The sequence below is a fragment of the Aquarana catesbeiana genome, linkage group LG03, assembly GCF_042186555.1.
Source record: "Aquarana catesbeiana isolate 2022-GZ linkage group LG03, ASM4218655v1, whole genome shotgun sequence".
Classification (NCBI taxonomy): Eukaryota; Metazoa; Chordata; class Amphibia; order Anura; family Ranidae; genus Aquarana; species Aquarana catesbeiana.
The window spans coordinates 109,919,607-110,063,785 of NC_133326.1; the positions used below are offsets into that span (position 1 = coordinate 109,919,607).

The 144,179-nt window shown below is 44.0% G+C and overlaps 1 protein-coding gene and 1 long non-coding RNA gene across 2 annotated transcripts; both read left to right on the forward strand.

Moving 5' to 3' along the window:
• The first annotated feature begins 10,957 nt into the window (after positions 1-10,957).
• Positions 10,958-92,313, forward strand: LOC141131554 (RNA-binding protein with multiple splicing 2). Its single transcript, XM_073618945.1, has 8 exons — positions 10,958-11,287; positions 77,235-77,312; positions 78,603-78,641; positions 78,719-78,781; positions 79,697-79,847; positions 80,139-80,287; positions 84,334-84,406; positions 91,399-92,313. The coding sequence occupies exons 1-7, from the start codon at positions 11,234-11,236 to the stop codon at positions 84,394-84,396; spliced, it is 597 nt and encodes a 198-aa protein (XP_073475046.1). The 5' UTR covers positions 10,958-11,233; the 3' UTR covers positions 84,397-84,406; positions 91,399-92,313.
• Positions 92,314-122,821: 30,508 nt separating this feature from the next.
• Positions 122,822-125,246, forward strand: LOC141134463 (uncharacterized). The gene is made up of 2 exons (XR_012243160.1): positions 122,822-124,041; positions 124,214-125,246. It is a non-coding gene; the product is annotated as an uncharacterized lncRNA (long non-coding RNA).
• The last annotated feature ends 18,933 nt before the right edge of the window (positions 125,247-144,179 follow it).

Below are 144,179 nucleotides of genomic sequence, written 5' to 3' on the forward strand. Positions count from 1 at the left end.
TTTATGTGTTTTAGTGGTGGTTAAGGGGAACCCTGCGCCAAATTTTAAAAAAAATAGCGTAGGGGACCTCCACAAAATCCATACCAGGCCCTTATCCGAGCACGCAACCTGGCAGGCCGCAGGAAAAGGGGGGGAAGAAAGTGCGCCCCCCTCCTGAACCGTACCAGGCCACATGCCCTCAACATGGGGAGGATGCTTTGGGGTCCTCCAAAAGCACCTTGTCCCCATGTTGATGGGGACAAGGGTCTCATTCCCACAACCCTTGCCCGGTGGTTGTGGGGGTCTGCGGGCGGGGGGCTTATCGGAATCTGGAAGCCCCCTTTAACAAGGGGACCCCCAGATCCCGCCCCCCCATGTGAATGGGTATCGGGTACATTGTACCCCTACCAATTCACCAAAAAAAGTGTCAAAATGGTCAAAATTACAGTAGAAAATTTGGGAGTCCTTTATTTAAAAAAACAAAATACTGTCCCGCGATGTCCATTCATCTTCAATTACAGCGTCCGAAGACCAGAGAAAACAAAAAACAAAAAACGCAACAACTCTGCCTCCATGGGAGGCTCCCGCTGACTGAAGCCTCTTCGTGATGACAGCTGTTATATAGCTGAGGGCGGGGCCACCCGGTGATGTAAACAGGTGACCCCACCCTCTCTGATGCCACGTGACGTCAGAGGAAGGGGGGATCATCTGTTTACGTCACCATGTGGCCCCGCCCTCAGCTATATAACAGCTGTCTTTGCGAAGAGGCTTCAGTCAACGGAGCCTCCCATGGAGTTGTTGCATTTTTTTCGGATGCTGTGATTGAAGATGAATGGACATGCGGGACTGTTTTTTTTTTTAATAAAGGTCCCAAATTGTCTACTGTCATTTTTACCATTTTGACACTTTTTGTCCCACATCAACATGAGGACAAGGTGCTTTGGGGGGGACCCCAAAGCATCCTCCCCATGTGAGCGCTCTCTTGCCCCCCTTTTCCTGAGGCCTGCCGGGTTGCATGCTCGAGTAAGGGTCTGGTATGGATTTTGGGGGGGACCCCTACACCATTTTTTTTAAATTTTGGCGCAGGGTTCCCCTTAAAATCCACACCAGACCTGAGGGGCCTGGTATGGATTTTGGGGGGGACCCCTACGCCATTTAAAAAAAAAATGGTGCAGGTTCCCCTTAATATTTATACCAGACCCAAAGGGCCTGGTAGTGGACTGGGGGGGGAACCCATGACGTTTTTTTTTAATGATTTGTATCTATATTGCCAGGATCCGACAATTCATTACAGCCATGAGCAGTTTTAAATGATTTTTTTTCCTTTAGAAATATAATTTTGCTGTGGTATTGTTCTAAACATGGGAAAAATGCAGGCATACTAAGGACACCCCCAGCCACGATATTTAAAGGAATATGTCATTTTTTTCACTTTAAGCATTATTAAAATCACTGCTCATGAAAAAACGTCCGTTTAAAAAAAATGTTTTTTGTATTGATACATACCCCCTGGGGCAGGACCCATGTCCCCATGCCGTTTTTTTTTCAATGATTTTTATCTATATTGCCAGGGTCCGACAATTCATTACAGCCGCAAGCAGTTTTAAATGAGAAATTTCATTTTGCTGTGGTATTGTTCTAAACATGGGAAAGATGCGCTATTTTACAGGTATACTAAGGACACCCCCCAGGCACAATATTTAAAGGAATATTTCATTTTTATTATTTCACTTTAGGCAATTATTAAAATCACTGCTCCTGAAAAAACGGCCGTTTTAAAAACTTTTTTTTGCATTGATACATGTCCCCTGGGACAGGACCCGGGTCCCCATACACTTTTTATGGCAGTGACTTACATATAAGCCTCTAAAATTAGCACTTTTGGTTTTTCATGTTAATGTCCCATAGACTTTAACAGTGTCCGCGGCTTTCTAATTTACTTACGTTCGAGTCGAACATTAGGCTCATCTATACCCAGAGGTATGTGGGCTCCCAGGTGTACGGTGAAAGCATGTCCAGTAAATGAATACTGTCTCTGATGTATGATGGGAGGTTTTGTGCTATAGGTTGAAGAAACCGGTCAATGTACTCTATTTACTCGAGTATAAGTTGAAATTGTCAGCCCCTTTTTTGGGGCGGAAAGTGCCCCCCTCGACTTATACTCGAGTCACCGCCGTCTGCCTACATGATCAGCGTGTCAGACGGTGGCCAGCGTGTGCTACATAGCACTCGGCAGCCTCTCACTGTTCAAAAGCCGGGCCTCCTCCTCTGTGATAGGCAGTCAGTGTACAGCCTATCACGGACATTCTCTCATCCTCGTCCGTGGTATGAAGATGAGAGAATGTCCGTGATAGGCTGACTGCTGGGAAATGGAGTTTTCTGCCTATCATGGACGAGGAGGAGGCGCGGCTTTTGAACATGGAATGGCCGCCGCACACGCTGATCGGTGCAGAGCGGCACACAGAGGATGCACAGGACACAGGTAGGACACACAGACACATGCACACAGGTACATATACACATGACACATGCACACATACACAGGTACATATACACATATACACAGGTACATGACACATGCACATATACACAGGACACAGGTACATGACACATCCACATATACACAGGACACAGGTACATGACACATGCACATATACACAGGACACAGGTACATGACTCATGCACATATACACAGGACACAGATACATGACACATGCACATATACACAGGACACATGACACATGCACATATACACAGGACACATGACACATGCACATATACACAGGACACATGACACATGCACATATGCACAGGACACATGACACATGCACAGGACACATGCACAGGACACAGGGAAGTATACAGCAGCAGATGGGCATTGTTGACCCTCTTTTTCAACTTACAGTAGCTGCTGCATTTCTCACCCTCGTCTTATACTCGGGTCAATAAGTTTTTCCCATTTTTTTGTGGTAAATTAGGGCCTCGACTTATACTCGGATCGACTTATACTCGAGTACATACGGTATATAGAGAAGCCGCTTGTGATACTTTCCATTGCGGTTACTATGGGTCAGCCTAGTGAATTGTGTTGGTCCTTATGGATTTTGGGTAGATGATAGAAGTAGGGGGTTTTGTAAAAACCCTGAATGAGGAATGATAATTCTGCTTTAGAGAGGATATTCTCTTGTAGGGCTCTGTTGGCTAATCTGGTGGCTTCAAGGGTAAATTCTGACAATGGGTCATGAGTGGAATTCGAATAGGTGTTGGCATCTGATAACAATCTAAGGGATTCCGCCATGTAATCAGGACTATTCTGAACTACAATGCCACCTCCCTTGTCTGCGGCTTTTATAATGATGTTGTGATTGTTGGTTAGTTCATCAAGAGCTTTTTGTTCTATTTTAGAGCGGTTGGATCCCCCCACTCTAGTCCAAGAAGCTTTCCTTTACCATGCCTCAGAACCCCCTCCTAAGTCTAAGACATCAGATGACCCACAACCAACATGATTCACAACCTAATTTTATGATTGACATAAAAAAATGGAGAACATCTTAGCAAAACATTGGTCCATTCTGCTTGGTGACCCTCTTTTGGTTCTCTTGGTTCTTCCCTTACCCAACAACCCAAGGTCTCTTATCGCAAAACCAAGAATATAAATGTAAGAAAAAACAATGCCTAACTTGTAAGTTTGTCGATCATCTTCAAAAAACCTATACAATTAAAGGTAAAATATACACCATCAAAGAGTTTTATAATTGTTCGAGTGAATACGTGGTGCACTGTCTAACCTGCCCTTGTGGCATTTTCTATGTGGACAGGACCATACGCACCTTGCGCCAAGGGTTTGGCGAACATAGGCCTTTCATTGAGAAGGGGTGGGACAAACGCAGTGTCCCTCTACATTTTCTCAAAGAACATCGCAAATCCACTATAAGCCTCAGTGGCTGAGTCATCGAGGCGATTCCCAGAGGTTTTCCTGCTGCGGAACAGTTCAAGCACTTATGTCAGCAGGAGACCTACTGGATATATTCGTTGAATACTCTCTCACCAAGGGGACTCAACGAAGAAATAGAGACACATTCCTTATCATAGACCCATTTTATCACCTTTCTTCCTGCTTTATAATCCCCTAATTTGTTTGGTGTTTTACTGCATAATTTTTGTTTTGTCATTTTGCACTCATTCCTGGACATCAAGTTCCTCACAAGTTGGGGGTGGTGGTATCTAATACGCATAGTAAGTAACTCCTTGTTCTAAAAGAATAACTCCCCCCCCCCCTCCATTCCCATTTGTTTTTGTATCCTCTTTTGTATCCTTTTTCTTATACTCATTCCCAACAATGTGTTCCATTATATGATTATTATAGTGTATTTTAATTAATATTTTTTTTTAATTAATTTTCAACTTTTTATATATCTTATATTTTCTTTTTTCATTAAACATATGTTTTTAATATAAAAAAATATTTTTTACAATTGTTGGGCTGCTGGCCGTTATAGTTCCACGGCCTCGGACGTCTTGCCCAGGTACTTAAACTGCTCTCCTCCCAAGAGCAGTAGGCCAATAGAAGGAGCTGTGAGCTTCGAGCGCATAGCCTGTACATTTCCTGCAGTGCAATCTCCATCTTGGATGTCCACCCTGCCGTGATGACGTCACTTCCGCTTCTGTGCTCCAGACTGGTCAGCGTGGAGCTTCCTGTCAAGTGTACACTTCACAGAAGCCTGTGCCCCAATACAACACCCCCACGGCCGAGGGATCGATACCGGAAAAAAAAAGGTCCGACCAAGGGATCGATACTGGAGCCTGCAGAGCGGCATCAGAGTACCCCAGGACGTTTCAATCTTCGATGGGCATCTTCACCTCATGGACTTGCAAGTGTTCACCTTACACAGATATACTTAAACCAGTAGGATTCATTTAGTTGGCGCCTCCCCCCTCTCTTGCTTTCAAACATTATGCTGTGATGGTGGAGAATATAAATAGGAATCATTTAAAGGTTAAACTCATTTGTCACACAAATTACACTTTTACCTGTCAATTAAGGCCTGAAAGGACATAAACTATCTACTGCACAGGTGTCAAACTGGAGGCCCTCCAGCTGTTACGGAACTACTGCCATGAGGCATTGCGGTTACAAGCATAACTCCCACAGGCAGAGGCATGATGGGATTTGTAGTTCCACAACAGTTGGAGGGCTGCAAGTTTGACACCCCAATCTACTGTATCCCAACAATCACCCAACTGTAAGAGGTACAAGATGGACCCTATAAGCAAACTAAACTGGAGCCTTCCCCCTGCAGTGCCCCCTACATATTTCTCTTGTTTGAGAATTCCATTGAGAAGTACAGTGTTACTTGAACTGTGTTCCAGGATTTGCTTGTCTTCAGCTGAGAGAATATATATTTATATATTGCAATAATTTAAGACTTTACATAACGCGTCTCAGAAATCTTTCATCAAGGTCTTCATGTTATATAGTTTTAATACCATGTCATATACTGTATATTATTTATCATTGTAAAAGAACAAATTCCACGTCTCTTTCTTTTTTTCTGGAAAAAAAAAAAACGGCTTTGAAAAAAAAGGGAAAAAACATTTTTTTCCCAATTTTTCCGTTTTTTTTCCCCCAGGCCTTCCCATCTCTAGATATGATCATTCTTCAATAAAACCTTTTGGACATTATGAAGATCTGTGGTGCAAAAATGTACATTACTCTATGTGAGGAGGCCACTGCTGGCATCCATGTGTCAGGAGGACACTGTCCGGATCTCTGTGTCAGAACGACACTGCCGGCATCCCTGTGTCAGGAGGACACTGCCGGCACCCCTGTGTCAGGAGGACACTGCCGGCATCCCTGTGTCAGGAGGACACTTCCGGCATCCCTGTGTCAGGAGGACACTGCTGAGATCCAGTGGTGGTCCGCTCATTAGGGGTGCATGGGCGCCGACCCCCTAGTCCATGTGCATGGCCCCTAATCTCCATGCATGGTGCCGGACGCATAGATTTAATTGGGTTTTCTTTTTTTTTTAAGCACATGATTAAAGCCTGAGGCTCTAATTGGCTTCAAAAAAGGGTGGGCACTGCGCCCTGAGCCCACCTATTTGTGTGACATTAGCGAATTAATATTCGCTAATGTCTTCCTGCTTCTCCTCCTGGCCAATCAGGAAGCAAGTTCTGAGACCCGATTGGCCAATCGGTCTCAGGACCTTCTGTTCGGCCAGGAGGAGAAGAAATGGACCCCATCAGCAACAGCCTCTTTCTGGAGCTCTACCCTGGGTTCAGGTTGACATCGGTCTCCTACCTGTACTGCAGCACAAGGTAAGGCCATGGATTGCTCGCCCGTTGGGGGGGTTGGTGCGAGTCGATCACTGCATTCTCAATCAATCGCACTCGGTGGGGGGTGCGAGTGGATCATCGATTGAGCGAGCGCAGGGGGGGGTTTAGTGCAAGTGCTGTCCCCCCCCCAATATTGAGCACCAGCTGCCACTGCTGAGATCTGTCAGTGTAATGTAGAGATCTCTCTGTCAATGTAGTGCTGTCAATGTTGGGCTCTGTCAGTGCTGTGTAGGGATCTCTCTGGCAGTGCTGTGTAGGGATCTCTCTGGCAGTGTAGGGATCTCTCTGTCAGTGCAGTGCAGTGTTGTGTAGGGATCTCTCTGTCAGTGTAAGGATCTATCAGGCAGTGCTGTGTAGGGATCTATCTGTCAGTGCTGTGTATTGTAGTGTTGGGATCTGTCAGTGCTGTGTAGGGATTTCTCTGTCATTGCTGTGTAATGGAGTGTTGGGATCTGTCAGTGCTGTGCCATATAGTGTAGGGATCTCTCTGCCAGTGCTGTGTAGGGACCTGTCAGTGCTGTGTAGGGATCTCTCTGCCAGTGCTGTGTAGGGACCTCTCTGCCAGCGCTGTGTAGGGATCTCTCTGCCAGCGCTGTGTAGGGATCTCTCTGTCAGTGCTGGGTAGTAGGGACCTGTCAGTGCTGTGTAGGGATCTGTCAGTGCTGCATAGGGATCTCTCTGTCAGTGCTCTGTAATGTAGTGTTGGGATCTGTCAGTGCTGTGTAATGTAGTGTAGGGATCTGTCAGTGTTGTGTAGGGATCTGTCAGTGCTCTGTAATGTAGTGTACGGATCTCTCTGCCAGTGCTGTGTAGGGATCTCTCTGTCAGTGCTGGGTAGGGACCTGTCAGTGGTGTGTAGGCATCTGTCAGTGCTGCATAGGGTTCTCTCTGTCAGTGCTGTGTAATGTAGTGTTGGGATCTGTCAGTGTTGTGCAATGTAGTGTTGGGGTCTCTCTGTCAGTGTCAGTGATGTGTAATATAGTGTTGGGACCTGTCAGTGCTGTTTAATGTAGTATTGGGATCTGTCAGTGATGTGTAATGTAGTGCAGGGATCTCTCTGTCAGTGCTGTGTAATATAGTGTTGGGACCTGTCGGTGATGTAGCGTAGGGATGTAGTAATGTAATGTAGTGTTGCGTAGTAATGTAGTGTAGGGATCTCTCTGTCAGTGCTGTGTAATGTAGTGTAGGGATTTCTCTGTCAGTGCTGTGTAATGTAATGTAGGGATATCTCTGTCAGTGCTGTGTAATGTAATGTAGGGATCTCTCTGTCAGTGCTGTGTAATGTAGTGTAGGGATCTCTCTGTCAGTGATGTGTAATGTAGTGTAGGGATCTTTCTGTCAGTGCTGTGTAATGTAGTGTAGGGATCTCTCTGTCAGTGATGTGTAATGTAGTGTAGGGATCTTTCTGTCAGTGCTGTGTAATGTAGTGTAGGGATCTCTCTGTCAGTGATGTGTAATGTAGTGTAGGGATCTGTCTGTCAGTAATATGTAATGTAGTGTAGGTATCTCTCTGTCAGTGATGTGTAATGTAGGGATCTCTCTGTCAGTGATGTGTAATGTAGGGATCTCTCTGTCAGTGAGGTGTAATGTAGTGTAGGGATCTCTCTGTCAGTGATGTGTAATGTAGTGTAGGGATCTCTCTGTCAGTGAGGTGTAATGTAGTGTAGGGATCTCACTGTCAGTGATGTGTAATGTAGTGTAGGGATCTCTCTGTCAGTGATGTGTAATGTAGTGTAGGGATCTCTCTGTCAGTAAGGTGTAGTGTAGTGTAGGGATCTCTCTGTCAGTGATGTGTAATGTAGTGTAGGGATCTCTCTGTCAGTAATGTGTAATGTAGTGTAGGGATCTCTCTGTCAGTGATGTGTAATGTAGGGATCTCTCTGTCAGTGATGTGTAATGTAGTGTAGGGATCTCTCTGTCAGTGATGTGTAATGTAGTGTAGGGATCTCTCTATCAGTAATGTGTAATGTAGTGTAGGGATCTCTCTGTCAATGATGTGTAATGTAGGGATCTCTCTGTCAGTGATCAGTAATGTAGTGTAGGGATCTCTCTGTCAGTGATGTGTAATGTAGTGTAGGGATGTCTTTGTCAGTAAGGTGTAATGTAGTGTAGGGATCTCTCTGTCAGTGATGTGTAATGTAGTGTAGGGATCTCTCTGTCAGTGTTGTGTAATGTAGGGATCTCTCTGTCTGTGATGTGTAATGTAGGGATCTCTCTGTCAGTGATGTATAATGTAGGGATCTCTCTGTCAGTGAGGTGTAATGTAGTGTAGAGATCTCTCTGTCAGTGTTGTGTAATGTAGGGATCTCTCTGTCAGTGATGTATAATGTAGGGATCTCTCTGTCAGTGAGGTGTAATGTAGGGATCTCTCTGTCAGTGATGTATAATGTAGGGATCTCTCTGTCAGTGAGGTGTAATGTAGTGTAGGGATCTCTCTGTCAGTGAGGTGTAATGTAGGGATCTCTCTGTCAGTGAGGTGTAATGTAATGTAGGGATCTCTCTGTCAGTGATGTGTAATGTAGGGATCTCTCTGTCAGTGATGTGTAATGTAGGGATCTCTCTGTCAGTGCTGTGTAATGTAGGGATCTCTCTGTCAGTGATGTGTAATGTAGGGATCTCTCTGTCAGTGAGGTGTAATGTAGGGATCTCTCTGTCAGTGAGGTGTAATGTAGGGATCTCTCTGTCTGTGATGTGTAATGTAGGGATCTCTCTGTCTGTGGTGTGTAATGTAGGGATCTCTCTGTCAGTGAGGTGTAATGTAGTGTAGGGATCTCTCTGTCAGTGAGGTGTAATGTAGGGATCTCTCTGTCAGTGAGGTGTAATGTAGGGATCTCTCTGTCAGTGATGTGTAATGTAGGGATCTCACTGTCAGTGATGTGTAATGTAGGGATCTCTCTGTCAGTGGTGTGTAATGTAGGGATCTCTCTGTCAGTGAGGTGTAATGTAATGTAGGGATCTGTCTGTCAGTGAGGTGTAATGTAGGGATCTCTCTGTCAGTGAGGTGTAATGTAGGGATCTCTCTGTCAGTGAGGTGTAATGTAGGGATCTCTCTGTCAGTGAGGTGTAATGTAGGGATCTCTTTGTCAGTGATGTGTAATGTAGGGATCTCTCTGTCAGTGAGGTGTAATGTAGGGATCTCTCTGTCAGTGAGGTGAAATGTAGGGATCTCCCTGTCAGTGAGGTGTAATGTAGGGATCTCTCTGTCAGTGAGGTATAATGTAATGTAGGGATCTCTCTGTCGGTGAGGTGTAATGTAATGTAGGGATCTCTCTGTCAGTGAGGTGTAATGTAGGGATCTCTCTGTCAGTGAGGTGCAATGTGGGGATCTCTCTGTCAGTGCTGTGTAATGTAGGGATCTCTCTGTCAGTGCTGTGTACTGTAAGGATCTCTCTGTCAGTGCTGTGTACTGTAGGGATCTCTCTGTCAGTGATGTGTAATGTAGAGATCTCTCTGTCAGTGAGGTGTAATGTAGTGTAGGGATCTCTCTGTCAGTGATGTGTAATGTAGGGATCTCTCTGTCAGTGAGGTGTAATGTAGGGATCTCTGTCAGTGATGTGTAATGTAGGGATCTCTCTGTCAGTGATGTGTAATGTAGTGTAGGGATCTCTCTGTCAGTGAGGTGTAATGTAGTGTAGGGATCTCTCTGTCAGTAATGTGTAATGTAGTGTAGGGATCTCTCTGTCAGTGAGGTGTAATGTAGGGATCTCTGTCAGTGAGGTGTAATGTAGTGTAGAGATCTCTTTGTCAGTGATGTGTAATGTAGGGATCTCTCTGTCAGTGAGGTGTAATGTAGGGATCTCTCTGTCAGTGCTGTGTAATGTAGGGATCTCTCTGTCAGTGCTGTGTAATGTAGGGATCTCTCTGTCAGTGAGGTGTAATGTAGGGATCTCTCTGTCAGTGAGGTGTAATGTAGGGATCTCTCTGTCAGTGAGGTGTAATGTAGGGATCTCTCTGTCAGTGATGTGTAATGTAGGGATCTCTCTGTCAATGAGGTGTAATGTAGGGATCTCTCTGTCAGAGCTGTGTAATGTAGGGATCTGTCTGTCAGTGAGGTGTAATGTAGGGATCTCTCTGTCAGTGAGCTGTAATGTAGGGATCTCTCTGTCAGTGAGGTGTAATGTAGGGATCTCTCTGTCAGTGAGGTGTAATGTAGGGAACTCTCCTCTCTGTCAGTGAGGTGTAATGTAGGGATCTGTCTGTCAGTGAGGTGTAATGTAGGGATCTCTCTGTCAGTGAGGTGTAATGTAGGGATCTCTCTGTCAGTGAGGTGTAATGTAGGGAACTCTCCTCTCTGTCAGTGAGGTGTAATGTAGGGATCTCTTTGTCAGTGAGGTGTAATGTAGGGATCTCTCTGTCAGTGAGGTGTAATGTAGGGATCTGTCTGTCAGTGAGGTGTAATGTAGGGATCTCTCTGTCAGTGAGGTGTGGTGATCTGTCAGTGTTGTACAATTCTCTGTATCTCTCAGATCTCAGAGTTGCTCGGAGTTGAAGTTTGGTAAGTTAGTTGTATTTGTATTGAGAATGTTGGATCAGCTGGTCGGCGGAGGACGCGCTGTGATTGGCTGATTTATTCTCCCATGGATGGGGACACCCAGCTGATCATCACAGGACTCGGCCCCGCCCCTCCTCCCGAAGTTTAATTGATGACCCCGTCCTCCTCCCCTCCAATAAAGAGTTGCCCTCAGTAGGTCCGGCCGGTATAAAGCTCCTTCCTCCCGCCCTCCTCTTCTGCACTCTCCCCCCCTCCTCAGCACTCACAGACCCCGCTCCACCTCACCCGCACAGACGGCACCTCACCGCTCCATCCCGCACCAGACTTGCAGCACCGGGGACGAGGAGACACTTTCTGTACCGGCAGAGGAGACAAACACCCGCCACCGTGGACTCTGCTGAGGACTCCGCCGCTGGTTTATACACAATGACCACCCTGAAGACGGACAGCGAGCACAGCAATAATAACCTGGAAGAAGAGGTGAGTGTCAGCTCCTGTGCCCAGACAATGAAAACTGACCACCCTGGTGCTGGAGGAGCTCCTTAGTGCTGGGCTCAGCTCTCTCCTTTCCTTTACACTTTATATTATACAGGGAAGTCATTTCTATTAACACTTTCAGTGTTTTATTCCCCCCCAAATAATAGTTTTCCTCTGGTCTGGTGTATTTTTATATAATGGAGAGATGTGTCCATACATTGTCCTCACTGATCGATCGAACTCACTACAATCACCATGTACAACCGGGATCAATGGAAGCAGTCCTCTATAGTAAGCCTAGTAATCAATGTATGTCACTTCTAATCTCCCCGTCATCTGTACAATCTCCTCCATGGTCACCATACAATCAGATTGTACAATCCTTATGAGATCTATATAATGACAAGCCTATGTATCAATTAGTGTTCAGTCTGGCAGGATCTTGCATGATGGTAGAGCTTAAGATTGTATATGACCATCATAATGGTGGCCATGCACTATACAATCTGATTGTACAACTTTTAAGTTTAGGTTCACACCTGGTGTGGTTTGTTTATTGGCTTGGCAGCCTGTTTGCTTAAATGGGCTGCTGTACCTGCATCCCTGACTGTCTCCCAATTTTTTTTTTGTTATATGGCTGCATTGTGCGATTTTGCACCCCTGAGAATGTGCTGTTTTCTGGAGAATAAAGAATGGCGTCCCGCGTGTGATAACGAGCAGAGGGGGTCTTGGCTGCAGGTGCCGCAACATGTAGTGAGGGCCTCTCAGCATTCATACAGACTAAAGATGGCTTAGGGGTGTCCTCCTGTTGTGTAGTTTTGGTAACTCTAAAGGAAATTGTACCATCCAACTTTAGCTTTATCAACTTTCTAATATGAAGAACTACATAATCTACTCCCTCAAACTGTAGTTGTAAATCTAAAGGAGATTGATCTATGTTTGTGGTGAGCTCTAGCCCTGGTTCCCACCGGTGTGGTTTTGAAGCTGTGACTTCAAAGCAGTGCGATTTCATGTGCCGCTTGCTGATATCTGAAACTTCGTTTAACAAATGCTAATCCAAGTTGTACAGAAATGGTGCAGGAACCTTTTTCAAACTTGCTGTGACTTGAGTTGCAGCAATTTGAATGGCTCCATAGCCACAAATGTGGTGCAACTTTGAATGGACAAGTTTCACTGGTGTGAACCAGGGCCGAGGGTCTTTATACATGTTACAGTCTTTGTACAACTCTCTTTAGGTTTATTGAGAATCTACCTAAAACCAAGCGCATTGATATAATCGGCCAGGTTTTTTAACTAGTATTGGTAAATCTTTGGCTGGTCTAAAACAAATCGTACAATCTGACTGTAAAGCTGGACCTACATGGATCAAAATCCTAGATGCATTTCAGTGTAGCGGCACCCTGTTGTACACAAGTCCATCGATCACTTCAGTACAAGCAGCTTTTTTTTTTTTTTTTTTTTTTTTTTTTTTTCAAACCATTAGTGCTGCTGGCTACAGCACCCCCCTGCCGGCAGAACCATTGTGCCGTGGGAGAGATTCCTCTAACACTGACTGCGTTGGGAGAATTGCACAAACGTTCCTTCCACTGTGGGTGGAAAATTGCATAATCTATGGCCTGCCTGATGTGTGGTAAGAGATGGATCTACCAGGCACTGGTGGAAAGGCCTGCCTAATTGGGTTATAACAAAATCAGTCATCATAGCTTTGATAAATCTAAAGCTGATTTTATAGACATTGGGGTTGATTTACGAAGACTGGAGAGTGCAAAATCCTGTGCAGCTCTGCAAAAGAAACCAATTTTCTTTCTTTTTTTTGAAAGCTTAATTTCTTAAGCTGAAGTTAGAAGCTGGCTTCCATTCACATATGCACCAGATTTTGCACTCTCCTATCCAATTCCAGATGCGTTTTCTGCGCGCACATTTTTGATGCAGTTCCAGAGGCATTCCAGGTGCGTTTTTTTTTTTTTTTTTTTTATATAATTTTTTTTTCCCTTTCACTATACTAGGGTCCAGTGCATTGTACTGTTCCCATACAGAAAAAATTCTCAGTGTGTGTGGGTTTTTTTTTTCTTTTTTTTTTTTTTTTTTTTTCGTAACTGACCACTGGTGTGACCTACTTCCCATGTGTTTTGATGCAGAGAAAAATGCACTGGACTGCATGTGGTGTGTACTAGCCCTTAGTAAATCAACCCCATTGTAACCTGCATGAGTGATCTGGCACAGCAACACTAAGTACTCAGGGGTAATGGCATTGTTAGTTGTGCAGTTCCTTACATTAAGAGGAATATAATTTAATTCCTCCTTATTGGCTGTAAAGGCTTCTTCAGTTGCCACCATGAATGAGCATTACCATGTGTTGGTGTTTATTTACACTTTGTGTTTGTATTCTATGTCTCCATGTTCCTCCCTTGTGTTCTGATATAACTTCCCCCTCTGTTTCAAACGTGTTCCTGTTGAGCACATGAAATTCCTCGGCTGTCACTGTGGATGTAAATGGAACTGAGCCGTCTTCTGTGGACCTTTTACTTCATAATAACCATAATTCTATAGTTGTATCAGTTTCATTAATATGGAGGGCTGCTTGGCTTATAACCAGGGCCATCCTATTGGTTAGGGGATGTTTGGGTGTCCTGTTTAAGATGCCTCAAAGCACAGTCCGTTTTTTCAATGTTAGAAGAATTATGAATAGTAGTGGGTTTTTTCTAAAACCCATTCTATTTGCACATATTCTTAGCTCTTACCATTCTATAAACAGCAGTCCAACGTCTTTTGCAATGACCATACTTGGTGGGTAAACTTTCAAATATAGTGTATGGGGTTGATTTACTAAAACTGGAGATTGGTTTCTATCCAGATCTGATTTTGAAATTGGCTTCCAGGCTTTAGCCACCATTTACACTGGTGTGATTTGACAGTTCCAAATCGCATGACATCGCACCCTATTGGCAATGGAACTGTTCAAATCAGTGACTCTGACTTTGTGATGCTGCACTGATTTGAAGAAAAGTTCCTGCTCTATTTTTTTTTTTGCATTTTCAGGTGTGACTTGCATACATCTGTGCATGAAGTGGTGGAGATGTCAGGCAAGTAGCACCTGAAATTGTACTGACCTGCTACTTTTAGATCAAGTGAAATGGCACTATGTCAAAGTAGCATTCAGTGTGAACCAGGTCTAATTGTCAAAGCTTAATTGAACACGCTGAAGTTAGAAGCTGGCTACCATGAACAGCTGTACCAGATTTTGCACTCAAGTTTTAGTAAATCAACCCTTAAGCAGCCCATACATGGTCGAATTTAGAACCAAGTTTTTTTCAAAATTTTTTTTTTTGTGATCCGATGGTGCCACCATTGATTTTCAAAATTCAGCTGACCAAGCCTTCAATTTCACCTCATGTTGCTGCAGAAAAGAATTTTCATGGCCGGGAATATTTTCTTGCACATGCGCATTTTATTTTTTTACATTTCTTAGAAAATCGTTCCTTTTTCAAAAAATTTCCAACATGTCTGATTCCTCATTTGATTGCCACACGAAAATCAGCCATTGCTGCAGCCCACTAATGGTGCAAAATTTGTACAAAAATTCTTACATACAATTTTTCTAAAATTCTTTCGAAATTTGAACCGTGTATGGCCGGCATTGTGTATCATTGATCACATCTTACCCCAACCACCTTTTCAATGAATAACAAGATTGGTAAATCCTTTTTTTTTTTTTTTTTTTTTTTTTTTTTCTGGCCATACACCAATAGATTGTCAAATTGGTATTTGTACAAAAACTCTCAGTACGTTCAACTTGACAAACTTCATTTGGAAGTCCTTCACTATTAAGTTTGCTTTATCATTTAGTTCTGGAGCAAATGGACTTTGCAGAATGTAATCCACATACACTGCTAAATTTGTTCTTAATAGAAATTCTCTTCACTGGTTGAAAATATAATGTATGTTTAACCCTAATCTAACCTTCCTCAAAACAAATGTATGGCCAGCCAACAGTTAGCTGGTTAATCTCGCTGGTGTAGCTGTGCATGGTAGCCAGTCAGCTTCTAACTTCAGTTTGTTCAATTGAGCTTAGACAACCTGGAAGCTGATTGGTTTCTATGCAGATTTTGCACTCCAGTTTTAATAAATCAACTGCAGTGAGCTTAACCAGCTAACCCATGGGCTTTCTGCAGCTGCTGAAAACTGACATGGTTTTTTTTATATGTACTGCTTATGAGCCTTCATTTAATTGTAATATTTTTCCTATGTAACAAATTAAATTGTTTTGCATAGCTTTTAATAGTTGCTGTGTGGGGTTTTCATCTGTATGTACATATTGCTTTTGACAATTGTTGTGCATGCCTTGCACCTCTGATGGAAGAAATTGTTAAATGCTTGTATCAAAATGTGTATAATATATTGCGATTTCTTGCTTTATCTGGATGGCCTTCCGGGTAGCAAATTTTTATGCGCCTCCCCCATGCACTTTTAAGGTATGAACAGGGCTCACAAATATTTTTGTACCCTATCTATACCTTACACTTGCTGTTTAAAATCCAACTCAATGGACATGGTTCAAAGCGGCCCCCACACTTTAAGGGTGATTTTTAGTTTTTGGTGGTTAATGAAGAGGTGTTTCTGGCAGTCATTTCTATTACATGTCCACCTATTTTTGTTGTCCTATACTAGTCTAGCTCTAATTTAATTGAGTGGAAGTAGATTAAGTCAAGAGTGACTTGAAAGATCTGTTTCACACTTATTGCTTGATTGTGATCACTCAGCTGGAAACTATACCATTTCAACACAAGGTCAAAGTACGTCTTTCAGATGGTGTGGAATCAGTAAAGCAGGGGATCTCTGCGCTGAGCAGGCGGATGACAGGTCTGTGTCCACTTTGCATATAGACACAGCCCACTGTTCTCTATGGGGCAGTTGGATGGAAACGGACTGTCTGTCTGTTTCCATCAATTGTCAGATCCGCTGGATGACTTTGCATGTATCCTCCAACTTTTTAGCCAACTGGATCAGATGCTGGCAGATATCTGCTGACATGCGTTGCTCCAAGCAATGGGTGGTCTGATTGGGTCTGCCTGAAACAGACAGGCTGACCAATTGGTCTGCTGGTGTGAAATGGGCCTAAAGGTTCAGAGATGTAGATGTCCATTTTGTGGTTTTATATTTTTTGGCAGACATGTTATACTCTGTGCAGTAGTTTGGCACAAAGCAGCCCTGATCCTCCCCCACTTTTGACAAGTGCCTCAGATAGCAAGCCACTTGTGGGGGTGCATGGGCACGCCCAAGCACAGCTCTGCAGCTCTGTCTTATGGATGCAGCTTGGCCTGGCCCTGCTCTCTCCTCATTGGCTCACTGGCTGTGACTGACAGGAGTGGGTGCCAATGGTGCCTGCTGCTAATTCAGCCAATGAGGAAATCCCAGGACCACAGTGTCCTGTGCACATCACTGAATCGAGAGGCTCAGGTAAGTATTAAAGGGGGTGTGTAAATGTGTATAATATACATTTTTTTAACTTCAGTCATAGAATCAGGGTGAGTTTGATTTAAATCCATAATTTTTTTTTTTTAATCGCAACTGTCATCTCTGTCCTGCAGCAGCTCCTTCCCTGACCTGTTGACTCACCAACAGTCCCATTCACTTTAATGGGACAGCTGGTGATGTGGCACTGACACAACAAGGTGAGGGACATGGTGGATGCCCACTAACAGGTGCTGCCATGATGGATCTGAAATGACAGGTACTCTTTAAATGTAAAGACTCATTCATGCTGGTAGTTAGGAAACCTTCATTTTGTTTGCAAAAATTAAAGATTCTATTTAGAATGAGCTGTCGGGCTAGTAAATATTTCCAAACTGGGTCTTGCAGCCTGCTGCCATTTTGTTTGGGGGGGGGGGGGGAGGGGGGGAACACTTCAAATTATGTGCAGAAAGATCACAAGGTTTATACGCTGCTTAGAGTTCACTTTTCATTTTTACAGCTTGCACTTTATCCTCACATTTAGAGCATGGTACCATAGGCATCGTCAGGGGGTGGCTATTGAGGCTGTAGTCCTGAATCTGGACCCCTTAGCCCTGAATCTCTTGACTGCCTAACCAGCAGGTCGGGCTGCGGTGGGCAGGCTGCATGAGGTGGATGAGGGGAGAGATGAGCAGAGATGACGTCTCTCTCTGCCCGCTCTGGGCCACTTCAATGTGGTGGGGAGCAGAGATGACATCTCTTCTGCCCTCACTAAATGGATCAGGGCTGCCAGCCTGCCACCAATGCAGCGACAATGCACATTTGGTGGTGCTGGCATGGCTAGTGGCAGGTGATGTGACAAGCCCAGGGCTCCCACTGATTCTGCATTATGGTGAGTTGAACCACTTCATTATATATTAGAATGTAATAATAGAAACAATGTGCTTCGCTCACCCTGACACCATATCAACCATGGTGCCATGATTGAAATGCCAGCACCAGCCTTTGCCTGTGAAATTGCTTACCACCAGTGTTTAATCATTGAGTTTTTTTTTTTTTTTTTTTTGTTTTTGTTTTTTTTATATCCACCCTGCATAGAATATATATGAAGGTTAAAACCTTCAGCCTTTACAACCACTTTAAGGCCTCTTGCAAACAGGACACCTAAAAAGCTATCCAACTAAAAGTCCAGACACATTCACCTACTTCCTGTAAAGGACATTTTTCAGCTCAGCGCCATCACTTTAACAATTACTCAGTCATGCAACACTGTACCCAAATGTTTTTTTGGTGGGTTTTTAAACTGTAATACAATGAGAATCTTCATCTTTTTCCTTTATAACCCCTGAATATTAGGTTATCAAACACTATTAAAGAGATGTAATGTGTGAAACTTTTTTTTTTTGGGGGGGGGGGGGGGGGGAGTTAGTATTCACTAATACCTACTGCAACTTTTTACACATCAGCTGTCACCAGTGGTACAAGGCATTAAAGTTTTAACAATGACTGACTTTTTTTTTTTTTTTTGTGAAACATGTTAAAGGTGTAATCTTAATGAACAAACAGTTGGTTAAAAAGTAAGTAAATCTGCAGGAAAACTGAGTAAGGAGTTGGGGTGGAGTAAATTAAGGGGTTAAACAGTAACAATTTAACCACTTAAAGTGGTGGTCCGGCCAAAATTATACTTTTAAATAAAAATACCTATAATACACAAGCTTAATGTATTCTAGTAAAGTTAGTGTGTAAACAAGTCTGGTTTGTTTATAGCAGTAGTTTGTTGTTTTATAAACTTACAGCAGGCCGTGGCCATCTGAAGCCAGACTGTATTTCTTCCTGGATCTCATCCTTGCAGATCTCACACATGCTCAGTGCAGCACAAGCTGTGTAATAGGTGTCAGGCTTCCATAGCAGCGGCAGTGTCAGAGGAAGTTGCCACCCCTTCCCAGAAGACATTGCAAACAGGAAACGATGCAATGAGCCACGGCTAGGGAGGAGGTGAAAAATGAATACAGCAGATATACAGTAGGTGCTGAGAAAAAAAATTAAAAATATCCAATTCGTTTGCAGTGCACAGTTTAGTGAGGGATGCTGAAGAGTTGTAAAAGTGGGTGGAACTCCACTTTAAGGACCACCCCACATCCATGTAGGATGGCCCTCGAGCACAAAATTGCATACCTGTACATGATTGCTGTTTGCTCTGGGATGTGTGCACACCACGGGAGCTGTAATCCTGCTGTGATTAGACACAGTGGGTGCCAAGCAGCAGGTATGATGGCCACCAGGACCCATCTATCATTCATTGGAGGCAGACTGCCGTTCTGTCAGAGGAGAGATCTTGTGTTCCTGCTAATCGGGAACAGATATGTCTTCCTTCAGTTAAACCATTAAATTCCCTAGGAGCACACTTAACCCTTTGATCACCGATGACCTCTTTGCTGGCAGTGACTTTTTTTTTTTTTTTTTTGTGTTGGTGTCTGTCTCCCAAAATGTTGCTTGGTGTCATATATTTGTCTGCTGTAATGTTGCAGTCCCACTGAAGTTGATTGCCACCATTACTAGTAAAACAATTTAAAATTCCATAAATATATCCCATAGTTTGTAGACACTTTTGCACAAATCAATATACACTTGGGATTTTTTTTTTTTTAACCAAAAATATGTAGCAGAATACATATTGGCCTAAATGAGAAAATAAGATTTTTTTTGGCAATGTATTATACCAGAAAGCTAAAACTTTTTTCAAAATTGTTTGTTTATAGCGCAAAAATAGCAGAAATGATCAAATGCCAAGAGCTCTATTTGTGGGGAAATAGACAATTTTATTTGGGTACAGCATCGCATAACCATGCAGTTGTCAGTGACCGTGTCGTATCACCAAGAATGGCCTGTCATTAAGGATAAAACCTGAGGCTGAAGTGGTTAAAAGACAAATGTATTACTGACAATATTGCTTTAAACCAACTTCATTTGCAGACTGAAGTTCATCCCTTTGATCTGTAATTGAAAAAACAAAGATGCAATATGTCTTTCAGCGCTGAGCAATATTTTTGATAACTATTGCAGGCTGCTTTTTTAGTTTTTTTTACAGCTGTATACAGGGGAATTGCAAAATAACATTAATCATGTTAATGCTGGATCAACCACTTAAGCCCCAGACCATTTGGCTGCCCAAAGACCAGAGCACTTTTTGCAATTCGGCACTGCGTCGCTTTAACAATTGCGCAGTCGTGCGATGTGGCTCCCAAACGAAATTGACTTTTTTCTTCCCCACAAATGGAGCTTTCTTTTTGTGGTACTTGATCACCTCTGCGGTTATTTTCTGTGCTATAAACAAAGTGATAATTTAAAAAAACGCATTTACACAATAAACATTTGTTGGTTTGCGCAAAAGTTATAGCGGCTATAAAATGGGGGATTTTTTTTTTACTAGTAATGGCGGTGGTCAGCTTTTTATCGTGACTGCGACATGGTGGACAGATTGGACACTTTTGGCGCAATTTTGGGACCATTCACATTTATACAGTGATCAGTGCAATTAAAAATTCATTGATTAGTGTCAATGTGACTATCAGTGAAGGGGTCAAGTGTCCTAGGGAGTGATTCTAACTGGGGGGGCATGGCTACATGTGACACAACACTGATCCCAATTACAGGGAGCAGTGATCAGTGTCCTGTCACTAGGCGGAACAGTGAAATGCTTGTTTACATCAGCATTTCCCCATTCCCCCCCCCCCCCGTGAGATGATTGCACAACCTGTGATCTCTCATGGAGCTTGCGGCAGGCACCCGCAAACCACTTCTTGAAGGGCAACATACAAGTACATTAATCCGCCTGTACGTGCCCTTCTGCCGACGTATATTGGCATGAGCTGGTCGGCAAGTGGTTAAGATCGTGTGGGATGTCGCATCATGATCTTTTAACGATTAATCGTGCAGCTCTACAAAAAAATCATTAAGGAGACTTGACACTGGACACCATGCCCATCCCCCCCCCCCCCCCCCCTTTCTGCTGTATTCCCCACAATTTAATCTTTCCATACCTTTCTGCATGTACAGATGAGGCACGCTAATAGGTCAGCACCATCACATGGACAGCAATGACCAATCAGAATCTGTCTAGCCCATCCTATCAGTTGTGTGAGGGGGAAAAAACAGGATTTTCTTAAGGTAAAACTACTTTAATCACCACCTGGGTTTTTTATTTTGCTATAAATTAAATGCTGAATTTTGAGAAATTTTCTTATAATTTTGCAAGTCTTCAAGTTGGGGCAATCTATTCTGCTTAATTTCTTGGGTAAATATACCTTAAAGCAGTATATTTGGTTTTACATTTAGTCTGCAAAGTATGGTACAACCTGTATACAAGTGGTCAGGCAATATAGCTTAGTGTAGCACTGCCTATCAGGGCTGTCTTTACCACAGGGCAAAAGGGGCAACTGCCCAGGGCCCTGCCATTGTTGGTTGGGGGGGTTTTTGGAGCATGCGCTGCCTGCCGGAATCCTGGAGGGTGGGAGGACAGCTTTGTACTTGGGGGAGTGGAGCTCTGTACTAGAATCTGGGTGGGAGGGGAGCTCTGCACCCCTGCACTCTGCCCATAGTGCACCCCTCAATGCTAGTGCAGTTTGGCCACACCCACAATTTGCACTGAGGTTATGTGTAGTAACATCTAGCAACTAATCAGTGAGCAGTAATTTGCAGTAACCTCTAGCATCCAATTGGTGAGCAGTAATTATGTGTTGTAATCTCTGGCAGCCAATCACAATTGCTGCCTGATCTGCTGCAGTAAACTCATTTTGAGTCTAGCTGGGGGGGGGGCAATAAAAATCTTTGCCCAGGTTCCAATCAATATTAGACAGCCCTGCCACCTATAGCCTTTCCAGTTCCTAGAATTCAAACAAGCCTAGCCTACTGGTATGTGGCTGCCCCAGGAATGCCATGTTCACTGGTCAGGAAGTTCAAGAGGCTGAAGAAGGAAGACTTAAGGCCCATACACACGATTGGACTTTTTGACAGCAAACATGCAAATTAGCTGTTTTTAAGGCAACATCTGACCATGTGTACGCTCCATTGGACAAACTTTTTCAGTTTTCATCAGACAAATGTTGGCTGTGCGAACAAACATGGCGGCAACAAGTCCTGCCACAGCAAGTCCAATCGTGTGTGCACAAAACCATCAGCCTTTAGTACAAAGTACAAACACGCCTGCTCAAAACCAATGCAAAAGATCAGACAACACAGAAGTTGACCAAAGGGTGGTGTCGGAGAATTGAACGTCCTCTTTTGAAGTGTCGTCAGTACGTTGAAATGTCACTACATTCGTGTTTGTTGCCTAAAGTCCTGCCGTGTTTATGCAATACATTTCACAGCCAACATCCTTTGGACAAAAATCCACAAAAGTTTGTTTAAAGTCTGATCTTGTATGAGGCTTAAGAGTTCCTGTGGTTGCAGGACTGCAGCCGTCCACACTGGAATAGTCAGTGGGATGTGCAGATGAGTCTAAGGCCACGATGAGGATTGATAGGCAGCAGGCTGAAACATGGTCAAACAGGCCTGTATCAGCAGAGGCAACACTGGGAATGGTGTGGCAGTGATTGGGTACACTGACTGGTGACAGTGGGTTAAATTCTAATTGACTTTTTTTCAGTGTAGTGTCCCCATGGTGACATCAGGATTTTTTGCACTTACTGCTTTTACAGCCATGATGGCAGCTCTCGCTCTCGCTCTCGCTCTCGCTCTCGCTCTCGCTCTCGCTCTCGCTCTCGCATCAGATCTTAGTAGTAAACTATGCCAGGAAATCACATGTTTACTGCTGTCCATGTGATTGCTGTTTGGCTGGAGAAGTCACATGGGTGCATAAACATATGCTGCATATAGATCAGTAAAAATACACAAGTCACTATTTTGTGGACATGCACCACCCTCCCTCTAACAATTTTTACATGCATGAATATATGCAAGTGCTATACAGCTTTTTGTGGTTTTTGTCAAATAGCTTGATGCCTATAAAGCAAAGCAAGACAGAATTGCTGAGGGATCACACTGGACTTGAGTGCTAAATGAGTAGAGGCTACTCACTTCGTTGATTAAAAGATTGTAATTAAGATGAACCAGTTTGCTTTCAGTACCCAATCACGTGAAGGATATTTAAGGTACTTTAACACTGGGGCATCGGTGGTAAAGCGCTGCTATCTTTAGCAGCGCTTTTCTGCTGATGGCAAGGTGCTTTTAACCTCCACTAGCAGCCGAAAAGGTTAAGCGCTGAGGCATTTTGCAGGTGCTTTGGCAGTGCTGCCCATTGAAAAATTCTGCTTCCAGAATTTTTTTTATACTTCCTGCAAGCGCACCACTCCAGTGTGAACGCCCTCAGGCATTCACACTGAAGTGGCAGGTGCTTTACAGGTGCCATTTTTAGTGCCTTAGTGTGAGAGTGGCCTTAAAGAAATGTTGCTAGAAACCTTTAGGTTGCTTGAGCTAGATTGGTGAACGTTCAAAGTTTCTCCTCTTCCTATTTAAACCTTAACCACTTCTGGACCAGCTCACGACAATGTATGTTGGAACTTTGAACAGGGATATCGTTATGGCAGCTAGCTTCTGCCACAACCCTGGTATCCTCTTCAGTGAGCGGTCCGGTTTCAGATAAAAGTGGCAGATTCACCTCAATCACTTATCGGCAGTGGGAGAGGGGCCCCCTCTGCCGCTTACTGGAGCCAGCAGCAGTGGATGCAATCGTGGCCCCCACCCATCTCCATACCATTGCAGGGCAATGTCTCTTCCACCCATAGCTCTTAAAGGGACATTTTTATTTCAAATGACTATTTTTATTGCATTATAGTGTAAATGAGATCTGGGGTCTTTGAGAGGTCCTGTCGTGTGCATGTGTGTACATTCCTTGTAATAGGAATAAGTGACACCATTCTTATATTTTTAAGACTGTTAAAGTAAAATAGGAATTAACACATCCCAGCCGAGCGAGAGCAAACGCATACGTGAGTAGCGCCCGCATATGAAAAGTGTTCAAACCACACATGTGGTATCACTACAATTGTTAGAGTGAGAGCAATAATTCTAACTCAAACATGCATCCTGTAAAATTTTTTTAAATGTCCCCTATGAAGATTTAAGAGTAAGTTTGTTGCCATTCCATTAGCGGGTGCAATTTTGAAGCATGACATGTTGGGTATCAATTTACTTGGTGTAACAGCTTTCATAATATAAACATTTGGATAACCCTACTGTACTTTTTTTGGTAACTTTACTCTAATTTTCTAGCAAAAAACTGTTTGACTTGTAAACACCAAGTATCAGAGGCTTGGTCCTTAAGTGGTTAATGTGTAGAATAAGGTACCATAAAGCTGGCCATGCACTTTGCTGAACAAACTTAAAGCAGAGCTCCACCCAAACAGGGAAGTTCTGCTTTAAAGACCTGTCCCCCACTTCCCTTGAGTTGGCACTTTTGAGTGGGGGATGAAACTGAAGTTTCATCAACAATTACACTTCTACTGATTGCCATGTTGGTGTAGAAATCTGTATCTCTTTTGAGATTCTGTACCCAAGTACTTTACTTTGTGCAAGCATCCCTGGTTGGTTTGTAGGTGGTTCAAACTCAGGGGGCACCTCCATTCTACAGTTCATGTGGAGTTTTCTCAGTTGATTTTTGGAGATGGCATGCAGCCGCAATTGCCTCCCCAGTATGTTGGCATATCTGCATTAAACAGCATGGCTCTTCCACTCATACAGTTCATTCTGCAACAGTTTTGTTCTGGATTATATGGTACAGTAGTTTGAAATATTATGCCATGCTTTCTGAGAATTTCCTGTTATTGCCTGTGTATTCTGTTTCATCTGTGTGCAATACACTGCATCTTGTAAATGTTGTTCCTTGTACCAAATACTGTTCAAGTTTCTCTGTTACTTTTAACAATGTAGTGTACCTGGAGTAATTGCCTATAAAAATGAGTACCTGTTTCCTGGAGTCACTTTTTCCATTGTCAGAACTTCTGTGACATGTGTGAATGCAGTTTAAATGTTTAGGTTTTCCTCGACCGCATTAACCACCTCATTGAAGTTCAGCTGATACAGTTCACTTGTAATTTTAGCCTTTGCAAGAAAGATCACCTTTTGTGATGGCACAACTAATCCTGGCAGGTCACTACATTGCCTTGTTTTGGGAGCTTCTTATCTGGTCAGATTAGTTTCAAGAGTAAGGACATAGATACTGGTGAATGTCCTCTATCTGGTACCCTGGGGAACATGACTGTAAAGAACCATCTCCTATTCCTTCTGGTTCCATCATTTGCCAATTAGCTGTAGGGTTTTTTTGGTTCTGGTCAAGGTGAATGAAGACTTTTTCTGTAATTTTGAAATGTGGCTCCTGAATGAACACATGTCTGCAAAGATGTGGTGTGACTTTTGTATTGTAAAAACATCTTGCACTCATTTTGTGGTGTTGCATTTTACTGTTATATCTTAGAAGCACTGTCACTATTAATGCTTTCTGTTTTTACACTTCATCTACAAGTTTGCCCTTAACATTCCAATGTCCATCTGGGCATGCATCAAGTGTTTGTGTGTGGCAAGCGCTTCATAACTTTCTGTTAAGCCAGAGTAGTACTGCAACATGAAAAATCTTATTCTCCTATACCTCTCTGGTGTTCAGCTATTTCCAAGGTGTGCCTTATGTAATCCCACATATCCTGGCCTTTCTTCAGCTTGGGTTTGTTATAGCTTTCTAATCAAATGGCTTATTGCAGAGATTGGCTTTCATGCACCTTCTGTAATCCTTTCCACATTTCTTTAGAAGTTTTACACTTGGCTAGAAGTGATTATCTATAGGCTGGAAATTGTTGTTCAGTTGCACCTGGCCACTCTTATCCTGGTGAGCTGTCATTGCTTTCAAGGGGGAATTAAAAAATTGGTTACCGGAATGAAGGGTAGCAAATCTTCAATGGGGTGCTTATTGCGATAACTGATGGTGGGATTTCACCTGAGACATAAGATATCAATCTAATCAATATACCACCACCTGTGGAAGGGAGTTCCACATCCTTGCTGCTCTTACAGTAAACCCTCTACATAGTTTAAGGTTAAACCTCTTTTCTTTTAATGAGTGGCCATGTGTCTTGCTAACAACTTCAACACAGGGCACTTCCCCCTGGACACTACAGTGCTAAGGCATTTCCTGCAGGGTGCTGTACAGGTCCAAGGGAGTGGACCCTTAACATGAAAGGGTACCCAGTCCTTTCAAGGTCCAAGTAACAAACCCGCAGTGAAGATTGGGCCCTTAGCTTCTTAGTGGCCCTGTGCCTGGATGGGTAAGTGAAACCTTTTTATTTTATCGTGGGGTGTCCCAGTCACTGTCACAATCAGTCAATCTAGCTAAAGGCTGGACACGTGTTCAGTGAGGGGAGTTGGAGTTCTGGGCTAGCTGTGGGTGTTTGCAAAGTGTAGTGTTTTTTTTTTTTTTTTTTTTTTTTGATGGTGCGCCATTTCACCTTAGTTTGCCATGACACACATGTATTTGGCAACCATGGTGCACACAGCTTCGCTGCATATGTGCAGTAGCCTTTATCTGGGCACACAAAGATTTGGGTCATACGCAAATAGTCATGCCTGCTTGCCAGGACCGTGAACACCCAGCTTATTTAAGCTGTGCAGGCCAAGCATGTGCTTCCAGAAGGCAGCTGTGGGACACAGAGCAGGCTCTGAACAGACACTTGCAGCGGTTCATCTTTCCTTACCTGGGTCATGTGAGTCACCAGGTGTTGGCAGGATTGTTGCATAGGGGCTTGGTGAGGCCTATTTAAATGGTCTCCTTTCTGAGGTGTTTGAATACTATACCCAAGTACTGTTTGCAGGATTGAATGTAGGGCTGCAACTAATGTTCATAATCGATTAGTTGACCGATATATTATTTTGATCGCTAAATCATAAAAACATGCTTTTTTTTTTTTTTTTTTTTTTTTTTTGTAGTAATGCAAATTATGGGGCAATATTCCTCCCAGACCAGTGGGGCACTTGTCCTAGGGATGTAGTTTTATAGCCATTAGCTGCTACCTTATCACTTCAGTGTGCAGCTCAGCTCACGGCTGCTTCTTGCCTGTCTATTCCCTCAAGGCAGCAGTGGATGGGGCTGAGTATCAGTGGGGAGCTGACGCCAGCGAGGAGGGGAGGCACAATGTGCCTGGCCACATGCAGCACCGCCTTGTACACAGGAGGTTTCTAACGGACTTGCAGGGAGGAAGGTGTGGACCAACTAATTGATAATGAAAAGCGTTAACTATTTATTGCTTTAATTGTTCCAGCCCTAATTGAATGTCTTCCAAAAATGAGTGGGACTAACACCATAGGGAAGGGCACACCTATATCATCAGTTCCTGATGAACCTAGTTGTATCCCCTGAAAGAACAGAGGCTCCCAGGCAATCTGAGCCGCTGCACCTATCTGGTATTGTGCCTAGTCAACGTTGCTGCATCACCCTTTATCACTAAGGATGAACTGTCCTCAGCCCTAGCCAGGTTAGAGCACAGGGTTGCCGGCATGGTTGCCTCATCCCACAGGGTTGCAGGAAGTGACAGATTCCCCCCCCCCCCCCCCCTCCCTGGAGTCTCCTAGTCTGGAGCAGGAATGGGTTGAGGAAGAGCTCAGGATTCGGTGGAGTGCCCAGCAGATGAGTCTGCTTCTGAGCAAACTGGATCCAGTCAATGTCAGCCTCTGTCGCAAAGGCTTTTGATCCTGACTCTGATCGAAATGGTTCGTTCTGCCTTTAAGTTGCCTCTTACAGAGGTGACTGAGCCCCCCCCCCCCCCCGGTCCTCTTTGGGATCTGAGACCTTTTCAGGTCACACGCTTTCCCGCTACACCCCCTGTTGGAACAGGCAGTGTATGCTGATTGGGAACATCCTGACAAGACTTTTTTGTCTCCTAAAATGTATTTTTCTTATACCATGAATGAAAAGTTTGTTTTAAAAAAAAAAAAAGGTGCATGCCAGCCATAAATGCAGCAGTCTCTTGTACTGCAGCAGGTTGGCTTCCCTGCACAAGCAGTCTTGGCTATATGTCAGCTCACAGGGTCGGGATAGCAGTCGTGCACACAAACTGAGGTGCCCGCTGCACAACGGGGGTGCCGATGCTCGTGGCCAGTTGCGATGACCGCCAGCCACGAGCAATCCTGAGCAGGAGACACAGAACAGGGAAGTGTGTTTACACACTCGGCCCTGTTCTGACAGGAGTGACAGATCGTGTGTTCCTATTAGCTAGGAACCACGATCCGTCACTTCCTCTAGTCATTCCCATCCCACTTCAGTTAGAATAGTCCCCCAGTGTTAACCCCTTCACTGCCAGTGATGTTTTTACAGTAATGCATTTTTATAGCATTGATCACTATTAATGCCAATGGTCCCAAAAATGTGTCAAAATTGTCTGCCATAATGTGGTAATCACAATAAATCTCTGCCATTACTAGTAAAAAATGCCATAAATCTATCCCCTAGTTTCTAGACGCTATAACTTTTGTGCAAACCAATCAATATACACTTATTGCTGGTTATGTCTTTTTTTTTTTTTTCAACAAAAATCGGCCTAAACTGAGAATTGATTTTATTTAAATGATTTGGATTAGCAAAAAGTACAAAATGCATATTTTTTTTCAAAGTTGTCGCTTTTTTTTTAGTGCAAAAAATAAAAACTGCAGAGGCGATCAAATACCACCAAAAGAGCTCTATTTGTGGGGGGAAGAGGACATAAATTTAGTTTGGGTGCAAGGTCGCACAACTGCGCAATTGTCAGTTAAAGCGAAGGAGTGCCGGATCGCAAAAAGTGCTCTGGTCAGGAAGGGGGTAAATTCTTCCAGTGCTGAAGTGGTTAAACAAACTTGACTCGTCCGGTAGATAACACAGGGGTCTTGAAAGACCTTGTTGACAAATTGGAGTCCTTATTAAAGGCTTCCTTTTCTTTGACAAGTTCAGCTATTCAGCCAGCTACAGCAATTGGTATCTGCCAGTCTGTAAAGGATCAGGTCAAACTACCGGATAGGCCTAACCAGGAGGCTGATCTGCCTCAAAGTAAGACAGGATATTCCTCAAGCGCTGTTTTGCTGTTGATGCTTTAAAGAATTCAATACTGCAGGTTTCTCGTCTGGCTCTTGTCTGTATGTATGCGCAGACTTTTATGGCTTAAGAACTGGTCAGCCAAGCTTCCTTGTAAAGTTATTGACGGGTTTCCCATTTCATTGAACACTTATTTGGTGATCACTTTGACCAATATATCCAAAAGATTTCCGGAGGTAAGAGTTCTCTACTTCCTGTGAAGAAAAGCAGCAAACTTCCCTCGTTTAAAAACCCAGGAACTGCTTCCTCAAATTTCTCAGTCAGGGTGGTTCTGCTGCCAACAGGGCACTAGGGCCAGGGGCAAGCCACAGGGCCTTCTAAACCCAGCACCAAGCCCTCCTTTTGAGGAGACCACACACACACACACACACACACACACACACACACACACACACACACACACACACACACACACACACACACACACACACGTGGGGGGGAAGGCTGCTGCACTTTGTGGACATTTGGAAAACAATAATTCAGGACAAGTGGGTCACCTCAATTGTATCTTGTGGTTACAAGCTGGAGTTACGGGGGGGGTTACCCCTCCAGTTTCTAAGAGCCAGGGTTCCCTCAGATCCTCAAATGTATTGCTTCAGGCACTACATCTAGTGCATCAAGGAGTGAGAGTAGAGGTTCCTGTATTTGAAAGGGGCACAGGGTTTTACTCAAACCTGTTTATGGTTCAGAAACCAAATTAGGACACGGGGCCCATTTTGGACCTAAGGTCCCTCAAGTATCTAATGATGCAGTCCTTTCGGATGGAGTCTGTCAGCTCAGTAGTAACCTCACTCGAGTGAAGAGAATTTTTTTTTTTTTCCTCCATCTATATAAAGGACAGGTACATGTAAGTACGCCTCCTATCTTTCAGCCTCATCAGAGGTTCTTAAGTTTTTGCAGTAAAGTCATTTTCAGTTTAGCTCTACCCCTCAGGCTTGCTACAACTCACCAGGTGTTCACAAAGGTTGTAGTACCAGTACTGTGTGTTTTAAGGGCCCAAGGGGTCCTGGTGCTCAGGTATCTGGATGACCACCTGCTCAGATCACTCAGTACTGGCACTAGAATACGGCATAATACAGTGAGGTACTTGAAAAGCTTAGGCTGGATCATAAATGCCAAAAAGTCAGCCTTGAGACCAGCTCAAAGCCTTAAATATTTAGGTCTATTTCTAAACACTGTCCAAGCAAGAGTATTGCCACCCATAAGGCTCTGTCCTGAAGGATCAGGGGCGTCAGATAAGGGGCACCAGACAACCCTCCATTTGGCTCTGTATGATTCTAGGGAGGATGGTATCCGCTGAGGCAGTGCCCTATGCCCAGTTCCATTCCAGGTCTTTATAACAAGACATCTTGATGGCTTGGAACAGGAAGAAAAGCCCTGGATTATCCAATGTGCTTATCTCCTCAGGCATGCTTAAGCCTAAACTGGTGGTTGCAGGATCAGAACCTGAGAAAGGAAGAATCCTTTCTCCTGGTAACTTGGAGAGTACTGACTACAGATGCCAGTCTCAGACTGGTGAGCAACCCTAGATAGGCTCACAGCTTGGGAAATGGTCAGGGACGGAGCAGACCCTGCCCATCAACATCCTAGAATTACAGGTGGTACATCTGGCCCTGCAGTCCTGGATAGTGGAGCTTCAGGACTGCCCCTTCAGGGTTCAGTTTGACAATGCCACAGCAGTGGCCTATATTAACCGCCAAGGCGGTACTAGGCTTCAGTCAGCTCTGAAGGTGAACTACATACTAGCCGGGGCAGAGGGGCATGTGCCAATGATATCAGCAGTCCATATATTGGGAGTAGAGAACTGGAATGCAGATCATCTAAGCTGCCAGCAGATCTGCCCAGGGGAATGGGCCCTATACCCAGGTGTTCCAGGAAATTTGCCAACATTGGGGATGGCCAGAGGTGGACCTACTGGCATCCAGGTTCAACAAGCTATAACTTTTTTATTTTATATTTCTCTAACAAGAGATCCTAACAAGAGATCCTCTAGCAACTGGAGCAGATGCTCTAATAGTTCCATGGAGCCAGTACTCCCTGGTTTATGCTTTCCCTCCGATCCCTCTCCCACATTTGTTGCACAGGTTTCAGAGGATCCCAGTCATTCTGGTGGCACCAGCCTGGCCCAGAAGGCCCTGGTTCCTGGAGATTGCGAGACTGACAATAGATGGTCCATGCTCTCTTCCACGTCGCCCTGATCTACTGTCTCAAGGTCCTATATTCCACCCCAATTTACAGTCTTTAAATTTGATGGCTTGGCTATTGAAGCCAGGGTGTTAAAGGACCGTGGTGTCCACTAATGCTAGAGCTGTCACTATGAAGATTTATCATAAGGTCTGGAAGACTTGTATTGCTTGGTGTGAAGCCAGAAAATGGCATTCTTGGAAATATGTGATTGGGAGACTTTTCTCTTCTACAGTCAGCTGTACTCAAAGACAGTTTGATTTCCACAATCGGAGGTATTCTTCCAAAGACCTTTAGCCTCCCATTCACTGATTCAAACCTTTATGCAAGGGGTAACTCTTGCTTCCCCACCTTTTAGGTCACCTATGTGTCCTTGGGACTTGAGCTTGGTGCTGCCTGTGTTTACAGAAACAACAATTTGAACCTATTAAGGAAATTCCATTAGACATGCTGTCATGTAAGCTAGCCTTCCTGATGGCTATCAGCTTAGCTAGAGGGGTGTCAGCCCTTTCATGGAGGAAACTGTACTTGAGCCTTCACCATGAGTCATGTTGCCACCTGTTCCTTTTTTGCTAAAGGTGGTGTTGGCCTTTAAGGGCATTATTTTGCTTTTTTTTTTTTTTTTTTTTTTTTTTTTTTTTTCCTTCTCGCCCTCATTCGGTGGAAGAGACTGCATGCTTTGGATGTTGTCCGGGCAGTCAAGGTTTATCTGTCTAGATCTGTGGAGATCCGAGGATCAGACTTTTTGTTTTACCAAAAAGGACCCAAGAAGGGGCAGGTGGCTTCCATTGCCAATTGGGTCTGTCAATTAGTCCTTCAGGCCTACAGTCTGAAACAAAGCTCCTCCCTCTAGGGTGAGAGCTCATTCTACCAGGGGTGTAGGAACCATTCACAATTTTATCAAGTGGATGTTCAAGCAGCTGATGTTTTGGCCAGTGTACTGCGGGCTGTCCTATAAAGTTCTGATGGCTATTTGGAAGGGTATTTCCCTCCCCTCAAAGCTATAGCTCTGGGATGTCCCAGCAGGTAATGAATATTAGCCTGACTCTGTCCCATGATGTACTCAAGGAAGATTTTACAGGTAAGTGACTCAAATTTTTTTTTTGTTATCAAATTTTGTAAATTTTATCATTCACTGAGGCTGCACAGATGGGCACTCATGGGTGGCACAGATGCCATCCAGGGGGGCTGCGCTGATAAACAATCAGCACAGACCCCTGTTGGGAGCCACTGATCAGCTCTCCTCTACTTGCATCTGTCAGACGCAAGTGAGGAAAAGCCAATAAACGGCTCTTCCTATTTACATTGAGATCAGCTGTGATTGGACACAGCTGATCATGTGGTAAAGAGTCTCCATCCAACTCTTTACCTAGATCGGAGTTGCAGTGTGACACGCCACAACAATCCCCGCAATGTGCGCGCCCCCCCCCCCCCCCCCAGGGCTGCGCAGCTGCTTGTTATCCTGACCACATTATGACATCCAGTCAGGGTATCGCAACCACTTTGCCGTGTCATTTTGCTATATGGCAGGCAGCAAGTGGTTAAACTCCCTTCCATGAAAGTTTTATCCCCATTGTGGAGTCACCAGTACAATATTTGTAGAATGAAATCTTATCATATCCCCCCCCCTCAAGCAGCTCTCCTCCAGAGAATAAGTTCAGTGCTTACAACCTTTCCTCATAACTAACATCCCCAGACCCTTTATTAGCTTAGTTGCCCTTTGTACTTGCTCCATTTCCAGTACATCCTTGAGGACTGGCGCCCAGACCTGGACAGCATACTCCAGGTGTGGCCGGACCAGTCTTGTAGAGTGGGAGAATTATCGTTTTATCTCTGGCGTTGATTCCTTTTTTAATGCATGGCATGCTAATATTGTCTGCTTTTTTGGGCTCAGCAATGGCATGCAATGCCAAGCTGCTGCTATCTACTAGGACCCCCAGGTCCTTTTCCATCTTAGAAGTGAAACCTTACATCCTGTCACAAGTGACTCTTAATCTATTCTAAGCTGTATGTCCTCATCCGGAATAGAGGGATGTTGGAGCTCTTTCACAGCACATGTTGGACAGCATTTCTCAAGTCAAACACCATGCCATAACTAATTGTTTTCAGCATGCCTAGTTCACACCAGATCTGTTGTGCTATTAGGGTTGCAGAGCCAGTAAATACTATTTACCAGAATGTAGCTTGAGTCATCTGTTTAGCATTGCCTTGCTGTGCAACAGTTGGACCTATTTGTTTTTATGCATTACCGTGCCATGACATTCACACTGCCATGACTGATGTGCATGACAACCTGGGACATTAACTACCACACATTGCAATGTACATGCACATTGGTGTACAATTTTGGGACAGTTTGCTGGCAGCACTTGCAAATGAATTGATCACACATGTAAGCAGGTTCTTACTGATGTGTTGTGCTATTTTTCTACTGTGATCTGCACTCTGGCACGTTAATCTTGCTTAGCAGAAGTGGTGCTGTTTGGTGGGTAAAGGTTAAAGGGGTTGTAAAGGCAGGTTATTTATATAATGCATTAAGATAAAAAAAACTGTAGCAGCACCCCCTAACTACTTACCTGAGCTCCATCTCTCTCCAGAGCTGTGACTCAGTTCAGGTGCCCCTATAGGAAGCTGCTGACTGGGGCACTTGATGGGGGAGGGACCCACAAGGAGGATCCTGGCTGTTCTGTGCAAAACCAACTGCTGGGAGGTAAGAACATGTGTTTGTAAATTTTTTTTTTTTTTAATAGCTTTCTCTGCTAGCCAGATTTCCTGGTCTTGAGTACTGCCCTTTGCTGGACTGTGGCAACACTTCAATGCCTGGCTGCCTGAATCATAAAGTCAAGTGAGTGCCACAGCTAGAATTGGTTGCTAGAATCTTTCCTCCCGGTGTCTAGCAATCCAGTGATGTCAGAGGCTGCAACTGCCCCAGCATTCAGAGTGGAGGAGGAACCTCCTCTGTGCTTGGTAAATTGGCTCCACCCACCTCTTCCATCTTCAGCATGGCTCAGAGCCTGAGGGAATGGAGCATATCTGACCAGAGCTGTGACTGAGCAGCTGTCTAGTCCACCTGCATGGCACCTTCCACTGCCTGAGGTGTTGCGGCCTGTGTACATATTCTGGAGGCTCAGCATTGACCCTGTCCATTCTGCCACCAGGCTGTTCTGCAAGCGAGTTCCCCATAGCTAAAGGTAGGGCATGCTGTGTAGGAGTGAATCATTAAAATTTAAGGAGGTCAATTTAACATTCCTTTAAATTTTATGGCAGATGCAGCAGCATTGCAAAAGTTCTAACAGTAAATGAAAATGTTCACCTTCATAATAGAATAAATGTACACACTGCACCTGGATTTAGTATGCAGATCCCATCCCTTTACCAATTTGTAGCTCCAGGCAGGGCCGTTTCAGGGCAGGTGTATCAGACGGGGGTGCAGAAGTGCAAGATGGCTCCCCGCCTGACAACCATGGTGCTGTGCTCTGGCCTGCAGAGGGTTAATGTTGCCTGGGCTCTCCATGGCCATGCAGTGGAGAGTATGGATCCATGGCTGTCTTGGGCAGGTGGGGCCAGCACTGGGAAGAAGGGGAGGAGACTCCTTCCAGCAGCCAGAGCAAAACATATTCAGTTGCAATATTCTCACTGCACCTGACGGGCCCCCCCCAGGATGCTTCAGAGCGGTGCCTGCACAACTGGAGGAGGCATCCCTCCACCTGGTAAGCAGTGGTGAGGAGGGGGAAGCGGTGGGTCCCAGGGAGGAGGCCTTGTCAGGGCTGGATTGAGCAGATGGATTTTGTAGGGCGGTGGGAGGTAGGAGAGAAGGTGTCTGGGCTGCCCCTCTCTGGGTCTATCAGGGCAGGGGGATCCAGAGCTGCAGGGAGACACAGCTACTATGCCACAACTCCCTTCTGCAGCTGGCTACCACCATAATAAAAGCCAGGCCCCCCATCCCTGTTCCTCCAGCCTCCCTCAGCCAGACTGGCCTTTATATCCGCCCCCCGCCCCATTCCCCTCCCAATTATCAGTGCTACAAACAGTTAGGATAGCTGTCCTATGCCAGTGTGCCAACCTGTGAATTACAGCCTCTGCCCATGCAGGGCTTCACTATAGGAGTTGGGAGGTCCCAGTGCTGATCCTCAGCCATGATGGGCCAAGGTACACCACACTCTGTGCTGGCACTGCCTGCTGATTGGCTTTTCTGCTGCTGTCTTCTGCCAGGAGCTCTACCTCCTCCCCCAGAGTCCCAGGGGACCTACTGCTGACAGATGAGACCTGAGGTGGTGAAACTCATGGCCTGGTCTCTTCTAGGAGGTGACGGAGCTCTAAGTATGGCACTAAGAGGTCACTGAGCACAACGATGAGATAAAGACCACCAGTACCAAGTTGGAGAGCACTGACGCAGCACTTTAAAGCTTGTGTGTATATATTTTCATTTCTATCGCTTGAAGAATTTTTACTATGGGTGGGGCCTTGTGTCTAGATTTTGCTTAAGGCCTCAGCCTAGAGCCTCCTGTCAGATCAAAGCTTGTGCGGTGTGTAGAACACTGGCGGTGCTGTAACTGAGTTCCCATCTCCTAGACCAGCTCCTGTGAAACTAACACTGATCCAATGCAGTAAAATTGAATCAGTGTGTATCATGGGAGCCGCAAGTCAGTCTAGGAGGCAGGAATTTGTTAGTGGCTGTCCAGGAAGTTCAAATTCAAGCTCTGACAGTAGGAGATTGTTGCCACTGTGATCCAGGGGCACTAGCAGGCTGTAATTGATGCATTGATCTCTTGTATCATTTCTGCAGTCTCTGACCACCTCCTGTATGTCTGGGGGCTCTTTCTAACAGAAGCCCTCTCTGTCCATTAGACCCCCCCCGTCCCATTGGAGTACTCTCTTCCTGTATTAAGAGATCATGGGAGGATCCCAGGATAACAGATTGCTTAGGAGAGCATCTGAGTCGTTGCCATAGACCTTTGTAAAGGTGAGGAGTTGGTAAGATGACCACACCCTTGTGGGGGCGCCAGAAATATTTCTGCACCCAGGTGTCTGACCCTAGGATCACCCTGGTCAGGAGTCTTGTCTTTGTTCTCGGAAGAGGAGAGCTGTGCTGAGGGTTCCAAGAGATATGGGCTTTGCTGTTTAATGGACTCTAATGCCGCGTACACACGGTCGGACTTTTCGTCTACAAAAGTCCAACGGACGCTGACGGACTAAAGCTGGCTGGTAATCCGATCGTGTGTGGGCTTCTCCGGACTTTCAACTGACTTTTTTAGCCTCAAATCCGACGGACTTTAGATTTGAAACATGCTTCAAATCTTTACGTCGTAAGTACGACGGACCCCGAAATCAGCTCGTCTGTGTGCTAGTCCGACGGACAAAAACCCACGCTAGGGCAGCTATTGGCTACTGGCTATGAACTTCCTTATTTTAGTCCGGTGTACGTCATCACGTACGAATCCGTCGGACTTTTGTGTGGTCGTGTGTAGGCAAGTCCGTTCGTAAAAGTCTGCCGCAAGTCCGCCGAAGGTACGTCGGAAGTATGTCGGACAGGCTGTCGGACTTTTGTAGACGAAAAGTCAGACCGTGTGTGTACGCGGCATAACTCATTTGCTGTATGACCACTTTATGGGGCACCTGATGGGATTTGCACAGCAATATTGAAGGTGTTGCACAGGAATATTGAAGATGTTGTTAACTAATCTGGTTTTTACATTAGTGCTTAAGTCAATCTGCCTGGCGTCACTGAAGGAGTGCATGTGTGGCATACCAAACAATAGGGCTTAGAAGGGGATGAAGAGAAGTCAGAGTGAATGTATTGCAAAGGTCTAACCTGTGGTGGAAGGAGGAAAGGCTTGTGTTGCTGTAGCCAGTTATGTCAGGTGTTTAAGCAGCCTGCCAGTAGAAGTTTAGGTGTGATGGGAGGGCCCGGGGGGGGGGGGGGGTTGAGCTTTGGTGGGGGGTGCCCCATATACAGGGATATCCCATGGACCTGAGATGCAGGGTGGATGAAAATCAATGGGTTAATTTTAACTTTTTAAATTGGATTTTTACCAAATTTTAGTAGATTTTTTCTTTAAAGCATTTTATCTAATCTTTCTATCTAAGATACATTAATAATTAGTTCAGTGTGAAATGGAGCTTAGTTACGTAGCATGAAGCTGTATATTCAATATTTAGTTTTGATCTCATTTAATGAATGCAAGCTGAGAACATGCACTGCATTGATGCATTCACACTTTCACAGTAACAATGAGATGTGTAGTGCCACCCCTGAAGGAGCCGCTTGGTGAATTTGGATTCTCTGATCTCCGCCTCAACTCCAAGAATGACCTCAGCCCCTCTGACACACCTGGTTAAATAAAATTACTGCAAACATTTAAGGACACATGTGGTAAATGCCACTTATCTTGGCTGTGGATTATCACCAAAAATACACACCTGGTAGTGATGAACAAACAAGTTGAATATATTAGCACGGTTTAAAGCATATGGAAACTTACAACACTGTTAAACCTTACTACTAATACATTAGAAAAGCCAACCTTAAATATTTAGCAACTGCAGGTATAGAAAGGGCAATCCATGCTCTTAACACAGGCGCTGAGAGGGAGGGGAGAAGACTTGTCCACTTCTCAGCTCCTTCTGGGCCACAAACTCACAATGAAAAGTTATGTAAGCACAGTTCTGTAATGTTGCATGTCCTGAGGTGAAGAATACTAATGTCTTCTGCTAGCAAACATGGGGCCCTTGTTTTAAGAGAAGGTTTAAACAAGCTTGCGTGGAGCTGTAAGCCTCTAGAATGTTCTGTTGGGTAGAGGTTTAAAAAGGGCAACAAACTACTAGAGATGGCAGCTCCAAACGAGCATCCCATGATGCTAAAAAGGAAATTGGTGTTTGCAGTGTCAGTATGGTGTCAAGAAGGATGTTGGGTTTACACCTGCTCACCAGCCCTCTGTGTGACATGATAGTCCCAGGTGCTCCTAGCGATGTTGTAAGGCACTAAGGCACTGGATCTAGCGAAACTCGCAAGGTGAACAGGCAGCGGCCGACCTGATAGTATCTTGATCCCTGAAAGGCATGGGTTGTCTCTGCTGAGCAGTGCTGGGCTGCTGAGTAGGGTCCCTGGACTAAATAGCAGTGGGCCATGTGGCTGTTTCTGCTCCTGGCTCCCCTCAGGCAATCCCTGAGGAGCCAGGAACCTGCACTGATGTCTCTGAAATCACTCCCAAAGTCAGACTGAACTTGCAGGATTTCTAACCCACATTCAGTGTGAACCTAGCCTTAGGCCCCTTTCACACGATCGGACCGTTCAGGTCCGCCTGTCAGTTTTGACGGCGGACCTGAACAGGCGATCCATGTTAGCCTATGGAGTGTCGGATGTCAGCGGAGACATGTCCGCTGACATCCGACCCCGTCCGATCCGCTAAAAGCAGACGTATGGCTCTACGTCCAGATCCGTCGCTATCGGGTGAGATCTGACGAAAACTGACACGCTGTCCGTTTTCGTCCGATCCCTCCATAGGCGGCAGCGGCGCCTGACAAGCCCCTCCCGCTCAGTGAGCAGAGAGGGACCTGTCATCCGCCGGCTCAGCGGAGATCAACGGACAGATCTCCCGCTGAGCCGGCGGACCGAGGCGGGCTCCGTAGAAACGGAGCCGGCCTCGTGTGAAAGGGGCCTTAATCGTTCTGATATCACTGTTTTACTAACCTGACAGCTTATTCTAAATGGGAAACCTTCCTTTTTTTTTTTTTTTTTTTTTTTTTTTTTTATTCTAACTACCAGCAAGACTATGTGCATACATTTAAAGAGCACTTGTCTTTACAGATCCATCTTGGCAGCATCTGCTGCCACATCCCTCACCTTGTGTCACTGCCATATAACCAGCCATCCCATTAAAGTGGGACTGAGTCAATGGTGGGTTGCAGGAGCTGCTGCAGGACAGATAACAGTTGCTCTTTAAAAATCATGATTTAAATCAAGCCTTTTTTACTAGTTGTTTAAATTTACTTGAGTTAAATCCACCATGCTGAGATTTTATGGAAGAAGTGATTGAGAGGCCTCGAATGGAGAAATCCAAACCTATGAAGAGGATCTCTTGTGTCAGGGAAGACTATCGGGTGACATGGCAGGCTGTGCTGGTGTAGGGTACAGGCTTCACAGTTCCCACTTGAATAGCTGCATCCTTTGGGAGGTTGTAGAAGGTGAAACACAGGGTTAACTGCAGGAGGAACCCAGAGCTGCCTTAAAGAGGGAGTCCACCCAAAAAAATAAATAAAAGCCAGCAGCTACAAATACTGCAGCTGCTGACTTTTAATACATGGCCACTTACCTGTCCCAGGGTCCAGCGATGCCGATAAATTCCTCGACTCTCTGCAGCTGCCGCCGACATCCTAGGTGAGGGAATCAGGAAGTGAAGCGTTGCGGCTTCACTTCCCGGTTCCCTACTGCGCATGCGCGAGTCGCGCTGTGCGTCGTAACTGGTCCCTGCTATCTCCTGGGACCTGTGTGTTTGCCAGGAGACAGCGCGGAGGGACAGGAAGAGGGGAGTCTATGCCGGAAGTGGGTGCAAATATCTGTCTAAGACAGGTATCTGCACCTCCCCCCTGAAAGGTGCCAAATGTGACACCGGAAGGGGGGGAGGGTTCTGAAAAGCGGAAGTTCCATTTTTGTGTGGAACTCCGCTTTAACAATGATTCCATGTGGCCTCAGCCTATTCAGGCATTAGCAAGCATTGTACTTTGACAAAACCAGGTTCCAGAGTTAACCAAACACTTGGTTTACTTCTAAGTTTGCTTTCTGCCCTAACAATTTCACATGTCTGCAGCCTCCCCCTGTAGATTCAGGCACTAGCAAGTGCTATTAAGTCTCCAATTGGGTGCATTTAAGCCCTGCTCACACAACAGCCTGGAGAAATGTTACGGGACCCAAAATGCTCCCTTGTCTAATTCTGGTAAGTTGTTGGTATGTGGTCCAATTAAAAGGAGTTGGCCCTAATGCTGAATGACTGTTTTATTTTAAAGCTACTTTGGATTCCTGCATGATATACACTTAAGATGCATAGTAATGGACCTTTTGTAGTAAAGGCACTGACTACCTAATACCTGAAACTACATTCTAATTACATGCGTCTGCTGAAAATGTATTGGTACAGAATAAACTGTTTCCATAATTTCACATTTCAACAGAAGTGGTCTTGGACATACTGTAGCTCTCCAAGCACTACCTTGCACTCAATCCTGATGGTAGCTTTGGCATTGGTGGGGGAGCTAATGGCATGAGTGCCTGTCTGCCTTGGGCCTCATTCAGAATTGCAGAGGCAATTCTGCATTAGCACATTTCTTCCTGCATTTAGTGTATCTGCTTTTAGGGCTGTTTGGTATAGCAACATTTAGAGAATTTTATGTCCCAGAATAGGATAGAAGTTGGACCACAGCAGTTTCTAAGGTGGCTCCATTCATTCCCTATGGTCCACTGTATGTAGCAACTTGGCCACCCTCTTGCTCACTCCTGAGATGGGGCTATGGCAGGGTTGTTTAACCTTTTTTGACATTCCTGTGCTGCATTAAAATCTTGGGGCACACAAAATACACTATAAAGATAGCTGAGCAGAAAGTCAGGCAGATCACACAAGTTTAACACTGATATAGATGTACCTGTGAGTAGTGCGCTAAGAAACTAGAGGGATATCTGCCTGGTTTTGATAAAACATTAACACCTCACTATCTGGATGATGTAGAAGCAGTGCTCATGGGGTTCTTAAGGTGCTCACAAGCTATCTTGCTTTATCATACATCACGGGACACAGAGCCATAACTATGGGTATATAGCCACATTTAGGTGATGGACACTGGCACACCCAAGACAGGAAGTTGCCTCCCTATATAACCCCCTCCCATACTGGGTGCACTTTTTTTTTTTTTTTTTTTTTTTTTTTTTTTTTTTTTTTTCCCCCCAGTGTCTAAGGTGTTCACAGGTAAAGATGTTTTTATGAAGAGTTCCACTGGAGCAATCCTTAAGCAAGCTAACAGAACCGGATCCATTCAAAGTGCTTAAAGGACACCGATGCAAGGTTTTGCCTGTAATGCCTCTCTTTGAGGGCTGGAACCCAGTTATTTACTAAATACCAAAGCCTTTCTGGCAGGGTGCTATATAGGTCCAGGGAGTGGATATCCTTTACGAACTCGGTCCCTGAAGGTCTTTTGATTTGGCCTGCTGTGATGGGTGAAGATGGGATCTGTTCCAACAGAATCCTGCGGCGGGGATAAGGTAAGTGAAGGTTCTAGGGAAACTTGGTTTGCCTGGGATTCTTCCTTTATCATACATCACAGGACACAGAGCACCATAATAATGACTATGTGGGTTATATGCTTATCTTCAGGTGATTGGACACTGGCAACCAATAGCAAGATGGTTCCTCCCATATAACACCTCCTATACAGGAAGTGCCTCCATTTTTTTTTCACCAGTGTCTTGAAGGTGCTGGTCATGGCTGTTGCAGCTCTTCAGTTTCTTCAAAGAATGTCCCACTGAGGATGTTATAATCGTATCCATTCGGATGGCTTACTAAGCTAAAGTGGATGGTACCCAAACCTCGCCTCAAGAACAAGGTATTGCTTGTAATGTGTCCTTTTTAGGTGCTGGACCCTTGTTAAAAGTTGGTATTCCTGGTCAACCTTGCCCAAGGAAACCACAAAGGGTGCTTTACAGGTCCAGGGGTGTGGACCCCAACATATGAGGGACCCGGTCCCTGAAGGTCCTTAGAGGCGCTACCCACTGTGATGGGGAAGATTGGGCCTGGCAAGACAGGCCCTGCTGCTTGGGATGGTGAGTACTCCCTGTTGGGGTATATATGTGTAACTTCCCCTGTTGCTGAAGCTACCACAGTGAGGGGTTACAGAGGCCGATTGGTGCGCTTTTTTAAAAAAAAGGAAAATGCAGGTGAGTGCACCGCTGTCCATGTCACGGCGCATGCAATGGGCGGGTTTCCGGCCACTGATGCGTGTGCTAGATCCCATGCTAGGATATATAGCATGGAGCTCCTGGCGTGCGCGGAACGATTGTGGGCACATGAATCGGATGGTCTTGGACAGCGGTGACAGGTCAAGGACTGGTTGTAGTTGTGGGGAGTACTCCTTGGTGTTTCTCATATGTAAGCAATGTCTTCCAAAAGACGAGCAACAGGGAACAAGGCAAGCCCAGGGGTAAAAGTCCCTCCACAAATAGCAGGAGACCAACCCCATACTGATGCAGCCTCAGTCTCTACTGAAGGACCTGCGGCTTCTGACCTGACTGATCCATTACACTTGTCAGGCATAGTAGCCACTACCAAGGTACCTGCCTCTGCTTATGTTACTAAGGATGATTTGGCATCTGCCTTAGCAGGCCTGGAAGGCAAGATAGCTGGCATGATTGCCTCTGTAACACAGGGGGGAAGTAAGCATAATAGGTCTCCCTCACCTAGGCCAAGTGGTGAGTCACTGGAGCCCCAGGACTCTTTTAGCCAGATGGGTCCAGGTGACCGGGAACCAGAGTGGGCAGAGGATCCGGAGGATTTGGTCTTAAATGACCAGGACATAGGGGAGGCTGAAGATTCCTTGGCTGAGGACTCTGGTTCTCCAGAACCAATGTCAGCCTCCCATTCCCAGAAATTGTTTATCCAGTCTCTAATGAAGATGGTACGAATTGGGTTTAAGTTACCTCTGGCTCAGCAGTCTGCACTCTCTTGTTCTACTTTGGAATCTTTGCGACCTAAACAAATTTCCCAATGAACCTATTAGGCATATTCCATTTGACCAGGAAATTAGTTTTCCTAGTGACTAACTTCGGCTAGAAGGGTGTCAGAATTGGCCACCCTTTCTTGCAAGGAACCTTTTTATGGTTCATCAGGACAGTGGTTATGTGTCCTCGTCCAGATTTTCTTCCGAAGGTAGTCTCCAAATTCCATTTGAATCATATAATTTTACTTTCCTTTTTTTCCAAACCCTAAAACTAGGGAGGAAGTCTCTTCACTCACTGGATGTGGTGAGAGCGATAAGAGTTTACTTAGAAATGTCAGCTCCTAGGTGTACACTATATGCAGCATATTGCTGTGCAGGAGGGTGAACCTTCCAGCCTACCCAGAATAATTATACTTCTGCTTGAATATACCCTTGCCATACTACTATGTGGGGCAATTGATACAGTATAATCTTTGTATTTTTACATATATATTTTTTGTTTAAGGAATTTCCCTTTATTACGGTTTTTGCCAGACTTTTGCCTAATATCTGCGCGGTCCAGTTCCCCTGTTGGTGTTTCCCCCTGGGAGCTGGCACCCATGGGTACTATGCTCCAGGTGATGTACTAGATGACATCTGGCAATAGTGGTGGCTGCTCTGTTGTCTTTATGCTCACCTACTGTTGCAGGTCTAAATTATTTTCTTACCATACTACTTGTACCATGCCTTTTATTTATGGATGGCCATCATGTTGTTATAGCGCTAATTATTACTTGTTCTCTACACAATCTAAAATCAGTGATGTCCTTTATGCCCTGATGAAGCTAAACTCTATGCAAAACATGTCGGCTGACTAATCATAAATGATTTTTGAATAAGCTACTGTATGGTCATGTATGTTTGTGCTAGGTTTGTAATGCATATATACTTTTTAATACCTCTTAATAAAATTTATATTTTTATTAATCTGTGCAATATTGGCTCACCACCAACAGATACACTATCTCCCTCTAAAAATCCCACTATACCAGAGAAATATCTCTCTCCATTTTTGTCCTACATTTAGGGATTGGGAGTTCTGTCTGTTTTTTTTTTTTTTTTTTTTTTTTCCTGTTAATAGCCCAACCATCTATAAACACTTTCTTCCGAAGGTAGTCTCCAAATTCCATTTGAATCATATAATTTTACTTTCCTTTTTTTCCAAATCCTAAAACTAGGGAGGAAGTCTCTTCACTCACTGCATGTGGTGAGAGCGATAAGAGTTTACTTGGAAATGTCAGCTCCTTTTCGGAAAACTGACTAGGTGTGTAGACCACACCTAGGTCTACACTATATGCAGCATATTACAGGAGGGTGAACTTTTTTTTTTTTTTTTTTTTTTTGTCTTGCCTGAGGGTCCTAAAAAAAAAAAAAAGGCAGCCGGCAACAAGTTCGTCTATATCCAGGTGGATTCGCCAGACTATTGTCCAGGCGTATGGATTAAAGCGCAGGGTTCCACCCCGGGATTTAAGAGCACACTCCACTAGAGGGGTTAGTGCATCATAGGCAGTACGCCAGCAGGTGTCTATGGCTCAGGTTTGCAAAGCAGCCATTTGGTCTTCAGTTCATACATTCACCAGGTTCTACTAGGCAAAAGTGAGATCTCAAAGTGAGACTGGTTTTTGGCCACAGCGTGTTGCAGGCTCCTTTATCTCAGGCCTGTTGGTCTTAGGGATAATGTTTCCCCCTGCCCCCCCTAAGATGGGGCTCTGTGTCCCGTGATGTACAATAAAGAAAAACGGATTTTTAAAACAGCTTACCTGTAAAATCCTTTTCTTGGAGTACATCATGGGACACAGAGGTCCCTCCCCTCTTTTTGGGATCGTCATTGCTTGCTACAAAACTGAGGCACTTCCTGTATAGGAGGGGTTATATGGGAGGAACCGTCTTACTATTGGTTGCCAGTGTCCAATCACCTGAAGGTAAGCGTATAACCCACATAGTCATTATTATGGTGCTCTGTGTCCCGTGATGTACGCCAAGAAAAGTATTTTACAGGTAAGCGGTTTTAAAATTCTGTTTTTTGAGCAGGGTTTTTTTTTTTTTTTCTGTCATACCTAGAAATCGCCACTAGATGGCATAGGGAGCATACTGATCTCCACAATAGCCAGGTCTCCCTGACGCTGCTGTTTTAAAAATTCTTTTGCATACCTTTTCAGGGTTTATCCCTGGACGGCCGCAGCCACTGCGGATGAAAGGCAGGGGGATTGCTGGGTCTTCAGAGCCCAGCATCTTCCCTGTAAGGCTATGGCCGGCCTGTGGGCGGTCTAGCTTCCTCAACCTGCTGCGTGGCCCCCGGAATGTTTATGAACATCCCTAGTGCTTCAGTAAGCACGTGTGGGGTCCCCCCACACCGCTGCCGAGATCCTGAGCGGGAATCTCATCTTGAAATTTCAAGAGGCGTTCCAGGGCTGGGAAAGGGTGTGTGGTTAAGCACCAGGCCGGTACGTGAACTAAGAGCACTCGGCGGCTCAGTCCTTTAGAGAACATCTGAGTGACGGAGGGACACAGCAGCAGGCTTTCATGCAGTTAGTGGGATGGGTGATATATAGGCATGCTTTATGACACTTGTTTGCTCAAAGCATCAGGCTGACCATTTATAGCAGCTTTTATTTCTGGACTAAATCAGCAGTGGGTGCATTTGTTTTTTAGTACCTCTGTCTGTGGCTTTGCACTATGCCTTCAAAAAAAAATAAAAAAAATTCCAACCTTTTGCAAAAGTAAAGGCATTCCCATCAGGCTCTGAGGACCCTGGTCATGCCTCCATAGTACCTTCCTCTTTGGACAGACCAGAGGTGGTTAGCCGGGAGGAACCGTTGGTTTTCTCTAGTGCAGCAGCTGTTCATCCAACCCCTGTTTGTTACTGAGGACACCTTAACCTCAGCTCTGGTTGGGTTAGGACAGAGGTTAGCAGCTTTAATTGCATCCTCCTCCCAGAATGGGAGTAAATGCGATGGGTCTCCCTCCCCTGCTCCAGACCCCCTGTCTAAAGAGCACCAATGGCCAGAGGAAGAGTAATTACCCTCAGGGGACCGGGAAGAGGGGCAGTCTAATTCTTCAGAAGAATCAACTGTAGAAGAACCCTTTTCAGCCTCGCAATCTGAGAAATTGCTAGTACAATCCCTTACAGAAATGGTCAGCTCTGCTTTCAAGTTGCCCTTGACAGTCGACCTGAAAATCCCATTTCTTCTTTGGGTTTGCTAAAGCCCCCACAGGCTCTTCACGCTTTTCCTGTTCACCCATTGCTGTAACAGCTTATATGTGCTGATTGGGTTCATTCTGATAAGCATTTTTCTCTACTAAAATTTTCAACTCTCAATTTCCTGGAATTTTCTCTTCCATAGGATAGAGTATTCCAGTGGTGGATGCTGCTATCTCCTCTGAATAAGAACTTGACTTGTCATGTTGACAATGCTCAGATGTTCAGGGATCCAACAGATAAGAGGCTAGAGTCTCTACTGAAGACTTTTTTTTTTTTTTTTTTTTATTGTAGGTGCAGTAACTCGACATGCTGTAGAGCCGTTAGGCATATGTCAATCTTTAAAAGACCAACTGAAACAGGTTCTTAGAGAGATTCCAGTTCAGCAGGCTCCAATTAGCCGAACTGCCTAGAGTGCCATGTTTTGCAATTGACGCTATTAAGGATTCTATTCATCAGGCTTCTCGCCTTGCGCTCCTATTGGTGCATATGCTTAAGATTTTATGGCTTAAAAATTGGTTGGCCGAAGCCCCATGCAAAAACTCCTGGCTGAGTTTTGGTTTCACGGTGAACAGCTGTTTGGGTATTTGGATAAATACATCCAAAAGATTTCAAGTGGAAAAAGCACCTTGTTGCTAGTTCAACTAAAGGATAAGCATCCCTTGTTTAAATGAGCCTCCTCTCCAGGGCCAGTAGAACTGCCTCCAGGCAGTCGCAACGGCCTCTGCCGTCAGGTTCAAGAGGCAGAACTCAGGGTCATGCCCAGGGACAAGAAGCCCTGGGGAAGGAAACCTACAAAACAGCTCAGGTGGGGGAAAGACTTTTTTTAGTTCACAAATGTGTGGCAGGAGGGGATTCAGGACAGCTGTGGAGACGACCCAGCTGCCCAATAGCTCTGGGTTGCAAGCTAGAGTGTTGAATTTCCATCGCTTCATTTTCTGAGGTCAAACGTTCCTAAAGATCAGGGGAAAAGGCAATCCCTGTTCCTGGCATTAGACTAAATGTTGTCCCAAGGGGTGATCATGAAGATCCCTGTGGAAGAGTTGGTGTTTTATTCAAACCTCTTTACAGTGCCAAAACTAAATGGAGATGTCAAGCCCATTTTAGACCTCCAAAGGTCTAAATCAGTTCCTGAATATCTGCTCATTCCGCATGGAGTCAATCCGGTCAGCAGTTTCCACTCTACAAGGAGGGGCTCTTTTGGCATCAATCGACATCAAGGATGCATATCTGCATGTGCCCATTTTTCCCGCTCACCAAAAGTTTCTGCGATTCGAGATAGAAGGGCACAGTTTTCCGTTTATAGCCTTGCCCTTCGGCCTAGCTACTGCACCCTGGGTTTTTACAAACGTTCTGGCCAAACTAAGGACTCAAGGCATAACAGTTATAGCGTACCTAGACCAGTTACTAGTAGATCGGTCGCCCGCTTAGACCAAAGTTTGGTCAACTACCTGGAATACCTAGTTTGGATTCTCAACCTAGAAAAAACATACTTAGCCACTAAGATGGCTGCAGTACTTGGGTCTGAACTTAGACACAGCCCAGAAGTTTTTGCCCCAGGCAAAGCAGCACTATAAGGGGTTTGGGTCAGGATAAAGAATCCCTCTGTTCACCTTTGAGGTTATTAAGAAAGATGGTGGCCTCATGTTGAAGCTGTTCCTTATGCCCAGTTTCATTCAAGACTGTTGCAAAACGGCATTCTAACTGCTTGGAACAAAGGTCCCAGCTCTAGATTTCCCAATGCACCTGACTCCAAAGGTACATCAGAGCCTCAGTTGGTGGTGCATAACCAAAAATCTACAGAAAGGGAAATGGTTTGTACCAGTTACCTGGAAGGTGGTAACAGATGCCAGCCTTTCGGGTTGGGGAGCAGTCCTGGAAGAAGCATCTGTCCAAGGAAAATGGTCCACAACTGAGGACTTTGCCCATCAACATTCTAAAGATTCAGGCAGCATGCTTGGCTCTGGGAGTTCAGGTTGCGGAATTGTCCTGTCAGGATCCAATCCGACAATGCCACAGCAGTGGCTTATATCAATCACCAGGTAGGTACCAGGAGTTATGCAGCCCAGAGGGAGGTAAATTGTATCCTAACCTGGGCAGAGAAATGTGTACCTTGCCTATCGGCAATCTTCATTCCAGGTATAAAGAATTGGCAGATCGACTTTTTAAGCTGTCAGCAGTCGTTCCCGGGGGAATGGTCTCTTCATCCTGACATCTTCCATGATCTATGCCAAAGATGGGGGGGGGGGGGGGGGGAGGACCCCAAATGTAGATCTGTTGTCCATGTTCAACAAAAAGCTGGACAACTTTGTGTCCAAGATAAGAGATCCACCGCTTGCGGGTCAGATGCGTTGGTGACCCCGTGGGATCAGTTTTCTCTGATTTTATGCATTCCCTCCTGTTCAACTGCTACCTCATCTTTGCAGAATCAGGCTAGAAGGGAAGCCGGTGATTCTTGTAGCCCCAGCATGGCCCAGAAGATCTTGGTATGCGGAGATCATAAGGATGTCATTGGGGGATCCATGGGGTCTCCCGTCACATCCAAACCTGCTCTCGCAGGGACCAGTATTCTACTCTACCTTACAAATGCTAAGTTTAACGGTTTGGCTATTGAAACCCATATTCTGAACAATCGGGGTCTTTCAGGGTCAGTGGTATCTACCCTGATTAATGCAAGGAAACCAGCTTCTAGAGAGATGTATAGATATATATCTATCTCTATCTGGAGGGCATAAGTTTCCTGGTGCGAATCCAAAGGCTGGCATCCTCAAGTCATAGGTAGAATTCTGGCTTTTCTACAATTGGGAGTAGAAATGAAGCTGGCCTTAAGTACTATCAAAGGTCTGCTTTCTGGCCTTATCGGTATTGTTTCAGAGACCACTCGCTTCTCATTCCTTGGTCAGGACTTTTTTTACACGGGGTGACCTGGCTTAATCCTCCAGTTAGGTAACCATTATGTCCTCAGGATTTGAACTTGGGTTTTCTCAACGTTGCAAAAACAGCCATTTGAACCAATACAATCCATTCCCCTAGTCTAGGGGTGTCCAAACTTTTTTCAGAGGGCCAGATTTAATGAAGTGAACATGTGAGGGCTGACCATTTTGCCTGACATTCTTTCAACCATTAAATTTAAATGCAAATTAACTAATACACTGCCCAACAAGAATTCTTTGGCCTTCGTGCTGTGTGTGGTGAAAAATCTAAGGAAGACTTTGGGTGTGTTATTGGAATATACCATATTTATCGACTTATAACACACAGGCATGTAACATGCACCTTCACTTTAAAAGGAAGTTTCAGGAAAAAACAAATTTGAAATGAAGAACTGTGAAACAAAATAAGGGTCAGTGCCCATCTGCTGCCTCACCATTGCCATGAATGCAGCCTCACCAGTCCCGTGAATGCAGCCGCTGAATAGTCTCACCATTGACATGAATGTAGCCTCACCATTGCCATCAGTGCATCCTGATCCATGCCCATCTGCAGCCTCAGAGGGGGGCGGGACGAACACCAACAGATTACATACAGGAGAATCTCCTGTTTACTCAGCGGCCTCTTTAACCACTTAAAGACCAGCCTCGTTTTGGATTTTAGGTGTTTACAAGTTTAAAACAGGTTTTTTTGCTAGAAAATTACTTAGAACCCCCAAACATTATATATTGTTTTTTTTCTAACATCCTAGAGAATACAATAGCAGTCATTGCAATACTTTTTTTTGCACCGTATTTGCGCAGCGGTCTTCTAAGCGCACTTTTTTTGGAAAAAATTCACTTTTTTGAAAAAAATAAGACAACAGTAAAGTTAGCCCAATTTTTTTTTATATTGTGAAATGTTACGCCAAGTAAATTGATACCCAACATGTCACGCTTCAAAATTGCGCCCGCTCGTGGAATAGCGTCAAACTTTTACCCTTAATCTCCATAGGCGACATTTAAAAAATTCTACAGATTGCATGTTTTGCGTTACAGAGGAGGTCTAGGGCTAGAATTATTGCTCTCACTCTACCGGTCGCGGCGATACCTCACATGTGTGGTTTGACCACCGTTTTCATATGCGGGCGCTACTCACGTATGCGTTTGCTTCTGCGTGCGAGCTCGTCGGGACAGGGCGCTTTAAAAAATTTTTTTTTTTATTTTCATTTTTCACTGTTTTTTAAAAAAAAAAAAAATTTGGATCACTTTTATTCCTATTACAAGGAATGTAAACATCCCTTGTAATAGAAAAAAGCATGACAGGTCCTCTTAAATGAGAGCTGGGGTAAAAAAGTCCTCAGATCTCATATTTAGACTAAAATGCAAAAAAAAAGTCGTTTAAAAAAATGACACTAAAAAAATTTGTGCCTTTAAGAGAGTGGGCGGAGCCGTCGTAATGACGTCGCTCCGGCCGTCACATGGTATGGAGACGGGTAGGCGCCATCTTGGCCTCACTTGTCTCCATACCTCAGCAGGGAAAGGACCCCGATCGCCTCCGCCGCTACCCGACGGCTCCGGTAAGCGGGAGAGCGGCGGGAGGGGGGGTGGCACCTCTCCCGCCGCCGATAACGGTGATCTCGCGGCGAACCCGCCGCTGAGACCACCATTATCGTGTACAGAATCGCTCACTGAAAAGATGGATATCTCGGTTGTGGCAGCAGCTGCTGCCGTTACCGAGATATCCATCTTCAAAAAAATGACGTGTGTATATATAGTGAGCGGGGCTGAAGTGGTTAATAAGTCCCGCCTCCTATGAAAGACAAGGCAGTTGTCCAATGCCAGCCCAGGAGATGGGACTTTCTATTAGAGGCCGGAGGTTCTCCTGTATGTAATCTGATGGCACTCGTTCCGCCCTGTCCCCTCCGAGGCTGCCAGAACTGAACGATAAATACAGTAATCTTTTGTGGCCCCAACAAATCTGCTGGGATTTGTTGGGGGCCACAAAAGGATTTATATCCAAATTACCAGTGGGGCCGTATTAAACCCGAACACAGGCTGCAGTTGGCCTGACGTTGGCCATGCCTGCCCTACTCATTTTGACAAGGAAATTTAGTGTTTCTGATTGTGATATCCTGCAAGAAGGGTATTAATTCTATCCTTCATGTAAAGAACCATATTTAATTATCCAAGGATAAAGTGGTGTTGTGTGTCAGGTTTTCATCTGAACCTGTGTGTGTGTGTTCCCCCGCCCCCCCCCCCCCCCCCCCCCCCCCCTTAATTGAGAGCAATTAAGGTCTATTTAAAGGCAGCTGCTTAGGTTTGGAAAACAAATGTCACCTTTAGCTGCCACGCCACCCTGCTACAGTGTTCAGAGATGGAATGGTGCACAGAGCTGTAGGTGGGGTGTCTTGGAGAACTAGTGACTATTAAATGTCACTGCAGCTTGAGTCAGTCTTTTAAAAATTGCATCACTTTTTTGATGCCCCTTCTCCGGGGTATCGTGTGGGGAAACCACATGCCTATGAAATGTATGTGGTAACTTGTATGTACACTATTGCAAAATCTTGCTTATATTCTGCCTTGATCATTTATGAAGACGGCATAATATCATGCACTTGTGGAATAGAATGCACTGCTTGAGACTACATAAAGTTAGAGTAACAGAGCCAGGAGTGGTGGCAGGGTACCCTGGCAGAGGTTTGGTGGTCACTCTATGCAATACAATTTCACAGAGCAGGTAAGTAATGCGGTGGTGGGTTTTTTCCCTCTAACTAACCTGTCATACTTGCTGCTCTGTGCAGTGGTTTTGCAAGCCTATACCCCAATTCTCTGCTTCTCTGGTCCCCCCACTTATGCTCCTGGCCCCTCCTTCCTGCTGAGCACCCCCAATAACAAGCCCCTTGCTAAGGGAACCCTGGGCACCTGAGCAGGCTCGCTGAACACAGCAGTGGCTCTGGCTCTTCTCTCCTCACTGGCTGTGATTGACAGTAGCTGGAGCTGCTGCTTTCATGTACATTGCTGGATCAAGATTGGGCTCGAGTAAGGGGCTGGCGGGGGCTAGGTGTGGTGCACACCTTGAGTCTTTACACCAATTTAAGCTTAAGCCGTATCTGTTTTGTAGTCTAAGGAAACTACTGGAAAACCTGGAGGATTTGGGTGACTAATCTGTAGTTATGGCTGAGGCTCTTGTACTGTACAGATTGTAGGGTTATTTGCTACCAAATTTGTATAGAAACAAGGGCAATAGTAATTGGTGCCCTCGGTAACTCCACGTTCAGAGAATAGAGTAAAAAAGTGCCTAACCGAAAAAACTAAGCTCCTTTCTACATCAAGTTGTATACAACTGGCTGGGGTCCTGTCACTAAAATGCATTTTTCCCTTAATGTCTTTCAGGACAGCACCTTGGGAGTGGCTCGCCTCCACCATCCTTTAAAAGGAGGCTCCTTCCCGCTTATCAGTTTTTCTGAAGGGTACACATGGAGGAGTTGGGAGCTCTCAAGGTGCTGTCCTGTCAGGCCAGGCTCCCTATGCCACTATTTACTTGCCTCAGAGCCAGTTCCTCCCATCTCCACAGGCTGATGTAGTGCTGGGTGGATGGGCTCCTCCCTCGTCAGTACTCGGAGAGCCGGGACTGCTCCAGGGAGGCTGCTCCCAGGTGGTGGCAGACTGCATGCAGACGTTCTGTGTTTGTGGGTTTTTTTTTTTTTGTTTTTTTTTTGACGCTGCCATCTTGGGAAGGGCAGTCAGAGGTACTGCTTCCACTGGAAGTGAGGTAACAGGAAGGGGGTGGCATCCTAACGAGCAGGGGGAGGAATAGGTCTGGTGCCTATATTCCGGTCCAGCGCAGAGGTGCTAATGGAGTCCAGAACTGGCACAAGCATCGCACTGCTGCCTCAGCATGGATTCTGTAACCGCAGCAAGTGGGACAGGCACCAGCAAGGCCCAGGTGAGGATCAGCCTGGATGTTCTGCTCTATTTTACTGTGAGGTCTCTCTAGCTCTCCTCCCCTAGTTCTTAGTGGGGGTTTGAGCGCCCCCCCCCCCCAAATGGGGCCTGTCTGGGCACATGAGTCTGGTGTTTCTCTCACTGTGCACCTGTGGGGAGCATCTTGAATGGTTTTCTGGCTGACTCAAAAGGATAGTTTGGGGTTGTGTGTGGGTTTTTTTTTTCCTTATGGCAGGCAAAGAGCTCTGACCCAGGGATTAAAAAGATGTCCTTCATGCAAAACTAAGTTGCCTAAAGGCTTTGCCAAGCATGCGTTGACTCTTTGAAGGAAGAAGCTGCTTCCGCATGCAGCGATCTGATTGCGTCTGTCAAAAGAATTGGTTGCTACCATTCAATCCTTTAGATCCTCACTTACAAATCCATCCAAGTCAACCTACTACCTTGCAATCGTCTAAAGGCTCACTGTTAGTCCTGGCAGTGGAGGCAGAAGTGGGTCCTCCTGAACCAGGAAGTGCTTTCCCCCTCACATTCTAATGAAGAGTAAGTTCTTTGTATCAAGATAGCCTCTTGAGGGCAATTTTATGTTACTTTGGGCCTAGAGGAAGAGCGTAAAGAATTCTTTGCATGACAGGATGTATGCAGGACTCAGCAAGCCCAAACATGTACCTTTTCAGTCCACGCAGTAATTTCTGATTCAATCAAAGAATGGACTGATCCTGAAAGAGGACCTTTCTTCTCAAGGGCTAATAAGAGAAGGTTCACCTTTGATGAAGACAAAGCGGCTCTTTGGAATAAGGTTCCAAAACTTGATGCAGCCTTTTCTCAAGTGTCAAGATCAACCGATCTAGCATTTGAGGACATGGGGCTTTTAAAAGACCCCCATGGATAAAAAGATCGATCAACAACTGAAGAGGCCTTGGCAATCCATCATGGGCAACATCCAACCAACAATGGCAACTACTTGCGTCTCCCGGAATATGGAGTATTGGGTGAATCAGCTTAAGGCTCATATAATAGCTGATTCTCCTAAGCAAGAAATCCTTGATTCCTTTTAAACACTGTCAGAAGCTGTAGCCTATCAGGATGACAGCAAAAGCTGCAGTCCTTACTAAGTCAGTCAGCAGGGCGCTATGATTAACCTGGTCGGAGGATGCAGCATCTAAAAACAAATTATGCAGGTTCCCTTTTTTTAAAGGATTTATTGTTAGGGCCTGATTTGGACTTGGTTCTTGACAGGACTGCAGCTAAAGAAAATCTTTTCCTGTCAAAAATTTTTTTTTTTCATCCTCAAAGGGCTCAGGAACAAAACAAGCCTCAAAAGAAAAAAATTGGTCAGGGCAGAGGGGAAAAGGCAAAGGAAATGTCCTTTTTCAATCCTCCTGCATCAACCAGCAAGATGCAATGTCAGCCGGTTACAGGTGGGAGGAAGACTTCAGGGTTTTCTCCCTTATTGGGAAAGTGTAATGGAAAACCAGTACATTCTGTGCATGCTGGCCCAAGGGTACAGAATAGAATTTTTGGATTGCCCCCCCCAGAAAGGTACTTTATAACAAATCTACCAAGAGATGCAACAAAGGCCCTGGCGATTAAGAACCTGTTAAAGGATCTGATAAATCAGGGGGTTGTGACTCAGGTTCCACAGGGGGAGCATTGTCAGTGATTCTATCCCCATATATTCCTGATTTAAAAAAAGCCATCCAGAAGTTCAGTTAATCCTCAACTTGAAACCACTGAACCACCTATATGGACTCCATCTTCAGTCAAAGGAGTGCTTTATGGCATCGATAGACCTTCGAGATGCCTATCTGCATATCCCTATAGCCCCTCGGTCTCAATTCCTAAGGATAGATTAAATATGGGGAACAAGGTTCTGCACCTACAATTCAAGGCCCTCCCGTTCGGCCTTTCTTCTGCCCTACAAATATTTACAAAGGTGATGGCAGAAGCTCTCGCACCTCTCTGCCTGCAGGGGACCGCTGTAATTCTGTACCTGGAAGACCTGTTCTTTGCCCCTTCCAGGGAGAAATTGTTGACCTTGGAAAAGCCCGCAGTCATCTAGAAGCCTTGGGTTGGATCGTAAATGTGCAAAAGTCAAATTTCAATCCAGCCCAAGAAGTACAATTTCTGGGGTATCGAATCGGCTCAGTGGAGCAGAGTTTTTCTCCCAGAAGAGAAAAAGGTAAAAGTCCAAAATGTCATGGCCTCCCTATAGACAAATCAGGAATTGTCAGACAAGTCATGCCCTAGGAACCCTAACCTCAACCACACCAGCCATTCAATGGGCAAGGTTACATTTCGGACCTCTTCAGTTTCCTCCTGAGAGCATGGGATCATAGGACAAACTCTGGAGGCAAAGATAAATCCTCAAGGTCAAGCAATCGCTTTGGTGGAGAAATTGGACATATCTGTCAAAGGGCCTGCTATGGTCTTTCCCAATAGAAAAAGTGGTAACTGCCAGCTTATGGGGATGCACCTGGGTCAGAATTTCACACAAGGAGTTTGGTCCCAGGCAGAGGCGAAAAGGTCCTCAAATTGGAGGGAACTAAGGGCAGGTGCCTTCTCTCCAAGCCTTCAAGGTTTCCATGTCCAGGTTCTCACATAATGCCACTACCATAGCCTACCTGAAGAAGCATGGGGCACAAGCAAAACCCTTCAGTTACTGGCATTAAAGATCCTAGGATGGGCAGAAAATGAATCTGTCCTTTATCACACCTCAAGGGCACTCTAAAGGTAGTGGCAGATTTTCTAAGCAGACGCATTTAAGAGGCAGAATGTAGCTTGAATCCAGAAGCTTTTGCAATGATCACCAGGGCCTGGGGCCAGCCACCAATGGACCTGTTTTGCATCAGAAGAAAATACGCAACTCCTGGTTTTCTTGATTCACAAACAGTTCCCAGGGGATAGATGCGTTAATACATCCTTGGAACTTTCATCTGGGTTATGCCTTTCCTCCGTTTCAACTAATCCCGTTAGTATTGAGGAAAATAGAGGGAGAAGGTGGTAGTAATTCTAATTACTCCATTTTGGCCAAAAAGGCATGATGGTAGTCAAACCATTTTGGCAGCTGCCTCTCCGGCAAGACTTGCTCCTACAAGGTCCAATTCATCATCCAGAAGTGGGCAATATAAGCCTCACTGCCTGGTATCTGAGGAGCAGTTGTTAAACAAAGGTCTGTCACAACCTTTTGGTATCTACCTTACTTTCCAGTAGAAAAACAGTAACCAGAAAAATCTATGCTAAATCTTTTGAAAGTCTTCAACTCCTGATGTCGTTCGACAAACAGAATGGTAGAGAATTTGGTGTTCATTTTAGAATTCCTTCAAAATGGTGCAGACAAAGGCTTGTCAGTCAGCACGCTTAAAGTGCAAGTAGCCGCATTGGGAGTCTTTCTAGAAAGACAAATCTCTTCTGAGCCCTTGGTTACAAGATTTTTCAAGGCGTTTACTAGATCCAGACCAGCTCCAGCTAAGCACTTTGCCATTTGGGCTCTATCAGTGGTCCTTCAAGCCCTCACAAAGGAACATTTTAAACCACTGCAAGCAATTTCATTGAAGAATCTTACTCTTAAGACTTTATTTTTGGTTGCAAGGAGAATTGGTGAGCTGCATGCCCTATCGATGATTAAACTCTATATCCATCTACATGGATATGGTTTTTACTCAAAACATATCCAGGGTTTTTGCCAAAGGTAGCGTCAGCCCACAACAGGTCGCAGGATATCATCTTGCCAACCTTTTGCTCAAACCCTTCAGGGGAGAGAGCCAATTCCACGATTTGGCTGTAAGAAGGACTTTATTATAGTATCTCGAAGTAACCAAGGATTTTCGGTCTTCAAAGGGTCAATAGCTAGATGGCCATCGGTCTTCAAAGGGTCAATCTCAGGCCACTACATGGGCAGAAATGGCTGGTACCACCCTAGATCAAATTTGTAAGGTGGCTACGTGGTCAAGTTGCCTAACATTTGTCATTGGACTGGATCTTCTGTCAGCAAGCGAGCAGACTTTTGGCAGAAAGGTCTTGCAGGCTGTGGTCCCTCACTAGTGGGTAAGTCTCTTATCAAGGTGCTGTCCTGAAAGATGTTAAGGTAAAAAGCAAGTTGCACTTACCGGTAACTGGTCTTTCAGGACAGCATTAACCCGCCCTCATTGTTTTAAAGTATTATGCTGTGACTAAACATATTCTGATTGTGTTCCAGCTTGGGCCCGAGGCTCCCTCCCACTGTACTAAGTGGAAGGGAACCTCCTTTTAAAGATTGGTGGAGGTGTTTCCTGACAAGTGGGTGGAGCCACTCTCTCCCAAGGTGCTGTCCTGAAAGATTCCTGGAAAACAAGTTACTGGTAAGTCTAAGCATATAGCTGGTATGCAAAAGAACTGCCGCGCCAGTGTATAAGACTCATTGGAATGTCTGAGTGCCAGCCCCGGCCTGCCTCTGTGGGAAACTTGAAGAGAAATGGCTGCACATCCAGAAATCCCTATTGCCTTTTAGTGTTCACAAAGATCACCAAAGACACCAACATATGGTCACATAGATGCGGTTCACACATCTTGTGCTTAATCGTTACCCAGGCATAAAGCTGATTGGAGGGAAGGCGCATGCACACACCCCCTCTCCTCACAGGTAGAGATTTTCAGCTTTGTTTAGTTCAGGGCTTTGCTAATCTATAGCATCTTACCCAACACAACTTGCTAGTTTTATCATATGTGGTGAACTTGTCAGGAGTAGTTAGGTGAACAGAGCAAGTGATGGCTACGGGACATAGTGCTTTAAAGAGGTAACAAAACACTGCAGATATGGGCCCAAATCAAATTTCATGAATCTATTTTACATCCACTTTAAGCTCTCCAAGGAGATGTCCCAGTGTACCCCTACTGTGCACACAGGTGGTAGATTTCTCTAGAGACTGGGGGGGGTTGTCCATCCCTTCACTCAGGTCTCACATTACCTCTCCCTGCTCTTTGCTGTACAGTGACATCAGATTCCTGCCCCTGCTTTCTTGAGCTGAGAAATGTTGTGTAAAGTGCTTCAAAGGGCTGCAGAAATGGGTACAACTTTTTGTAGGAAGTTTTTACAACCACTAATGTGGTGGTACAGGTATTTGCCGTGTTTCTCCAAATGGCAATGGCTCACTCTCCATTAGAATCAGTCAATGACACTTACAGGAACCAAGAGTTGTGATCTTGCAAACAAATCCCTGAGATGTGGGTAACGGGCAGGAAACTGAAGCATACCAACAAATAGGCACTGCAGCTAAAACTTTGTCAACTTGTGGATAATGTGAGTGCTGATTGACCAATCTATCTGATATAACAAATCTGTGCAAAGTGAATTTCTGTCTAACACCTAGAAGTGTTTCAAAAGTTAAGTAAATTATAACCCAAAATGGTGTAGCGCAGCTCTCCTATAAATTCAAATTTTTTGAATCAACAGTGTAAAATTGCATAACAAATGATACCACTAGTATATGCACAAAAAATGAAATTATGAGGAATCCTTACTTCAATCAACAAATCACACAACTAAAGTGATCTAACACCCATGTAGACTGGCATCTCACCTCACTGACATGGCCCCTGCATTACCAGTAAGTCACACCATGCAGTTTTCTCTCTGGGGATGAAGCAACACCTAGTATCTCCAATTCTTCAATGGCTTCTATTCGGATGGATGGATCTTTTATTCTGAATTCTGATCCCATGTCCCTTGGTGAACTCAAAGGATATTATGGAGAGTATAAAATCCTGTTTTCTGTGCACATACAGGAACTTTTTATTTTTCCTCTTTTGCATATTTTTTTTTTCCCAATTCTTTTGTTTTAATCTCCCTACATGGCTTAAACAATTTGTCAATGTTTTGCTGGTGGGCTGTGCAGCACATTGCCAGTATCTGTATTGTTTAGAACCTTATAAGTACTTTTGCATCATAACATTCCAATTGACTTCAGTCAGCATCAGCTCTTGCTGGATGTACATGTAGCAGGATTCCCTGCCAGAGCTCCAGTCTGACTAAAACACCGCTTGCCCAAACTCCATTGAGGGTTGCAAAAAATACCTGCTTAGCAGTTTTCTTTCTTCAGATACTATGGTGCGTGGGTGTTAACACCAAGTTGGCTCATACAAATGTAATATAACTTGGTACATAAATGACGTGTGGTTTCATGATCCAAACGGGAGCAGGTAACAATGAAACCTTACATGGTTGTCTAAAACCTCCAAACAATTATCAGTATTGGTGATAATATATGGGGGGGCAGTTAGAGAGGAACCCCCCCCCCGGCACAATTGGTTTCAAGCAAAGGCAATGAATCTGTAGTACACTATCATTGGGCACCTCAACCCATTGCTGCCCATATCCTAAACTTTGTGGGGCAGTCGTGCCCTTAGGAGTTTTTGGTCTGGTAAGCCATAGCTGATCTCTGTAGCTGAAGGTCAGACAGCTGCCATGTGGAAAGGATGGTCTTTCTAGCACAGCAGGCAGAGTAATAGGAAAACCTCTTTATAATGAGCCATATCGTCAGTCCCAGAAGCAGAATTGGAGGGGCTACACCTTATAATACAAGAGTTCTGTAAAGGATATCAATGCAGTGAGTATCACTGTAGACTCCAATGATTGTCAGATCACTGCATTGATGGCTCTTACTACAGCCCTCCAGAACTCCTGTGTATAAGCAGATTCAGCCTATATGTGACAATTAGGGCTGAAACAACTAATCGATTAATCGATTATGAAATTAATCGATTACTATTTTCATAATCGATGAATCGGCCAGTAACATAATGGGGTTAAAAAAATAAAACAAGCCCTTTATAGTACAAAAAGAGCAAATAATCGCTACTGTAGATGTTACTTTCACAGTTCTAAAGTAAAAAAATGAACCCCTTATAGTAGTGATTATCTGCTTTTTTTTTTTTTTTTTTTTTTTTTACTATAAAGGGCTAATTTTAGTTTTTTTTAACCCCATTATGTTACTAAACGTCTTAGATCTGGTTCACATCTGTGTTTTTTGGTGCTTTTTAGCAGAAGCGCACTGCAGTTCATTTACATTAGACACGCTCACATCTATGCTTTTTTCAGCCGCTGCGTATTTGGAAAGGGAAACGCAAAAACGGTCTTTTTTGGTTCAATATACTTCAATGGAGAAGCTACAGAAAAGCATTTAATGCGTTTTTGCAGCAATTTGTGTTTTTTCATCTGCCCAACAACAAATTGGCCAAAAAATTGCAAAAACGCAAATCGCTGCAAAATCACGTGCGCAAAAATCAAAACACACAGAAAAAAGCACTGCAGAAACAGATCAAAAGCAAACTGCATAGGTGTGTAGCGAGCCTTATTCTGGCCACACCGATCAATTTTCAGACGAGCATATTCAGACGAAAAATCTTTATATATTCGCTGAATAAAAGAATTTTGTTTGAAATTTTCACTTGTTTTTAACATTCTGTTTTTAAAATGAATGTAATTTCTGAACGAAAACCACATCCACTGTCTGAAAACTCCTTTGACCAAGAAGTCACTGTGGTTGAAAATGAACGTCGACTTGACCCCACTAACGATTAGAAAATCGAACAAACATTCTTAAAATGACATTTTTTTTGAAGGAAGAAATTTCATCTCTAACACATTATACAGTAGTATATACAGTACGGTATATATCGCCTCTAATAGTATATACAGTATATCTCTTCTGTCATTCTCAGAGTGGATTAGATATTTTGCTCCCTAACCATATAGTTGGTTATTTATATTTACCGCTGCATAGAGATATATTTAAGAATAAATTGCCTTTTTTTAAAACTTTACATATTAACTAAATTATATGCCACTTTTTTTTTTTTTTTTTTTTAAGGTGATTAATCGAAACAATCGACCAACTAATCGATTATGAAAATAATCATTAGTTGCAGCCCTAGTGACAATATATAAATCTTGTGTAATCTTGTTCCATCTAGGGCAGGTTGCATCAACATTGTACTATTTGACATCCTGGGGGTGTATTGCACATGACGGATAACCTTTAGCTGTACATAACTGTCTCTAGCTGAAATTGCGAGAGGGAGATATTGCTGTACTCCAATCGGCATACATTGAGATCCTTATGAGAGACATGAAAGTTGAGTAACTTTTAAAGGTGTTAACTATAGATGAGTAATAAGAGGAGGAAACTGGGTCTGGCATGCCTGAATTTGAAAGATCTAAAAGAGAAAATACAATTTGGCAGGTGAAATTAATTTTGAAATGCCAAAAACCTAGACCAGACATTTTGGTGAGTAACAGTATTTCCCCCTAGGGTATAACTATTTTCATAATCAATTAGTTGCCCGATTTATTTCCATCAGTTAATAACCTTAAAGTGTAGTGAATTTTAGTTTTTTTTTTTTTTTTTTTTTTTTTTTTTTTGGCAATTCTTAAATATATCTATGCAGTGGTAAATGACCAACTATATGGTTAGGGAGCAAAATATCTAATCTACTAAGAATAACAGAAGATACTGTATATAAAAGGGTGAATCTGGTAAATATCATCAGACTCAGATCAAATTTTTATTTAAAAAAACGTCTTCCTTCAAAAAAAATTTAATTTTAAGAACGTTCGTTTTGACTTTTCTTTTCGTTAGTGGGGTCAAATCGACGTTCATTTTCAACCAGTGACAGAATTTTGGAAATAGAAAACTTCTTGGTCGAAGCAATTTTCTGACAGTGTTTTTGTTCAAGTGAAAATTTCAAACAACATTCTTTCAGCGAATGTACAAAGATTTTTCGTCTGAAAAATCATCCGTGTGGCCAGCATAAGGCAGGCTCCGTACACACACATTACATGCTTTTCTGCAGCTTCTCCATTGAAGTAAAACCATTGAACCAAAAAAGCACCATTTTGCGTTAAAGTCCCTGACCCTTTCCAAATACGCAGCAGCTAGAACAGTGACTAATATTTACAGTAGCAATTTGCTCTTTTTGTACTATAAAGGGCTCATTTTGGGTTTTTTTAACCCCATTATGTTACTGGCCGATTAATTGATTATGAAAATGGTAATTGATTTCATCGCTTTATTTGTTTGATTAGTTGTTTCAGCCCTAATTTCCCCACAAGTCTAGTGGGACAGGGTCTTGCCCAAGTCTTGCTCCCAGTCTCCAAACACTGGTAATCTTAGGGATAACATGTTTGAATGGGGACCTCAAACACCAGGTTGCTCAGCTCTGTGTAAAATCTTGGCAAAAACCTCTAGGGTAACAGTCAGCTTGAAAAGACCTGTTCACCCCCTCCCCCATGCTATCAGATTTTCCCTGGATCAACTTTACCTATAAACGTTAGTACCCAGTCCTATCTACATTTAGGAAAGAATCCAGGCCTTTTTATAAAGCCATCTACTGAGCTGGCCAGAACCACCTCTGGAGGGAGTCTATTCCACATTTTTCACAGGAATGCAAAAATGTTTCTGTACAGTATTTAGAGCCTTTTTTTCCCTCCTAGACTTGGTGACCTTAAAGTGCATAATAATTCACTATGTTGACCACTTGTGTATTGGTACATGTTGATCATATCCCCCTTAATCTCTGGAGCAAATAAATTTGGTGCCTCTAATCTGTCTTCATAACAGTTCCTCCATGCCTTTTATCAGTTTTGTTGCCCTTCTCTGCACTTTCTCCAGTTCCCCAATATCCTTTGAGAACTGGTGCCCAAAATGGAACTGCATATTCCAGATGAGGTCTTACTAATTTGTACAGGGGGTTATAGCCGGATTAGTGGTGGTCTAGGAAAACCACCACTGGACAGGAACTTGCTACAGCCTAGTAATTTTGGGTACGGGCAATGGTAAATCCTCCCTAGAGTTGAAGTTGTAGAGTAGATTTGGCCACTCTGGGACTATATCCTGGCCAAAAGGAGATTTAATTAAAGGCTTTAGTCTGTGACAATGGGTTAAGAGCATTGTGAAAAGGTCATGAATGTTGGTACTTGGCTGTGATGCTGATGGGTTCAAGGGAAATGCATATTTTGCCCAAATTGATAGCTTTTTGGACATGGAAGTTGTTTAGATACAGTAGGGTGTCAGCATAGAAGTTTTCCCATTTCCGTCTTTCAGGACAGCACCATAGAGAGACCTTGGCTCCTCCCCTTCTGAGGAAACACCGCCTTCAACTTAAAGCTTTAAACCTCACCGCTCTCCCCCGGCCCCTCAGTTCTGGTGTTTCCTCCGGTGGGGAGACATCGCAAGGAACCAGGGCCGCACAGCTAGGGAGGCTGAGGCTAATTGCAGGCTGGCCAAAGGGGGCGCTCTCTCTGGCTCTCTCCTGCTCATTTTTTCTAAGAAAGCTGCAGTCTAAGGGGCTAGGGTGGCTGAGTACCTTTTAGAAGACTGCACATCACGCTCCCCCAGCTTCTCTTAGTGAAGTTGTAAGCTGGGGGGGTCCGTTTTCTTTCTTGCCTAGCAGTGGCATAGGCGGAGGCACAGAAGACTGCCCTGCACTTGCAGCCAGCGTGGGAGCTCTGAGCGCTGGGTTGGAGGACGGGTGACGTCATTTCCGGCGGAGGTCGGTGTTTCCGTCTGACCCGTGACTTCCGGTTCCGGTCGCGGTGTTGAAAACGGACCGCGCGTTCGGCTGGTGCTGCCTCTGACCTGCTGTGGGGACAGCACACAGGGGCTTGGATCACCACTGCACTCTAAGGAGATGTCGGAAGCAGAGGCTTCAAGAACCGCTCCAGGAGAATCCTGCACCAGCCACTCTAAGGTAAGAGGAACCCTGGGGTGGTGTTCCCTTACCGCTTCCTGTAAAGCTCCACAGGTGTAGAACTCCCCCTGGTGGTGAAGGGGGGGAAAGGGTTGTGACTGGGTCCCTGGTGATGGTTGGTCCCGGGAAGTGCACCTCTGGTGGCCCTCCGTGGTAGTGCTGGTGAAAGTTTGCTGATTGCTCCCTACTTTTAACTTGTTTTCCAGGGCAAAGCTACAGAGAAAAGCAAGTCGCCCCACAGTGCCAAGAAGAAATGCCCCTCATGTAAAATCACAATGGGGGAATCTTGGTCTAAACCCCTTTGCAGGGATTGTATAGAGGGGCTAGTAAGGGAGCAATCTGGAGAACAGTCTTCAGATTTAGCAGCATCCGTGAAAGAACTTTCCAATACGGTGCAGACTTTTAAGACATTATTTGCCAGTCTTCAGTTGCCACAGCCGCAGGTTGTTTCTCCACCAGCACAGCAGAGTGTTCCTCAATCCTTAATGGATGCTCCCTCGGGAAGTGGAGAGAATCCAGGAGGTGCCAGATTCGAGGTTGAGGAAGAGCCTGATAGCGGGTCCTCAGATCCCCAGGGGGAATCAGAGGGAGAGGAGGTGGAAGGGGAATCCACAAGATCCTCTCGCTACAAGCTTTCCCTGGAGGAGGTGGAGGAGCTCCTAGGAGCCATTCATACCACCCTAGGAATCCAGGAGGAAAGGAAAAAACTTTCACTCCATGACCAGATGTACAAGGGACTAGGGGAACATAAAAGGAAGGTGTTCCCGGTCCATGAGGTCTTAGTCGACGCCATCAAAAAGGAGTGGCAAGACCCCGAAAGGAAGCCTTTCCTTTCAAAGGCACTTAAGCGTAGGTTCCCCTTTGCAGAAGAGGAGGCGCTGGTATGGAACAAATCGCCTAAGCTAGACGCGGCCTTTTCGCAGGTCTCCAGACACACTGACTTGGCCTTTGAGGACATGGGGGCACTCCCAGATCCCATGGATAAAAGGATAGATTCCCTCCTGAAAAAATCCTGGGACTCTTCCATAGGGAACCTCAAACCTGCCATGGCGTCCACGGTGGTGGCACGAAACATGGAGTATTGGCTAACGCAAATTAAGGCGCATATAGAGGCGGGTACGCCTAAGGAAACAATCCTTTCGTCTTTTCCCATGCTCCTTAAAGGAATAGCTTACCTGGCAGATGCGTCAGCTGAATCGGTGCGTATGTCTGCAAGATCAGCCGCATTGTCCAATTCGGCAAGAAGAGCCCTATGGCTTAAAACATGGCAGGGAGATACCGCATCCAAGGTTAAACTCTGCGGCATTCCTCTCACGGGGGACTTGCTTTTCGGGCCAGGTCTGGAAGCTGTATTGGATAGAACGGCTGACAGAAAAAAGGCATTTCCTTTTAAAAGAAAACCGGCAGAGACTAAAAGAAAGTCTCGGCCGTGGAAGAAGTTGGACCCCCCAAAATCTGATCAACAGAAAAAGGGGTGGGGACAAAAAGGGAAGGGGCGTGGGGGGGCTATTTTTCGCCCTCCTGAACAGCCCAAAAAGACAAAGTGACAGAATAACGGTGGGAGGAAGACTGGGGGCCTTCCTTCCACAGTGGGAGATGATCACCTCCAACAATTTTATTTTGGAAGTCATAAGAAGAGGGTACAGGTTGGAGTTTGCAGAACCTCCACCATGCAGACTCCTCGTAACCACGCTTCCGAAATGTGCAGAGAGGTCAGCGGCTCTCCTTTCCTCCCTCCAGGAGTTGGAGGAACAGGAGGTGGTAGTTCGAGTGCCAGAAGGAGAGACGGGCAGAGGCTTTTACTCCCACATTTTTGTGGTGCGCAAACCCTCGGGGAAGTTCAGGCTCATCCTGAACCTGAAGCCTCTGAACGTCTCTCTCACCTACAGGAGGTTCCGAATGGACTCAATCTATTCGGTAAAGACACTTCTTCCTCCAAACTGCTTTATGGCATCGATAGACTTGAGGGATGCCTACCTGCACATTCCCATTGCAGATCAGTGTCAAAGGTTCCTCAGGCTGGCAATAAATACCAGAGAAGGGACCTTTCACTGGCAGTTCAGGGCCCTTCCCTTCGGGCTATCCTCTTCCCCCCGCATCTTCACCAAAGTCATGGTAGAAGTCTTGGCTTTCCTACGGATCAGGGGCATTTCAGTGATCGCTTATTTAGACGATCTACTACTTTTTGCCCCTTCCGCGGAACAACTGTCGCAGGACCTGCAGTTGACAAGGAACATCTTAGAGGGTCTAGGTTGGCTCTTAAATCTGGAGAAGTCCAATCTGACTCCTTCGCAAAAAGTAATCTTTTTAGGTTACCTGTTGGACTCAACAAAACAAAAGGTCTTCCTGCCTATGGAGAAAATCCAGAAGGTAGACAGGGCAATGTCGTTACTCCAGGGCAGCCAACAAATATCAGTAAGAAAGGCTATGTCAGCCTTGGGGTTACTGACGGCAGCACTTCCAGCAGTCCAGTGGGCAGGATTACACTTTCGCCCCTTGCAACTATTTATCCTGAGCATTTGGGACCACAGTCAGGAATCTTTGGATTCCCTGATAACTGTACCGGACCAGGTCAAGAGATCCCTATGGTGGTGGCGGAAAGAAGCCAATCTCTCTCAGGGTCTGGAATGGGTTCTGCCGGTGTCCAGATGCGTCACGACCGATGCGAGTGGCATGGGTTGGGGCGCATATGGGGGACCGGGTGGCTCAGGGAGGCTGGCGGAAGGAGGACGCAGGAAGATCCTCCAACTGGAGGGAGCTGAAGGCAGTAGCCTTGGCACTCAAAACTTTTCAAAAGGAACTTCAGGGACAGCATGTGAGTCCGGTCGGACAACTCCTCAGCTGTAGCCTACATAAACAGGCAGGGGGGTACCAGGAGCAGACCTCTGTGGACCCTGGTAGAAAGCATTCTCAGATGGGCCGAATTAAACGTCCTATCCCTCTCGGCAGTGCATCTGAAGGGAGATCAAAATCTGGTGGCGGATTACCTCAGCAGGAAACGGCTGAGGGAAGGCGACTGGGTTCTGAATCAGGGGGTTTTCGAAGCAATATCCCAGAAATGGGGAAGGCCATGCATAGACCTCTTTGCCTCGAGAGAAAACAGGAAGGTGCATCTCTTCTTCTCCCTAAACAGGTGGGATGGAGCTCTAGGGATAGACGCACTGGCTCAGAGTTGGGCTTTCGACAGGTGTTATGCCTTCCCCCCCACCTGTACTAATCCCAGCCGTCCTAAGAAAATTCCAACTGGAAAACACAACTCTCATTCTTATTGCGCCACATTGGCCCAGGAGGCCTTGGTTCTCCATCCTGAGAAGTCTGGCAGCGGAACCCCCCTGGCTTTTGCCAGTTCAGGAGAATCTCCTTTCCCAGGGGCCAATCTGTTGTCCCCAGGTGGGGAGATGGAGCCTCGCGGCTTGGCTACTGAGGAAGAACTGTTGAAGAACAGAGGTTTCTCAGATAGCTTGGTAAAGACCCTCCTTAACTGCAGGAAAAAAACCCAGGTCATCTACCAAAAAACATGGAGGCGTTTTAATAGCTGGTGTACAGAAACTTCTTTTGATATTCACAGCTCTATAGCGGTCTTAGAGTTCCTGCAGGCAGGGGCGGACAAGGGGTTAGCCCTTGGCACCCTGAAAGGTCAGGTTTCTGCTTTGAGTGTGTTTCTGGAGAAACAACTAGCCTCCGATCCTTGGGTCATTAGATTTTTTAAAGCATTGAGTAGGCAGAGACCTCTGAAGGTCCCCCCCTTCCCAATGTGGGATCTTTCCTTGGTCCTACAAGCACTTACAGGGGAACCCTTTGAGCCATTGGAGACGTGTACACTAAAATGGATTAGCCTCAAAACGGTGTTTTTGGTGGCAATCACTACGGCAAGAAGAGTAAGTGAACTCGAGGCCCTCTCCATTAGGGCCCCCTTTTTTTCAGGTATTCCCGGACAGGGTAATTTTTAAGGCCGATCCGGCCTTCTTACCGAAAGTAGCCTCGGTTTTTCATAGAGGCCAGGAAATTTTGCCCACCTTTTGTTTGAATCCTGTGAGGGAACAGGAACATAGGTTTCATAAACTAGATGTAAGAAGGTGTGTCCTGCAATACTTGGAGGATACAAAACCATTTAGAAAATCTGATTCCTTTTTTGTGTTATTTTCAGGAACCAGGAAGGGAGGCAAAGCCTCGAGGCGCACTTTAGCTAGGTGGCTAAGGTTAGCTATCAGTCAGGCTTATATAATTAGCGGGTTAGAAGCCCCTAAGGGTATCAGGGCACACTCCACAAGGGCAGTGGCGACCTCTCAGGCCGAGTGGGCTGGTGCGTCTCCGGAGCAGATCTGTAGAGCGGCAACGTGGTCTAGATTCGACACGTTCGTGAAACACTACAGATTGGACCTTCTGTCAGCAAAAGACCAGGCTTTTGGGCGTAAGGTTCTGCAGGCAGTAGTCCCACCCTAAGGTAAGGTGCTCGCTCATCCTCTCTATGGTGCTGTCCTGAAAGACGGAAATGGGAAAATCGGAGTTACTTACCGGTAACGTCCTTTTCCAGGAGTCTTTCAGGACAGCACAGTTACCCACCCTACTGTAGGGATATTCGTGAAGGAGTTCATCGCAGAAGAACGTCAGGTAAGATCAAAGTTATTATGACGTGTTCTTGTGTCTCCCCAGCTAACCGGAGGTCCTCTTGAAGAACTGAGGGGCCGGGGGAGAGCGGTGAGGTTTAAAGCTTTAAGTTGAAGGCGGTGTTTCCTCAGAAGGGGAGGAGCCAAGGTCTCTCTATGGTGCTGTCCTGAAAGACTCCTGGAAAAGGACGTTACCGGTAAGTAACTCCGATTTTCCTCCAAAGATCCCAGTTATACCTACCTCATACTGATTCAGAGGAACGTGGTATTTCTAACTGTTAGGGTGACAACTTTTAAAGTGATCTCTCTAGCATGTACTTGTTCTAATCCAGAGTACAGTGTAATTTGTCTGCTGCTGTTCCTCTGTCCTCAGTGTAATGAGTCCCTTCTGACAAGTTTTCCTGACACCGAGAACACAGACAGAAGCTCCATCTGACAGCCTCAGATCTGGAGGGAAGAGCCACACCCTTCACACAATAGGCCCTGAGCTCTCCTCACTATAGTCTGCAACATGTGACTCTTGTTTCTTTGTACTTTGAATGGAGAAGACTGCTGATGCAATTTATGTAGGGGTAGCTTTATATCTGAGGCTAGTCACCACACTGGGTATGGGGGTTTGAAGATCCACTTTAAGATTGTGGTACAAATGGGCTATGTTTTCTACCAGAAAGTATGACATTACTCAAAGGTGGCACTGTAGTGGCATAAAAATAGTGTTCACAAATATGAGGTACTCAGATTTTCCTTAACATACCAACAATACTGTATCCAATCGCATGTGACTGATGGTGCTCACTCACCAGATGACCTGACCTATTGAGAATAGTTCAGTGCACTTTGAAAGAACTCCACTCTTCCTCCACCTTCAGGATAAGGATGTTATACTCTTCACCATAACACCATAGAGCCAATGACCAATGGAGAAAACCTAATTGCCATGTAAAAAAAATCAAGGTAATCCCACTCAAATTGGTGCCTAAATTGGCACCCAATGTATTCAAACATGTATTCAAAAAACAAGGATGTGCTGCTCCACTCTATCCTTGAGCAGGCATGCATTCCAGCTACTGCAAATGACCAGAAGATGCGATTCCGTGTTCGTAATTTACAGTTGGGTTCTGACTTGGGCACTAATATGAGTAGGTTGACTTTTTATACTTTATCACAAACACTGCACAATGCGTTTTTTCTCCATGATCTGTTGGTGCTATAGTGTGGTGAGAAGAGTAGTATCCCTGAAACTGGACAGTGGAGGCTGAGTGGCATTTGCTCTTGCAAGGAACACACATTGACCTTATTCTCACTAGGTCATGGCCATCGGAGTGCTTTCCATTAGTCACGTGTGATCAGAGGGATTGGACGTGCCACGTTGGTGGTGTGATCAGAAGGAAATGTGAAGGAGTACCTCAATATATTATGGATGCTTTATTTTGGGACATCTATGTGCTTTATAGGATGATAGGTTCTGATTTGACAAGGTGATTGTTTTCAGTTTAAAATAGAAATGAAAGGCAAAACATTTTTGTGTATAGTATTTTTAAGCGATCACTTTTTTTTTTTTTTTTTTTTTTTTTTTCCCTCTGGTCTCAGCTACTTAAGAGCTAGGAGGGGGGTCAGCACACTGAGTTTTCCAGGAAAAGGCTGTGCAGGGGAGGTATGTCAGGATTAGAGGTCGACCGATATATCGGCCGATATTTGGCGTTTTTTACTTAATCGGCGATTGTGCTGATAAAAAAGGCCGATTATAACTTCAGCCACTTGCAAATGACTTCTGTAATAGAAGTTAATGCAAGTTTCCTTAAGTTATCTGTGGAGAGGATTCTCTCCTCCTCTGGGCAGCCTGCCAAGTCTGATAAAAAGAACCTGAAAGATACAATGTTTCTTCTTATCAATAGACTGAACTCCGTGTGTAGAAGTTCTCAGTTTAACCATTTAAAGACTAAATCTTTTCTGACACTTGTTGCTTACAAGTAAAAATCCTGTATTTTCTGCTAGAAAATCACTTAGAACCCCCAAACATTATATATATATATATATATATATATATATATATATATATATATATATATATATATATATATATTTTTAGCAGAGACCCTAGGGAATAAAATGGTGATTGTTGCAATATTTTATGTCACACGGTATTTGCGCAGCGGTCTTTCAAACGCAATTTAAAAAAAAAATACAGTAATAAAAAAAAAACCTAAGCAGTAAAGTTAGCCCATTTTTTTTCGTCAAAGTTTTGATTACCTGTTTTTGTTTTTTTTGTTTTTTTTGTTTTTTTTGTTTGTTTTGTTTTTTTTGTTTGTTTTGTTTTTTTTGTTTTTTTTGTTTTTTTTGTTATACATACAAGTGAACTGATTGAAGGTTTGTTTTGTTTAATGTTTAAATGAGAAAAATTTCTGTATTACTTAAGGCTGCTTTCACACTGGAGCGGGCATGCGTTGATGGTAAAACGCTGCTAGTTTTAGCGGTGCTTTACCGTCATTTTAGAGGCGCTATTCGGCTGCTAGCGGGGGGCGCTTATAACCCAGCTAGCGGCCGAGGAAGGGGTTAAATGCGCCGCTGCCAAAACGCTTTGCAGGCGCTTCGGCAGCGGTGCGCATTCATTTCAATGGGCAGGAGTGGTGGAGCAGCGTTATACACCGCTCCAAAGATGCCATTTCCAGGACTTTTTTTTACATCCTGCCAGCGCATCACTTCAGTGTGAAAGCACTCGGGATATCACACTGAGACTGCAGGGGAGCCGTTTTACAGGCGCTATTTTTAGCCCAAAAGCGCCTGAAAAACGCCCCAGTGTGAAAGGGGTCTAACTTAGATTTTATGAGATGAAGGGGGGAAAAGGAAAAAAAAAAAATCGGCCAAATATATCGGCCCAAAAAAATCGCCATCACATATCGGCCACCGCGATTTCTAAATATCGGCATCGGCCAGAGAAAAACCCATATCGGTCGACCTCTAGTCAGGATAAGTCTGCATTGGAGAAGAGCAGACAGTTCTCAGCATGACTAGAGAACTGACCACTATGTGTTTTGGTTGGTGTGGTCAGTTATAAAGAGGGGCTGGCAGGAACATGCGTTTCGCTTAAAGGAATCTATACAAAGAACAATACTTTTTCATACAAGTGCATGGTACATCAGGAATATGAAATGTTGGGGTACACAGCAGTTAGAGCATGTTACAAAAGGTGAACTTGTCCTTTTTAACCACTTCAGCCCCAGAAGATTTGGCTGTTTAATGACCAGGCCATTTTTTTTGCCATACAGCACTCTCTTTAACTGACAGTTGTGCAGAGTCGTGACGCTGTACCCAAACAAAATTGACTTCTCTCCCCCCCCCCCCCCCCCCCCCATAGATCTTTCTTTTGGTGGCATTTGATCACCTCTGCGGTTTATTTTTTGCACTATAAACAAGGACAACTTTGAGAACTTTTTGCTCTATCCCGAATTAAAAATTTTTTTTTTTTTTCCTCAGTTTAGGCCAGTATTTATATTTTTGGTAAAAATCGCAATAAGCATATATTGACTGGTTTGCACAAGTGGTAGCATCTACAAAATAGAAATAGATTTATGGTATTAACTAATGGAGGTTTATTTTGGGACTGCGCTATTGCAGTGCACAAATCTGACCCTTTTGGGACCATTGACAATTGTACAGCGATCGGTGCTATAAAAATGCACTGATTACTGTGTTAACTGTTCCTTAGTGTGTTCTAACTGACGGGTGGAGAGAATGGGACTGACTAGGGAAGGAGAGAGATCGATGTTCATACTTGGTGTGACGAACCCGTCAACAGGTCTGTCAGCCCTAAATGCTGCTTTTGTCCAGAACCAGCACTATCCAAGACCCTTTAGCCCACCCAGTCACTAGCCTTAACGGTGTAGGGTGAACATCAAACTGATTTATTCCAGCATGTTACCACAGATGTCAAACTCAGACACATCCCACCCTTGGATTCAAGGCAAGGTAAACTGTCCAATCACACAGGTCAGGTGTATTCAAACTTCTAATCAGTAAAGTTTTATCAACACAGAGCTGTTGGAGGAACCCCCCCCCCCATAGACATCTATTGCATAATATACATTTCTTCCAAAATAGACACACAATGGATTACAACCACACCCCAAACTATCATAGCAGAGTCCACAATGGTATGAGACAGCACACAGTATAGACGACATTGAATCTGACTAGCACAGATCTTAGTGGGGTTTTCGGGAACCCTGTGCCCCTAATGGACACAGGGTGACTTACACATAAGAGGGTCTGGGGAAGCTGGACACGGCTCCAGTCACACTTGATATGAACACATCTGTCCTCTCCCCTGAGAACTGGGATCTGTGTCTAAACACAGATCCCAGTTTTCGCTCTCCTGAACGATCGGGTCATTGTGCCCACCGAGCGCTCACTTCGGCGGCACGTGATCCCTAATGGTCAAAAGGCGAACCGATGTACAGTTGCGTTTCGTCCAGGGGAGCCAACCTGCTGCAGTACAACTGGTGGCTGGTCAGGAAGGGATTAGTGTTTGTACACCCACAACAGTAAAATCAGTCTGTAGATGCAGTAAAGCATGCTAGTTACACTTGCTCTTGATCCTGAAGGGTTAACCCTGGTGTAAAATTTTTTTTGATCTGGCCTCCTGATCCTCCCTTTTACAGTCCCCAATCCATAGCACACCTTGATGGGGGCAGTGTTTTTTTTTGGAGGGTGCATGTGATCAGCACAGGGCCATTCGACACTGTCCAGACCTGTCAGGAGTAATGCAGCTTCATAGGACAGTTGGGAGAAACTCCTACAAGCTTTAACCAGTGCTTGGCTGGACAATGTTAGAAGGCACAAAACGACTATATACTGCTGAAAAAAGGTATTTGGCAGTTTTATATTTACTTAAATTGCATTTTTATTGTGTACTGCAGGAGACCAGTTTTAACCACTTCAGCACTGGCCTATAGTCAAATGACGTCCACAGATGGGATCTCCCATCCTGGGTGGACGTCATGGCTGCCTCGGGTTCCCGGCCGCCTAGGGGGCGTGCCGCCGGGGGCACGAGCGTGCCTGCCACGTTGCGCGGGACCCGGTCCACCGAGCGCCCGCGATTGCCTAGTAACCAATCCGGACTGTGGATCTGTGTGTGTAAACACACAGATCCATGTCCTGTCAGCTCAGAGGAGACCGATCTGTGTTCCCAGAACGGAGGAACACTGGTCTCCTCCCCTTGTGCATCCCCTCCCCCTACAGTTAGAAGCATTCCCTAGGAAACACATTTAACCCCTCCCCGCCCCCTAGTGGTTAACCCCTTCACTGCCTGTCACATTTACACAGTAATCAATGCAATTTTATAGCATTGATCACTGTATAAATGTGAGTGGTCCCAAAAATGTGTCAAGTGTCCGATGTGTCTGCCATAATGTTGCAGTCATGAAAAAAAATCGCAATCGCCGCTATTACTAGTAAAAAAATAATTAAAAAAAAAAATGCCATAAATCTATCCCGTATAACTTTTGCGCCAATCAATATACGCTTATTGCAATTTTTTTTTAACAAAAATATGTAGAATACATATCGGCCGAAACTGAGGAAAAATTTTGTTTTTTAAATTGGGATATTATAGCAAAATAAATATTGTGTTTTTTGAGAAAAAAAAAATTGTCGCTCTTTTGTTTATAGCGCAAAAAATAAACCGCAGAGGTGATCAAATGCCACCAAAAGAAAGCTCTATTTGTGGGGAAAAAGGATGTCAATTTTGTTTGGGTGCAACGTTGCACGACCGCAATTGTCCAAAGTGCGACAGCGCTGAAAACTAAAAATTGGTCTGGGAAGGAAGGGGGTGAAAATGCCTGGTATTGAACCGGTTAAGGAATGTAGGGTCCTGGGTTTAATAACACCTTAAACCAGAATATTTTTTCTTTTGCCATTGTAAGAGGGGGTTCACTATCCACTGTTGCCGTACTTCACTGTCTGAACTTTTAAAAATACCCACGCCTTATGACTTTCTCAAGATGGAAGTTTTCAGGCCTGAGTGGCCAGTCACAAATGTCAGTGTACACATAGCCACAACATTAGTAGCTAGGGGTTATACACCCCCCCTTCCAGTACTAGTACCCAACCTGTCACAAGCTTTTACCATGACAGGTTGTTTGACACATCTAGCGTAGATTCCTCCAAACCCCCCCCAGTTTTAGCTTGTCTTCTGTCTGCCCTAAAAGCCTCCATTTTTGCAACAAGGGCTTGTTCACACAAGTGTGCTAGGAGAAAGTGAAGCCAATGCAGCACTTCTGCTTTCTTTTCTCACTACACCCCACTGCTGCAGTGGTGTGAAATGCCCTCGTTGAAAACAAGGTTTTTAGCTGATCTTGCATTTGGACTGCAGAACAAGGCTGTTCAGTCTAACACAACTTGTATAGTTGAGCCCTAAAGGTTGGTAGAATAAGGTGTCTTATTTCAGAGCTTATGTTTTATAGCTTGTTAATGTGTGCATGGGTTTATGCTTTGAGATGGATATCCCATAGAACCTAACTTTTTTTTTTTTTTTTTTTTTTTTGCAGTATGTATGGAATGTATTCAACAAGCTGTGAGGGGCACTTGGCACTTAGCATTGCCTTGGCAAAATTGTATTTGTGCATGAATGAGACTGACTTGAGAGATTTGAAGTTGGTGCACCCAGACAGCAGTCAGAACATGCAGCAATACACTAGTTCCATGCACGTGCCCACTGCCTGAACAAAGGTGCCATTTTATCTATGTCCCTCTCCACAAACGCTTTGAGGACATCAGGATAGCTTGCTGCTTTCTGTAAAATGCAGCTTGTCCAAACCGGCCTTTTGTATAATCTAACTAGAAAATGTAACTCAATCTTATGCCTCTGAAAGGGTCTGCTAGTATTAAGATGTAGACTTTGGACTCCTGCTGCCACAGTGATGTACAGAGGTCCTCCAAGCAACCATGCGTAACCAACTAAACTGCCTACTTTGAAGCCCAGATGCAGCCCTTGTGGTGTCTACCACTGCTTCTTTTGCACTGATTAGACAGAATTGGTAAATATTTTAGAGGTTGGAGAGCTTGGTCCTGATGTGTACTGGTTTTTTGTCCTAACTCAGACAGAAAATATCCCTGGTGATTTAATAAGTGAGCTGCTAACATGTGTGGAAGTAAAAGCCTGTGACAGGTCTGGTTATGGGAGTACAGCTGAATGACGGTGCTGGAAAGAAGCAATATGTTAAAACAAACCTAGGATGGCTTTTTCTTTTTTGTTGGGTTTTTTGCTGTTTTTAACTTCATTGAATTTATGTACCAAAGGAAAAATACCTGCATCTAGTCATTGAAGTTTCTACACATGTAAATATCCCTAAACATTTCTACAGTGTTTAATCACTTAACAGTCTAGTTTGGCAACAGCTAGAAATTCATTTTGAGGCTTAACCTGCAAATAACAGCAGGCGAGGGAAAGGATCAAATTCTGTATAATGCACACAAGTATAAATCTTGCATCGTCTGAGTTTCCTCATCGTCATACCAGCATCACGGAGGCTCAATGGTAGTCTGACCATTTTCTTAAGTAAAATAAAAAAATTCACTTCCTCAAGTCGCCTTGCACATGGATGTAATTTCCTTATGTTTTTATACACCAGATCTTGCTGGAAAAGGTCTTTACAGGATATTTAAGATCCTAACGTGTGTGAGACTAATCTTCATCCTTTTTATAGCTGTAAGTGTTTCAGTATAAGAATATATACTTGTGTACTCCTGTATACATGGTAAACGACTGTGCTGATCATTTTCTGCATCATTCTGGATCTTCATGCAGATGTATGTATGGTCTGTGCGATGTCTAAAATTGGTAGACCATCATTGCAACTCTGTAGCATGTTTAAATTAAATATTCCTAGTAGCTAGAACTATCAGCATTTAAGCAATTTTCATGTACAGTGTGAGCATGGGGAGTTTAATTGTAGTCAAATATCTTGGATCCCTTTTTAGGTAAAGCCTTTATCTCAAATGATTCTCACCTTATATGATCTGCAGTTGTGCTTTCCCTTAGGTTTCCTCCCTTAAACCCTCTGGTAGGTTGTTGGCATTCTTCCAAACCATTTTATGTGGTAGGGAGATTTGATTTTGAACTCTCCTGGGAGGAGACATGCATTGATGTGACTAGCTATATAAGGAGCTTGTATAATGGGTCAGCAATATATAAATGCAGCTGTTGACTGCAGGTTTAGGAAAGCATTTATGGGATAGTCTGCCTGGTTGACAGAAGGACCAAATGTAACTGATCTGTAAACTTTGACAGCTCTGTTCAAGGAGACAGCACCAAGCCTCAAACGCCTGCATAAAGACTATGGCCTTTAAATGGGCTAGCATGTACAAACAGCCTTCATTTTGGTAAATGCAGGATATTGATGCTAAAATTTCCCACACCTCTCCCTTGGGGAACCTGCAGGTGGGCTGTCAGTGCAGACATGCCTGCAGGGGGTAACTGCTGTATGGTTGGTTGTGTCCTCCATGTTACTCATTTAAATCATTGGGCAGCAAGTGCTGGGTCGCATGTGAGGCCTGCCCCATGTCCAGTGTGAAGCCACAAATATATTGGCCTAGAGCCTTGAAATGGCTCCTAATCTCTTTTGTGGGTTTACAAATATTGTACCAAATTTTATATCTTGGAACTGACTATTCACCAGTGTTGCCTTTGGGCTTCCTGCAGCTAATCTTCCCTATTGCATTAGACTTGCCATGCCTTGTTCTGCCCTGTCTCTTTGGTGGGGACCACCTTGGTAGCAGCAAGGCATTGCTTCCTCATGCCATCTGTTACCCCAGTGACGAAATTTTTTTTTTTATAAATGTAGACTTGAAGCTTTTGAGTGGACTTTGTACAAGAAGTTTGAGCTTTTTACAAAAACAAGCTAAGACTTTCAAAACGGTCCCTTTAGAATTCCAGCAGTTAATAGTGAAATGTTGTAGTATTAAAGTTGGCCTGCTCTCAGTGAAAAAAAGCTCTGCCATAAACTCTTAAGTTTTGGCACGTGTAGCATGGGGAAGACTTGCACTGAAATCAAGCTAAATGATTTTTAACACTTACCTCTTAATTTTACAGGTTCGTACCCTCTTTGTCAGTGGCCTACCTATAGACATCAAACCCAGAGAACTTTATTTGCTATTTCGACCATTCAAGGTAAGGCTAACTGGTTCACTTACATTTTTGATTCTGGACCTCTAACATAGCTTGCTTTTATTCCATGTGCTTGAAGCAAACTTACAGCATTTATCTTGACTGCATTTTTCTTATCTTGTACATAAACACAAGTGTGCAGCCAGAAACTTTTCTAGTCTGTGCTGGGGGCGGGGGTGTATTGCTATGTTGGTTTCCTGCTCTTTGACACAAAGGCAAATCTCTGCTTAAAGTTATGTTAACTTGGATTTTCCTCACCTTTCTGTTTTTGACCCAAGATGACAATGTGTGATCAAAAGATTTCTTGGGTGCTGCAATAAAAACCTAAAGTTCTATCTTTTTCCAATCCTGCTAAAACTAGAAAAGGCTTTGGTTGCATCATTTGGTTTCATAACCTAGATGAAGAGATGACCTCTGGATTATAACCTATCTGGCCTGGTATTGGCAAGTGAAAGAATGCATGATTAAAATGCTTACTGAAGCAGACTTGGCTAATCTTTTGTATGTAAATGTTTTGCTCTTTATATATAAAAAAAATTAAACTGGTAATGCATTTGATTGGCTATTCTGAAGTTTCACAATCTAAAGAAAATGCGAAGACTATCAAGGTGTTATCTAACATTGAAGAATGTAAAATCTATTCTGCAGCTTCTGGTTCCTCTTATGTTACTGGGAGAGAACCTTATCAGGTGGGAAGTTAAATGCTGGGTGGTTAAAATCCCTTAGTTCTAAAAGAGGTAACTGGTTTATTTTTCTTTTCCCTCCTTTGCCTGAACTGGGGGTCTAACTACAGTGAAAGGTACCATTTCAGATTCCACCACTCTGCCACTGTACATAGATCAAATGATGGGCAAAATTGACTTGGATTTTACACTTTAAAATGTACTTCATTGTTGCTGCTTAATGTCCTGTTGCTGAACTTGACACACTTTTAAAGTAACTCACAGGGTATATAATCTGGCATTTTAAAGTCTGTATGCCCATGTCAATTTATCTGTAATCTCATCCTTAAATTGCACAGCATACGCACAAATTCCACACTGACAGAGCACAGCCTTAGGCACTGCTGAGAAATACGGGTACCACTTAATTTCTGCTACTTGGGACCACAGCACCACCCCATGGCAGAGGGTGCAATTACAGCCTCTCTGCAGCTTGTCACTGCTGTCCCTAATTAGCTGTCCAGATTACCCTTTCCTAGTATCCAGCACATCCACTCTCCAAAGCTGCAATACCACCACATGCTTCATCTGCCTCTTAAAGCCATTTCTTAACTTTTCTTCTGCTTTTTAGGGTTATGAAGGATCATTGATCAAGTTAACCTCAAAACAGGTAAATGGCTTATTCACACTGAAGAATTGCAATCACTCGCTGACCAACAGTCTTCTAACATGTTCTCTCCCCTGCAGCCTGTAGGCTTTGTTACCTTTGACAATAGAGCTGGGGCTGAAGCTGCAAAGAATTCCTTAAATGTAAGTACATCTTTACTACTGTGACCTTTTTAGATCCACTTCAGTCAAACAAGGGGGTGGGAGGAATCTGTCGGACAAGCGGCTGATTTGAGTGTTCTGACGGGGGGCCTGTCCCCCTGTCAGAACACAACAGCACTGTGCAGAGACTTCAGTAAGAACATCAAAACGTGAGTAACCCCCAAAGGTGCTACTGGGACTTTTTAAGGCAACAGATTAAATGTTTTTGTAAAAACCTATTTTTATGATGTATAATTTTATTACAACAAAATCAACAGTGAATCTGACTAGTTGGGGTAGGGGCTGTACCTAAATTATTACTTTTTTTTTTTTTTTTTTTTTTTTTTTTTTTTTTGCAATAAGTGACACTTGCCCATTTTTCTACAATTCACAACCCACCATACCTAGCACCCTGAAGTAAAACCTCAGCCCTCCCTGATGCTGTGGATTAGATGGGCACTACACATGTAGTGGCTGGTTTTCCTATTGGGAATGTTTCTTTCCCCCTAGGTTAAGGGGGAGGAGTGTTGGCTGGAGTTCAGCTTAAATTGCTGTATTTAAATCTGCTAGTACATATAATACATTATAAGCAGTTATAGCAAACGGTTTCTTTGGGATAAGTTGTCATAAGCTGATCATTTTAAGCACACTTGCCAGTGTTAAATGATCTGTCCCATCTCTGTAACTGCAAGAGCTTTTTCTGTTGAAGAAAATAGCAACTAGATGACCAGATGAAAATCTAAGTGGGCCTAAAGAGAACAAATGCTGCTTTTAATATAGGAAATGTGTCCAGGATATATCTTGAGCTCATTGGAGTAAGTGGAAAGTGCAAGCTGAGTCTTATGGGAATATATATTCTATGTAGCAACTGCAGATTTGAAAGGGAAAAGATTCTTATGACCTTTTTGTTTTCCCTAGGGCATCAGATTTGATCCAGAGAACCCACAAACCTTAAGGCTAGAGTTTGCAAAGGCCAACACAAAAATGGCTAAGAATAAATTAATGGCTACACCTAATCCCACAAACTTCCACCCTGCACTTGGAGCACATTTCATTGCACGAGATCCATGTAAGTTGTCTGTCCTATTTACTGCTTGGGGGTGGAATGCCAGTTAGTCTTTTCACTGCACACCAGACTTTTTTTTTTTTCCCCCCCCTCAAACCTTCTAAAATATCGCTTTGCAATTGGACATAAGACTGAACTGAGGTAATGGTACCGGTTATAACTTTTGCAGTTTCATTGTGATCCTAAACCTTATTTGACAGATCTTAAACTGGTTACTGTATGGAACTAAACCATATTGCACATGACACAGGTTTGCTATATCTTCACATTAATTTTTTATTTTTTCCCCTACAGATGACCTAACAGGTGCTGCACTTATCCCAGCCTCCCCAGAAGCCTGGTCTCCCTATCCACTATACACGACAGAGCTGGCACCAGCAATCCCACATGCTGCTTTTACATACCCAGCAGCAGCTGCTGCAGCAGCGGCCCTCCATGCACAGGTAAGCAGTCTCCTTGGTTAATTTTGTAATAAGACTTGGTGGCCTTTTTATGAAATTATAAATGGTTGAATTTACATTTTTCAAAAGGGTACATCTGAGCCATTCAGAGAGCCTTCATATAGCACATAAAATAGTCTTACATCCAGTCACATGTCTAGCACTCATGAGGGATGTTTCACAATGTGTGAATATTACACTGATTTCTAGACAGGACACAAGATGTGTGCCTCTTGTACCCTGCCCTCAGTATGCAATGGTCAACTAGGCCATAATTTCACAATATTGTAGTAATCAAAGCCCAACTGTGGTCTGGTCTTTTTTCAGACTTAAAAAAAACACATCCAGGATGCAGGAATGCCTCCTGTAAAATCAAGCTGTTCTGTCAAATTCACTGGCTGTGTGGCCTCTTAGTCTGGTTTTGGTTTTCCTTCTCCTGCCTGGAGTTTAGTAAAAAAAAAAAAATCAGCATGATTAAGCAGTGTAATCCTTGCCACTGTTTTTGTCACAAGTTATGCCTCCCCAAATTGTGCAGCTGCAGCATTAGCTTGTGTGCTTTTTACTGGAGATTGTGGCTTTGTGGGCATCTGCCATTTTGGGAATAGTCTCCAACAAAGCATTAGGCTTAAGCTACTATAATTTCTTAAAAAAAAATAAAAAAAGAGCTATAACTCAAATTGTAATTTTCTTGACTTTAGCAGTCCCTGTAGCCAAGTTTCCTTTAAAAGGATGCTGTATTGGTTTATCTTTAGCATAGTCTCCCATAAAGTAGCCATGTATGTCTATAAAGCATGCAGTAATATTCTTAAAGTGTGTTACAGTTCTAAAACTAAACTAAATGGTTTACTAGTGTGCTTTATATAGTTAAACATTATATCACTAAGTGACTCAAAACTGACTTTCCTGTTATGCTTAAAGCAGAGTCATCTGGTTCATTAATGCATAATCTGGTTTCTTACAATGACTTGAGGTATCCATGTACTAAAGTGTCTGGCTCTGCAATTTGGCAAGTATTGTTGGCAAGCATTGAGCCAGTGACTTCAGAACCTATTTACAATGTAACCCCCATTGTAACTGCACCCTCTGTAGAAGATGGACTGCCGATTCTCTAAATGTAGATGCTTCACTGACCTTGAGAATAAAGTGTTTTTTTTATAAAGGGGTACCTAAAAACTTTAGTTGCAGAAGCCTCAGCTAGATTTTTTTTTTTAATGGATAAGTTAACATTTGACAGTTCTGTCTCAAATCACCCCAGTAAAATGTTTTATATTGTGGTCTGCCTTACCTCCAGAGGAAATTGTCTTTTGTTAAAAAATGGCTAATAGTGCTGGCAACTGGGGCTTAAAGGATGCTGTACTGTGTACCCCTGAACATCAGTTTATCGGTGATTGCTGCCAAAGACCTGATTCCCCTAATTTCAGGAAATTCAGATTAGGGTTATAGACAGCCATAAAAACCTAAGATGCCTTTCACACTGTAGCCAAAACTCTAATGCATTGAGCCACAAACTATATATATATATATATATATATATATATATATATATATATATATATATATATATATATATATATATATATATATATATATTTATTTGCTAATTTATAATTCATGCAGGGCATGCAATTTTAGTAAGGTAGGTACTAGTGCATAATATATTCCTGGGCTCTAAGCAAAATGGTCAGCAAAAATTGGTCTTAAATTGCTAAACTTCCCTATGAATTGAAAAATCCTAACTGCATGGTAAGTGTTATCCTGACCTTTTTGACAGCATAAACAATCTAAATTTGTAGCTTCACCCCTGACATAGACTTGCTCCAAAAATGATGCTGCTTAGCAAAGGAATGTTATCTTCTGTTCCCTCCCCCTGTTTCTTGCCACAAACAGATGGAACAAGAAACATCTGTCTGACAATGGCTATCAGATACTTGTGAAATAAAGTATCACGGACAGTACTCAGTTCTGTCACATGCACTAATATGGCTACAATCAACTCAAATATGCTCCCTTAACAAACCTCCAGGGTTTAGCTTTTTCAGATCACCAACTCTTGGCTGTAAATATCCTAGGGTCAATTACTAGACTAAGCAATAAGTGGAACTTTCCTGAAACTCATGATTTCGTTTTTATATTAATGTTGCCTGCAAACATAGGTGGTTGCTGGTTTATGTTGGTCTGAAAGGTCTCACGTGTTCAGTAGGTTTAAACCTTTTTTCAAATAGATTATTTCCAGGGTGAAGAGCATTACATTGTCTGACAAATGAGGTTTTCCTGTTCCCACTAAGATTCTGCATGAAATTAATTCCACATGGGCTATCTGTAGTGGGAAGCACAAATTGTGAGAACATGTCAGGGGGTTAAACGTGTGAACTGGAAGTTGCTTGTTGAAAATGGAAGTTTCTTCAGTCGGTCCTAGAGATTTTTGCTTGCAATTTAACTTGTGATCTGTAATTAAAGTGGTTGGTGCACTAAGGTCACACTGGAGTCTGGACCTCTCCAATTGGAGAAGGCACATCTAACACATGGACTAGAGCAGCACCTCAGACCTTGATGCTTGATAAAGTGCAGTACACACAGGAAGGGTATTATGTACTTCAAAGCCAGTAATATGTATATGCAGCGTTTTTTGCTTGTGGTAGTCTAGCATGGCAATCAAATAACTTTAAAACTGGTAAAGGGAAAGGCAAAGTAATGCGAAATTCCCCAGCAGACTTTCAAACTAGTCATCGCAACAAATTCAAATTTTAGGTTTTTTAAATTTGTGATGGCATATGAAGCTCTTTAGAGCTACGAACCACACTTTTAAACTAGGAGCTCCTAAATGTGGGACATGCATAACAATAACCTATTAAGATGAAGTTTACTTGGAGGCAGCCCCCTCCCCAGGATGTGTACAAAAGTCCGGTGCGCCTGCACTCATCTTTTGTTGCCAAAGCTTAATTTAACAAGTGGAGGTTAGAAACTGTTTCCATGTAGAACTGAGTCTGATTTTGTGCACTCCAGCTCTAGTAGTTAAACGCTTCAGCCCCAGAAGATTTTACCCTCTTCCTGACCAGAGCACTTTTTTTGTGTTTCTGCACTGCGACACTTTAACTGACAATTGCGCAGTCATGCGACATTGCACCCGAACAAAATTGATGGGGTGTGTGTGTTTGTGTTTTTTTTTTTTTTTTTTTTCCCTCCCCACAAATAGAGCTTTCTTTGGTTTTTGATCACCTCTGCGGTTTTTATTTTTTGCGCTATAAACAAGCGCGACAATTTTGAAAACTTTTTTTTTTTTTCCCCCTCAGTTTAGGCCGATATGTATTCTACATATTTTTGGTAAAATAAGCATATATTGATTGGCTTGCGCAAAAGTTATAGCATCTACAAAATGAGGGATAGTTTTATGGCTTTTTTTAACTAGTAATGGTGGCCTATGTTATAAAAATGCATTGATTACTGTAAAAATGTCACTGGCAGTGATGGGGTTAACACTAGGGGGCGATCAAGGGGTTAATGTGTTCCCTAGTGTGTTCTAACTGAAGGGGGGGGGGGGGGGGACTGTGCAGAGAAGATGACAGATCGCTGTTCATACTATCTGTTCTCCCCTCAGAACCGGAAACTGTTTACACACAGATCCTGGTTCTCCGTGTGTCAGCAGCGATTGCAGGAGCCTGGTGATGGTGACTGCCGGGCACTCGCATCAGCTCGGGGCGCACGTCCCTTGTGGTCAAAGGGCGAAGCGATGTTGCTTAACGTTGCTTCACCCAGCCGTGCCCTTCTGCCGCAGTAAAACTGCGGCAGCTGGTCGGCAAGTGGTTAAACCAGTGTCTCAAACTTTACACCATGCCCTTCACAGACAAATAACCTAAGAGTATGCAGTGTACATTAACTTGAATGTAATCTCTGAATAGGATTAACTGTACACAGTATTCAGTGGGGGAATAGGACTACCTGCAGACCATGCTTGCATGCTGCGCAAACTGTTGGTGCTATATAAATCCTGTATATAATATAATATATAATATATATATAATATGTCAGTCTAACGTGCAAGTTATTTGCAGATGCGTTGGTATCCTCCATCTGAAGCCACTCAACAAGGATGGAAGTCTCGCCAGTTCTGCTAAAAGCTCTTTGGTAAGTAAATATTAAGCATACCATTTGTAAACACCCCCCTATGTTGACTTTCAATGGCATGTTTAGCTGCTAAAGTGTAACTTCACTCTCCCAATCAACATTTACTATTGCTAGCAGCATGAGTATTAAAATGGATAAAAAAATCACACAGGATTTAACATTTTCTTTAGTTCTGGTTTCTTGCTTGGACAAATGGTGCCATACATACCAAGAATCTTTAGGAGGGTAAGAGCAGGGGTTCTCGGTTAAGCTTATGCATGCCTGAGCTAAGGGCAGATGGAATCCTAGGATGAAAATGCTACATTAATCATTTTCCCTTACTCAAGATGACCAGAAATGTTAAAGGGTGATTTTAAAGGATTTTTCAAAATAAAGCATGGATACATAGATCTGAGAATATTTAAAAATTAAATAGTGTTTGGTTTGTGTTCAGATGCAATGAAAAGTTGCTTTAGTACATGAGCACTAACTTGTCAACTGATAACATGTAGGACATGCAAGTTGTCAGTTCATATGCAAGAGGAAGGTTGTCTTGTCCCATTCCTGCTCTGATAAGAGGTTGGGTGTTATACTAGGACAGCAAGGCAGGATCATTGGGTGAAAATAATGGGGAGGGGAGAAAACAAATGCAGTCACAATGTTTATGGACTGGTAAACTGAAATCCTAATACATTTTTAGATCTAATTTAGAACTATGGGCTGCTTTTTTTTTTTTTTTTTTTTTTTTTTTTTTTCTCTAGAAATCTGATCCAACTCTGACATAAATGTCAAAGGTTTTCTTGGTTGACCCACACATGCTGGTTATCAATATGGCCCAGTCATCAGTGGATCAATATACCTGTTGGGCATAATAGATGATATCACAATAATACACTTCAATAGTGGTAGTAGTATATATTTGCTACATATTAGAGAACATACAATTAATCTCAATTTGCTCTGAACCTGTTCAACTCCACTAGATGTCTAGGCCCACTTTTAGTTTTACCAGCTTTTTTTTTTTTTTTTTTTTTTTTTTTTTTTTCCCGCATGTGCTCCTTACTGTTAGATTCAAAAATGTTGTTTCTTGTATTTAAAGACTGAGTTAAAGACCCATTAGTTCTAAGTTTCTCGTCGGAAAATTATTTCTTTTCCAGCCCCATAAAGTTTCTTCTCCACAAATATTGGTTACTCTTAGTTAATATTTCACTTTTAGATACTATAGAGAAAAATTATGGTACACTTTCTGCTATGCCTCAAGTTGCACATGGTTGTAAATATAATCTGGGTTAAGTCCTTGTACACCTGTTTGACCTACTATGCTAGAGATAGATGCGGTTAATTATACATCATATATCCCTCAATTTATTAATTTAGGTTTAATTTTTTTAAACCTTATTACTTCCCGATGAGCCCCCAAAATTGTTTCGTTTCCCATGGCTATAACAATCTTATCTCATAATGTCTAAGGATTTAATTCACCACATGAGGGGGGAAAAGTATTCCTACAATGTAAACTAAATGCCAAAGTATTGTTACAAGAAACACATTTCATGAAAGACTAACACCCTACATATTTTCACACAGCTTTTAATCAATCCTTTTATACTTCAACCACCTCCAAAACCAAAGGTGTGGCAGTTTTATCCATCATTTTCCATTTGGCGGTTCAACAGGTTTATTTCATATATAGTTTACAACAAATTGAGCATTAACCACTTAAGGACCAGCCTCGTTTTGGAATTTAGGTGTTTACATGTTTAAAACTTTTTTTTTTTGCTAGAAAATTACTTAGAAAAAAACAATGAGGGTTCTAACACCCTAGAGAATAAAATGGTGGTCACCAATACTTTTTTTTTTTCACACCATATTTGCGCAGCGGTCTTACAAGCGCGCTTTTTTGGAAAAAATTCACTTTTTTGAATAACAGTAAAGTTGCCCCAATTATATATATATATATATATATATATATATATATATATATATATATATATATATATATATATATATATATATTTTTTATTGTGAAAGATGTTATGCCAAGTAAATTGATACCCAACATGTCACACTTCAAAATTGTGCCCACTCGTGGAATGGCGTCAAACTTTTACCCTCAAATCTCCACAGGTGATTAAAAAATTCTACAGGTTGCATGTTTTGCGTTAGAGGAGTTCTAGGGCTAGAATTATTGCTCTCGCTCAAACGATTGCAGCGATACCTCACATGTGTGATTTGACCACTGTTTTCATATGCGGGCGCTACTCACGTATGCGTTCGCTTCTGCACATAAGCTCGTCGGACAGGGGGGTTTTAAAAAATTTTATTTTACATTTTATTTACACTGTTAAAAAAAGTAAACATCCCTTGTAATAGAAAAAAGCATGACGGGTCCTCTTAAATGAGATCTGGGGTCAAAGACCTTAGATCTCATATTTACACTAAAATGCAATAGTCATTTAAAAAAAAAGACATTGAAAAAAAATGTGCCTTTTTAAGACGTGACGTTTATCTGAAAGCCAACCGCCGCATGAAACGGGGATACGGCAGCTAGCTGCTGCCATAACGATATCCGCCGGCAAACTTTGGACGTACATCAGCGTGCAGCGTTCGGCAAGTGGTTAAATGTAGGCTTACTCTCACCCACTTGACGCCTACTTGCATATAGATTTTAATGTTTGCACTCCAATAATCCTTGCCAATTCCCAAGATGACTCAATACACCCGTGTTCTTGGTCAGACCATCAAATTACAACTCTTAATACTCAATTTATAGGCCTTCTACCCCATATTCATGGTGAATTAATGACTCCATACTAACAGACCCCACACACAATCAGGAGATTGCATCGGAAATTTTTTTTCACATTAAATTCTACCCCCAGATATCTCTCCAACCCACTCATTAAGAGCTGCACGATGCAATATTTTAAAATGGTATGAATTTTATATAGGTTGTGAAGATCTTTGGTAAGAGTGTGAATTTTTTCCCAACTCACATGAATTTATAATATGGTATATTCCCAAAAAACGTAATGAATTCGACTCATTGCTCACATATAAAGCAGAAAAGGCTCTTCGATGGTCAAAAGCAAAGGTAATGCATATTCTTCAATGTTTGCTTGCAAGCTTAACCAATCAATAAAACCCACCCATGTTTATAAACTAAAGAGCTCAAATTAGTCACTCATCCCCAGGAAATATTAGCTATATTCAAAAATTCTATTCTGATCTTCTCTCGGCCCCTAACGCATCGATCACAACCACTGCAGTTTTCTGGTTAGATAAAATCCCTATTCCGAAGCTAACCCTAACACAAATAGAAGCTTTAAACGCCCCATGCACAGAGGAGGAAATACATCTTATAATATCCCTAAAAAAAAAAAACTATTCTAAACAATATCAATTAACACCAAATTTAACAAAACTATATAACATCCTTAACCACTTAAGGACTAGCCTCGTTTTGGATTTTAGGTGTTTACATGTTTAAAACAGGTTTTTTTTTTTTTTTTTTTTGCTAGAAAATTACTTGGAATCCCCAAACATTATATATTTTTTTCTAACACCCTAGAGAATAAAATGGTGGTCATTGAAATACAGTGCAAAATATTTGCGCAGCGGTCTTAAGCGCACTTTTTTTGGCAAAAATTCACTTTTTTGAATAAAAAAAGACCACAGTAAAGTTAGCCTATATTTTTTTTTTTTTTTTTTTTATATTGTGAAATATGTTACGTCAAGTAAATTCATACCCAACATGTCACTTCAAAATTGTGCCCGCTTGTGGAATGGCATCAAACTTTTACACTTAAATCTCCATAGGCGATGTTTAAAAAAATTCTACAGGTTGCATGTTTTGTGCTATAGAGGAGGTCTAGGGCTAGAATTATTGCTCTCGCTCTACCGGTCGTGGCAATACCTCACATGTGTGGTTTGACCACCGTTTTCATATGTGGGAGCTACTCACGTATGCGTTCGCTTCTGCGCGCGAGCTCGTCAGGACAGGGCGCTTTAAAAAATTTCCTTTTACTTTATTTTTGCATTGTTTTTTTTAAAAAAAATTTGGATCACTTTTATTCCTATTACAAGGAATGTAAACATCCCTTGTAATAGAAAAAAGCATGACGGGTCCTCTTAAATATGAGATCAGGGGTCAAAGTCCTCAGATCTCCTATTTGGACTAATATGCAAAAAAAGTCATTTGAAAAAATTACAAAAAAAAATATGCCTTTAAGACATATGGGCGGAGCTGACGTCATGACATCTTCCACCCTCCTATGCAATGGAGACGGGTGGCGGCCATCTTGGCCTCACTCATCTCCATACCTCAGCAGTGAGAGGTCCCGATCTCCTCCGCTGCTACCGACGGCTCCTCTAAGCGGCGAAGAGCGGCAGGAGGGGGGGTGGCACCTCTCCTGCCGCTAATGGTGATCTTGCGGCGAACCCACCGTAGAGACCACCATTATCATACACAGAACCGGCTCCTGTAAAGATGGATACCTCAGTTGTGGCAGCAGCTGCTGCAGTTACCGAGATCCATCTTCAAAGTGCTGACGTATATGTACAGGAGCCAGTCGGTAAGTGATTAAAGGAGAACTGTTCCCAGACAAAATGCTTCTTGCTAATGTCTCTCATTCCAGGACCATACATTGTTTGTTTATTACTGAAATTGGTCTAATTGTGGCAATGACCTTAAGATATTCTGTAGCCTAGCATTAATAATTCTTTAATTTCCCCCTACCAATCGGGTTTCGTTCCTGGCAGACAAATTGCAGACATTAGATTAGTTACAAACATAATACAAGATGCAAATGACTCCAGATCTGTCTACTTGGCCTTGATATCAAAGCATTTTTATAGTGTATCCTGGGATTTCCTTGATTTAGTGCTGAAAAGATACGGCTTCATAAGTGACTTTCTCCACGCCTTTCACGCTCTATCATAACCCATCTGCTAGGATTAGATTGCCAGGCTGTAATTCAGACTTTTTCCAATTGGGCAGGGGCACACACCAGGGAAGTCCCCCATCTCCCTTATTGTTTGCATTAGCGCTTGAACCCTTATCTACAGCAATCCTGCAAAACCCAGATATAAAAGGTTATAATTCTAATAACACCTATAAATTTAGTATGTATGTGGACGATATTTTATTCCTCACACAACCCAATATAGCTTTACCAAATTTATTACATACTTAGTAATGCAAATGTTCTATCGGGCCTGATGGTGAATGTCTCCAAATCTATTGGTATACCAGTAAACATCCCACCATCCCACTTAGACTCTTTATGTTTCTCATGGTCGATGGATTCTCTCCCATATCTATCTAGGTATATTTCTCACACCAACCATCAATAACCTTTCCTTAAACTACATCCCATAATACAAAAACCAAGATCGAAGCTAAATGTGGAAATCTTTCAAAATATCTTTTCTAGGCCGAATTACAGCAATTAAAATGACAATTTTACCAAAGATATAATATACCTATTTAGAGCTCTCCCAATTAAATTGAATAATTGCTAAATTCCAAATAGAAATCAATTTATATGGTTAGATTCCCATCCATGTCTGTCTAGATCAGTATTACACAATCCACAAAAAAGACTGGGTCTCCTAGACTTCTGGCTATATTAGCTGCCAGATGGTCATAAATTGCACATTCCCAACCCCAAAATTCCATGGGTTAGATTTGAAAGATTCCATTCTACCATTTTCTATCTCAGTATATTATGGGGTAATGTATCAAATTACATCTTGGACAGCCTCAATCAACTAGTCTCACAATCATACCAATTATGGAAACTACACAAAAATAATCTAACCTCTAACACCTCCACTTGCATCTTTTTATTGGAGACCCAAAATTCCCCCTTAACATGTATGAAAGAGGAGACTTTTCATGGTGGACAAACAACCTAATATCCCTCTAAATTTTTTTAGAAAACAACAATTTCACTTCATTATCTTCATTGAAAACTAGATATCAGATCCCCAATTCAGGATTTTATTCCTCCAAATTAGACTTTTTTTTTTTTTTTGTACATATTTCCAAACAGTAAACTCACTCCCACCATCATTCTTTGAAAACATTTGTCTAAAGTCACCTAGGAGAACAGGTCTGATATCTGAAAGCTACTCCAATCTAGTCAATAACACAGAACAATCCAAACTTCCCTATGTGCTTTCTCATTTACAATGGAAAACTGGGACAAATGTATCAATCTACACAAATGCACAAGATCAATCACGATCAAAGGCTGCAATTAAAATATTTACAAGGTGGTACTTCAGTTAAAATTTTTTTTTTTTTTTCCCCTGGGACTCCACATACATTCTTCAGAGATTGCAATTCCGCAAGTTCCTTCTCACACCTCTTGGAATTGTGATAGTTACTCGAAAAATTTGCTTCCAAAATTTCAGATTGTAGTATAAACCTCACAATCTAGAACTGTCTCCTATTTTCCCCTATCATTGGACTTTCCACACATAATATAAGATTGGTGCACACCTCACACTGTGTTGCTATACACTGGTTGATAGCATACCATTGAAAATTCCCTTAAGTCCCTCTATCACATTTGAAAACCAGAATCAACAATATTAATCTTATGGAAAATATTCCACACACTACAGAATACTAACCATTTTTACACAAAAAGGGACCCATGGCTTAACCATGCCAATCTCCTTCAGCCCTGAAATTTTACCAAATACTGGAGCCCACTGAATAATTAATGTAAATGTATTTAATATTTAAAGTGTGTGTGATATTATATAATTTTTTTTTTACTTTGTTCAATAACCACACAACATATTTTGTTTATAAATTACCTTGATTGTACTTTTTACAGCACATGACAAAAGCTTTTTGTACTATTTGTACCAAATAAACTATGGGCATCAAGTGTCATGCCTAAAGGCAAACTTTATTTTTGTGTATGCTAGATGGGTTGTAATGTCATTTCATGTTTTTGTAGGATGTATTTTAATGTACTACTGTGTTTCTCTTGTAGGGTTTTTTTCCTCTCCATGAAGTAATGTGCCAGAAATGAACAAGTGTTCGTAAAACATTGTACTTCTCCAGATGCCTCTGAATGTTCGGCCAAGCCTTCCAAATGTGGAAGGGTCATAACAGTCCTTTTCAGCTACTTAAGATGAATTATTTGGCAGTCTTTCTGCAGAAAATATGCCTCTGTGGGTAACTTAAAGTCCAAATGGAGTAACAGGATGTGACTCTTGAAACCATGGTAGAAGACATGGTGCTGCCATTGCCAGACCATGTTTTATGTTCTGTAATGCTACAGATCTCCCTTCATCGCATGTTGACTTTCTGGCATGAATTAGCTATTTAAGTGTGTGTGTGCTTGTTAAAATCTATTGCTTGTTTACCAATTTCAGCTGGTCTGCAATGAGACCCTGAATCTAGTCATGCAGTGGTGAAAACTTGGCTTGATGTACTGTTTGGTCTACCACCTCAAATTCAAACAGTGCAAACTGAACTCTACTTTCAATCTTCTGTTTGTTTTTTTTCATAGGAGTCTGTCCTTGCCAAATGCAAACCTATGGGGAAACAGAACAAAAGTACCAGTATTTTTGTAACTTGTTTAATAAGGAGATATTTATGCATCATGTGTTTGTGTGATAATTATTAAAAGAATATATTCTGTCCTAAGTTAATGTTCAGTTAAAAAGCTCAAATCTGTATGGTTTGTCTGCTGTACTCTATGAACAATTGTGCAATTTTGTTTTGTTGCAGCCTATTGCTTGGTATTGATGTACTTTCAGTATTATGAAAGGTTTCTGTTTGGAGAAGCAGTTTCTCTATTGATGATCCTAAAAGAATGTGATACTGGATAAAATATAATGTATTTAAAGTGTGAATTTTTTTGAAACTCTGGTTTCTGACAAATTAAAGTAATTGAAAACTGCTTTAAGATCTCTAGTATTTTATAGTGCTGACACAACACAAACAGAACAGAATTCCAACCTTCATGCAAGATTTCATGTTGCACCCTTGTGCATAATGAAACATGGTGCCATTCCACAGCCCCACACCTTGCTCCTAACAGCAACTCCACAAATAACCTAATTGCCCACATTTGCTGGGCAGGTGACATTAATAAAGAACAATGTTGCAGAGTAATGGGAATCCAGTCCTCTCCAATCACTATGATTTTGCCATGTTAGTGGAGTGGTGGATTATAAAGTGCAGGATAATCCAAATAGGGCAATACATGTACAAAGTAGCTTTAGTGGAGCCCCAATCAGTTGCTAAAGCTTCCCTTTAGCTATGCAGATACCGCTAACTACATGATATCATTGCCAAGGACCCCACACACTTTAGCGGCACTTCTGCCTTTGCCAATGTGTGCTTGATTAGGATGTTGTATAACCTTAATAGTCCAATGTACATCTTTCAGTAAAACAAAAATGTGTAGTGCTAAAAATTCAACATGAGGACAATGTAGTCCAACTGATGGTGAAAAACATCTAAGAAAAACTTAGAAGAAAGTCCTCCATGTTTGTGAGACTCATGTAAGCTAATGATCCATATAAATGCAGTGACTTCATGTGAAGAACAAAACAATTGCGTGACATCTGAAGTGAAGACAAAAGAAACACACCACCACTGACAATGAGAAGGCTTACCGGATCTCGTGGACCCAAGAGGACATACGCCCCATTGGGTCAAATAAGGCTTGGGTGGTGGGTTATGATAGGTGTTCCGGAGGAATAGTAGAGATGGACATCCAAGAGTAAACCATGGATTGGTGTGTCCCTCAGGATGAGAAGTGGGTGGCAATGATGTAAAGCAAGAAGGAAAAAGGCCACATAGCGTAATTCCATAAAACAAGTATCAAATTTATTTAAAATAAGGGATACACTCACATGTACATCTTAAAAATCAGCGCTGTAAAAGTATGGCGGCTACTATTCCTCGAACACCTATCATAACCCACCACCCAAGCCTTATTTGACCCAATGGGGCGTATGTCCTCTTGGGTCCACGAGATCCGGTAAGCCTTCTCATTGTCAGTGGTGGTGTGTTTCTTTTGTCTTCACTTCAGATGTCACGCAATTGTTTTGTTCTTCACATGAAGTCGCTGCATTTATATGGACCATTAGCTTACATGAGTCTCACAAACATGGGACTTCTAAGTTTTTTTCTTAGATTTTTTTTTTTTTTTCACCATCAGTTGGCCTACATTGTCCTTATGTTGAATTTTTAGTTTTTTAGCGCTACACATTTTTGTTTTACTGTATATGCTTATATCCTACTAGCCGTGTTAGCTGCTTACTTGCCTTTTTTGGGCAGCGCAGAATTATGTTATACTTCTCAATGTGCATCCTTCTATTCACAATGTCATGTTGGGGAAAATATAGTTTTAAAAGGCATAAAGTCATTTATAATTGGCTGCCAGTGAATTGTATTTAAAAGCAAAAATGAAACAAAGTCCACTAATTATACTTGCCTAAAAATATTACTGTATGTTGACACTAATGGCCAAATAACTCTACGGCCTGGTTCACACTAACGTAATTTAAGGATCTTGAGTCAAACAGTATTACATGACAAGGGAGGTCATTTTGGTGCCCATTCACATCAATTCAGCACGGAACAATTTTGAAAAGGTCGGTACTAAAAAAAAAACCTTGCATTGTACATTATCAGCCAGTTTGTTTTTGTTTTTTTTTTCCCCTCCACAAATGTGTTTAGATGCTTCCTGTGATAAATGGGGAGCTCTGACCCTATATGGACACACCTATGGCATTGTAAATTACCTTTCAGAGACAGCATGCAGTAAATGGGGGGGGGGGGGGGGGGGGAGAATCAACACTTGTGTGACCCAATTTTTAATTAAAGGGTATCCAGCAAATGTTTGCTCTTGGTTTGAGGATTATGTTGGCATTGCCTCTGCCAGCAATTTTCCCTCTTTCGTCTTTCAGGACAGCACACTTGAGACCTCAGCTTCCTCCCCTCTTAGGAAACACCGCCTCCACCAGACTTTTAAGTTGCCCCTTCACTTTAGCCCATCAGTTTTGGTGTTTCCTCCAGAAGGGAGACATCGCTAGGAACCTGGGCCATAACAGCTGGTGAGGCTGAGGCCGGTACGATCGTTAGTAAGGGGAGACAGAGGTCTCTCATTCACAGCAGTTCGGATGGGGAGTCTGGTTACCTGCTGTGGCATTGCGCTCCCTGTCCTCCCTTGGGGAATGCGAAGGCCTGGGAGTTCTTTCTTTTTTTTTTTTTTTTTTTTTTTTTTTTTTTTCCGCTGCCTGGGGAAGGCGATACGAAGGTGTCCAGATTCCCCTCATCTTGAGTCAGCATTGAGCAACGCTGAGTCGGATGAAGGGCAAAGTAATTTCCGACAGGAAGGGCACTTCCGTTCGACCGCGGCTTCTGGTTCTGACCGCGGGACGGATAAACGAACAGCGCAAAGGCTGGTGCAGGCTCTATTAAAGCTGAAGTGTCAGACAGGAGCATTTTGAGGCAGACCACTCCACTGGCCAGAGGGATGTCAGAGACAGATGGTTCCCGTTCTGTGCCGGGTGATGCCAGCACCAGCCACACTAAGGTAAGTGGAACCCTGGGGTGGTGTTCACTTACCTTATTCCCACTTAGCTCCATGGGATAAACCCCCCTCTTAGTGGTCAGAGGGGAGGAGAGGCACGTCTGGGACCCTGGTGGTGGTTGGCCCTGGGGGGGTGCACTCCTGGTGTTGGTCACTTGGTTCTTTGTTTAAAAGACTATTGCTGATGCCGACGCTTGTTTTGTCATTACAGGACAAACCTGCAGAAAAGACCAAGCCCTTACATGTGTCCAAAAGAAAGTGCCCATCATGTAGAAGTACTTTGGGAGAGTCCTGGGGGAAGGTTTTGTGCAAGAAATGCATTGAAGACTTAGTTAAGGAACACTCTATGGAACAGAGCTCTGACCTGGCAGCTTCTGTTAAAGAGCTTTCCAGTACTTTTCAATCTTTCAAAACATTGTTTGAAAATTTTCAGCCTATACAGCCCCCAGCAGGTCCTCTGCCAGTACAGCAAGATGTCGCACCTTGTCCTTCAGGTCCCTCAGTCAGTGAGGAGTTACCGGGGGTTTCCAGAGAGGCCTTAGAGGATGAATTGGAGGGTGCATCCTCACATTCCTCAAGCGAATCTGAGGGAGAGAAAGTGGATGGCGAGTCCTCCAGAACCTCCCGATATAAGCTCTCCTTAGAGGAGGAGCTCCTGGGAGCAATCCACACCACCCTAGGTATCCAGGAGGACAGAAAAACCCTGTCTCTACATGACCGAATGTACGTGGGTCTTGGAGAGCAGAAGAAAAGGGTCTTCCTGATGCATGAGGTCCTAGTAGATACCATCAAAAGGGAATGGCGGGGCCCAGAAAGGAAACCTTTCTTTTCCAGAGCATTAAAGCGCAGATTCCCTTTTTCAGAGGATGAAACTGCTGTATGGAACAAGTCACCTAAATTGGATGCAGCCTTCTCACAGGTATCCAGAAAAACAGACTTGGCGTTTGAAGATATGGGGGTGTTGACAGATCCCATTGACAAACGGATGGATTCTCTACTTAGAAAATCCTGGGATTCCTCTTTAGGTAACCTTAAGACGGCCATGGCCATCACAGTGGTTGCACGTAACATGGAGAACTGGCTAACGCATATAAAAGCTCATATTGAAGCCGGAACCGCTAAGGAGACTATTCTCTCCTCCTTCCCAATGCTCTTGAAGGGAATCGCATACATTACTGACACCTCGGCAGAGTCGGTCCGCATGTCTGCTAGATCTTCTGCCTTGGCCAACTCAGCCAGGAGAGCCCTTTGGTTAAAGACTTGGCAGGGGGACAACGCTTCAAAAAATAAAACTTTGCGGGGTCCCTTTCACTGGGGACTTGCTGTTCGGTCTGGATCTGGAGGCGGTTCTTGATCGAACGGCCGATAAAAAGAAGGCCTTCCCCTTGAAGAAAAAGTTGGGAACAGCGTAGAAAGAAGACTCACTCGTAAAGGAAGTTTAATTTTCCTAGAGCAGAGTCTCAGAAAAGAGTCTGCACCAACAAAGGCAGATGGAGCAGGGGAGCAATTTTTCACCCCCCTGAACAGCCCCGAAAGCCCCAATGACGGGCTAACCCCAGTGGGAGGAAGACCGGGGGCCTTCCTCCCACAGTGGGAGTCAGTTACCTCCAATCGGTTTATTCTGGGGATCATAAGGAGGGGTTACAGACTAGAATTCTCAAGTCCCCCCCCCCACCACCACACACACGGCTAGTTACGGACTTGCCAAAGTGTGCGGTAAAGGCGCCGGCACTAATAGCCTCACTGGAGGATCTAGAGCGGCAGGATGTGATATCACGTGTCCCATCCGCAAAAATAGGCAGGGGTTGCTACTCCCACATCTTTGTAGTTCGGAAGCCTTCAGGGAAATTCAGGCTCATCCTGAACTTAAAGCCCCTGAACCTATCAATCTCCTACAAGAAGTTTCGGATGGATTGAATTTTCTCTGTAAAAACACTACTCCCTCCGAATTGCTACATGGCGTCCATAGATCTAAGGGACGCCTATCTGCACATTCCGATTGCAGAGGACAGTCAGAAGTTCCTCAGGCTGGCGGTAAGGTCTGGGGAGCAAGTAGTGCATCTTCAGTTCCAGGCCCTCCCCTTTGGGCTCTCCTCTTCGCCCCGAATATTCACCAAAGTTGTGGCGGAAGTTCTGGCGTTTATGCGCCTTTGGGGAATTTCAGTAGTCGCATACCTGGACGACCTGCTCCTTTTTGCTCCCTCCCCAGAGCAGCTGGTCCAGGATCTGCAAGTAGCGAGAGGTATACTGGAATATCTGGGATGGCTCCTAAACTTGGAGAAGTCCAGCCTGGTTCCATCCCAGAGGATTACATTCCTAGGTTACATCTTGGACTCAATCCAACGGACCGTTTTTCTTCCCGAAGAGAAAATTGCCAAAATAGACAGAGCCTTGGCAGCTCTGCAGGACAATCACCATAAGAAGGGCCATGTCAGCCTTGGGATTGCTGACAGCTGCCCTCCCAGCAGTAAGGTGGGCAGGAGTGCACTTCTGCCCTTTACAGTGGTTCATTCTGAGAGTTTGGGACCACACTCAGAAGTCCTTGGACTCAGCAGTCTTCGTTCCTGTACGAGTGAAGAGGTCCCTGTGGTGGTGGAGAAAGGCAGCAAACCTATCGCAGGGTCTGGAGTGGGTTCTGCCTGTGTCCAAAATTGTGATAACGGATGCAAATGGCACCGGGTGGGGCGCACACCTGGGGACGAGTCTAGCACAAGGTTCCTGGGGGGTCGAGGACGCAGTTCAGTCTTTGAACTGGAGAGAACTAAGGGCCATTTTTCTGGCTCTCAGAGCCTTCCAACAGGATCTCCGGGGACATCATGTACAGATCCGTTCAGACAATTCCTCAGCGGTTGCTTATGTGAACTGACGGGGGCACCAGGAGCAGTTCCCTTTGGGGTCTGACGGAGATAATTTTCAGTTGGGCCGAGGTCACGGTACTCATTATCGGCGGTCCACCTGAAAGGGGAGTTAAACCAGAGAGCAGACTTCCTCAGCCAGAGGAAGTTGAAGGAAGGCGATTGGGTCCTCAATCAGATCATTTACAAGATGATTATCAAAGTGGGGGATCCCATGTGTGGACCTTTTTCGCTTCAGGGGAAAACACGAAGGCACCTCTGTTTTTCTCCCTGAACCGCTGGGACGGGGCGATAGGGGTGGATGCTCTATCTCAGAGCTGGCATTTCGCCAGATGCTATGCCTTCCCCCCTCCGGTTCTGTTGCCTGCGGTCTTGAGAAAATTTCCAGTTAGAGGACACGATCCTGATGGCTCCGCACTGGCCCAGGAGGCCATGGTTCTCGGTCCTAAGGAAACTGGCGGTGGAACCACCCTGGATTCTACCAGTCAGGGAGGATCTGCTCTATCAAGGCCCAGTCTGCTGCCCTCAGGTGGAGAGGTGGAATCTGGCTGCCTGGCTACTGAAGAGGACTTGCTGAGAAGTAAGGGGTTTTCCGAAGGACTGATAACAACTTTTCTGAATTCTAGAAAAGAGGTGACGCGCAGAATCTATTTGGAGGGCTGGAAGAAATTCAGTTCCTGGTGCGCAGAGAGCTCCTTTAATGTTCGCAGTCCAGTAGCAGTGCTAGAGTTCCTACAGAGTGGGGCAGATAAGGGATTGGCACTCAGTACCCTTAAGAGTCAGATGTCAGCTTTAAGTGTATTCCTTGAACAACAGCTAGCAGTGAATCCCTGGATATCCAGGTTCTTTAGATTTTTAAGAAGACAGACCAGTCACCTCTCGCCCTTTTCCGGTATGGGACTTATCCCTAGTACTACAGGCTCTTACAGAGGGTCCTTTTTGAACCTATTGAGTCTTGCGCGGTGAAGTTTTTAACCCTCAAGATGGTTTTCTTAGTAGCCATCACTACTGCAAGGAGGGTTAGTGAGCTACAAGCCCTCTCTAGGAGGGCACCTTTCTTTCAAGATTTTACGGATAGGATTATTTTTAAAACCGATCCGGCCTTTTTTCCAAAGGTGGTTTCGGAATTTCATAGAAGCCAGGAAATTTGTTTACCCACCTTTTGTTCAAATCCTGTGAGGGAACAGGAACAAGTCTTCCACAAGTTGGATGTCAGAAGATGTGCATTAAGGTACCTGGAGGTTACGGAGCAGTTTAAGAAATCCGACTCCTTTTTTTGTTTCTTTTTCAGGGGCAAGGATGGGTTCCAAAGCCTCTAGACACACTATAGCCAGATGGCTAAGATTGGCTATTGGTCAGGCCTATATAGCAAAGGGGGTGGAAGTCCCGGAAGGTATTAGGGCTCATTCCACTAGGGCTATGGCAATGTCACAAGCAGAGTGGGCTGGTGCTACATCCGATCAGATCTGCAGAGCAGCAACGTGGTCAAGTTTTAAGACTTTCGTTAAGCACTACAGACTGGACTTATTGTCTGCCCAGGACCAGGCTTTTGGGCGAAAGGTTCTGCAGGCAGTAGTCCCACCCTAGGGTAAGTGCTCGCTTATCCTCTCAAGTGTGCTGTCCTGAAAGACAAAAGAGGGAAAATCGAAGTTACTTACCGGTAACGTTTTTTCCAGGAGTCTTTCAGGACAGCACCGGTACCCACCCAGATATGGTCTTGCCACTAGGACGTGAGAGCATCAGGAATATAAATGTTGTTATGATGTATTCTTATGTCTCCCTAGACTGTCCGGAGGTTCTCATGCAAAAACTGGCGGGCTAAAGGGAAGGGGCGACTTAAAAGTCTGGTGGAGGCGGTGTTTCCTAAGAGGGGAGGAGCCGAGGTCTCCCAAGTGTGCTGTCCTGAAAGACTCCTGGGAAAAACGTTACCGGTAAGTAACTTCGATTTTTTTTTTTTTTCTGGTGCTGGGTAGCAGTAAAAACCTGACTCTGTCCTGACCAACCTTTTACCATTCAAGAAGTGAGGGAAACTGTCAACAGCAAAGACAAAATTGTCGTCTAGTATACTAGGGGAAGATTAAAACAGATGTTGGTCAGTTTTCAGTGCATAATGTCAGTGCTATGGTGTACAAGGACCTTTTGAAACAGATGAATATTGTAAAGTTTAGGGAAGGATCCTCTAAGTGGGCGACTGGCAATGAGCCCTGCCCTCAACTCAGTCAAACTTAAGATTTGGGCATGTCTGAAAATTGACATTCCTGTTTAAACTCAAGGAAATGCATTCTGGTATAATGGAAGCTGGTAATGGCCAGGAAAGGGGCAATTTCACAATGCCTATTATTTTGGCTATGGCATGTGAAACAAGCTTTTATTTTAGCAAAGGGATAGCACTCTAATGGCTTCCATTGTGCTACAGCATAGGTTTAAGCACAACTGCTTGCCAAATAGAATTCATGTTTAGAGCTGGCTAACAGTTTCTTAAAGGCTGTTGGGGCATACTTTCAGGTCTGACCACCTAGCTGCTATGAAAAGTTTTTATATAGCCTAAACAGTTTATAACATAAGGGCAGACCATACAATTACAAAAGTTGAATACAGTAGGAATCGGGGGTCCTGCTTGTTAGAGTTTACAATCTGAGGAGGCTTAAGAGATGCAGAAGATAACTTGGGAGAATAAATGTACAATTGGGTGGGGGCAGGGTAGGCCTTCTATAATTTAGTTTTCAGTGATCACCTGAAGGTGGAAGGGACAGAGTAGGAGTTGGAAAGATTGGGGTAGGAAGTTCCAGAGGATGGGAGAGGTTCTGGAGAAGTCATACAGGTGAGCATGGGAGGTGACCAGGGAGCTAGAGCAGAAGGTCTTGGGAGGAATTTAGACTATTTAGTTGGTATTTGGAGACTAGGTTCGTGATGTAGCTGGGGGCAGAGTTGTGCATGGCTTTTCAAGTTAGTATTTAATTCATTGGGTGAACGGAAGCCAGTGAAGGATTTGGCAGAGTAGCACACGGAGTGGTTGGTAAGGTGGATGATTGACATGGGCTGAAGGGGGATAGCTTCTGTAAAGGTAAGCAAATGAGGGTTTAGGTGGGAGATGACCAGTGAGCGAATTTGAAGCCTTGGTTAGGAAGGGGAGCATCTTGGAGATATTGCTGAGGCAGCAAGCTTTGGACAGTGACTGGATGTGGGGCCAAAAGGATAGGAAGAGTCCAGGATACTTTCCCACTTGGCAAAACCTTACTGTATGTTCTAATATAAAGAATTTTTGCTCAGCATGAGCTGCTTTCATTTGGTACAGGGAATGCCTAATCAATAAGCTTGTTTTGGCAGCAATCTACCTTAACAGCTGGTAAGGCAGTGGTGCAGCAATACTGCTGATTATGAGAAAAACCACCTTGCGTATTTAAGCATTGCAATCCCCTGGTTTCAGGAATCTTAGGCCAGCAAAGGACATTAAGAATAAACTGCAAAACAAAAAAGCAGGAAGATCTGTCCTATCATGGAGCACTCTGCTGCATTCAGCAGAGCCCTGGGGCTCTGGCATCACACTGTAGCCTAAATTTTATGAATGGACCATAAAATGTAATGGAGAATGGTTAGTTATTTGCTCTAATGAGCTTACTTATAACAGAGCAGAAGTATTGATGGTCTTTTTGTGTTTAAGTCCTCTCCAGATATAGCTGGAAATGGCAGTTGATAGAATCCAGTTTCCTCATTCACACCAGATTCATTAATAAAGAGCACATATCAAAGTTCGGTGCCCAGTTTACACCCTACATGTGCACTGGTTTGGTTCTTGTTTGTAATTTTTTTTTTTTTTTTTTTTTAAATCACATTTAACCACTTCCAGACCGCCGCACGCCAACATACATCCTAACTTTGAAGAGGAATATCGTTGTTGCAGCAGCTAGCTGCCATAACCCAAGTATCTTCAGCAGGCGGTCTGGTTTCTGATTAATAGGGGTCTCTGTGGTGGATTCGCCACGATCACTTATCTGTGGCAGGAGAGGGCCTCCTGCCGTGCTCGGTGCCCTCTGCTGCTTACCAGAGCCGTCGGTAGTGGTGGAGGCAGTTGGATGCTTCTTCCTGGGTATGGAGACGAGTGAGGGGAAGATGGCCCCCACCCATCTCAATACCACTGCAGTGCGAAAGCGTCATCAAAACATCACTTCCGCCCATAGCTCTTAAAGGGCCATTTTTTTTCAAATGAGTTTTTTTTTTTTATTATTAGTGTAAATGTGAGATCTGAGGGTTTTTTCCTGTTACAATTTGATGTTTATATTCCTTGTAATTGGCATAAGTGACACTTTTTTTTTTTTTTTTTTTTTTTTTTTTTTTTTTTAAAGAAGTGTAAAAAATATTTTTTTTTGTTTTAAACGCGCAGAGCTTGTGTGCAGAAGTGAACACATACGTGAGTAGGGCCCACATTTGAAAAGTGTTCAAACCACACACGTGCGGTATCGCTGTGATCGGTAGACTAAGAGCAATAATGCTAGCCCTAGACCTCCTCTAACTCAAAACATGCAACCTGTAGATTTTTTTTTTTTTAAACTATGGCTTTAGAGATTTTTAAGGTTAAAAGTGTCGCCATTCCATGAGTGGCGCAATTTTAAAGCATGACATGTTGGGTATCCATTTACTCAGCATAACATTATCTTGCCCAATATAAAAAAAATTGGGCTAAATTTACTGTTTAATTAAAAGTGCGATTGTACAACTGCTGTGCAAATACGGTGTGACAAAGTATTGCAATGACTGCCGTTTTCTCTAGGGTGTTAGAAAAAAAAAAAGTGGGGATTTTAAGTTAATTTATGAGGGAAAAACCGGTTTTAACTTGTAAACAACAAATCTCAGAGGCTCTGTCCTTAAGTGAATAAATGTAAACCATGTATTGGACCACTCCTACACAATGCTAGCAAGTGTGGTCATTATATGGAGCACAAGTACATATTCTAAATGCAATAATTTTGGGACATCCTTCACACGACTCAAGGGCTTATTTAAAGTAGATTTCTTTTTCATTCATCATGGGACAGTTAGGCTAATATTCATTACCTTCTGGGTTATAATTCATCTCCAGGTGAATGGACACTGGACCAAAGGTCTTAAAACAAGAAGTGATCCCCCTATATAACCCCTCCCATACAGGAAGTACGTCAGGGTTTTTTTTTTTTATTGTATAAACCAGTGTCTGCAAGGTGGATGGCACATTTGTTTGAGCTCCAGGTCTCTAGTCCCACAAATGGCTCTTAAATGAATCAGGGGATTGACCATCAGCTCCATTTGACACAGGCTCTATATGCTTAGATGGTGCCCAAGGCTCGAAAAGAGGACTCAAAAGCCTGCGAGGTTTTGCCTATAATGGAGCCTCCGGGCGCTGGACCCTGCGAAGTGGAATCCTGGACACTCGGCGCTAAGGCATTCCTGCAGGGTGCTGTACAGGTTCAAGGGAGAGGACCCCAAACATGAAAAGGGTACCCAGTCTTTTAAGGTCCTCAAGTGACAGGAACCTGCCGTGATGGGTGAAGATTGGGCTTTTAGTTTCTAAGCTGCCCTGTGCCTGGACAGGTAAGTGGATTGTGGAGTGTCCCAGTGATTGTAACAATCGGCCAATCTAGCTAGAGGCTGGACACCTGTGTGTGGTAACCATACAGGGGAGTTTTGGGGTAGGTGTGGGTGTTTGCAACAGTGTCTGGCTGTTTTTTTTTTACCTGTATGATGGCACATGACGGTGTGCCATTTCGCCATGGCGCACCTGTGTTTGCAATAGCGCAACTGTGCTCAGCAGTTTGACCATGGCTTCACCGCACATGCTCCATAGCCTTTATCTAGGCGCACTAAGATTCATGTCATACGCTATTACAGCCACGCCGGGAATGACTGTGCACAGGACGTTCCGGCACACAGCCAGCTTATTCACTTCCAGAAGACCCTGCCAACAAATTGGAGTCATTATTAAAGGCTTCCTTTTCTTTGGCAAGTTCAGCTATTCAGCCAGTTGTTGCAGCAATTGGTATCTGCCAGTCCGTAAAGGATCAGGTCAGATGGCCTGACGGGCCTAACCGGGAGGATGATCTTGCTGAAAATAAGACAGATATTCCTTGAGCGCTGTGTTTTGCTGTTGAGGCCCTAAAGGAGTCAATACAGCAGGTTTCTCGTTTGGTTCGCTCGTCTGTACATATGCGCAGACTTTTGTGGCTTAAGAACTGGTCAGCTGAGCTTCCTTGTAAAAAGTTATGGGCATGTTTCCCCTTTAATGGAGGATGCTAGAGCCAGGGCCAGAAAAACCCCTGGGTCCAAAACACTTCTGAACCCAGCACCAAGCCCTGTTTTGAGGGGATGCCCCAATTATATCAGCTGGGGGGGAAGGCTGCTGCACTTTGTGGACATTTGGAGAACAATAGTTCAGGACAAGTGGGGGTAATCTTGGCTATATCCCGCAGTTACAAGCTGGAGTTGCGGGGTTCCCCCCTCATGTTTCTAAGATCCTGCGTTCCCTCGGATCCTCCAAAAAGAGACTTATTTCTTTCAGGCACTACATCGTTTAGTGCGTCAAGGAGTGATTGTAGAGGTCCCTGTATCTGAAAGGGGTGCAGGGTTTTATTAGAACCCGTTTACGGTTCAAAAACCGAACTGGGACACAAGGCCCATTTTGGACCCAAGATCCAGTCTACTGATCCAGTCCTTTCGGATGGAGTCTGTCTGCTCGGTAGTAGCCTCACTCCAGATGGGAGAGTTTCTAGCCTTCATCGATATAAAAGCATATTTACACGTATTTACAAGTACCTATCTTTCAGCCTCATCAGAGGTTCCTGCAATTTGCAGCAGAGGAACGTCATTTTCAGTTTGTGGCTCTACTCTTCAGGATTGCTACAGCTCCCTGGATGTTCACAAAGGTTCTAGCACCAGTACTGGGTCTTTTAAGGGCCCAAGGGATCTTGGTGCTTGGGTATCTGGACGACCTCCTGCTCAGATCACTCACTACAGGCTCTAAAACAGAGCATAACCTGCACAGTGCGGTATTTGGAAAGCTTAGCCTGGATCATAAATACTGAAACTTCAACCTTTAGACGAGCTCAAAGTTTAAAGTATTTAGGTCTGATCCTATATACCAGGGATCTCCAAACTACAGCCCTCCAGCTGTTGCGGAACTACACGTCCCATGAGGCATTGTAAAACTTTGACATTCACAGACATGACTAGGCATGATGGGAATTGTAGTTCCTGAACACCCGGAGGGCCATATTGGAGAACCCTGCTATATACGGTCCAAGCAAGGGTATTTTTGCCACCCGTAAGGATCTGTGTCCTGAAGGATCAGGTTCTTCAGATAAGGGATACCAGACAACCCTCCATTCAGCTCTGTATGAGTCTTCTAGGGAAGATGGTGTCCTCCTTCGAGGCAGTGCCCTATGCCCAGTTCCATTCCAGGCCTTTACAACAAGACATCTTGTTGGCTTGGAACAAAGAGGACAAGCCCTGGATTATCCAATGTTCTTATCTCCTCGGGCACCCTTAAGCCTAAACTGGTGGTTGCAGGATCTGAACCTGCGAAAGGGAAAATCCTTCCTCCTGGTAACTTGGAGAGTACTGACTACCGATGCCAGTCTCTCAGGCTGGGGAGCAACCCTAGAGGAGCTCACAGCTCAGGGGAAATGGTCAAGGACAGAACAGATCCTGCCCATCAACGTCCTGGAATTCCGCTGGCCCTACGGTCCTGGACAGTGGAGCTTCAGGACTGTCCTATCGAGGTTCAGTCCAACAATACCACTGCAGTGGCCTACATAAACCACCAAGGTGGTACCAGGAGTCGTTCAGCTCTGAAGGAGGTGAACCACATACTAGCCTGGGCAGAGGAACGTGCAGATTCTATTGGCAGTCCATATCCTGGGAGTAGAGAACTGGAAAGCAGATTATGTCAGCCGCCAGCAGATCTGCCTGGGGAATGGTCCCTAAACCCAGGGGTGTTCCAGGAAATTTGCCAGCGTTGGGGATGGCCAGAGGTCAAAATACTGGCATCCAGGTTCAACAACTACAGCAGTTTGTGTCCCGAACAAGAGATCCTCTGGCAATCTGAGCAAATGCTCTAGGAGTTTCATGGAGCCAGTACTCCCTTGTTTCTGCTTTCCCTCCAATCCCTCTCCTTCCACATTTGTTGCAAATTATTCGGAGAGAGGGGGTTCCAGTTATTCTGGTAGCACCAGCCTGGCCCAGAAGGCCCTGGTTCCTGGATATTGTGAGACTGACAGTAGACGGGCCATGGATGCTCCCACTTCACCCTGATCTACTGTCTCAAGGTCCTGTAGTCCACCACAATTTACAGTCTCCAAATTTGACGGCATGGCTATTGAAGCCAGGATGTTAAGGGACTGTGGCATCTCGGGACCAGTGATGCCTCCCCTAGTGAATGCTAGAAAAGCTGTCACTAGGAAGATCTATCATAAGGTCTGGAAGACTTATATTGCTTGGTGTGAAGCCAAAAGGCATCCTCAAATGCGTGATTCGGAGAATTCTCTTTTCTACAGTCAGCTGTGGAAATCAGATTGGCTTTGAGTACAATCGGTCACCTATGTGTCCTTGGGACTTGAAGTTGGTGCTCTCTGTGTTACAGAAACAACCATTTGAACCTATCAAAGAAATTCCATTAGACTTGCTATCACGCAAGCTAGCCTTCCTGTTGGCCATCACCTCGGCTAGAAGGGTGCCGGAGTTGGCGGCCCTTTCGTTCTGGGAACCATACTTGATCCTTCTGCATGAACTGTTTCATCCTTTTTGCCAAAAGTGGTGTCAGCCTTTCATTTAAATCAGGACATTATTTTGCCTTCTTTTTTCTCTTATCCTCATGCGGCGGAAGGGAGACAACAGCATTCCTTGGACGTCTGGGCAGTCAAGGTTTATTTGTCTACCAAACGGACCCAAGAAAGGGCAGGCAGCTTCCAAAGCTTCCATTGCCAATTGGGTCTGTAAATTGGTCATTCAGGCTTATGGTCTGAAAAGGTAAAGCTCCTGCCTCTAGGGTGAGAGATCATTCTACCTGGGGTGTAGACACCTCCCAGGCTTTACACCATCAGTTATCTGTGGCTCGGATTTGTAAAGCTGCTACCTGGTCTTCAGTGCATACGTTCACAAAATGTTATTAAGTGGATGTTCGAGCAGCTGAGGATTTGGCTTTTGGCTGCAGTGTACTGAGGGCTGCCGTATAAGGTCTGATGGCTGTTTGACAGGATGTCTCCCTCCCCTCAAGGCTATTGCTCTGGGACGTCCCGGTAGGTAATGAATATTAGCCTAACTCTGTGTCCCATGATGTATGGAAAAGAAAATAGATTTTCTTTTTCATACATCATGGGACACAGAGTCTGGGTAATATTCATTACCTGCTGGTTATACTGCATCATTGGGTGAATGGACACTAATAGACCAAAGGTCTTCAGAGCGGAAGTGATCCCCCATATAACCCCTCCCATACAGGAAGTCCTTTACTTTGTGTTTTTTTTACCAGTGTCTGCAAGGTGGATGGCACGGTTTGTTTGAGCTCTCTGAGCTCCAAGTCTCTAGTCCCACAAATGGTCCCAAAAATGAATCAAGGGATTGACCGATCAGATCCATTTGACACAGGCTTTAATGCTTCGATAAATGGTACGCGAGCCTCGCAAAGAAAACTCATGTTCCTGCAAGGTTTTGCCTGTAATGTGGCCTCCAGGCGCTGGACCCTGTGGAGTGGAAATCCTGGACACTACAGCACTAAGGCATTTCCTGCAGGGTGCTATACAGGTCCAAGGGAGTGGACCCTAAACATGAAAGGGTACCCAGTCCTTGAAGGTCCAAGTGACAGGAACCCGCCGTGAAGGGTGAAGATTGGGCCCTTAGCTTCTATATGGCCCTGCGTCTGGACGGGTAAGTGAAACCCCTTTATTTTATTATTGTGGTGTGTTCCAGTGATTGTCACAATCAGTAAAGCTAGCTAAAGGCTGGACACCTGTATGTGGTGACCATACGGGGGAGTTCTGGGCTAGCTGTGGGTGTTTGCAAAGTGTACCTTTTTTTTTGTTTGTGTCTGGCTGTTTCTTTACCTGTATGATGGCGCATGACGGTGCGCCATTTCACCTTGGTTCGCCATGGCGCACATGCGTTCGCAAGAGCGCCGCTGGTCTCGCTGCATATATGCCGTAGCCTTTATCTGGGCACACGAAGATTTGCGTCGTACGCAGACACGCCCGCTCGTCAGGACCACGCACATGCGTGCGCACACGCATAAAATGTTTCGGCGCACACCCAGCTTATTTAAGCTGTGCAGGCCAAGCATGTGGTGCTTCCACAAGGCAGCTGTGGGACACAGAGCAGGCTCTGAACAGACATTTGCAGTGGTTAATTTTTCCTTACCCGGGCCATGAGAGTCACCAGGTGTTGCTTGGCAGGTTAAAGGTGCTTAGTAGGATTGTTGCATAGGGGTTTGATGAGCCCTATTAAAAGGTCTCCCTTCTGAGGTGTTTTAACTACACCCAAGTACTCTGTTTGCGGCACGGAATGTCTTCCAAAAAGAGGAGTGGGACTAACGCCATAGGGAAAGGCACACCTATGTCATCAGTAGTTCCTGATTCCTGGTAGTTCCTTGTATCCCTGGTATTGTATCCCCTGAAAGACCAGAGGCTCCCAGGCAATCTGAGCCACTGCGCCTATCTGGTATTGTGCCTACAGTCAATGCTGCTGCTTCACCCTTTATCACTAAGGATGAACTGTATTCAGCCCTAGCCGGGTTAGAGCACAGGATTGCCTCCATCCTGCAGGGTGGCAGGAAGCGTGACAGATTCCCCTCCCCAGAGTCTCCTAGTCTGGAGCAGGAATGGGTTGAGGATGGGGAATAGCTGAAAGCTCAGGATTCGGTGGAGTGCCTGGCAGATGAGTCTGCTTCCGAGCAATCTGGACAAGAAGATATCCAGTCGATGTCTGCCTCTCAGTCGCAGAGGCTTTTAATCCTGACTCTGACTGAAATGGTTCATTCTGCCTTTAAGTTGCCTCTTGCAGAGGTGACTGAGCCCCCCTGGTCCTCTTTGGGATCTCTGAGACCTTTTCAGGTTGCACAGACTTTCCCGCTACACCCCCTGTTGGAACAGGCGGTGTATGCTGATTTGGAAAATCCTGACAGGACTTTTTTGCCTCTTAAAAGGTTTTCCCTTTTATATCCCATGGATGAAAAGTTTGTTAAAAAATGGAGCATGCCAGCCTTATGCCGCGTACACACGGTCGGACTTTCCGGCATACTTGGTCCGGCGGACCAGAGTGTGCCGGACAATCCGCCCGTGTGTGGGCGGCGGCGGACTTTTCCGGCGGACTTCTTCCCAAAAGCCCGCCGGACCTAGATTTTAAACATGTTTGAAATCTTTCCGTCGGACTCAGTTTCGGGCGGAAAGTCCGCTCGTGTGTGTGCTGGTCCGACGGAAAGCCCACTCGTGTGTAGGCTGGTCCGACGGACCAAATGCGACACGAGGGGATGGTATTGCATCTCGCGCTCGCTGCAATAGGAAAAACAAATCTTCCTATTGCGGCGAGCGCGGGGCATACCAGGCCCTTAGGTCTGGTATGGATTATAAAGGGGAACCCCGCTACGCCGAAAAAACGGCGTGGGGTCCCCCTAAAATCCATACCAGACCCCGATCCGAGCACGCAGCCTGGCCGGTCAGGAAAGGGGGTGGGGACGAGCGAGCGCCCCCCCCCTCCTGAACCGTACCAGGCCGCATGCCCTCAACATGGGGGGTGGGTGCTTTGGGGGAGGGGGGCGCCCTGCGCCCCCCCCCCCCCCAAAGCACCTTGTCCCCATGTTGATGAGGACAAGGGCCTCTTCCCGACAACCCTGGCCGTTGGTTGTCGGGGTCTGCGGGCGGGGGCTTATCGGAATCTGGGAGCCCCCTTTAATAAGGGGGCCCCCAGATCCCGGCCCCCCACCCTATGTAAATGAGTATGGGGTACATGGTACCCCTACCCATTTACCTAGGAAAAAAGTGTAAGTAATAAAACACACTACACAGGTTTTTAAAATATTTTATTAAACAGCTCCGGGGGGGGGATCTTCCTCCGGCTTCGGGGGTCTTCTTCCGGTTTCGGGGGTCCCTCCGCTTCATCTTCTCCCGGCGTCCGGTTGGTTCTTCTCCGCTCTCCGGCCTCTTCTCCCGGTGTCGCAGGTCTTCGGCCGGCCCCTCCGCTCTCTTCATGTAGCTCTATTGCGAGCGGAGGTCCGGACTTCTGGGCTTCTTGGCTTCTTGGCTTCTTGGCTTCTCTTCTCTTCTCTTCCCCCAGATGTTGACACGACGCTCTCTCCGGCTGGACTGGTCTCTGAGGGCTGCGTTGTGACTTATATAGGCGGAGACCCCGCCCCCATATGATGTCACAGTCCCTGGGCATGCTGGGACTGTGACGTTTTAGGGGGCGTGGTCGACCACGCCCCCTAAAACGTCACAGTCCCAGCATGCCCAGGGACTGTGACATCATATGGGGGCGGGGTCTCCGCCTATATAAGTCACAACGCAGCCCTCAGAGACCAGTCCAGCCGGAGAGAGCGTCGTGTCAACATCTGGGGGAAGAGAAGAGAAGAGAAGCCAAGAAGCCAAGAAGCCCAGAAGTCCGGACCTCCGCTCGCAATAGAGCTACATGAAGAGAGCGGAGGGGCCGGCCGAAGACCTGCGACACCGGGAGAAGAGGCCGGAGAGCGGAGAAGAACCAACCGGACGCCGGGAGAAGATGAAGCGGAGGGACCCCCGAAGCCGGAAGAAGACCCCCGAAGCCGGAGGAAGATCCCCCCCCCGGAGCTGTTTAATAAAATATTTTAAAAACCTGTGTAGTGTGTTTTATTACTTACACTTTTTTCCTAGGTAAATGGGTAGGGGTACCATGTACCCCATACTCATTTACATAGGGTGGGGGGCCGGGATCTGGGGGCCCCCTTATTAAAGGGGGCTCCCAGATTCCGATAAGCCCCCGCCCGCAGACCCCGACAACCAACGGCCAGGGTTGTCGGGAAGAGGCCCTTGTCCTCATCAACATGGGGACAAGGTGCTTTGGGGGGGGGGGGGGGCGCAGGGCGCCCCCCTCCCCCAAAGCACCCACCCCCCATGTTGAGGGCATGCGGCCTGGTACGGTTCAGGAGGGGGGGGGCGCTCGCTCGTCCCCACCCCCTTTCCTGACCGGCCAGGCTGCGTGCTCGGATCGGGGTCTGGTATGGATTTTAGGGGGACCCCACGCCGTTTTTTCGGCGTAGCGGGGTTCCCCTTTATAATCCATACCAGACCTAAGGGCCTGGTATGCCCCGCGACGGGGCTAGCAAGGTGTCAATCTCGCCGATAAAAGCGGCAAGATTGACATCCTTCTCTAGTCCCGTCGCACCTGAGTCACGTTCAAAATGAACGGACTTGTCCGTGTGTGGGCAAGTCCGTTCATTCTGAAAGTCCGCCGGAACTCCGGCGAAAGTCCGTCGGAAAGACGGGCGGACTTAGCCCGCCGGAAAATCCCGGCGTGTGTGGGCAAGTCCGTTCGTTTTAAAGTCCGGCGCACCTGGCGGACAAAGTCCGTCGGAAAGTGTGCCGGACCAAGTAGGATAGAAAGTCCGCTCGTGTGTACGCGGCATTAGATGCAGCAGTCTCTTCCTTAAACAAGAACTTAACTTGTCCAGTAGATAACGCACAGGGCTTGAAAGACCCTGTTGACAAGAAATTAGAGTAATTATTAAAAGCTTCCTTTTCTTTGTCCAGTTTAGCTATTCAGCCAGCTGTTGCAGCAATTGGTATTTGCCAGTCCGTAAAGAATCAGGTCAAATGGCTGGATAGGAGGATGATCTTCCTGAAAGTAAGACAGATATTCCTCAAGTGCTGTGTTTTGCTGTTGATGCTTTAAAGGATTCAATACCGCAGGTTTCTCATCTGGCTCTCTTGTCTGTACATATGCGCAGACTTTTATGGCTTAAGAACTGGTTAGCCGAGCTTCCTTGTAAAAAGTTATTGGCAGGTTTCCCGTTTCATGGGGAACATTTATTCAGCAATCACTTGAACAAATATATCCAAAAGATTTCCGGAGGGAAGAGTTCTCTACTTTCTGTGAAGAAAAGCACCAAACATCCCTTGTTTAAAATGTCTCAGCGTCAGGGCAGTTCCGCCACCAACAGGGCGCTAGGGCTAGGGCCAAGCCGCAAGGCCAGGGCCAGAAAAGGCCCTGGGTCCAAAATTCTTCTAAACCCAGCACCAAGCCCTCCTTTTAAGGGGACACCCCCACTCCATCGGGTGGGGGGAAGGCTGCTGCACTTTTCAGACATTTGGAAAACAACAATTCAGGATGAGTGGGTCACCTCAATTATATCTCGCAGTTACAAGCTGAAATTATGGGGGGTTCCCCCTCAGAGGTTTCTAAGATCCAGCGTTCCCTCGGATCCTCCAAAAAGAAACTTATTGCTTCAGGCACTACATCATCTAGTGCATCAAGGAGTGATTGTAGAGGTTCCTGTATTCAAAAGGGCACAGGGTTTTACTCAAACCTGTTTACGGTTCAGAAACCAAACAGGGACCCAAGGCCGATTTTGGACCTAAGGTCCCTGAACAATTATCTATTGATACATTCCTTTCAGATGGAGTCTGATCACTCAGTAGTAACCTCACTGCAGAGGGGAGACTTTTTAGCCTCCATCAATATAAATGACGCGTACTTACACGTACCTATCTTTCAGCCTCATCAGAGGTTCCTACGTTTTGCAGTAGAGGAACGTCATTTTCAGTTTGTGGCTCTACCCTTTGGGCTTGCTACAGCTCCCCGGGTGTTCACAAAGGTCCTAGCACCAGTACTGGGTCTTTTAAGGGCCCAAGGGGTATCGGGTATCTGCTCAGAGATCACGCAGGCTCTAGAACAGGGCATAATATACACAGTGAGGTATTTGAAAAGCTTAGGCTGGATCATAAATACCGAAAAGTCAGCCTTGAGACCAGCTCAAAGTCTAAGATATTTAGGTCTGATTCTAAACACGGGACAAGCAAGAGTAAGGATCTGTGCCCTGAAGGATCAGGTGCGTGAGATAAGGAGCACCAGATAACCCTCCATTTGGCTCTGTATGAGTCTTCTAGGAAGGATGGTATCCTCCTTTGAGGCAGTGCCCTATGCTCAGTTTCATTCCAGGCCTTTACAACAAGACATCTCGTTGGCTTGGAACTCCTCAGGCGTGCTTAAGCCTAAACTGGTGGTTGCAGCATCAGAACCTGCGAAAGGGAAAATTCTTTCTCCCGGAAACTTGGAGAGTACTGACTACAGATGCCAGTCTCTCAGGCTGGGGAGTGACCCTAGACAGGCTGACAGCTCAGGGAAAATGGTCAGGGACAGAGCAGACCCTGCCCATCAACATCCTAGCATTATGGGCAGTATGTCTGGCCCTGCGGTCCTGGATGGTGGAGCTTCATTTACAGTCTCTAAATTTGATGGCATGGCTATTGAAGCCAGGGTGTTAAAGGACTGTGGCATCTCGGGACCAGTGGTGTCTACTCTAGTGAATGCTAAAAAAGCTGTCACTAGGAAGATTTATCATAAGGTCTGGAAGACTTATATTGCTTGGTGTGAAGCCAGAAAATGGCATCCTCGGAAATATGTGATTGGGAGAATTTTCTCTTTTCTACAGAGGTAGAGGTCAGGTTTCGGCCCTATAAGTATTCTTCCCATTCACTGATCCGAACCTTTATGCAAGGGGCAACTCGCTTGCTTTCCCCCATTAGATCACCTATGTGTCCTTTTGACTTGAACTTGGTACTGTCTGTGTTACAGAAACAACCATTTGAACCTGTTAAGGAAATTCTATTGGACTTGCTGTCACGTATGCTAGCTTTCCTGATGGCTATCATCTCAGCTAGAGGGGTGTCAGAGTTGGCGGCCCTTTCATGCAGGGAACCGTACTTGATCCTTCACCATGACAGAGTCATGTTACCACCTGTTCCATCCTTTTTGCCAAAGGTGGTGTCTTCCTTTCATTTAAATCAGGACATTATTATGCCTTCTTTTTTTTCTCAGCCTTGTTCGTCGGAAGAGAGATGACTGCATTCTTTGGACATTGTCCGGGCAGTCAAGGTTTATCTGTCTAGATCTGTGGAGATCCAAGGATCAGACAAAGGACCCAAGAAGGGGCAGGCAGCTTCCAAAGCTTCCATTGCCAATTGGGTCTGTCAATTGGTCATTCAGGCCTACGGTCTGAAACATAAAGCTCCTCCCTTTAGGCTGAAAGCTCATTCTACCAGGGGTGTAGGAACCTCCTGGGCTTTTCGCTATCGGGTATCTGTGGCTCCGATTTGTAAGGCTGTTACCTGGTCTTTAGTGCATACGTTCACAATTTGACATATAATCACACACATAGGTTGGACTTGATGGACTTGTGTCTTTTTCAACCTCACCTACTATGTAACTATGTACTGACATTGTTCCTCATCCTTCTAGCATTTGTGGTATGTTTTGTTTTCTCCTGCTTTTGCCTGCTCCCTAGTTGGACTAATTTTGCTACAATCCTACAGTCATATTTTTTTAGTTCTTGATATATTAGAAAAAGTTTGAGACCCCTATTATTTTTTTTTTTCCTTTCATGAGTTGGTAGTACAACAACCAGCTGAAGGAGTATGCATGGATGACAACACTGCTGCTTGCAAGCCAAGGGCATACCACTGTCAGCCTGTAACAGGAAGTTCTGTTACTGGCAGGTTTTCGCTAGGTAGGAAACTTTGCATTTTGTTAGGCAAGTCACAAAATGACTTGCCTAACAAAACTGTATACAGCGGACCATGAGGCAACATAGAAAAGATGGATTTGAACTTTACATACACTTTATTCTTTCACGTTGACGATCTTATCAAGTTAAGTTAAGCACTTGCTCACCAAAGATTTTCAAGCAAAGCTTGAGAGCTTTAATTTGCCTTAGTGGAAGTTTCTACATATAGGGACAAGTTACTGAATTACTCAAGTAGTTAGTGGAGTTAAACATTAAGAGATTCTTTTTCTTTCAAATGCAGGAAATAAATAGATGGCTCTTACCTAAAAGCTTTTATAGTGGACACACTAAACAACTTCTGACTTAGGTATATAATCATAGGTAGACTTGAATGCCTTGATGACTGAGTAGCTAGAGCTCAGTCATCTGGGTTTTAACACAAATCTGCACTGATTCTGCATAACTCATCTTTGAGCTGTTCCTGTAATTCACTGTGTTGTTAGTAAGTTGATTATTGAGCAGTTTTTAACTCGGGTGCATTGTATTTAGAGCAGCCCATTCATTTCAAAGGGCTGCACAGGCAACAATTGTGCAAAAGTACAGGCACTTTTTTTTTATTGCATTGTACTACTACCCATGGAAACAAGGTACTATGCGTCTTGGTGTGATTTAGTGCAGTGTTGGCTGCTGCATTTGGGGTGGGGGGGGGTGCATTAAAAATTAATATCACCGCAGCACACCTCACAAGAAAAGATTTTCCAGTACACTTACCAGCTAGCCTGCAGAACAACCAAATTGACCCTGACTAAAAATTCAGTATTGACATAGGCACTTCGGCTTATGTGTTCGTAAATGTGTGCGAACAAAACTCAGTTTTTAATGTGAATTGTAGACATGTGCATTCGTTTTCATCCTAATGCATTTTCGTCCAAATTTCAGGTATTTTCGTTATTGTTTTAACAAACGATAACGAAAGTGCAGAATCCGAAAAACGAAAGATCCAACATAAACAAATGCTTTATTTTCGTTTTCGTTGCTACAAAAGTTCGATATAGATAGGAGATTCGACATGATGATGACAATAACAATCTGTGTCCATCAAACCTGTGGTCGAATGTGCCTAACCTTAACTCTATTAGTCCAAGACTATTCTACATAGAGAGAAAAGATTCGACGTAGGGGAGAAAAGATTTGACGTAGGGGAGAAAAGATTCGACGTAGGGGAGAAAAGATAAATAAAAATAATGATGATGATGAATGTTATTGGCTGATTGTAACCAAAGAGGAGGAGCAGCAAAATAGCTAGAACTAAGAACACACGTACTTTGGCTTATGGTGTCTGTTGAAAGTTCTAAGAAGATTCGACGGAGCAGGTAAACTATACGGCGTCGTACAGTTTAGCTGCTCCGTCGAATCTTCTTTGAACATTCAACAGATACCAAAAGCCTTCAATGACAGATTCGACCTTAATTTAGATTTTCGGATGAATGCAATTTTTAACGAAAAACAAAATAAATAAAAACGAATTTCGGAAGTAACTAAATAAATGTATTTTTCGGACGAAAACGAAATTCTGAAACGAAATATTTCAGTGTGCACATGTCTAGTGAATTTTTAGACGGGATCAATTTGGTTGTTTTGCAGGCTAGCTGATAAGTGTTTGTGCTGTGCGTTGCCTTTCCATGTGCACCTTACTGCAAAGGCTAGTTATAGGTCCGGGTTGTTGCCACTTTTTTTTTTATACTGCCGCGCACCTACCAGAACATAGCACGCTGTCATGCACTGCGGGCACGTATGTGATATTCCACTTGTTTCCACTTTGCAAAACGTGAATGAGGCCTGAAAGAGTAGATGCTTACTTTCCAAAGGGCATGTTAACCATCATCCGATCATTTGTAAACAAAAATCATGTTTTTTAATTTTCCTTGTTGGACTGGCTAGACAAAGTGAAAGCAGCTTCATCTTATTCACTGAACTGCATGAACTCCTTTATTTCAAATTGTTTTATGTTTGTATCATGTTGCAGACAACATCTTATGCCGCGTACACACGGTCGGACTTTTCGTCTACAAAAGTCCAACGGACGCTGACGGACTAAAGCTGGCTGGTAATCCGATCGTGTGTGGGCTTCTCCGGACTTTCAACGAACTTTTTCAGCCTCAAATCCGACGGACTTTAGATTTGAAACATGCTTCAAATCTTTCCGACGGACTCGAGTCCGGTCGAAAAATCCGCTCGTCTGTATGCTAGTCTGACGGACAAAAACCCACGCTAGGGCAGCTATTGGCTACTGGCTATCAACTTCCTTATTTTAGTCCGGTGTACGTCATCACGTAAGAATTCGACGGACTTTTGTGTGATCGTGTGTAGGCAAGTCTGTTCGTTAGAAAGTCCGCCGCAAGTCCGTCGAAAGTCCGTCGAAAGTCTGTCGGACAGGCTGTCGGACTTTTGTAGCTGAAAAGTCCGACCGTGTGTACGCCCCATTAGTGCAATTTATCTTACATCAATGAGGAGCTTGTAGTGGTGTTCTATGCAAAAGAACCACGACCACCACTGGAATAACTGTTATGCCCTGTACACACGATCGGACATTCCTACAACAAAATCCATGGATTTTTTCTGACGGATGTTGGCTCAAACTTGTCTTGCATACACACGGTCACACAAATCTTGTTGGAAATTCCTAACATCAGGAACACGGTGACGTAGAACACGTACGACGAGCCGAGAAAAATGAAGTTCAATAGCCAGTGCGGCTCTTCTGCTTGATTCCGAGCATGCGTGGAATTTTGTGCTTCGGAATTGTGTACACACGGTCGGAATTTCCGACAAAAAGCTCCCATCAAACATTTCCTGTTGGAAAATCCGACCGTGTGTGCGCGGCATTAGAGTGGCTATAAATGATCCAATGTGATTCTTACACAAGGGCTGGACAATTCCAAGCCAACCAAAGAGGGCTATAAAGATTGACAATCCTTTCCTCTACCTTGGTAAGAAGGGTAAGGGCCATGTGTGCTGCATCTGTCCACAGGACAAATTACACAAGAAACAGTGGTAGGTTCCACCAATTTATTGGGTGAGCAGGTGTTTCTCTCTGGTCTTTCTAAGGAAGCTATCTGCTTAAATTAACTAGAAATGAGAACTTATGGTTTGATGGGGCAATTTTCATCTAAACTTCACCTGACATTCCCAGGAAGTCATCAGTCCAAACTCCCATGCATAAATGCACACAGTGGTGAGCTAGAAATGTTGTGAACAGCGGGGATTGCACACTTTTCTCAATAAAAAGTGGGAAGGATCAGTCCAGTCACAGAGGTTTTAAATACCAGAGCTTAATAACTGGATCGCCATTTTTGTCAGCAGCCTTAGTTCATTCATATTGAATTGTTTTGAGCAAACTGCTGCAGAAGAATAGACTTTCTTAACCTTTTTTACCGTGGAGGAACCCTTAAAAAAAAAAAATGATTGCTTTCAGGGAACACCTGCTAAAAATAATTATATCTACAGTTCACTGTACATTAGTGGTAGTCAGTGGGAAAAAAAACCCCTTGCATTAATCATCATTTGAGTTCCCCTGTACATTGGTGGTCAGTTAATAAGTTCCTGCCTACACTTAAAAAAAAAACCTGCTTGGGGAGAGGCAGTCATTTAATAGTAAAGGGTAAAACAGCCATTAATAGCAGCTACTGTGGAGATGGGTTTACTTTAGCTAAATGTTTTTTAAGAAAACTTTTATATTATTACTCTATGAGTGACTAGTTCCTAGCTATTGTAGTATATATCATCTACTTGTTTCATATATATATATATATATATATAATGGAAGGGAAATCACAGATGTCATAGCAATAACCAGACCTGTGATAGTATAGGGTTGCACAGTGACTAATCTACATACACTTGCTTACTAGTGCCACCACTACCCCTACATGTAGAGGGTTTTTACTTCTCTTTAGTCGTCAAATGATAGCAGCATTGTATAAGCATAGCTCAATTGAGTCTATAATCAGTGACCGACCAAGCAAGATAACAAATGTTGGTAGAAATATACAGTATCTCACAAAAGTTAATACACCCCTCACATTTTTGTAAATATTTTATTACATCTTCTTATAGCCTAGGCCATCTTTATGTAGAGCAACAATTCTTTTTTTTCAGATCCTCAGAGAGTTCTTTGCCATGAGGTGCCATGTTGAACGTCCAGTGACCAGTATGAGAGAGTGAGAGCGATTACACCAAATTTAATACACCTGCTCCCCATTCACACCTGAGACCTTGTAACACTGAGTCACATGACACCAGGGACAAAAAATGGCTAATTGTGCTCAGTTTGGACATTCTCACTTAGGGGTGTACTCACTTTTGTTGCCAGCAGTTTAGACATTAATGGCTGTGTGTTGAGTTTTTTTTGAGGGAACAGCAAATTTACTGTTATACAAGCTGTACACTCACTACTTTACATTGTAACAAAGTGTAATTTATTCAGTGTTGTCACATGAAAAGATATAATAAAATATTTACAAAAATGTGAGGGGTGTATTCACTTTTGTGAGATACTTTATGTTTGTGATTCTTTTAAATATTTAAAGTGCCTTGAAAAAGTATTCCCACCCCTTGAAATTTTCCACATTTTGTCATGTTACCACCAAAAACATAAATGTATTTTATTGGGATTTTATGAGATATACCAACACAAAGTGGCATATAAAAAGTGAAAAGGAAAATGGTAAATGGTTTTCAAATTTTTTTACAAATAAAAATCTGAAAAGTGTGGTGTATTCCCCCCCCCCCCTTATACTTTGTAGAACCACCTTTCACTGCAATTACAGCTGCAAATCTTTTTGGGGATGTCTCTACCAGCTGTGCATATCTACAGAGTGAGATTTTTGCTCATTCTTCTTTGCAAAATAGCTCAAGCTCTGTGAGATTGGATGAAGAGCATCAGTGAACAGCAATTATCATGTCGTGCCAGAGATTCCCAATAGGATTTAGGTCTGGACTTTGACTGGACCAACACAGATCTAAACCATTCCATTGTAGCTCTGGCTGTATGTTTAGGGTCGTTGTCCTGCTGGAAGGTGAACCTCCGCCTCATTCTCAAGTCTTTTTCTGACTCTAATGCCGTGTACAAACGGGCGGACTTTCCGACCGGACTGGTCCGATGGACCGAGTCCGGCAGACAATCCGACCATGTGTGGGCTGCATCGGACTTCCGACGGACCGTTTCGGTGGGAAATCCGACGGACATTAGATTTGAAACCTGCTTCAAATCTTTATGTCGTAACTCCGCCGGACTCAATTCCTAATGGAAAGCCTGTTCGTCTGTATGCTGGTCCGACGGACCAGATACGACACAAGGGCAGGGTACTACATCTCGCGCTGGCTGCAATAGGAAAAACAAATTTTCCTATTGCGGCGAGCGCGAGGGGGAGGCGACCATGTCCCTTAGGTCTGGTATGGATTTTAAGGGGAACCCCTACACTGAAAAAACGGCGTGGGGTCCCCCCAAAATCCATACCAGACCCCTATCCGAGCATGCAGCCTGGCCAGTCAGGAAAGGGGGTGGGGACAAGCAAGCACCCTGCGGCCCCCCCACCCCAAAGCACCTTGTCCCCATGTTGATGAAGACAAGGGCCTCTTCCTGACAACCCTGGCTGTTGGTTGTGGGGGTCTGCAGGGGAGGGGCTTATCTGAATCTGGGAGCTCCCTTTAATAAGGGTGCCCCAGATCCCGACCCCCCACCCTATGTGAATGAGTATGGGGTACATCGTACCCCTACCCATTCACCTAGGGAAAAAGTGTCAATAAAAAAAACACACTACACAAGTTTTTAAAGTAGTTTATTAGACAGCTCCGGAGGTCTTCTTCCCACTTTGGGGGTCTTCTTCCGACTTCGCCCTCTTCTCCCGGTGTTTGACCTCTTCTCCCGGTGTCCGGTTCTTCTGCCGGCTCCTCCGCTATCTTCTGCCGCTGTTTTGCTAGCGGTGGCCCAGACTTCTGCGTCGTCTTCTTCCCTCTTCTCTTCTTCCGATGTTGACACGACGCTCTCTCCTGTTGTAATGCTGTGTGAGCGCTCTGCAATGACTTATATAGGCGGTGACCCCGCCCCCTTATGACATCACAGTCCCTGGGCATGCTGGGACTGTGACGTCATAAGGGGGCGTGGTCACCGTGTGATGTTCACCCTTTGTTATATTGCAGCCATTTGCTAAAATCATTTAAGTTAATTTTTTCCTCATTAATGTACACACAGCACCCCATATTGACAGAAAAACACAGAATTGTTGACATTTTTGCAGATTTATTAAAAAAGAAAAACTGAAATATCACATGGTCCTAAGTATTCAGACCCTTTGCTCAGTATTTAGTAGAAGCACCCTTTTGATCTAATACAGCCATGAGTCTTTTGGGGAAAGATGCAACAAGTTTTTCACACCTGGATTTGGGGATCCTCTGCCATTCCTCCTTGCAGATCCTCTCCAGTTCTGTCAGGTTGGATGGTAAACGTTGGTGGATAGCCATTTTTAGGTCTCTTTAGAGATGCTCAATTGGGTTTAAGTCAGGGCTCTGGCTGGGCCATTCAAGAACAGTCACAGAGTTGTTGTGAAGCCACTCCTTCGTTATTTTAGCTGTGTGCTTAGGGTCATTGTCTTGTTGGAAGGTAAACCTTCGGCCCGGTCTGAGGTCCTGAGCACTCTGGACAAGGTTTTTGTCCAGGATATCCCAGTACTTGGCCGCATTCATCTTTCCCTCGATTGCAACCAGTCATCCTGTCCCTGCAGCTGAAAAACACCCCCACAGCACGATGCTGCCACCACCATGCTTCACTGTTGGGACTGTATTGGACAGGTGATGAGCAGTGCCTGGTTTTCTCCACACATACCGCTTAGAATTAAGGCCAAAAAGTTCTATTTTGATCTCATCAGACCAGAGAATCTTATTTCTCACCATCTTGGAGTCCTTCAGGTGTTTTTTTAGCAAACTCCATGCAGGCTTTCATGTGTCTTGCACTGAGGAGAGGCTTCCATCGGGCCACTCTGCCATAAAGCCCCGACTGGTGGAGGACTGCAGTGATGGTTGACTTTCTACAACTTTCTCCCATCTCCCAACTGCATCTCTGGAGCTCAGCTACAGTGATCTTTGGGTTCTTCTTTACCTCTCTCATCAAGGCTCTTCTCCCCCGATAGCTCAGTTTCAGCTCTAGGAAGGGTTCTGGTCGTCCCAAACGTCTTTCATTTAAAGATTATGGAGGCCACTGTGCTCTCTAACATGACGTCCTAAAGGGAGGTCGGGATTGACATTGGCCATACTATTTATATGTCTAGCAGCTCTTCTCCAAAATTCAAGTTTTGTTTTCTCTACGTAAAAACTTTGGCATTGACATGTTAACAGGTAAATGACCCCTGCAGTTTTGCAATTTGCAAAGTGCTTTGGTCTGTAGGGTTTGCCATTAGGTAAAGAGATATTTTTAGGTTACATTACATTAGGTAAAGAGATAATATCAAGGAAAGTGATAGATTTATCACTTTCCTTGATATTACTATTTCTAAACTACAAGACGGTTCTCTTACCACCGGTTTGTATGGAAAGCCGACGGCCGGAAATACAATCTTGCATGCGTCAAGCTCACATCTGCAGTCACTAATAATGTCAATTTCCTACAGCCAATATTTATGGCTAAGAAGAAACTGTTCAACCGATGAGGAATATAGTCATGAGGCATACTCACTTAGAAAGAGATTATTAGAGCGAGGTTATTCTTCTACATGTCTGAAAAAGGCCTTTCGCCATGCTCGTGGCCACTTACGGCAAGATTTATTGTTTTCTCATAAAAAACGTAAAACAGATACACCAATCATTCGCCTAATTACCACATATGATAAACAACACAAAGCTGTTAGAAAGATAATTTAAAAAAATGTGGCATCTATTACAGATTGACCCCATTCTGAATGCACACATACCACATAGTCCTGCTATTGCAAATAGAAGAACTCGGTCTTTAAAAGATCAACTTGTAAAGAGCGAATATGTAGGTACTTTTAGGTCCGATCCTTGTAAAAGACTAGGCACCTTCACTTGTGGAGGATGCTCATTCTGCAGATACATGAATACACAGACGAATATCTCTTTACCTAATGGCAAACCCTACAGACCAAAGCACTTTGCAAATTGCAAAACTGCAGGGGTCATTTACCTGTTAACATGTCAATGCCAAAGTTTTTACGTAGGGGAAAACAAAACTTGAATTTTAGAGAAGAGCTGCTAGACATATAAATAGTATGTCCAATGTCAATCCCGACCTCCCTTTAGGACATCATGTTAGAGATTGCCGCCAAGGCCGACCTCCCCGTATACTTTTCCTCATCTTAGACCAGGTACATCCTGATAATATAGGTGGTGATTAGAATAAGCTTCTACTCCAACGGGAGGTGCGTTGGATTGTTGAGCTAAACGCCACCTCTTTCCCAGGCCTCAACACACAATTAAGTTATTGTCCCTAGAAGGCTTCGCCTCAGGTGGATGTGAGAAAGAATAAACTTATTTAGTGACTTGCTCTCTTTCAAAAATTAGTACTGAAAAAAAGTCTTTCTCTGCTTTATTTTGTAATATGCATTGTCTTTCGCATATATTATTTGGAATGATCTAATTGTGCTATTTTTTTTGTATTTATAGTTAGCCTGTTCCATCTCTTTGGTAATCGCATGTAAGTCGAGTATGCATGCATCATGATGTCTTTGATGTACATACCTAAAATTTCTACTCTCTAATGTTTTATTTATACTTTTTAGTTTTAAGGTAACCATCTCTGACTACACTTAAGGGTTCTTTTGCTGACCCTTTATAAGAGCCGGGATAAATAACAATAATCCCCTTTGTTATTTTTGATTTTTTAATCTTGTGGCTTGTCAGCTCTCCACCCGGCGCACGGAGGCTCGTCATCCTTTCCTGGTGGCAGGCCTTTGTTTTATGGGGTTTGGCGGGTGATCTGAGAGGGTCCCAACATCGTTTGGTGCTATCCCATCTCTGTACGCCTCTGCCCTCATTTGCGCCGGTGAGCTTCTTTTGCATGACGCCTCCCCAGCCCCCGCTTTAATCAGGGGTTCTGGGGTCGAGCCGTGCAAATCCTTGCTCTGAGGGTCCCCATGTATGTCCTCCGTGAATTCTTCACAAATCCTCCTTCTTTTAGTAATTGTCTTTATTATAATTTTGTTCTTGCCGTTTTCTATTTAGGTTGAAGTGTTTGTCTCAGTAATAATACATATGTCCCAATCTTATTAGATCCTTTCCGGTCTTTCTGTATTCACATCTAGACATTTCGCTCTGATCATGTGACCGTGACAGATGCCGGATGCGGCTTCGTCAAGTGATCTGCCGCGATGACGTGGTACGTCAGTGCGTCTCCAACTGCGCATGCGCTGGCATCCCTACAAAATCCCGGATGGCGCATCTGCTCCAGGCAGTTGCTACCTTCCGGGATTGTGTTTGTGAGACAAATGCCGCCATCTTCTCACCAAGGTACAGTCCTCTTTTTCATTTTGATTATATCATCATCAATTTGTCTTCTCTTTTATGAAAGGTAGCAAAAAGTTCTACATTTTATGTTTTTATGAGGGCACTGTCAGATACATGTCCCTGCTATGCCCCCTTTTCCTTTGGAAAATATTAAGTATATTTTTTTCATTTATAGGGCTGTTCCTTAATAAGTGCAGCTACACATTAAATTATACCCTCCCTTCCTTATTGAGAGGACCTGCTTCACTTTTGGGGACCCTTGTGAAGGATCTTTCATGTCTCGAGGATTCATATTTTTTCCACTTGGGTAATCATCTTTCTCATCTGGATTATTTGTCTCTATACCCTGTTGGTATCACCTTTAATCATCAAAGTTAAAATTTTCATGAAATAATACTGGTATGTACATTCCTAGCCATGATGTTTTCCATGCTTGACATTGTTTGCTTTCTTCCTTTCTGTAAGCCTGGATTTGATCCGTTTTTCTGTTTCAGAGTATTTCCAGTCATTGTCTCCTTCATGCCCCCGAAGAAGGGATTTACGTCAAACATCCCAAAATGCGTTGGGTTACAGGAGAAGTGTTGTGTTGCTTTTGCTCATATATTGCACATGAATAGTGTATATTATTATTATTATTATTTAAGGTTTGTACACCACTGTCATGTTTTTTTATGACAGGGTTTTTAGGTAATACATTTTTCTATTTTTCTAAACATTTGTACACTTTTTTCAAAAAGTTCGCCCTTAAAGTCCCTTTTAGTACTGGGGGGGTACTTACCTTTTTGTACATAAAACTACAATTTACCAGTTTCTAGAATGCAACCTGCACTTGTTGGAAGATTAGTATAAAACTGTGTGTAAGGGAGGGCCATGCAGTCATAAACACTATAGCCACTCCTCAGACACCTATTTGGTCAGATGGCCTATGTTAACACTACTTTGATCCCAGAGAAAAGGGGCATGCCAGGATAGTTCTCATTTACCATCAACCAAGGAACATCTGTCAAGTTATGATAGCCAATAATACCTTGCTCGTTGACAGATTTTTGTTGAAACCAGGACATTGCAAGTATTCTTCCTTTTCAACTCTTTTTTTATTTCTCTGTTGTTTTATTGTTTCCCTATTGCTTGTAACACCCTTTTTCTGTAAATATTTAATTTGCACCATTTTATTCCCTTTTTATTATTAAACCATATTTTGAAAAGTGTTAACCTTGTCTCTAAATGCGCTATGCAAACTAAAAATAATCCCTGTCTCTTGAAGAGCGCTACTGTATAGCATAAATCCTCTGAACAGACCTGTCTGGGGTGACAGTGTGTACACAGACGTTTATTCTAAAATCATACTTGGTATTGCTAAGATTATGAGTTTCCTCCTTCTCTGACAAAAGGTGGTCGTAGCTTAAAGGCTCTGGCTCCTAGATTGGGTCCCGTAAGGTAGAACATCTTTGTGCAGGGTGCAGCTGAGAGTGGCATTGTTATGTAAGTGACAGCACGGTGTGAGATTGGCCAGTCCTTTGTCACAAGTCGGTGAGGAGGGAAGGGATCTGACATCCGCTTTTGTCATATAGACAAATTTAAGATTTGACATGTTGGGCATCTATTTACTCTTTGCAACCTCATCGATTATATTTTACCTAAACAATGGGTAATATATTGTGTTTGTGTGCACTAAAATTAACTGTAATGTATGGTTACTGAAAATTTGCTTTTGATAAACATGTGCACTAATATCTTGTGACATAAAAAATGTCACAATTTTATTCTCCAGGATTTTCAGGCCTTAAAAACTGTATGTGCATTTTCCCAGGGTTAAAAACAGAAAAAAATGCTCTGCTAGAAAAATTGTTAAAGTAGAAGTCCAGGCTAATAATATCTAAGTCTAAACCTGCTCCTACCCCCATTCTAAGCCCTATACTAACTAGCCTTTAAAGGAAAAATGCTTATACTTACCTAACCTAAGGGTACTCCAGTCCGGTCACATGATTGGCTCTCAGCACCAGCTTTAGAGGAGAGGGAGGACAGCAGACAATTGGTGCCCCATAGTAAGTCTATGGGTGACAACACTGCCAGGGCACTGCAGCCATTGTCTCTGCTCTCCCCTCTCCTCTGAAGCCTGTTGCTGGGGATATATGACTGGACCGGAGCACCCCTAGGTTGGGAAAGTATCCACTTAAGGACCGGAAGGTTTTACCCCCTTCCTGACCAGGCCATTTTTAATTTAACTGACAATTGCGCGGTCGTGCAACGCTGTACCCAAATAAAATTCATGTCCTTTCTTTCACACAAATAGAGCTTTCTTTTTGTGGTATTTGATCACATCTGCGGTTTTTATTTTTTGCGCTTTAAACAAAAAAAAACTGACAATTTAAAAAAAAAACAATATATTTTACTTTCTGCTATAAAGCATACCCAATAAAAAATTTTAAAAAATCAAATTTCTTGATTAATTTAGGCCAATATATATTCTGCTACATATTTTTGGTAAATAAAACCCCAATAAGCGTATATTGATTGGTTTGCACAAAAGTTATAGCGTCTACAAAATAGGGCATATATTTATGGCATTTTTCTTATTATTATTTTTCTTACTAGTAATGGTGGCGATCAGCAATTTTTAGCAGGACTGCAACATTGCGGCGGACAAATCTGACACTAAACTAAACTTTTTTTGGGAACCAGTGACATTATTACAGTGATCAGTGCTAAACATATGCACTGACATTGTACTAATGACAATGGCAGGGAAGGGGTTAACACCAGGGGAAATCAAGGGGTTAAGTGTGTTCCTTGGGAGCGTTTACTAACTGTGTGAGGGTGGACTGACTGGGACAACACAGGAAGACGGATCTCTGTATCCTCCCGTCAGAATGGAGATCTGCCTTGTTTACATAGGCAGACCCCCGTTTTGTCTCTGTCGGGAACGATCACAGGTGGCCGGCTTATTTGCTCCCCCACATAGTCTAGTGTGCGAAAAGACCTACAGGTACATCTTGTCATGCAGCCGAGCCACCTTGCTGCAGTACAACTACAACAGGTGGTCGGCAAGTGGTTAAACACATCTTTTCTTTACAGGATAATTGGTATAGGGTCTAGAATGGGGATGGGAGCAGGTTTAAGCGTATATAGTTTTAGTCCGGACTTCCATTTTAAGAATTGGTAAGCTGTAATTTATTACATTTTTATTTTTTGGTTTAACCACTTCCCGACTGGCCCGACTGTACCCGCGATTGCCGCCAGCCATGCACAATCGCGGGTACGAGCCTCACAAATCCCTGTTCTGTCAGGGGAGAGGAGACATATCGTTTGTTCCTACTTAGTAGGAACAACGACATGTCTCCTCCCAGTCAGTCACAACCCCATACAGTTAGAACACATCCAGGGAACACACATTTGACTCCTTGATCGCCCCCTAGTGTTAACCCCTTCACTACCAGTGACATTTACACAATAATCAGTGCATTTTTATAGCACTGATCACTGTATAAAGGTCAATGGTCCCAAAAATGTGTCAAAAGTGTCCGATCTGTCCGCCACAGTACTGCTAAAAATCACAGATCACCGCCATTACTAGTAAAAAAATAAATAAATATAAAAATTCCATACAGTGTCTTGCAAAAGTATTCACCCCCCCCCCCCCCTTGGCTTTTTACCTATTTTGGTATATTACAACCTTTAGTTCAATTTTTTTTAATCTGAATTATATGTGATGGATCAGAACACAATAGTCTATGTTGGTGAAGTAAAATTAGAAAAATAAATACATAAAACAATTTTTCAGAAATAAAAAACTGATAATTGGCATGTGCGTATGTATTCACCCCCTTTGTTATAAAGTCCATAAAAAGCTCTGGTGCAACCAATTACCTTCAGAAGTCACATAATTAGTGAAATGATGTCCACCTGTGTGCAATCTAATGCTGCGTACACACGGTCGGACTTATCGTTTACAAAAGTCCGACGGACCAAAGCCAGCTGACAATCCGATCGTGTGTGGGCTTCCCCGGACTTTCAGCGGACTTTTCTTGCCGCAAATCTGACGGACTTTAGATTTGAAACATGTTTCAAATCTTTACATCGTAACTACACCGGACCCAGAAATCCGCTCGTCTGTATGCTAGTCCGACGGACAAAAACCCACGCTAGGGCAGCTATTGGCTACTGGCTATCAACTTCCTTATTTTAGTCCGGTGTACGTCATCACGTACGAATCCGTCGGACTTTTGTGTGATCGTATGTAGGCAAGTCCGTTCGTTAGAAAGTCCGCCGCAAGTCCGTCAAAAGTCCGCCAAAAGTCAGTCGAAAGTCTGTCGGATGGGCTGTCGGACTTTTGTAGCCGAAAAGTCCGACCGTGTGTACGCCCCAGTAGTGTCACATGATCTGTCATTCCATCTACACACCTTTTTGAAAGGCCTCAGAGGCTGCAACACCTAAGCAAGAGGCACCACTAATCAAACACTGCCATGAAGACCAAGAAACTCTCCAAACAAGTAGGGGACAATGTTGTTGAGAAGTACAAGTCAGGGTTAGGTTATAAAAAATATCCAAATCTTTGATAATCCCTAGGAGCACCATCAAATCTATCATAACCAAATGAACATGGCACAACAGCAAACCTGCCAAGAGATGGCCACACACCAAAACTCACGGACCGGGCAAGGAGGGCATTAATCAGAGAGGCAGCACAGAGGCCTACGGTAACCCTGGAGAAGCTGCAGAGTTCCACAGCAGAGACTGGAGTATCTGTACATAGGACGACAATAAGCCATACGCTCCATAGAGTTGGGCTTTATGGCAGAGTGGCCAGAAGAAAGCCATTACTTTCAGCAAAAAACAAAATGGCACATTTTGAGTTTGCGAAAAGGCACGTGAGAGACTCCCAAAATGTATGGAGGAAGGCGCTCTGGTCTGTTGAGACTAAAATTGAACTTTTTGGCCATCAAAGAAAACGCTATGTCTGGCGCAAACCCAACACATCACATCACCCAAAGAACACCATCACCACAGTGAAACATGGTGGTGGCAGCATCATGCTGTGGGGATGTTTTTCAGCAGTCAGGACTGGAAAACTGGTCAGAATAGAGGGAAAGATGGATGGTGCTAAATACAGGGATATTCTTGAGCAAAACCTGTACCACTCTGTGTGTGATTTGAGGCTAGGTCGGAGGTTCACCTTCCAGCAGGACAATGACCCCAAACACACTGCAACACTTAAGTGGTTTAAGGGGAAACATGTAAATGTGTTGGAATGGCCTAGTCAAAGCCCAGACCTCAGTCCAATAGCAAAACTGTGGTCAGACTTAAAGATTGCTGTTCACAAGTGCAAACCATCCAACTTGAAGGAGCTGGAGCAGTTTTGCAAGGAGGTATGGGCAAAAATCCCAGTGGTAAGATGTGGCAAGCTCATAGAGACTTATCCAAAGCGACTTGGAGCTGTGATAGCCACAAAAAGTGGCTCTACAAAGTATTGACTTTAGGGGGGTGAATAGTTAGGCACAATTACTTTTTCTGTTATTTTGTCCTATTTGTTGTTTGCTTCACAATAAAAAAAAAAAAATCTTCAAAGTTGTGGGCATGTTCTGTAAATTAAATGATGGAAATCCTTAAACAAGCCATGTTAATTCCAGGTTGTAAAGCAACAAAACACGAAAAATGCCAAGGGGGGTGAATACTTTTGCAAGGCATTGTAAATCTTTCCCATAGTTTGTAGATGCTATAACTTTTGCGCAAAGAAATCAATATACGCTTATTGTGATTTTTTTACCATAAAATATGTAGAAGAATATATATTGGCTTAAACTGATGAAGAAATTTGTTTTTTTAAAACATTTTTGGGGATATTTATTATAACAAAAAGTAAAAAAAATTGTTTTTTTTCAAAATTGTCGCTATTTTTTTGTTTATAGCGCAAAAAATAAAAACCACAGAGGTGATCAAATACCACCAAAAGAAAGCTCTATTTGTGGGAAAAAAAGGATGCAAATGTTGTTTGGGTACAGCATTGCATGACCGCGCAATTGTCAGTTAAAGCGACACAGTGACAAATTGTAAAAAGTGCTCTGGTCAGGAAGGGGGTAAAATCTTCCGGGGCTGAAGTGGTTAAAACTACTTTAACATTTCAAAATGTTTAAATATACAGCCTTCAATAAAATAATATACACAGAGCCAAGTCTTACCCAAGCTCAACTGCTATGCTGAAAGTGTGGAGGCAGAAGTCCGGTGCTCCGGCTAAAGTGTCTACTCTTTAAATCCATGATAATAGCCAGCAATTCAGTAGCTTTTTCACAAATTCTTTATTGATTTCATAAATGAGGGAACAATATTCAAAAATCGAATGCGTTTTGGCTTACAAAGCCTCATAGCATACAAAACTTTATGATAAAATCCAACATATATATAGTAAAACAGCCCACAAACACATGGGTAGCGATATTCTAGTTGTCTCTGGAGTCAGGCTTGGAGGCCAGTAGCTATAGCAGTAGAGCAACACCCACCAACAAGCGGGACAGGTATACATGCAGGTCATTCTGGCTGATGATACGGGATCACCAGAGGTGCGGCGTCTAAGTACTAAGCAGTATTCACCAGAGCTCCTGGTGGTGAAGATGGCTTTTGCTGCATTATAGTACCAGGTTGCAGTCCTCAGGATCGCCCCACTAGGAAGTGAGCAAGCAGGGGTCCAGCAGATATAGCAGGTAGAGATCAAGCAGAAGCATAGTCAGTAAACAAGCCAAAGGTCAGTAATGAATGGTTGCAGGTTGGGATTAAGCAGAAGCGTAGTCGAGGAACAAGCCAAAGGTCGTTACCGAAGATACGGCAGTGAAGATACGGACAGCAGCAGGAGAGACAAAGCTGGAGAGAGCACAATAATCTGGCAAACAGGAAGTACAGAGACATGGCTTAAATCAGGAAGTACATGGGAGGAGCAAAGAGTTCAAGGTTCAAGACAAACAAGGTTCAAGTCAGGATCATTCAAGGAATTGTCCAGGGAACTGTTCAGCATTCCAGGTGGCTCAGCAAGAAGAGTCATTGCCAGATATAGCAGAGGTCCAGGCCCTGACACTAGTCTTCAGAGCACGAATAGTGCAACCAACAATACTGATCCTGACAAACACTGCATTCTATAACATAGATGATTGACTTGATGTTAGAATTAATATAATGCTTTAAAGAACAAGTTTTGCCGGTCAAAGAGGTTACTGTTGTGCTTTTTTTGTCTCTTACACAATTTGCAGGTACTATATCCACAAGTATAGGAACCAACCACCTGCAACCATGTACCTCCTGCTTGAGAAGTTACATCCATTTTTTAATATCTCATACAGATTTTTATCAGTATACAAGGTGGGTAAATGCCATTTAATAATTTCATTGATTTGATTGTATTCGGTAGAGAAAGTTATAACAAAGTGTACTTTATTCTTATGCCCCGTACACACGGTCGGACATTGATCGGACATTCCGACAACAAAATCCTAGGATTTTTTCCGACGGATGTTGGCTCAAACTTGTCTTGCATACACACGGTCACACAAAGTTGTCGGAAAATCCGATCGTTCTGAACGCGGTGATGTAAAACACGTATGTCGGGACTCTAAACGGGGCAGTAGCCAATAGCTTTCATCTCTTTATTTATTCTGAGCATGCGTGGCACTTTGTGCGTCGGATTTATGTACACACGATCGGAAATTCCGACAACGGATTTTGTTGTTGGAAAATTTTATAGCCTGTTCTCAAACTTTGTGTGTCGGACAATCCGATGGAAAATGTGTGATGGAGCCTACACACGGTTGGAATTTCCGACAACAAGGTCCTATCACACATTTTCCGTCGGAAAATCCGACCGTGTGTACAGGGCATTAGTCTTGAATGGGTTTTTGTTTCTATTCTTACAACCCAAAGATTTCTTCATCAAACCCTCACAATCCCTTTCCATAGCAACTATTCTACCTCTGGCAATCCAACTGTCATCATAACTCCGCTCTCTCAGTCTCTGGGACACCGCTCCTCGCTCCCGATAGAAATCGATTTGTGTGGAGCAGTTTCTCCTCGCTCTAAAAAACTCCCCGATGGGTAGTGATTTAATGGTATGCATGGGGTGACATCTGGAAGCAAGTTAAAGGGAATTACCAGCACATTGTTTTCTAGAAGTCCTGGTTGTAATCTCTCCACTTGTTACATGTCCTGTCAAAGTCAGGCCCAAGTAACCGATCTGCTTCAAATGTTAGTTATAAGTAAATTCAAGATTTAAATGATTTTAATTCAAATATGATATAAACAAATCGGACATGCAATACCAGGATCAGGTCTATAAAACGACCATACCAAGCGATATGGGCTTTGAATGGATTCTTGTGGGAGAAAAAAACATTTCCTCCCAGCAGCCCATATACAAATTTGTCAACGAGGGAGCGAATTTAGCTCACATCGAGGCGCCTCGGCATTGAATAAAATACTTCAAATGGAACTTGAGGAAATTGTGCTTTAATAAAAATGTGATTGCCATACAGTAAAGGGAAAAGTATTTGACCCCCTGCTGATTTTGTACGTTTGCCCAATGACAAAGAATTGATCAGTCTATAATTTTAATGGTAGGTTTATTTCAACAGTGAAAGATAGAATAACAAAAAAATCCAGAAAAACACATTTCAAAAAAGTTATGAATTGATTTGCATTTTAATGAGTGAAATAAGTATTTGACCCCTTCGCAAAACATGACTTAGTACTTGTTGGCAAAAACCCTGTTGGCAATCACAGAGGTCAGACGTTTCTTGTAGTTGGCCACCAGGTTTGCACACATCTCAGGAGGGATTTTGTCCCACTCCTCTTTGCAGAGCCTTAAGGTTTCGAGGCTGACATTTGGTAACTCGAACCTTCAGCTCCCTCCTTATAGTTTCTAAGGGATTAAGGTCTGGAGACTGGCTAGGCCACTCAAGGACCTTAATGTGCTGCTTCTTGAACTGCTTCTTTGTTGCCTCGGCAGTGTGTTTTGGGTCATGGTCATGCTGAAATACCCATCCACAATCCATTTTCAATACTCTGGCTGAGGGAAAGAGGTTCACACCCAAGATTTGGCAGTACATGGCAACATCCATCGTCCGTTTGGAGCCAAGTTGTCCTGTCCCCTTAGCAGAAAAACACCCACAAAGCATAATGTTTCCTCCTCCATGTTTGACGGTGGGGATGGTGTTCTTGGGGTCATAGGCAGCATTCCTCCTCCTCTAAACATAAGTTGAGATGATGCCAAAGAGCTTGATTTTGGTCTCATCTGACCACAACACTTTCACCCAGTTATCCTCTGAATCATTCAGATGTTCATTAGCAATGTTCAGATGGGCCTGTACATGTGCTTTCTTGAGCAGGGGGGCCTTGTGGGCACTGCAGGATTTCAGTCCTTCATGGCATAGTGGGTTATCCAATTGTTTTCTTGATGACTATAGTCCCAGCTGTCTTGAGATCATTGACAAGATTCTTCTGTGTAGTTCGGGGCTGATTTCAGACAGAGGGAGATTCACAGTTATTTTGTGTTTCTTCCTTTTGCAAATAATCCCACCAACTGATGTCACCCTCTCAGCTGATTGGTGATGGTCTTGTAGCCCATTCCAGCCTTGTGTAGGTCTACAATCTTGTCCCTGACATCCTTGGACAGCTCTTTGGTCTTGGCCATGGCGGAGAGATTGGAATCTGATTGATTGCTTCTGTGGACAGGTGTCTTTTATACAGGTAACAAGCTGAGATTAGGAGCACTCCCTTTAAGAGAGTGCTCCTAATCTCAGCTCATTACATGTATAAAAGACACCTGGGAGCCAGAAATGTTGAAAATTGATAGGGGGGATCAAATACTTATTTCCCTTATTGCGTTTTTCTGGATTTTTTTGTTGCTATTCTGTCTCTCACTGTTAAAATAAACCTACCATTAAAATTATAGACTGATCTCTAAAGACTTGCTAGTAGGTTAATCGCATCCTGTTTAAATTGGCCCTAGTATGTATGAATGCGTGTTAGGGACCTTAGGTTGTAAGCTGCTTGAGGGCAGGGACTGATGTGAATGTACAATGTATATGTAAAGCGCTGCATAAATTGACGGCGCTATATAAGTACCTGGAAAAAAATAAATAAAAAAATTAATTCTTTGTCAGTGGGCAAACCTACAAAATCAGCAAGGGAATACTTTTTTACCTCACTGTATGTAGAAGCTCTTGTAATTCAGGGCTGTAGATGCTATAACAATTTAAGTGACGTTGAATGGTCTTTAATGCCAAATGATGAGGTATACAATAATAGAGTGACTTAACGTCAATAGTTATCCACATACACTCAGAAGGCCACTGGATTTCATGTATATGGACTAAGACATAACCAGTGTCTCTAAGGTAACCAGGTAAACAAGTGATAAGGGGTTGAAGTAATTCATATACCCGCTCACTGAGTCTTTCAAGTAGAGATCCTAGTCCTGCTTTAATGGGGCAGCCCTGAACTGGAGTGTCCTGTTTGTGAACTTTTGGAAGATGGTGGAATATCGGTGTAATTTGATTCTCCATCATTAGGCATTCCAAGATTTTCTGATCTAACACGGGCATTTCTTCTACAATATCCAGTAAATGTTGTAATTTATGTTGGATGGATTTAGTGGGATCCATATCCAGTGGACGACAAGTATCCAAATCATTCAAGTGTCTGAGCGCTTCGCATCTATAAATATCCAAATACAGAACAACCACGAAGCCACCTTTATCCCCTGAATGGATTGCTATATCCTTTCTGTTTTTTAAACCCCGTAGGGCTAAAAATTCTGCCTTCCTAAGTTAGTTCTATAAGAGTGGCTGCGTGTTGGTGAGAATTCCTTAAGTTTATTTAGTTCTACCTCTATGATGTTTTGAAATGACTCCACTGCTTCACTTCTTGCCTGGATAGGGTCAAAATATGTATAATTTATGTTAATGTTAACTCTTGGTTATCCCACATTGACCTGTACCAGACTACGATCGAAGACTCTCTAAAGCAGATTTCATAGTCAAATGATCAAACAAAAGAGAAGAAAAGCAGTAATATACACAATATTGTCAAAAGTATTGGGACGCCTGCCTTTACACGCACATGAACTTTAATGGCATCCCAGTCTTAGTCCGTAGGGTTCAATATTGAGTTGGCTCACCCTTTGCAGCTATAACCACTTCAACTCTTCTGGGAAGGCTGTCCACAAGGTTTAGGAGTGTGTCTATGGGAATGTTTGACCATTCTTCCAGAAGCACATTTGTGAGGTCAGGCACTGATGTCGGATGAGAAGGTATGGCCCGCAAGTCTCTGCTCTAATTCATCCCAAAGGTGTTCTATCAGGTTGAGGTCAGGACTCTGTGCAGACCAGTCAAGTTCCTCCACCCCAAACTCGCTCATCCACACCTTTATGGACCTTGCTTTGTGCCACTGATAAAATGCTCAAGCAGACATAGGAGGAACTCTCATAGTATAGTAAAATCAGTACTAGAATTTTATTAAAAGAATTGCGCTTACAATAGTCCACGTGACGCGTAATGTGCGGGAAAAGCTTACAAAGCCTTCCTCATAGCATTCAAAACTTTATGATAAAATCCAACATATATAGTAATACAGCTCACCAAACACAGGGGTAGCATTGCATTAATTAAAAACAATTGCGATAATTGGTACCACTTGAGGAAAAAACAAAACAAAGGAGGCAGCGATGTACAACAAAACCTAATGTATATAATACCTTCAAACCTACCTTATATCTTCAATTTGTAATGGTTTTGTAGATGTTTCACAGTAAAATGAAGAGAAACTAAAAATATATTATAATCATTTAAGTGTAGCGGTACCCCTGTAGGGGCTGCTGAAAGTTGTGGTCCACCTGTCATCCTGCCCAGCCCTGCATTCACTTCCCAATCACCTTGGAGTCAATGAACTGTCCATATTTTTGTTTTTTGTGTTTTTTTATTGAGGGATTTGAACTTGAATAGGGATGGGAATATATGGGATGCCCAGTAGAATTTTAGAACAGTCAATTTGGGACAAAACTATGTACACTCTTTGTACATTACACATCTCCAGTCTCCTCCAGGACATCATTGCTTGTAGACTAGCTCTCTCTCCTGCACAACACTTTACTTCTACGTGGTTAGGCCCAACTCTGATTCTGACAGTCAGACCTCAGCAACTGCCTTTTGCTGGCAGTGACCGCGAGTCCCTTTTAGTGTAGCAAAAATAGAATAGGAAGTCTTTAGTGCTAGCTGTCCTAAGTTTGACTACTGCTCCCAGTAATCCCTCTTCAGGCCCTGCCAGCCCTCCTGACTGCAGCTACCCGACTCCACTGCCGTGACATCACAGTCCTCACTGCTGACTCTGCACCCACAGCCTAAGGGGGAGTGGTTGGGAGGTGGTAAAACTGCAGCTCAGTTGAGGGGTTTCAATGCTCCCCAACCACTAGTGTGAACAAGCCCTAATGCACAGACCACTTTACAAAGTACCACCAAAATGATCCCTTCTGCTCAGTTCAATTCACTCCCTACCCATATTCCTCACAACAGAGATCTCCCCTAACTTCCCATATCCTCCCTGCCAGCCTACTCCCTCAGTACAGACTCCCTGTCCAGCACAGACCAATTTCCAAAACAGACCCCCCCCCAACAGCACAGTCCTCCCCCCACCCAGTACAGACCCCCCTTCCCAGTTTAGATGCCTCAATACAAAAACCTCCTCATCCCTTCCCTCCCACCCCCCCAGGGTACAAAACTGCAAGAACAGAAGACACCCAGCTCAGAGTGAGAAGTCAGCAGTAGTGTGGAGGAGACTTGCTTTGGCACTGACCTATCTCTCTCTCACTGAAGCAACACAGCAAGTATGGGCTCAGTGGGGTTGCTGCGGCCCCCTCACAGGTTTTTCTTTGTGTTACACACTGCTAAAGAAACCTAGGTAGCTGCAGCAGCCCCAGTGAGCCCACACTTGCTGTGCTGCTTCAGTGAGAGAGGTAGCTCAATGCCAGAGCAAGTCTCCTCCACTTCTTCGCCCCGGCCGACTCTCTCCTTCGCTGCTTCACCCGCCCAGCTCCTTCCTTATCTGTTCTGACTGCCAGGCTTTCTCCTTCTCTGATCTGTCTGCCCGGCTCACTCCTACTCTGATCCGACAGCCGCAGCAGCCCCAATGAGCCCACACCTGCTGCTTCAATGCAAGAGCTAACTTTTTGATAGAATGGTTTGATCGGATTTTACTGGTACCAGTGAAAGACGTTTACAACATAATTATAAATATTGTCTTTATTACAAAAATTATTTAAAAAATCTTTACACATTTACAATTAAAACCAAAGGGATTGGCTCGAATCAATATGATCAAGATGATATTTAACCACTTCCATACCGGGCACTTTCCCCCCTTTCTGCCCAGTACAATTCTTAGCTTTCAGCACTGTCGCAATTTCAATGACAATTGTGCGGTCATGCAACACTGTACCCAAACTAAATTTTTATCATTTTCTTCCCACAAATAGAGCTTTCTTTTGGGGGTATTTGATCACCTCTGCAGTTTTTAATTTTTGTGCTATAAACGAAAAAAGACCGACAATTTTGAGAAAAAAAAAACTGATGGGCACTGATAGGCGGCACTGATAGGCAGCACTGATGGCACTGATAGGTGGCAATGGATAGGCAGCACTGATGAGGAGCTACTGACAAGCATTACTGAGTGACACTGATTGGCACTTTTTTGGGCACTGATTGGCACTTTTTTGGGCACTGATCGGCACTGTTGCGGGCACTGACAGGTGTTTATAGAGGGGGACAAGCTGGCAGGTGATGGGCACTGATTGGCAGCTGATGGGCACCTTTTGATGGGGGGCTGTGCTGATAATGAATGTGCTGATTATCAGCACAGACCCCCCCTCTGACAGGAAGAGCCCTGTCAGTAAACTTATGAGCACAACTGTATATGAATAAAATGGCCAGATAATCCTATGCAGAGGAAAAATGAGCAAGAGGTTGGTAAACTATGGAGGGGGACTATACCTGTGCTAGAACAATGCCTCAACAAAGGACAATATGTACTTACTAAGATTATAATCCCAAAAGGGGAAAAAAGGAAACAGTCACCCTTAACTCAAAGTAGGGAGCTATATAGCCAGTGCGTCCACCTACCCCCTATGGTGTCAGAAAAAAGGAAAACCAACTAGACCACAATATATTAAATCAACGCCTTTGAGATTCTCAGGATCACACATTTACCTCAATGGTATTCCAGATGACAAGCAATAATAATGATTAGTCCCCAGGAATCCTTAAGTATTTCAAATTGGGAGGTAAGTGTCTGGGAATAAAGGTTATAAGGTTAATAAGCCACTAATCTCGTCTCCTCAATATACTTAAACAATCACTTATAAGACCTATTTAATACAGCCCACAGTTTTATTTGACACTTACCAGCCACCTTGCATCAACACATGTGTGTCAAAATTGCAATTACTATGCCATAAAGAGCTGGCTTCTAGTCCTTATTTTCTTTATAATCCACAAAGAGGTAACTTAGCACCTGAGCAAGTCTTCCCCCCTGCACCGCTAGCCCGGCTCTCTCCTTTGTTACCCCGCCTGCCTGGTTCTCTCCTTCCTGATCTGCCCTCCTGGCTCTCTCCTTCTTGATCTTCCTGCCTGGCTCTCACCTTCTTGATCTGCCCACCCAACTCTCTCCTTTGTTGCCCAGCCTGCCCGGTTCTTTCTTTCCTGATCTGCCCGCCTGGCTCTCTCCTTCTTGATCTGCCTGCCTGGCTCGCTCCTTCGGTAATCCGCCCGCCCGGCACTCTCCTTCTCTATCCCGGACTTCTCCCCAACAGTTTAGCCAGGGGTCAGCAATGCAGAGACCTGATATACCCGTTACTTGGCCATGATCGACGAGTTGCCGACCTCGATTTTAGACCATGTGGAGCCCTAGCATTGAGAGTGTAAATCCACCAAACTTCACATTGAAGCAAGAGGTGATGTGTATCTCCCCCCTCACAGGTCTCTTGATCTGTTCAATACCAAAAACAAAAAAAGAAGCAAGGTTCCTCCTGTGTACTTCCCTAAAGTGTTTAGAGACATTTCATTTATTTTTTGCATTAAGGTTGTTGGTGTCATTAAAGTGCTCCAAGATTGTAGTCTTCAGAGTACGAATGTAACACCAAGTCAGTCATTTGTTATGGAATGCAGTGTTTGTCAGGTTCAGTATGTTGGTTGCACTATTCATGCTCTGAAGCTTAGATTCACCATACCGTCAGGGAGGTGTGTGTCACGTTCTCACGTACCTTGTGGATGAGCCCGGTAATTCAGAGGAAGGCCTCCCTTTTGTATCTGACTCGCGGCCCCTGATAGAGCAGACAGGGGACCTGAGAGTGCAGAATGGTATGAGCATAGTTGCCAACATTGTAAAAAAAATTTTAGGGACACTTTTTGGCCTGTGGGAGGAGTCTTATAATTAGGGGGCCGGGCATTCATTTAACGTAGAGGGGGGATTAAAAATGGGCGTCATGACAACGATCTGCCAGAAAAATCCTTGAAGGATACAGGCATATCCGCAAACTTATAACTTCTGAAACATGGCGGGAGACGCAATTCAAAATCATTCACAGGGCCTACTTCCCATTTTGCTTCAACAAAGCGGACCCAACTCAATCGCAATGTCCCTGGTGTTCCTTACCTCGCCCCACCCTGCTTCACCGTCTTTGGGACTGTACTAATATCACTACTTACTGGAACACTGTGATAGCCTACATCAACAAAATCCATAAAACACAAATATCTAAGGACTGTCTCTTATGCTTGTTCAGTATACCACCATCATCCTCCTCATCAGCGATGGACCTACAAAATATTCCACAATGGGCTCATCTATGTCTCCTAGTTGCCCGCAGAACTATTATGTCTCACTGGATCTCAGCAACACCACCTACTTTAACGGCGGTTTAAAAAGCCATGACCTCACTCTTCTATTTGGAGAGATTAGATACCATCACACTGAACTTTCGTTCTACCTCACGCTTTTTCAAGAGATGGAGAAGGTATATGGAAGCCACATTCACTCAACAAACAATGCAAGATATAATGCACCCATTCCGTTTCACGGATTGGTACCTAAGGAGAGATCTCACCAATTCCCTTGGCAACCTCAAAATATCTCCCACTTCTGACCCCTCTACCTTTAAGCCGCCGTAAGATGTTCGCAAGCCCATACTGCTCTTTGACATCCACAATTTTTTTTTTTTTTCTATTCGTTCTCAATAGTATTATTTAGTTTTGCTGTGTTAACTAGACCAATTTATCTCATCGCTAGTTATGTCCAAACGCTGCTTCCACTCCTGAAGGTACAAAGATGTAAAGTTTCAGTCTCTCAAGCACTGTTTTGCTTAATAACGATGATAAGATGGTAAATGTGAATTTCTGACACCCCCCCCCCCCCCCTTACCTGTATTTAAGTATAAAACTATCTTACTGCTTAGAGAATTTACGTTTACCTGCTTTATAACTATTATGTACTCTGTTTTATACTACTGTATGCTGTAAAACTCAATACATTTTAAAAAAAAAAAAGAAATGGGCGTAGTTTTTAAGCTATCGGGCGTGGCTTAAAGGGGCGTGTCACATACCTGAAGGGAGATTGAATTGACGAGGTCGGCCTCTCTTGTATCTCCAGTCCAGGTCCCGCTGAGAGTGAAACAGAAGGAGCCAAGGTACAGGAGGCACACGAGTGCCTGCAGGTGGAAACCAGGATCCCTGTTGCAAGAAGTCGCAGCTGGTCGCAGGACGGTAGTTGCAGAGCAGGAAGTCGCAGTTGGTTGCAGGACTGTAGTTGCAGAGCAGGAAGTCGCAGCTGGTTACAGGACTGTAGTTGCAGAGCAGGAAGTCGCAGCTGGTTGCAGGACTGTAGTTGCAGAGCAGGAAGTTGCAGCTGGTTGCAGGACTGTAGTTGCAGAGCAGGAAGTCGCAGCTGGTCGCAGGACTGTAGTTGCAGAGCAGGAAGTCGCAGCTGGTCGCAGGACTGTAGTTGCAGACACTCGGGTAATTGTGCTGGGCCAAGCTGGGCACCAGGGCCAGGTCACAGGGATAGCCGGGTTCGTCAACAGGCAGGCAGCAGGGTACCGGAACATCAGGCAGAGACGGGTCAGATGGGAAGCCGGGTTCAGGAACCAGAGATCAGGTATAACAGAGTTCAGAGCCGGGTAAACAGGAGCCAAGGTCAGCAACAGGAATCAGGCAGAATAACACAGGTTCAGAGTAACAGGGACACAGCCAGGGGATTTCTGGTGGTTTTCTTACATTGCCCCCCCCCCCTTAAGGGCAGCCTCCGGATGCCCACTAAGGGTTTTTTCTCAGGATGGAGGCGAGGGTAGGCTTGAACCAATCGTGGAGCGTGCACATCGGAGCTGGGTTCCCATGAATTATCTTCAGGGCCGTGGCCCTTCCACTTAATAAGGAACTGGGTCTGGCCCCTTCTCTTCCTGCAATCCAGAACAGCCTCCACTTCGAACTCCTCATTCCCTTCCACCAAAAGAGGAGCAGGAGTCTCGGATTCTCGGTCAGGAAAGGGATTAGCCACGGACTGTTTCAAGAGGGACACATGGAACACAGGATGAATTCTTAGATTTTCTGCTAGGCTTAACTCGAAAGCAACAGCGTTAATCCTTCTTTTAATAGGAAATGGGCCAATGTATCTTGGTCCTAACTTCCTTGAAGGGCAGGCCAGCTTTAGATTTGTGGTAGATAGCCATACCTTATCTCCGGGTTTCAGATCCAGATTACCTCTTCTTCTTCTGTTATAGAATCTCTTGTCATCTACTTGGTACTTGGAGATAGCTTCTTGCAGGAAGAGGTTGTAACTTTCCAGAACTCCAGATGATCCTGTACTGCCGGTACTGAGGATTCTTGGGGGACATCGGGCAAAAAAGATGGATGGAACCCATAATTAGCAAAAAAGGGGGTTTGCTTGATAGAAGAGTGTATTGAATTATTGTAGGCCAAATCTGCTGACGGCAAAAGAGACGCCCAATCGTCCTGTGCAAAAGAAGAGAAACATCGGAGATATTGCTCCAGAGTCTGATTTGTTCTCTCTGTTTGGCCGTTAGTCTGGGGGTGGTAAGCAGATGATAGGCAGAGTTTAATGCCCAAAACCTCACACAAGGATTTCCAAAATCTGGACATAAACTGAACTCCACGATCCGACCTGATGTTGACAGGGATACCATGTAGGCATACCACTTCCTTGACGAAAGATGAGGCAGTCTCTGCAGCGGAAGGGGTACCCTTTAGGGGCACAAAATGCGCCATCTTGGATAGGCGATCCACAATAACAAAGATGGTGGTAAACCCTTCGGATGGGGGTAATGAAGTCCATGGAGATCATGCTCCATAATTTATCTGGTACAGGGAGAGGTTACAGCAGACCCCAATTCTTAGATCTGTCCGTCTTGTTCCGTAAGCACGTGGTGCAAGATCTCACATAGTGGAGTGAAGGACCAGTTTCAAAGTTTTGTGTACCCCGAAATGCCCTGCCAGAGGATGATCGTGACACATGTAGAGGACTGCTGTCCGTAATTGCTCTGTACCATGGAAGTAGAGACCCTCTTTAAGCTGGAGATGGAGTTCTTGGGAGGGAGGTTGATTCAGGACTGCTGTCTTGATTTGGGAGATGAGATCAGTTTGTAGTAACAGGAAGTTCTTAGCGGGTAGGATGGTATCAGGTTCAGGAGATGCTTCAGTATCTTGAAACATGGGGGAAAGAGCGTCGGGCTTCCCATTCTTTGATCCGGGCCAGTAAGTGATGTGGAAGCAGAATCTTGCATAAAAAAGAGCCCACCTGGCTTGGCGAGGTCTTAATCTTTTCGCTGTTCTTAAGTATTACAGGTTTTTGTGATCCGTGAATACAAGAATAGGGTGCGCAGCTCCCTCTAGCAAATAACACCGTTCTTCAAGGGCAGACTTAATGGCGAGTAATTCCCGATCACCGACATCGTAGTTCCTTTCAGGATTACTTAGTTTTCTGGAGAAGAAAGCAACAGGATGGAGTAGCGATTTTGTCCCTTGTCGTTGGGACAATATGGCTCCCACAGCTATTTCAGAGGCATCCACTTCAAGGACATAGGGCAGAGCAGGATCTGGGTGTTTCAGGATGGGTGCGGATGTAAAGAGGCCTTTCAGTTTTTCAAATGCTGTCTGAGCTTCTGAGGTCCATGTGAAGGTTGTACGTAGCTTGGTTACCTGGGTGATAGGGGATACGATACTGGAAAAGTCTTTAATAAACTTCCTCTAAAAATTGGCAAACCCCACAAACCGCTGTACAGATTTCTTATCAGTAGGGGCAGGCCAATCGAGTACTGCAGATACTTTCTGTGGGTCCATAGCAATTCCGTCTGCAGAGATAATGAGCCCCAGGAATTGGATGGTGAGCTTTTCGAATTCGCATTTCTCCACCTTAGCATAGAGATGGTGTTCCCTTAGTCTGTTTAGCACTTTCTTCACGTGAACTCGATGGGACTCTAAGGAGGTGGAAAAAACTAAAATGTCATCCAAGTAAACAATAGTAAATAAATCAAGAAAGTCCCGGAACACATCATTTACAAAATTCTGGAAGGTGGCTGGAGCATTACAGAGTCCAAAGGGCATCACTAGGTACTCAAAATGTCCGAAACGAGACCTGAAGGCCGTCTTCCATTCATCCCCTTCTCTTATTCTGATCAGGTTGTATGCTCCTCTCAAGTCTAGTTTTGTAAATATACGAGCCTCCCGAAGCCTCTGGAATCATTCTGGAATAAGAGGTAAGGGGTATCAGTTTTTGATGGTTACCTTATTTAAGTCCCGGTAATCAATACAGGGCCAGAGGGAGTGATCCTTCTTCTCCACGAAAAATATTCCTGCTTCCGCGGGAGAAGAAGATGGCCAAATAAACCCCTTATCAAGGTTCTCATCAATGTACTTCCGCAATTCCTCCAGTTCTGGTTCTGAGAGTGGATAGATCCTGCCAAAGAGAATTTCTGCACCGGGTAAGAGATCGATAGGGCATACATATGGTCTGTGAAGAGGGAGAGTGTCAACGCTCTCTTATTGAAAACGTCCAGAAAGTCATGGTAAACGGAAGGCACAAGTTTAATGGTTTCAGGGTCCATGTTA

Coding starts and splice junctions, on each gene's coding strand:
- LOC141131554 (XM_073618945.1), top strand. CDS start 11,234: ATGACCACCCTGAAGACGGACAGCGAGCACAGCAATAATAACCTGGAA. Junction 78,782..79,696: donor CTGCAAAGAATTCCTTAAAT/GTAAGTACATCT, acceptor TGTTTTCCCTAG/GGCATCAGATTTGATCCAGA. Junction 79,848..80,138: donor TTTCATTGCACGAGATCCAT/GTAAGTTGTCTG, acceptor TTTCCCCTACAG/ATGACCTAACAGGTGCTGCA.